Source organism: Drosophila pseudoobscura, chromosome X (assembly GCF_009870125.1).
Source record: "Drosophila pseudoobscura strain MV-25-SWS-2005 chromosome X, UCI_Dpse_MV25, whole genome shotgun sequence".
Lineage (NCBI taxonomy): Eukaryota > Metazoa > Arthropoda > Insecta > Diptera > Drosophilidae > Drosophila > Drosophila pseudoobscura.
This window is the reverse complement of record NC_046683.1, coordinates 41,448,533-41,587,297: the sequence shown is the minus strand read 5'-3', so window position 1 is coordinate 41,587,297 and position 138,765 is coordinate 41,448,533. Positions and strand designations below refer to the sequence as shown.

Here is a 138,765-nt window from a genome sequence, read left to right as displayed (position 1 = left end):
AAGGAGAAATACTATTTAATGAATAATTTTAAAAGTGAAACTTTTAACAATTACGCACAAATAAATTTAAAGAGTACCTGTTTCACCAATTTACTTAATGGCTTTAAAGCCAACTGCACTAAAAAAAGGGAAAAAAACAAAGAAATAGACATCATTCAGGATGGTGCCATATTAGTTTCAGGCAAAAATATCGTAGACAATACTACTTTGTTAGGATCGTATCTCCTTATATTCAACAACACAATTGTAATAAATAATATAACCCACATAAATGATAAGGGTAAAATTCTAAAATATATATCGCATCATAGATATAGCGATTTTGAATTAGTCGATTATATACAATCGAATGATAAGCAATTTTCTTTTGATAATGTTAATATTTTAAATCCCCTTATAACATTAGGTAATACGGCCTTACCATTAACAACATTATTTTTAATCATTTTGATATTGTTAATGTTATTTTACTTCGGCTATAAATTAACCAAATTTGTACTTATTAAATCAATAAGAATACCGTCAGAAGAAATAGTGGAAAGCAACATTCAAATACTGTCAGAAGAAATTAGAGCTCTATCAGAACTTCAAAATGTATCGGGACGAAACATTTAAGAATGGGGGGAGTTAACGTACCCAATTCCATTGAGCTCTTATACGAGTTGTAAACAATCTTTGGCTTTCCAAAACGAAAACAATTTCAATCTTGGGCCTCCGCCTAATTGATTTCTAAGATGTACAATCTCAAGCGCCCCCGCCGCAATCCCAATCTTTGACACTCGCCTAAATGGAAAACCAATGTTTGCCCACACCCGGCTTCTCATAAACAATCTCACTCCCGGCTTTCTGCAGATCCTGCACTTTAGGCCTTTTACAGTTCTCTCTTTGGATGACGAAATCCAATACTCGGGATGGCGAAATCAATTGAAATGTTTATAGAAAAACGATTCCCGAAAGGGATCAACGATGCAAAGATCAGAAAGTTCAAATCAGTCTTGATCGAGCAGCGACTCCGCAAAGTCTAGCTAAATATTAATATCGCACAATCCCTTGCCCGGAACTCCTTTGTGACCCTCTACTTATATCTATATCAGTGAAGTTAAGTTCGAAGTAAAATAAAAACCTTTTTAAAAACACAATCCGCTGCCGCAGTTGTTTAATTTGCATATGTTAATCAAATCACAATAATATAAAAACGATTTTAAGGTGATATATATATTGAAATTTGATTAACAATTGTCAAATAGTAAACTAGAGGAAATATACAACATTTTCTCTAAATTATTATTTAAGAGGCTATGACGTTTTGAAATCTATTCCAAAACCACCAGTTATGCTATGAACAATATTTTCAGCTTCCTTAAATGAATCCATTGACTTTGCTAATGGTAGCACCTTCGCTTCTACCAGCTCTTTGTAGGTTGTAGCGTCGTACTCCAAGCGGACCTTTTATAATTTTATGAAAGTTTTGTTCACACAGGAAATGAACCAGTTAGCGACATGAAATGTATCCTTACATTGTTAGCTGTTAAATGTAATGCGTCTTATATGCCGCGCTATTCGTTAAGAGCTATAATACTTTTAACTCATTCCCGTTAGGCTGGGACCTTTGGACCTTCTGTGAAGTGAAGGTTGTTGTTGTTGCTGCAATTGAGCCGGTCCCGAAGCCAGATCCAGAGCGTTTGCCTCGTAGAAAGTAAGTGCATAAAATAGGTTCAGTGCGGTCCGCGTGAGAAAATGAGGAAAATATAGAGAATGGATCAAACCATAACGCAACCCCTTTGTATTATTAATTAATCAACAAACAGCAACAAACAAAAAAGTGGAGAAAACAGTACAGTACATCAAAAGTTCATCGGTGCACGGAACATGTATGTGTTAAAAGACGTTTCGTGACTTGATTGGGATTAACGCTGAACAGTGTTGGGCCAGTGCTCAGTCCAAGCCAGAGTTGCATTTTTTGTGACAAGTAAAAAACCAATATTTCCACTCCACTTCATTGGTAAAAAAAAGGTTCAATTAAAAGGAGCCATCTGAACAATACAAACACCAGGGAATTAGGACAGAGCGAATATACAACAAACGAGGGGGAACGTTGTGAGTTGAGGCGGACGCCGCAACTTTACAGTTATACCCGATACTAAGTCAGTATGGCTCTCCTCCGGCAGACGCCACTAATAATGAAGGACACGACAAAGAATGCGTGCGAGAGAGACAGAAATTCAGGCTGAGCGTGACGTCGGGCGCCGCGTAGCCAGTGCAAATTGATTTGCTCCTTTTGTCTATAAAAATTATCTGATCTGATCCAGATGATCAGCGAAATTTTGACACAAAACGGTCAAGGTCCGATATCACAGGAGTGTGGATACCAAATTTGGTTGCTCTAGCTTATGGGTTCTGAGATCCTTGAACTCATATTTTGCAATTGGCAAAACCGACCATGAAACCTGTGTGTTAGAGTGAGACAGAGCGAGAAAGAGTGAAATTGTTTTTTGTGATTCTGGCTATAATATTTATACGATCTGGTTCAGATTTTGCAATCTGGAAGATATAGTCATCTTCTACGATTCTTGAAATATTTTTGTAGCAGTGACATATCACAGAAGTCTGGATCCAAAACATCGTTGGTCTAGCTCTTATGGTCTTTGAGCATTAGGCGCTGAAGGGGACGGACAGACGGACAGACGGACGGACGGACAGACAGACAGGGCTCAATCGACTCGGCTATTGATGCTATTCAAGAATATATATACTTTATGGGTCGGAAACGATTCCTTCTGGACGTTACACACATCCACTTTTACCACAAATCTAATACACCCCAATACTCATTTTGAGTATCGGGTATAAAAATCGACGAGGAGCTCAGCAGGTCGATATTGCCAGACACATGGCCACCCATTGGGCAACCCAACGGACGCAAGCGCAAGCATCACATGGGCAATCCAAAAGAGCCTGCTATCGCTGTCGGGAATCTTCTTAGCTGGGAGAAAAATGGGACCAGCAATACAATGCCACAAGTCGCAATTTGTACAGAGACCAATGAGGTTGTATTGCTTGGCCTGGAGCTGCAATCCACCGAAGAAATAGGTAACTATAAGCTGTCCACGATCCGATTCGATTCGATTTGGCTGACTAACATTTGTGTGCGTGTGGTCTCTCCCTCCTCCTTTAGCCTCTTCTGTAAGGGTTTCGGAGATCCCCTGGACTAGTAGCAGGCACAGGCGCAGGAGATTTCCCCACAGATCATCATAAAGGAAGTCCCATGTACGAGAATCTTGACTTTGAATACGAGTACGAGTAGATATTATTTATAAACAGTAGCAGATAGTCCGATATAAACAATTCTTTCATTTCGTTTTGTTAAATGCAAAAAAATTCCTCGGAGATATACTTAGTATATTATCCAATCCAATTAATATCTCTTCTTCACGGACCCTAAGCGGGCCCCTCGCGCAGTGACAGAATAAGGAAAGAATGATATAATCTGTTGTGGATTTTGTATTTTATTTTGCACTTAGAAACTATGAAAAAAATTCGCTTAAACCGTAAACTACGACTAGTGGGGATTTCTACAATGATGGTAGGGTAGGGTAGGGCTGTGCATAGGCGCAGGATAAAAGCAGGAGCTGTTTCGCTGATTAACTGGGGAGACTGCGAGGATGCAGTTGGGAGGAACTACATTTTACAAATATAACGTATCCGCGGCGGTGTACATATCCAAGGACTTAAAGTACTTAAATGCGAAAGATAAAGGAGCGTGGTGCGAGGTGGTACAGCTCAGATAGAAGATGAGAGCCCCCAGGCTATATTCACAGATAAGCTGACCCAAAAAAAATTCATATAGATAGGAACTGGCTGGCGAATCGAAACCAATCTGAACTGAGACTCGCACGCGTTCAACGCAACAAGCAGCCGGATTTGGCTCTAGCGATTGGGATCGATGATCGTGGATCAATGATCAGTAATCAGTGATCGTTGATCGAGGATCGTCTATGCAGTGGCTACCTTGGCCGTGAAGGCGGCCAGCTGCGCCTTGAGCGCATCAATCTGGCACAGCAGCTCGATGTTCTGGCGCTCCAGGTAGGCGGCCCGGATGGCAATCTCGTCCTCCTTGATGCGGCGACGGTCGCGCGACTTCTTGGCTGCCGCGTTATTCTTACGACGCCGCTCGTAGTAGGCGGCATCCTTCACCTGTCCGCCGCTGGACGGCTGGAAGCTGGCATTCGCCGCCCCAGAGGAGCTGCCGTTCGAGTGAGAGCCTGTGGTAGACTTGGACTCGAAGTTGCCGGCATGCGAGTCGCAATCGCTGGATTCCTCGGCGGCCGCACGATCCTCGCTCTCGCTGTTGTTGTTCGAGGAGCTGCCTTCGTTGACGCTGCCGCTGCGGGAGTTGGTGCGACGCATTTTGGGGTTCGTCACGGTGCGAGAGCCGCCGTTCGAGCTGCGGATCTGTTCGAGTACCCGCTTACGGTACTCGGTGTAGCGCTCAACGCGCGGGTTGTCCAGGAGAACATCCGTGGCCGCAAAGTTGGCGGCAATCACTAGTGGGTCCCGGGGGAATGCCTTGAAGGGGCGTGTGTTCTTGCCCGTGTCGGAGGCGCTGTTCGCTACGGTGCTGCTGGTAGGCGTGGTGGAGGCGGTGGTGCTGCTGTTGTTGGTGGTCTGGGCTGCGGGCGGCGATTGTGGGGTCTCCAAAACATCGATCTGCATGGTGCTGGCATTGCTTGCCGGTCGTGGGGAAACCCCCACAGCTGCAGCGGCGGCAGCCGCCGAGGCAGCAGCGAATGTCTGCAGGAGGCTGGCAGTGGCCGTGGCACTGGCATTGGCATTAGGTGTGACCTTGGGGGCGGACGGCTCCTGCTTTATGTTGCCGTAGTAAAAGGCCGGATAGAGGCTGGCCAGCTGCTGTTGCTGCTGTTGGACGGAGTACAGAAGGCTGCTTGGGATAGAGCCAGAGCCGGAGCCGGAGACGGAGCCCGTGGCTGTGGGTGAGGTCGAGGGCGAGCCGCTGCCGTAGCTGTAGTTGGTCTGGTAGGGTGAGGGAGTCTTCCGGGGCGTCTCCACGCTGTCGCAGCGGCGTGACAGATCAAGGACCTCGGCGGAGGCAGCTCCTCCAACTGTTGCCTGCTGCAGTTGCTGTTGATGCTGCTGCTGTTGCTGCTGCTGCTGTTGGCTGAGGGCAGCGCCAAGGAGCTGCTGCTGATAGGCGTAGGCGGTGTAGAGATCCATTTTGGGTAGGGCCAGGCTCTGCTGCTGCAATTGGCTGTGCTGCAGATGCAGATGCTGTTGCTGCAGATGCTGCTGCTGCTGGTGCTGCTGATGGTGATGGTGCGTCTGCTGCGGCGACGATTGCTGGTGGTGGTGATGGTGGTTGTGGTACTGGTGATGGTGGTGGTGGTGCAGCAAAGGCTTGCGATCTATTTAAAAAGAGAGAAGAAGGAGGAGGGATTTCTTAGTAAGCTGTTGGACGGGGGGCTAGGGGGCGTGGCTAACTTACCAGTCTTCAGGTCGTTAAAGAACTGTCCGGACATGAGTTTCTCGTGCATCAGCATGATGTCTGACTAACGGTTGATTAATCCAAAGCGTGATAACTGTAAACTGATGTTCTGCTAGCTCTCTAGCTCGCTCTCTTTGTGTGTGTGTGGTGTAGGTGACGTGACGCTGACTCTGACGTTGGCGAATGCAAACTGATTTCCTTTCGGCAGCCCGACCGCCTTTTATACTGCCGAACCCGGCTGCGCCGACGCTTCATTCGCAATGGCGGCCGAGCCGCAGCCGGAGGGCCAGAGCCAGAGCCGAAGCTAAAGACGAAGCCGAATCCGAGCCCGATGTCAGTCAATGTCACGCAGGTAGGTAGGCGGACAGCAAAGGGGTGACGGAGAATATCGCTGTCCTTTTCTCCTCCACTTCGGGGATTGCATCTCGCTCTGTCCAGCATCAAAGGGTTTTACGAGGGTGCCGTGCGGCTGCTGCGGGTGTGGGTGCTGCTGCCTCTCTGCCACTGTCGACAGAGACTTTTGGTTTCCATTTTTCGCGAAAATTTCCTTCGCTGCCGCTGCGCCTGATTATGCCGTTTCCTATCATTTAAGCGCAAGAGTTTATAATTTTTTGTGTAATTTTCCCCGACCCAAAAAGCCCTGGATATTATGACAGCAATTGATTAACTTATGATATCAAAATTAAGAAAAAACGAAAGTAATGTGTAAAAGGAACGAAAGTGTCATTCGAAGAGAACTAACGTTAAATATACTAGTGGGATATAGTGAGATATTTATCCACAAATCGCATAGATACATTATCTCTGGAAAAGCAATGATATCTAAATAGGTATAAAACTGAAAAATATGATTACATATGCAAAATAATAATGTTCTTTGTGATTCTGGATGGGTTATATGATAAATATATATGTACATACATATGAAGATATATATAAATACGCATATGAATAGATATGAAAGTATGGATAACTTTTCTTTAAAGTGCGAATATTATGATTTCTATTCTATGATTGTATGAACACTTTCAATAACTGGAGTTACATAATTCTTCATTCTCTGAAAAATATCTTTGAAAATGAAACCCAACCAAAAATTCCGAATGGTTTGTTGTACGCCACTGCAGATCATATCATTGTCATACCTTGAAAACCCATATAATTACCATCTAGCGAGGCTTTACATCAGATTGCTCGGCATCAATTAGGACCGAGTCGTGCTTCTGGCTCAAAACAGCAGGGAGCAAACGGTATAGAGCGTATAGAGGGAGTGTATAGAAGTACAACAAGGACAGAAGAAAGAGCAGCGGAGATGAGAGAAGAGATGGTTTGCTTATGATAGATGCTCAGTATTTTGAATGCTCAAGGGTTGCGAATGCTAAATGCTAAATCCGTTTGCTGTGCGCTTTTGTCCCGAGATCCTTCTGCTGACCAGCCCAGCCCCGTTCAATCCTCTCACATATCCTTATGGGTGTGTGTTGGTGTTCGCTGGCGAATTCGATGGACATCTTACACAAATGATTGTGCGTGACAAATTATGGAAATTAGCCCGTCAGAACCCGTCCCCGTCGCAGTTGCAGTTGCAGTTGCAGTTGCAGCTTTAGCCCTTTCTGCGTGGTCTCAATTCGCATCCTAATGGATCCTACTCGGCCAGGGCCAGGTCTTCCCAGAATCCTGGCAAGGACACCGATGACTGACAGGACTGCAATCTGTGGACCAAACATTTCCACAAACATGGCTGGCAGCTACTTTGATTCATGACGCCGCCAAAAACGAGGATCATCGCGACAAGTGTCCAGTCTCGGTCCCCGTAAGGTATGTTGTTTGCCCTCTGGCTGGCTAGCATTTATGCCTTATACGAGTCTGGGCGTGGGATAGCCGTTTGTTTAACTTTACTTAACAGTGATCCTAACGGTGGTCTCCGACTTGAGCAAACGGAAGTGCAAGACTAGCGAAGACCCTGCTCATAAGTATCGGATGTGGAGAGGGTCAATATCAGGGCTGAGAATATGGAGAAGATGCTTCTCGAATTATCTGAATTGTAGCTCTTTTGTGGATGAACATCGATATTTGGTGTCTCATAGAGATTTCTCGGTATGGGATATTTATGCAAATTATTAGGAAATACCAAAACAGATCTGACGAATCAAACGAATTATTGTAGGTAAATCCTCTAATATTTAATATATTTTGATAGCCCTTAACAGGCATTCATTCACTCGATCATCGCTCCATTCAGCCAGAGAGATCTCGGCACACAAAAAAGGAGAGGTGCACTGTAGTTCGATAATCAGTAAAAAACCGCGAACTTATCCGCTAATCCCTGTGCTAATCCAACCGTAAAAATGGTGGATTAAACATACATTTTACCCACTCATCCGAACATTTTCATGAACACAACACACAAGAGCACACATTCCCTCATTGAGGCGACGGCTTACCTGAGCGACAATCTCGGCCGAAACGAGTCGGATCGAGCTAAGAGAAAGGCCATAAAAAGTCGCGGGCAGAGTCGAAGCCAAAGAGTTGCCAAATTCGTTGTAAAAACCAGATTCAGCGAAAAACAAGATGGTATATGGCATAGATATAAAGAGAATGAACCTTAAAAAATGATGCCATAAAATATATCGACTGCTGCTGCCGATGCCGCTGTCCTGTCGCTCCTGTCGATCCTTTCGCTCCCTTCGCTGTAATGAGCTCAGGACTTAAGATGCAATATTTGTGCAATCCTTTCATTGGACGACCTTGAGCGCGTTTTTTAAGGAAGTCAGGTAGAGCGCGGGTTCGAACGGGTTGCCATCCGCCATCCGTCACCCACTCCACGCACCCGTACATTCTCGTTTCGAGACCTACATTAGCTGTTGCCTAAAAAACGTGAAACGTTTTTTTGTTGTTTTTTATTGCATAATGGACGCTTCGCGTGAAAAGTCCCACAATCCCTGCAAGCCCGCTGGCCCTGTGCAGAGCGCGTTTTTTAAGCGGCCATAAACAGGCACACCGTCTCTTAAAAAAGGGTTCGTTCGCTTTGGGTACGATCCGGTATGGTATGGAATGGTATGGTATCGTATGGTCCTTCCATTGTGACATCGATTTTTATATTGGTTCGCAGCAACACGGGAATACAAAGAAATCAGCGACTAATTGACTGAAAGGGGTTTTTACTTATTATATTGCTCGCTCTTTGCCTCGTTGCCTTGCCTTGCCAAAAAAAAGAAAGGGTGACACGGCGGTTGGGTTCGGGGAATCGATGTTAACTCCTTGCCGGCACCTTTGTCTTAATGGGCTAACATCGTCAAATATTGTCATCCGCAGTACTTTTTCAGTACTTTTATTGGCGAAGCATGGACACAGAGCCATCCAGAAAACCACCAAGAGAGATGAGTTCTCTCTGTCTCCTACCTTAAGATTATTTTCCATATGGATTCAAATATATGTAGATGCTGATTTATAAAGGTTCTTAGCCCTATTATAGTGAATATTTATAACATAGCTGGATCTGCTTCTATAGAAAAGGCACCAGGGAACAGTATCGGATGATACAATGCTCAGAGAACCACTATTTATAAGAAGCTTTTATCGCAGCTAGCACTATTCCAAGAGCAATCTATGTTGATGTACATACCAAGCGATTACTGGTAGATGTCCGACACAATTGATGAAATGAAATTACTTTCAAATAGAATATTAGTTTGGCCAGTCCAGTCGTTTCATTCAGTTTTCAGCAGTTTTCCGTAGCCTAAGCCCATCAGACAATTCGGATGAAGAGTCTCTCATGCTAATGAGGAAGTAAGTATTGTAGTTAGGAGCTGCTGTGCACTTGGCTTACGGCAAACGAGGAAGTGAACGAGGCCCGGAACGGGAACGGGGACTGGGACGGGGATTACACGTGCTCCGACCCCGAAGGACGAGTCCGAGACAAAAGCCTCTCTCGTCGTGGAGTGTGTTTGTGTAGAGCCAAAAGACTAACCAGCCATGATCGCATCGAAACAGGGGATCTATCTCCAGTCCAGCCGTTCACTTGTTTGTTTTCATACCATATGCAAAGTGCACAAACGTAAGGGATAAGAACAGGAACAGGTATTGGATGAGGACTCTTTTGGGTTGTTCGGTTTTAGCCACTTCCGTAAACGGAAGTGCAGCGGAATGGAAGGAACGGGGGTAGGGGTAGTGGTAGGGGCATGGGCAGGGGAAAGAAGACTAAAAAAGACACAAGTTAAGTACATAGAGAGTAGAGAGGATAAGGTAGGGTGCACAATGGACAATGACGGAGCTAGCTTCCGTCCTGTCCTCCTAGCGCTGCCATCAAATCCTTTTGCTAATTGTTATCCTATGCACTCCAGTCGCAGTTGCAGTTGCAGTTGCAGTCGCAGTATCCGTCTCAGTTCTATCCTCTTTTTGGCCGTAATCCTGGCAAAGGCTGCTCAATTATGGCATCTCTTTAATTGAGAGACGTCGGGCAGGCAGGATTCTTGCGGTTCATTCATGGTTACCCACCGAAGCGTGCACTGGGATCTCGCAGATATCAGAGATCAGAGGGAGCGGAGCGGAGCAGAGTATTGCATTACCCCATGCCAATTAGTGCGGTTTTGATTACCCAAATGACATTTGGCCCAGGCTGACGGGACTTGGCCGTGACTAGCCAGCCATCCGCAGCAAGCCTTTCAGAAAGCATCTTCAAAGAGTGATTTCTACGTGTTGTAAAGTTCCTCAATCTCAACCCCATCGGAGCTGGTGCTTATCTGAAATTTGCTTAGTCCAAATAAGTCCCAATCGAACATTAAATATTGATCCTATTGATAGAAAGAAAGAGCTAGGAATGAGAGAGAGAGAGAGATAACATTTTGCTGTGACACAAGATTAGAGGGGGCTGGGCAGTGATCGATGGGAAGGAGTGCGAGAGACCCCACACAACATCCACAACAGCAATCGTATAATGCACATCAAATCGCCTCTGACCGGACGAAGACAAAGCCCACAAAGACCTCAATGACCCCATGAGCCATGAGTGTTATTTAAATGGGCAAAACTAACTTGCTACTTCCTTACGCCATTCGTATTGTAGCTGTTGTTCCATCCAGAAGATCCCAGAAGATGTGTCCGAGGTGTGGCTGCAGCAACGCCCATCAACTCTACGAAATGGTTGGGAAAATACAAGACAAGACTAACAAAGAGGCAACATTTCATGGCAGATCATAGAGAGACTGGGACTCGTGGGAGATCGGAGATCACTGCTCAACGTGTAGAACGGATAGATGATTCATTTTGCATGCATCATTCGTTTTGATGAACTGTCAACGTTTAGGCCATTGTTCGTATAGCAGACGCATACATACATATGTATGAATCTCTGTGAACCGCTTTCGGTACAGTTATGCGCAGAATCTGACACATTTCTAATAACTCAACGCTGGATGGATGGCATGAGATGAGATGAGACTGCATGAGAGAGTGTGTGGCATGTCAACCCGTAGCGGCATAGCGGCATAGCGGTACCCTCTAGCACCCTTTAGCTTCCTTTCCTTTCATTTGCTCACTTAATTTTATGCATTTTACTGTTGATTAGCTGCCATATACCATTGTCCGGGTCCGGGAACCGTTAGCAGGGGGCAAATATCCGACATTCGGAACCCATTCGGAGTTAATCAAAGTGACGGGGATCGCATCGGACCCACATAAAAAGAGTTGTACGAGTTCCTATGTATGAGTATGCGGTATGCCCCCGACTCAGCCTTTGGACACAATCTATCAAGCGGCCCTTGAAATTTTAACACCTTTTTTTGGTTTTGTTTTTGTGTGTGGTGTTTCAGTCGTTTTTGTTCGATTCGCCCACAAAACTCCGTTAGGAGTACTCCTACTACTGCTACTCCTCCAGCGCATTGTTGGGCCCAGACAATTGCTGTCAAAATGACATTGCAGCGGTCTTCGGTTTACGGTTTACGGGGCTTCGATGCTCCTACCGGTTTATGGTTTATGGATTTCAGATTTCGCTGTCCTGGCTGGTAATTGTGTCAATTGTCAGTTCGCACCATCAGCATATCCATCTCGCACGATCTTTGCTTCGCCAGAACGGATGCAAGCCACAGAGATACAATCGAAATCAAACGGAAAAAAGGCAAACGGAACAGGAATAGGATTTGAGAAAACGTTAAGCTGGACCCTGAACCTCATTCCGCATAACTCTTTTGCTGGGGACCAGGACCAATCGGCTGACAGTGACTCCTGGCCACTCGTAATATGAGCATTTAACCCTCTAAAGTCCTTGGCTCAGACACGCCCTTTGTATGATCTTTATTCTTCGTTCGTTCTTGGGTCGTTCGTTGTCTTCTCGAGAGCCACATTTGCCTTTGCCTTTGCCCTTGCCTTTTCCATTGCCAATTTTCAACTTCAACTGATTTTGTCCCATCTCGATTTCCTCGATTTTTTGTTCCGTTCACATGAAACTAAAAACGGGTCGGAACGGGAACGTGAACGGGAACTGGCATGCAACTCAAAATCCATGAGATTAAACGGTCTTTAAGCGGTTTAAGCCTTTTGTCCCGGAGTTTTGTAGGTGGCAAAAACTGTTCCTCGGTACCAACAACTGGGAACAAAACTCGGAACGGAACTGTCAACGGGAAAGTGCAAAATGGGAAATGCAAACGGCTACGCCATTGTCTTTGTCTGCAATTCTGACAAAAATTATGCCAGAGAATATCATTTCATAATTTTCATTTTCATCTTCAAGACACTTTTTTTTTGTATCCTGATTCCTGGAACAAGCCACGCAAATATTTGTCTACAGGACAGCAGATAGAAGGGACAGGGAACAACAAACAGCAACAGCACACGAGACTACGCGACTACGAGACAAAGCCTGACTATCTGATCTGGCGGCCTCAAGTTAATCTCGCATAATATTGCGTGGCCCGGGAGCGTAAGTCCCCCAGGCACAAGTGCCAGATCAGATCCGATCCGATCTGTGCCTGCGAGGCGGCCAGATCTCGCTCAGACCTCACTGTCTGAGCCATCCGCGTGATCTTCACGGTCACGACCAGGGGCTAGATAAGCTGACTGAATGACTTCCCTAACTGAAAAGTTAAGCGCACGATTGAGCTCAGGTTAAGCTAAGGTCAAGGTTGAGCTTAGGTAGAGAGGTAGAGAGAGCGAGAGAGAGAGCCAACCCCAATACCCCCATCAAAATTAAGGACAAGTGGGGCAAGGGATTTCAATACTTAAGTATTTTTTTAAAAACAGATTACTAATACACCCTGTATGGGCATACCCGTCTAAATTTGAATTTAGTGAAAGTAAACTAATTCAACGAATTGACATTTAACTTAATTAACTTTGATGTGAAATGTTGTATTTTAATAACCATGTTTTCCTTTACTAATAATACATAATAATAGAAATAATAATACAAGTTCTGTCACAAAGTCTACTTAAAATATTAAACTATCTGAAAAAATGCCATAAAACTTAACAGTATATTGTGGGAGCTATTAGCGCCGCGGAATTTCGTAACGTAACGCCAGTAAAATAGTACGATGCCCCTGCAGATTTAATACGAGAAAAAAACAGGAAAGGTTTTTGTGTCTATTAGCAACAAGAATGAACACTTAATATTTCATATATTAGTAAACGAAATTGTATACAGATAGTCCTACCCAATTGGCACAGTTTTCAAATTTTGTAACCCAACCTCGAAAAGGCTTTTGTTTTTGGTAACGTAACGTGAGGAGTACTTATTTACTATGTTACTAGGACTAAAAACTTTTACAAATTTGACGTTTTTATTCTCTTTTTTCTACGAACGTAACGTAATGCCAGAATGGAAATGCCCATGTCTCAAAAGTTACATGAATTCCACCTGAACAAGTAGGATAAGTTTTGTTTAAGAAAAGCTAATGCACTACGACAGATGGACAACGATTTGCACAAGTATGGGTGAGTATTTGAAAACTCTCCTTGTTAGAGTAGAATACACCGTAGAAGGTAGAAGGTAAGCTTAAGCAGCAATGCCTGAGGCTGAGGCAAGTGTGTGTGTGCGATCGATCGTTGCCATCATCGCCATGCTATGCCATCGACTCCATTGCCATTGCCACGCCACTGCCAGTGATTGCGCCATTTTGCCGTGCTTATCGTGAACGCATAACAATATCGTAAACTCCTCGTAATAAACCGAACTGGTACTGGGAAGCAGAGCGAGAGCGAGCCCAACCAATCAGAGCCGAACCCTTGTGCTCAACTTCATTCTCTAGCGCAACCACAGTCGGAGGGCCCCTAACACACCACCAGATTGAGTCTGCAGCAACTTCATTTTGTTTGCGGGATGAAAACGAGTTTTCGGGCAATGAAATCAGGGTCCATGGGTCCAACTTCATTAAAGCCAGAGACAGAGGCCTGGAGCAGGAGAAGGAGAGGGAGATATGGGAGATGGAGTTGGAGATGGGCTTAGGGAAAATGTGACAGCTGGGCCAGCTGACCCAGTCCATTGTCCAGCCGTGTGGGTGATGCTGCGAATGAGAGGGGAGTCTCTTGCATTTAATAAATAAATAGCAAGCAACAGACATACAGACAGACAGAGAGACAGCCAGATAGAGCATCGGGGGCACATTTTCATTATTAGACATCGAGCCACAAATGAAAGGGTTTGGTCCGTCCCAGGGTCTCCCTGCCCTGTCCTGCTGTTGCTTAATGATAACAAAGACCGGATGGCGATGGGTTGATTACAAGTGGTCTATCGCTCAATGAGCTGTGGGCTGACCGCAATGCTGACCGCTGCTTTGGTCACTTTTGGCAATTTCCCACAACTGTTTTCTCTCCTTCCGACCAAGCATCAACCCCTTCAGCTTTTTAGCTCCTCAGGACGGAGATACGAGTATTGGGGTGAAAGTTGGGGCTGTTTCCGGAATGACTCGAACACCCTGGACCACCCTTTGCCATTCATCAATTTGGCGCGTTGACACATTTATAGGGCCAGAGACAGTCGTGGAATTAGTTTGTCCCAAATTGGGCTGCCACCCCATCTCCAAATTCATCGATTTGGCGGGACCTGAAGATTAAGAGCACCTGCCCTCTTCGTATGCCTGTGCCTGTACCTATTTATATCTATGTTCCTACTATTACTATCTTTCCATTGGCCATTGTCATTGATACTGAAAATATTTTGTCAATAAGCCGAGAAATTTGAGAAGAAACATTTCCTCAGCAATATTATAAGATTATCGGTGTCTAGCCAACCTCAAATTTGTGGCCAAACAAGTGGAAATGATGCGGAATCGGAATGAAAACGGTATGGGTATGCTCGGTATGTTCTGGCAGAAAGTAGATCAGATCACTTCCTGTGTTACCCTTCGCCGATTATCTTTTTGTCATTATCGGAACACATTCAGGGACGGGACTGTTTGCCAAATAAAGATCGTTGGAGCGTGGAAAAGAGTTTCTCATTCTGTGGTCATTCTGTAGAAGAAGTTCGCTTTCTTTCTATGGGAACTGACCTTCGAAGTATGTCGATCCCCAGCCCCAGCCCTATCGCTATCCTTTTGAAAGGGCACTCTATATGGACGATGGGAGTATATAATATAATCGTAAGTATGCACATATCTATACTTAGCGTTCGGTGTATTGTTTGGTATGTCAGCGAAGACCATTAGGTAGGGTTTCCGAACAAATCGCTGGACACAAAGGGGAACACTCACATATGCCACGCCACTCACTCCCAGCCCACACAATACACAACTGCTCTAAGATCTGCTTCGATTCAGCAGATCCCGTCCTAATGATCTTTGGTTCCGGTTGCTCTGTGTTCTTGCATACAATTTGCCACAAGTAATTCTTGCCATGATTAATTAACTCCGATGGCATTTGCATTTCCATTACCAATTCCATTACCATTTGAATCCCAACCGCCCGGACTCTCTCGACTGTGGCTCATGTTGCGTTTTTGTTGTGCGGAGTGTAATCTGAGGCGCTCAATTTTTCGACGCATAATTAGCAGAGGACGAGGACATCAGGAAGAAAAAAAGAGAACAGAGGCCTGGTCGGACCACTGGCTGTGGAATTGTTTCGCTGCACGAGCCACACTAATTGTTAGCAGAGGATCGTTTCAATGGAACTCCTGCAGGAAAGTTCCTCAATAGCCTACAGCCTTCAGGCGCGATCCTCGATCCTTTCGCTCCGATCTGCAGCTTGAATTGGTCTCCAATATTGAGAAGTTGGTCCAGATTTAAGATTGTGATTATTTCAGTATGATGATCTGGTTGACATTAGAATATGTTTAGCTGAAGAACCAATCTTAAGATCATCATGTCAGCATTTATGTTGGTTGTTCTTGGCTAAATGATAATATTTATATTGCTAGTTGTAGCAGAAGCTAAGTTACTGGAGAAAGTTTTGCTTTCATTGGATAATGATAATTGAGTTGATTTTGAACCGAAATAATGTGTTTCTTGTATTAGGTACTTAATCAACATTAGTTCAATAATGTTAAGGGAGGCTTAGTTACTTGTGGTAACTCTGCTTCCAGTATATTGATCGAGTTGATTTTGGAATATGTTCCCAAATTGTGGGTTTCCTATGTTAAGTAATTAATATTGTTCTTATATTGTTAAGAAAAGCTTAGTTACTTATGGTAACTCTGCTTCCAGTATATTGATCGAGTTGATTTTAGAATATGTTCCCAAATTATGGGTTTCCTATGTTAAATAATCAATATTGTTCTCATATGCATAAGATAAGCTGAGTTACATGAGGTAACTCTCCTTTTAGTATGAAGATCGAGTCGTTTTTGGAACATGTTCCTAAATTGTGGGCTTCCTACGTTAAGTATTCAATATCGTTATTATATTGTGAAGAGAAGCTAGGTTATTGAGATAGCTTTGATTTCAGTGGGATAATTGGGTTGATTGAACCTTAATTGTAGGTTCCCTATATTTTATTAATATCAGTCCCAAGCTTAGATACTTGTGATTTATCTGCTTCCAGTATGATGGTCGAGTGCTTCCGTGAGGTATTTGCCGCAAAAGCCGATTTATTTTAGGAGATTCTGGTTACATATACAAAGTTTTCCTTTTTAGATACATCAAAACATTCCACGGGAATGGTTCGTGCCTTTTTCCAAACTAGAGGGGTATATCATAGATGGAACAGAGAAACAGAGTTCCTTGAGACCATTCAATGCAGAAAGAATCACAGCCGAGCGCAGTCTGGCTTCCATTGTTTGGTCCCATTTATGAAAGATGCAAAAACAGCCAACTCATGCTTAAGTGGAAGGCTGCTTAATGAGCGACGGCCCTCGCTGTTGTGTCCAGTGCTCACTGTTTAGTGTCCAGTGTCCAATGTTCGGTGTCCAGTGTGGTCAGCAGCTGGAAGTGAACACATGTGGCAGAGATAGGGACCGGTGAAAGGATTCGGGGAGAGAGAGAGGATCTTTCTTTCATTCCCGCTAGAGCAGAGTAAACAAACGCCACGCCGCATATCCTCATTAATCTCGAGGGGGCGTCAACGCACGCGTGCGTCTGTCGTGAATTGGATAGGGAGTCGCATCGCATCAGATCGGATCGGACAGGGATTTAGATGGAAATTGCTCTGACTCTCTCCGCTTCCATCCTTCAAGTCCTAATACACAACATATTGCAACTTTATGTCGGGGAAATGCTATTCGAAAAGCGATGTATGTATGTATGTATTCGTTGTCTTGCACTTTGTTTTTCCAGCATGAATGGATGGGAAGGAGCAAAAGAAGGAGTAAGCGAGTAAATTCGGGTTCCCAGATCTGACTCGACTCTAAGGAAAACATTATAAGTGGGCACGTGTTTCTGCTTGGCCTGTGCCAGTCTCTCGGGGCTAGAGCGAGCCATACAAACGATTTGTTTTTCTATGACCAACAGGCCTTTGGGCCGGAGAATCATCTTCGTTTGTGGTTTGTTTTTACAAATAAATATTTGTTTTTATTTGCTTAACCGAAAAATTTATGTCGTCTTCCCGGGAACCCTCGGAACACCACAGAAATAGCCATAGCCATAGCCATAACCATAACCGCAACAGGAACTACATACAATGTTGTATAGGCGCCTATAGGCGAGCCTCTTAAGCCTTTCCAGCTGCCCAACGGAAGTGGATCTGGATGTGGATGGGGTCAGGCACGGACACGACTCACACATGTATTGAAGCTTTCTGTTTGTTTGACTGCTGGTCAGCATTTGAAAGCTCACTAATACTGCTACATGGCCATGCATATTTATGTGTAGAGGTCAGCAGAAAGATTCTCTAAATGCAGATTATGATGATGGAAGATATGAACAGTATTGAAAGGAACTTTCAAGTCTGGAAATCGGTTGCATCTAGGCCCTTATGATACCATACCCATTCAAATCCTCCTCCATTGTGTTGCATAAGCTAATTGTGAAGGAGGGAAGGGGAATTGGTTGAGTCTTAAACAGGAAGAGTGGACTTGGATGTGGACCGTCTCGAGCAGTGTCTTTGCTCTGGATTAGACTAATTTTTAAATGGAATTTCGAGCTGTTTGGTTCACACCAAACGAGTAGTAGACCTGTACCGAGCTGAACTGGTTTGAGCTGATTTGATTCTCAGCCTGGGCCTGAGAGCCTGAGCCTGAGCCGAGCCCACGCCGAGCTGTGGGCGTGTGCGTGCCATGGATTTCACACAGGAGATCTGTCGAGATCCAGGACGGCTTGCTCGTGTTGGCCAGGTCATCAGGTTCTTCGGCTCTCAGCATGACGAAAGGTAAATTTTGTAAACAATTGTGCTAATTAAGCCAGCCCAATAAAAATCGGCTCACGGCGGTTCAGCTCACGGCTCATGGCTCGAGGTGCAGGCCCTAGGATTGAGCACTTGAACTAAATCCGGTAGCTTAAACGAGTTAAAGGAACTTGAACGGAACTTAATCCCATAAATTTGGGAAAAATACAATTTTAATCAGGTTAATTCGTGTGTAGCGCGACTGTTGCATGGCACTGGACTGGATCAGGACGAGGACCAGGTAGGCGCACGGACAGCCGAAAGGATTAGGCCATCCAGCCAAGGGATTTAGCGCAAAACAGAGGTGAGTCTCGTCCATGCCCCTGTCGCTGTCTTGGCCTGATTATGAATGCGCGCCTGCGACATTTTAATTTAATCTCAGATTACGCACGGACTACGACATCGGCGAATCGAGGCTGCCGGGGTAGAGGATGGTGCCAGGGAGCGAGCAATGGATCAGTCGTCCAGTCCACCAGATTAGGCCACTCGCCTGCTCGTATATTGCCAAATAATGTTGCGGCTCTTGCTCCGGCTTCTGCTACAGATCCGACCCCGAGCCCGGTCCAAGTTCAATTTATTGTTATGCACTACTTATTGCAAAAGTTTCACGTAAATCCGGAAGATTAGATCTTCAGATCCTCGGATCGGCGACCAACGAGCTCAACTGCTCACGAGCTTAGACCAATTGTTAGGTCAATTGAAAAATTACTTGAGTAGAGGCTGTGACGATTATCTGGGCTGGGAATGGGAAATGGGATCACTGGCACAAGGATGTGAGATGCTGCTTAGGTAGATCTGCTGAGGAGACTTGCGAAGCCACTGGTCAAGCCCACTAAAGCTAGTAGTGCCTCCTATGATCTCGCAGCACTCCCAGAGATGATCTCTAAAGATCTGTCAACGCTGAGCAGAGTACACCGATCTTCCAGTCAGAGAGGGACTGATCAGCCTTGACTTTCGACCCTATCGCTTAAATATTTATAGATATCGATTATTTGATCCCAGATACATAATCAGTCTTTCATAAATGATCAATCTTTGAATACATCAGCTTGGGTATTTATTATTCGTTAACGAAAGGCTCAGACTTCTGCAGGGCTCATCACCCACTTTAAGAGGTGACCAAATTAACCGTCTCTTACCATAGTCTCCCATTCATTGAAAGTCAATCTGTTCTATATTTTATTAGAGATGTATTTCCACATTTCCTTGGCCAATCTTCAACAAAATCTTCTGTATGATTCAGAAATTAATTTTAAATAGGGATCCATAGGGATCTCCAATCCAAGAGACTTGATTGTGGCTCAAGTCAGCCACGTGCTGGCCACGTGGAATTCGGGAATCGATCGATGAATCTCTGAATCGATCGTGCCGCCCCATAAGGGACTGGATTAGGGCCATGAGCAAACACATTTCGCAGATCTTTGGCGAATTGTCAACACAGATGAAACGGGTTAGCGCAGGGGCCTGTAGGATAGCCCGAGCGAGAGCGTGAGGATGGGGGTAAAGGTAAACATACATACTATACAATACATGAGTCGATCAATCGCCTGGCGAATCAGACGCCGATCGGATCGGTCTGGGGTTGAAATCAGCAAAGTATCACGATTAGGACGGGGATCACGATCACACATGCGCTGGCCGATGGCGTCCTGATTGACAGTTTTGCCTTCTCACCTGGCGGTGATGGTTCGGCAGATCGTGATCGTGTGCCCTTCTTGCTTGCGATTGGAGTGTGCTCTACACGTGGCCAAGGACAAACATGGGCAGCAGTCTGATATATATTGAGAGAGAGAGAGAGAGAGAGAGAGAGAGAGAGAGAGAGAGAGGTCTTTGTGTGGTTAGGGCCCGCCCGTCGTTTGTTGTTGTCCTTCGTCTTTTTCTTGTGGATTTTGAGTATCGATTTTTGTTGGTTTTTGTCTGTCTGATCTCTTTTAGTAGGATATCTTCACTTGATGCCTTTTTTTCTGCAATCGATTACAAGAAAATTATGATGTTCCCGAAGTATAATCTGGGTTGCGGCATCTAGAACCCCGAGCACCGGGTTATGCATCATTATTTGACTCTCACTTGACATCTCGATTGTTCGTAAAGAATGCAGGCACAATGCCTGGAACAACAAGATGCCAATTAGGAGCTGGCATATTTCTGTTTCGGTTCTGCTGAGGATTAACCGTAGGTCCCAGCGGAGTGGGGCTTAGGCTTCGCGCTGATCCGATCCGAGCCTGCCTGTAAGCATTTTTATTGGGAATTGGGTGCTGTACTGATTGTTGCCATTTTTAGCCAGCGCCATTTTGCTCAGAGGTTACGAGATTCGATTCACATCACGCAAGGGTTGCGTTGCCCAAGGGTTGAACGGGGTCCACCGTCACCATCTAAGGGCTGTCATTGTCATCCCCCGTTTCTGCCACCCGTGCCACCCCAATCTGACTGCAATTCGCATGCCCATTCCCATTTCTGAATAGCGAGAACCAGAGAACACGTGTCGATGATTAAATAAAATGTTTGGCAATTCGTCTGGTCAAACTCTTTTCGCATCCATCCCTTCGCCCACAGAAACTCCACTTCCACTACGATTCCTTGCTCTTAAAACAGCAAAAGGCAAAGGGGGAATGACAGCATCGATTCGATTCGATTCGAGCTATATAATTGTATATTCTGGTCAGGGAAGGAACGGACAGTGACTCATTCCCAACAGGCACAAGAGCAGGAGTAGCCGCTCACCACAAAGCTAACCAGCAGTCATATGTACAGGATCTTGAATCGAGTTCCAGCAAGAAGTTTGAGGATAAAGATCTGGAGTAAAAGCAATCATTAAAGGATGGTTTCTCATAGGAGCTCCCCATATGAACATGAAAATAGACAGCATAGATTGGGTCGTATCGAAAAACTATGTATGCTCTTTAGAAACATGTCTCTCTCTCTCTAAGTCTTATTTTCGGAATAAGCCGGTCACATCGTACCACTATATTATGTATTTAGATACATACCCTCAGATACCCTCATAGAAAAATGTCATACCAAAAATTAAATTGCAAGTAAAGTAAAATGACTCCTTTATTTTGAAGCATTAGCTTCGATAGGAAAAAAATAATATTAATAGTTATTAGAGAAAGGAGGAGAACCTTACACTAATCGGATTTTGGCATTGGAGTTCCTGTCTTACACAATCTGCAACGCTCTTTTCTCTTTCTGAAAACTGTTTTATGGGGAATCAAGGGATACTATCGGGCTGTTCTCCCTTTCGACAGTTGATATTCGGATTTTAAATATAAAAATAGTGGGCCACGAAAATATTAAATTTAAATATGTACAAGATCAAATATTTTCATATTGATGGTAAGGAAAACAACTTTGTTTTTACAATTTCCACTTTCGGTGAAAATCTATTATAATGCATTTTTAAATCTCGATTTCTCTGGTTGTACTTATGTATGTATGTGTGTGGGTTTTATACAAAATGGTTTGCAACAGCCTGCCCATTGTTCGACCAACTTTGTTCTCCCCAACTTTCACAACCAAGAAAAGAAAAACCATGGAATTCAAAACATCATCTCCGTACAATATTTCTTACCATATATGAGCTAGACTTGCAAGTGAAATAGTTAATCCAATAAAAGTCGCTTAATTAATCAATCGATGGAGAGATTAACCCTATCTTAGAAAAAAGAACAACCAGTGGTCGACAGAACGGCTATGCTTCTGCTTGTTATAGCATTTCCAATCAGTAAATAAATATCGTGTGTATATGTACCTTGAAGGGAAAGAACATTCGAAAGTAGTTGGAAATAAATTACATAAATACGTCGAAAGACAAAGCTCTGCCAAATCTTGACCTAAATTTGAAACCTTTTATTCCAAACGTTCTGGCAACGGGTTAGCTAAATCCTGATAAAGTGATTCCAAGACAGATCGGTTGAGGATTGCTTCTTCCAGGTCTGACAGAAAGATGGAACCGAACCACCTTCGAGAACCTTTGGCTATTCATTTCAGCCAAAAAGAACTTTCGAATTTTCCCAGATTTTGGCCAATTCAATTGGCTGGCCGCAAACGTGTGAACACTTGGATGATTGTCCAGTAATGCGGTGGATCATTTTTCATTTCACAAATTTTACAGTTATTATGAGAGACAAAGGTGGCAACAAAAGCGATAGAAAGCAGCAAAAATATCCTTTAAGACGGGGCTCGGATTCAAGGGAAGTTGAGGAGGATAATTATCTGGTTGCTGGCTGTTGGCTGTTGTTGGCTGTCGTGTCCTTTCGCATGTGTTCGGACAATGACATTTTTATTGATAAAAATTATGCACGCTCGAGGACAAAGGCAAGCCCTGTCGATGCTTCGTCTTAATGTTGGACAACTTGACTCAGCACAAAATCAAAACGAACGATCCTAAGACAATGGCCCAGGAGCAGGACTCGGACTCTGAGACTCCTGCCTCTCCTTCTTCATCTTGTGGCTGCTGCTGCTGTCATAATGTCTCAATCAGGCAGAGAACATGCAGATAACGGTAACGGTCGCTCTGTCGCTGTCCCAGGACCTTTGTGTACACAGTGTCGCGCTGATGGACACAGGAAAAGGATTTCTGTGGTCACCGAACTGTCATCCATCCAATGGATGGCGACAGCGACAGCCCCGGCGTCGGCTCACTTAAAACGGATCTTTCCATTTGTTTGTCTAATTCCTTCTTCAGCCATGCGTGATGGCTAGTTGGTAGGTGGGTTAACGGTTAACGGCCAACGGGTAACGGTTAACGGTGAATCCTTTGCTGGCCAGAGCCGACCCGAACCGAAACGAGCCAGAGTTCCCTTTGATGGACACCGACCGATAGACAGTCAATGAAGAAATCTCAAAAATACTCGTAACGGAGTACGAAACAAATGTTAAGACCAAATTCATTTAAATATATTGTTTTCGCCAATAGAATCGGATTTGTGTCATAGATATGGGAACTGTTAATAGATTTATGACAAACAGTAATATAATCATATTTTTGAAGGGCTTTTTGTTCAATCAACAACGGTTCACTCAGATCTAAAAAGATATGTATGTATAAGGATAGCACGAAGTAATAATTTTTAAAGCTCACAATATCCGATGGACGTTTACGTCCATACTGAGCATTGGCTATGCAATGTAAAATGCCCAAATTAGATTATTTAATATAAATTTGGAATCTATGCATTGGACTTTCAATTCTTTAAAATATATTTTTTAACAGTCATTTATAATATCAAGGGCATTTATCATTGTTCTTCTGCTTCTGCAATTTTTTGGGTCTCCAGACTTAAAATGCAGAAACAAGAATTAAATGAAAGTGGCACGGCAGTGAAATTGTATCCACATTTCAAATATACCCTAAATGTTTGTTTGGAGTATATGTTTTTTCCCCGTCTCAAATTCATTTTTTGAATCCACAAACAATGTGTGGACTCGTCAATATGTAGAGGTTTAAGCTCTGTTTGACTTTGATATTGTTTTGTATGCGTTTCCCTGGATGCTGCATTTGTAGCAACCAACCTTTAGTAGAACGCCAAAAAGGCCACAGCAGGAGCAGTGCCCTGACTGGGATACTCTCACATATTCTGACGAAATTACCAATTATTGTAGCCTTTCCAGAGCCAACTGTGAAGAGTGGGCGGGGCGAGGAGACGCCCGTTTCAGCTAACGATTATTTGGCAGAAAATTTGGCAATTCTCTTAAAAAGCCAACACGACACGGACAACCAGATTCGATTCCGGCAAAATGGATTTATCTACTAAAGCGTAAAAATGCAGTTAAATTCCCTGTGGTATGTACAGGACAGGCCCCAGGTAGAAGTGACGTGACGTCCTGTTGACTTAAGATTGCGACGACAAGGGAAGAGGCGAACAAGAAACAGTATAAGGAGTGCTCATTGCAGGGTACGGTACACGGGGTACAGGATCGGATCCGAAAGACCCTCCCCGCTTTGTCAACTTGTTGCTACTTACACTAAGCCGACTGAGCTGCATAATTTTCCATAAAAAAACAATAATAACACAATGCGGGATGGGCTGCTGACTGGCATCTTTGTTTGGGGGGGGGGGGTTACGTATCTGTATCTGTACAAATGTGCTGTATGCTATAGGAACTACTGGCTCTTCTTGATGACGTGCGCCAGGTCGTAGACACCGCGCACCGCCTTCAGCTTCACGCCGGGCACATCCTGCAGCCTACCGACGCGACAGAGAACGATGTTGTGCTCCTGCAGATTGTGCCCAATGCCGGGGATATAGGCCACCATCTCCTTGCCGGTGGAGAGGCGCACCAGGACACACTTGCGGTTGGCCGAGTTCGGTTTCTTGGGCTTCTTTATCAGCGTCTTCAGGACGACGCCCTTGGCAAAGGGCTTCCCATCCAGCGGCTGGCGTGGCGGCCTCGTTTTGATGTGGGGTCCAGTGCGATGCATTTGATTTAGTGAGGCCATGCCGCGCAAGGCGCTCACATAGCCGCTCTGCATGGCTGCAAAACAGTAGAGATTCGGCATTAATGATTGGTTCAAGTCAATTCTAGCACAACTGTACTGTTGTGCACACATTTCCCAGGTCGGGGTTTCTCTCAGAGGAACAGACAAAGGGTCAGACCAGACAGTTGGCCGGCCAACGAGATTGACAATGCCCGATGGGCCCTTTGTTGTGGCTAATCTCTGTGAAAATCGAAAATGATTGTGCAGCAGCCTCTGCATCAGTGCAAAATCTTTGACAATGTTCTGCTCTGCCTGGGATCGCCAATAATTGCAGCCAAATGACGCGCATGCGCAAATGTCCAGCAATGCATCAGAGGTGAACAAAAGGCCGTTCTCCTCATGGCTCTCAAGCCTTTCATTTCATGATTGAGAGAGTGTGACAATGGCGGGAGGATCCGTCGTCCATCGTCCATTCTCCGAGTTTAAATTGACAGCATTTTCAATTATAAATGTAAATGCCACACACCGACCGACGCGCTGGTCGACGATCGCAGGTAATAATTTCCATATTGCGGATTTTAAGCAAGAGCTATGCTCGACATTTAGATACAAAAGACAAAGGGCGGGCAAAGAATGCCGGACAATGGCCAGGGCTGATCCACACCTGTGGCTGTGGACCGTGTGGGTCCGGTCAGTGTTTGTTCGGTGTGTTTCATTGTGCTGATTGTGCTGGCCATGCAAAATTCCCATTGTCGATGCTGTTTGCGATATTTTTTGGCATTTGACAGCACTTTCGCTAGCAGGGTTTTAATTATTTTTTTAATTAAAACCCATCAGGGGGACACATGGGAAAGCGGCAATGAAAATATTCACAAGCAGCAGGCTCGTGGAGGTGGAGGGCCCGTTCTCGAAATGGAAGTGGAAGCGAGCCGTAAGCAAGTCGGCCACGCGCACACGTCCGAAAGAGTTGCGATTGAATGCTGTGCTGCAGTGGGCACTGCACATTGAAAAACAAACACTTTATACAAATCATTGTGGGCACGACGCGACAAGGATCGCTGGATAAATACTTGCACAGACGGCGAGGGGGAGAAATGCGCACAGTCATTGATTGTAAAAACAGAAGACCAGACCAGACCGATCCTGAAGGGGCTGTCTGAAGGGACCCTCTGCAAAATAGATAGGACAGTTTTTGGCCAACTTGCAGGCAAACTTACCCTGCGCCGTCAATTGTTTCGTAATGCTGAATGTTTGCCGCAGGAAGTTCATGTTGTTGCTGTGACGTCGGTATCACTTGCCTGTTTCCAAGTTTAATTGGTTAGTGTCCAATCAGTCGGTAGTGTGTAAAATTTGATAGTTAAGCTCCTTTTTAATTTATAAAGAGCTTGAAATTAGTAATTAATAAAAATCTATTATTGTGTTCCGCGGACTTATCGATAAAATATACGGTCTGACCCTTAGAAATATACCGCAAATATACTGACGAATTATTTGCAATCAAGCTGCACAATATCATAATTTTATTAATTTCCTGCATGACTGGTTAATTTCAAGTTGTCATATTTATTGAATTGCTTATAAAATAAGGTTTAAACAGAAACGGTCAACAACAATTTCCACAAAATGAATTTCCTTACAGGGTAACAGCTGGCGTGTAACTACACATGTTATACATTTTAACTACATATTTATGTAATTACCCAAAGCGACACCTGAAGGGGAAATGAGTACGTTTCGAAAATTTTTGTTCCGTTTTTTAATTTTTGCATAATCCAGATGAAAGCCCACCGTTATCCACTATGCTGATCACGAATTAGTACTCGATGTGGCCTGAGACATGGCTCTAGATGGCATTTCTACACAGTTTCTATGTTGGTGCATTGCACAAGAAGGTGAGTCCATAACGCGCTTTAAAATATACTAGAAAATACTGTGAAAAGTATAAACACTTGCAAGGTGTGTTTCCCTAGGGTATGCCGAATGTTGCGCATCCCGCGCCATGGTGTGCGCCAAATAGAAATTGTTTGATAGTGAATGAGCGAAAAGAATTTAAATTCAATCCATTGATTCCAATTATTTAAATGATGCACGTAGGTACGATTTGAGAGCGAGTATTCAAAAAACCTGAGTATTAATGTTTCTATACCTTTGGCCATTTGTAAGCACTGTTTAATTTAATTTGTTGTATAAAATGTGGTTTTAAAAAAAGGTCTGCAAAACTTAATTTTTTTCCGACATGGCAGGGATGTACACAGGGATGAATTTTCCTGTGAAGCTTATCGCCGCTGTTGTTCTTGTCCTCTCCATTTTTTCCGAGCCCAATTTAAGGTTGGGTTAAAATCAAATTATTTATAAAGAAAGCAAAAGTTAAATTACCCTGATATACATAGATGTCAAGTTTATGTTAATGCCTCAATAAGTCATCTATTTTTTTTTCCTTTTGCAATTAAGGTTCGTTTCGTTGTATAAAAAGCCGTTTACTTTTCATTTCGTCAACGAAAATGTTTTCGCGGTTTGAAAACGAATAAATCTTGCGGAATGTAAAAACGGGAGCTCCAATTTATATGTGTTCAAAAGTAAATCGGAAAACGTTTGTGAATGTGACAAACGGAGCCGGGCTGATTATAATCAAAAGCGCGCATATGTATGTACATATAGCTTGCAGCCGACCTCTGTAATGGCTTAGACTAGATTCAGAAGACGCTGTCGAACTCCTCAATGGAGTTTTCTAAATAAAAACTGAATTTTACCAAATATTTAATACCCAAACTATTGGATTGAGTGTGTGCAATAAAAGCTATTAAATTTCGAGTTTGCTTGTTCCATTGTTATCCTTAAAACAGCTCTACGACATCGTCCTCGATTTCGAAAATGGAAAAGTCGCTGGTGCTACCGAACATCCACCAGTGGCGCAGTATGTTGCGAATGAGCAGGCAGCGCGTCGTCACGAACTCGAAGAAATGGAAGAAGAGAGCGCTGGAGGTCAGCAGGGCACAGGAGGCGATGAATACCTCCTGGACGGTGAGCTGTTCGGCGCTGCCCTGGTTCAAGGTCTCCATGCACTGCAGCACCTGTACACAAGAAAATAAGCGCAGATAAGCAGTGATCGGGCCACGAAACAAGAGGACCGTGATCAGACGACTCGGCCGGCAAGGAGCACAGGCGGTCCTCACCTGCTGCAAGATGATGTGTCCCAGCGGCATCAGCGAGAAACTGAACATCACGTGCTTCACAATGAGACCACAACAGCGGCCACACCAGAAGGTGCGCATCATCTTCTTAACGCTCATCCGCTCCTCGGATAGATCGAAGACAGCATGGCAGATCTCGCAGCGATTGTCATGACGGTGGACGATCCATCGCCGCAGGCACTTCAGGTGTATGTAGCCCTGAAATATGATCACCATATGACATAACAGCATCCCCTTAGCTCTCTCCCGCAACTCTCTCTCTATCTCTCTACCCCGGTATCACTTACCACACTGCCCTTGCACTTGCACGGACAGTTGATGATCTCCATATCACTTCGGTTCCAGCGGCAGATGCGGCATGAATTTCCGTTCTCGTTGGCTGAGTGAACGCTCTCCTGCAACTGCGAGTGCGCTCCAAACGTTGGAACGCTCGTCGGCAGGGGAGACGGATCACTGTCTATGACACCATTTGCCGCAGAATCATAAGCGACCTGGCTGCTGGAACCAGGTTCGGTGGCAGCCATCTCGGGGACCGTCGCCGTCGTTGACGTCCTCCTGTCGCCCAGAACAGTGTTGAACAAGCGACAAGCCGTTGACTCTGAAATGACGGGAAGCTGTTGGCGATGGGCCATGCCAATCGGCTCCTCCCAATGTGTGTGGTCTTATAGGGGCAAGTCCTGGTGGCGCGGTGTGTAAATACTAAATTTTAATTTTTACATCAAATTTTGCACAGACATTTTACAGTACGTCAGACGTCAGATACCCGGAAAGTAGTCATTATTCGGTTTGATTCCTGTTCATGTTTTGTTTTAAATTTCTAAATTTTACGGCAAATAATTATTAGGGGCTAATCGACACGAATGTGGCTCCTTTTACCCAAATTTCCATACGAAATGGGAATCAATCCAAATCCATAAAAAAATGAAAATAAATATGGAAACGGGAACACATGAAGTTACATAGAATATGTTTATTATTACAGTAGTAATTCATAAAGGTTAGTAGCCGAAGATCTCGTTCTGAGAAGATCTTCGCGTTGCTTCTGCTTCTTCTTCTCCGATTTTACAATTAAAATTATGACAAAGAAATAAATCAACAATTATTGCATAGTTTCTGCTGCGCGTTCGATAACAAATAATAATGTGTAATAGTAATAATAATAATAGTAAAAAATTAAACAAACAAAAAAAAAACGTACAAGTTGCTGGTTCACGTTAGACGAGCCTGCGCTGCCATTTGCGGTTCCGTTTTACAGTTAGATTGGGTGTCAAGTGGTTGTGTGGTGCACCCAAGGTGCACCCTTGGGTTGCGAGTGGGTGAAATGCTCAGTTGTGTGATGGTCTCGTTTGTGGGCAGGAGGAAACTGCTTAAAATTTAATGAGTGGTTTGCTGTTGCTCTTTCTATTGAGAGTTGTTGAGTTGACTGCTGTGACCTTTACTTCCTTGCTGCTTCTTTGAGGGCGCTGCGATGCTGCTGCTGCTGCTGCTCACTGGCAATTGCGGAAACGACGATATATGCTCTGGACATAGACAAAAACGCACTTCCAATCGGGGCGGCTCATCTCCACCATATCCTCCACATCCAGCAGCGGCGCTATGCCCGCCTTCTCACTGTGGGTAAACGTGAAATTAAAGTTACATTACATTCACGATAATACAGTATATCAGTACAGTACTCACTCAGCAACACTGAAGGCCACCTCAAAGTTGTGTCTGCGCGTCTGTTTGGTTAGTGTACTGTAGTCAAAAGCATCTGGCAAGAAATGGTGGATTAGCGCACAAAAGGCCAAGCCGTCTGACCAGCTCGAGCTAAAGTTGCTTATTTGAACGTTCTGTGGATAACAGGCAAAACAAATTCGAATGAGTCGGCTCGGAGGGGGGCAGTTTTTGGGGCGAACGAGCGATCGAGCGTTTGGTTGATATTGGTTGGTATTTGTTTTGATGGCGCCTGAGCAAAAGCATTAGGTTCTCCAGCCCCAGCCCAAGAAGTGAAACAATCAAACTAAATGAACAAAAAAGTTAAGCGGCAACAGTCGGAACAATAGCAACAACAGCGGCGGCAGTAGTGTAATTCGAATGGTAAGCGGTAAACAGTAAACGGTAAAGCAGTATTCGGTAAGCGGCTACAATCAATAAAGCAGTCCAGACACACCTAAACTGCTTGCTTCCTCTCATGCTTCTTTAACTGCTTTCATTGCTTCATAATCTTCTTCGTCACCTGCTTCTACTGCTTGCTTGCTTGCGTGTGTGTGTCTGTATGCAGAGGCGTGTGAGATCGTGGTCTCGGTGTGCGGCTGTGAGTGTGTTTGTGTTATGTGTGTGTGTGTGTGTGTGTGTGTGTGTGTGAAGGAAGCTTTCAAGCGCTGTTAGGAGCTTTTTCTTGTTTTATTTTTAAATATTTGTTTTAAGCTGATTGTTGGATTTGTCGTTAGGTGTTTTTTTGTTTGGGTTATGGGCAAACTAAAATCGGAACGAACGAAACTGTACAAGTAATAAACAAGGAAATCAAAATCAAAGATAGGGAATAACACAAAAATTAACGGTGCGTGGGTCTATGGCTGTGGCTTTCGGCAATTGCGTTTGCGTTTTGGCTTGGCTCTTATATTTTTTTGGTTTTTTTTTTGTTTTGTTGGTTTAGGTTTTCGGATACCTCGTATTCCTGCGTTTTGTGCTGACACCACTGCAGAAGCTGATCCTTGACAGTGGCAGCGCGCGCATTTAATGCCGGATCGGTAAATTTGAACAGCGGCTGTGACGAACCGCCGCCGGGGGTCGTGGGTGTGCTTGTTGTTGGAGATGATCTGAACAAAATGATTCAAGGTGGGAGGGTGGCAGACGTTTTAGCGAAACTCACACAACAAAATAGTTCTTCATCTTCTTAGGTTCTGTTTTTGTTTTGTAATGTATTGTATTTTTTTTTTTACTTATACTGAGTGTTCGATTTGTGTTTGTATTGGTTTTAGTTCGTATGTGTTAAGGTGTGTGGGCGTACAATAGTGTGGGTTTGGATGTGTGTGTGTGTGTGTTTGTGTGTGTGTGTATATATTCTTTTTGTGTTAGCAAGAGAAAAACAACAAAAGATATTTAATAACTTGAAAGTGGAACAGCTAACGCCGATCTCATGTTCGTTTATGTCTGGAAACACAGAAGATCCATAAAGATACAGAGACAGATACATATAGGGGAATAGAGGGAGAAAGACAGTCAGAGAGAGAGCGAAGTGCAGAGAGAGAGAGAGAGAGGGATCACTGATTTCACATAGAGGACAGACAGGCATTCACTCTCTCATCAACATAATCTGAGCTTTGCTTTTGGAGACAGCAACACTACAACAAAACCTTCATGGACAGAAAGAGCACAGGAACAGAAACAGCCACCATAAAGGATCAGATCAGATCAGACGTACCCAGTGAGAGTATCCGCGATCGTTTAGAGAGTGGGTGAAAAAGTATGCTTGTATGTTGGATTTCAGGCGTGTGCATGGGTGTTGGTGTGCGTGTGGGTGTCGGTGTGGGTATGGGTATGGGTGGTGCACCAATAACCAATGTGTGGGTTGTGGGTTGGTGAAGGGCACGGAGAGGCAATCAATCACAATCGCATTTGGAGCCCTGAAAAGTAGGCAATATCTGTGGGCTCTGGTATTGATTGCTTTCCCTCGTGCCACAACTCGAATCAAATGTACATATGTATGCATGTTTGTATGTATATGTGCACTCACTACAATATGTTTACATGTACATATGTGGTTTATATGTAAGTTCTTATGTGTATAATATATGTACTATATGAAAATTGGAACTTACTTTTGGGCTTGTTGGGCGGCCGCCTGCTTATCGAGTTGCTTGAATTTGGCCAAGGGCGAAATGTTCTTCGAGGCAGCGCTGCCGCTCACCGTGCGGGTGGTAACTGTAGTGAAGAGATAGAGAGATACATATGTACATATCAGTGCATGCAGTTCATGGTATATTTATACAAGGTGAGGAGCTCTCTGAGATCTTTCCCTAATAGTTTGGACAGCCGCCTTGCCTTCCTTCACCAAGGCGTATTTTTGAGCTCTCTCTTCAGATTTTGTATCCATGCATCTCATACTTAGTACGCAAAAGGATCAAAAACTGAATGGAGCGAGGTGGGTCGGGCCCGTTGTGCCGCTCTCTTACCTTTTGTGGTTGTTGTGGTGACGCCATCCTTCGACTTGGTCTCGCTGCGCTGTTCGCTGGTGGTGGAGCTCTGCTGCCTGTTCTGCTGCGCTGCTGTGTGTGAAGAGAGTTTTTAGTGCGTTTTGATCGTGTGTGGACAGGCGGCAGGCAGCGCGAGGAAAAGAGAGAGAAGCAAACATTACAATGATTAGTTGGGTCTGGGCATGCACAAAGTAAAAATCAATTACATAGCTATTTGAATACACAAAAAAGTAATCAGGTGAGAAAATCAATCAACATTGGTGGTTATTCATATTACATATGTGTTTTGTATCTGGCAGGCAACAAAAATGTACTTTACACACTACGGAACGTGGAAAACAAAGCACACATTCGTTGGTTTCCTTTACAAAAAGGTACAGCTACGAAGTTATTCAAAAAACAAGAAAGGCAGGCTTCGGTGACTTCCGAAGCTTTCGATACCCTTGCAGATCGGCATTGTAAATATGTATGTAGATTTTGATCAAAATTGAATGTGTTATGCTAAGAGTAACTACTATTTTATTTATTATAGGTATGTGTCTACTGAGGAACAGACAGACGGACAAACAATGATCAGGATTACTTGACAACAGAGTGCCTTCTGCTAGGGTGTAGTAATTGCATAATTTAAGGCTACAACAGACGTACATCTGCTGGTGGGTTGGCAACTCTGTCTGAAGCATGTGCCCCCGCATTATCCCAGCTAAAAAACGCACTACGCACATGGAACGATCAAAAACGAGGAGGGGAATGGTGGGTGTTATGGCAAAAAACAACACAAAATGGCAGCGCAGATCGTCGCTGATGGTGTGGCTGAGGTGGTGGTGTGGTGGTGCGGCGGCTGCTGGAGTTTGGAGTTGGTTCGGTGTGGCCAGCTCTGTCGCTGCTGGTGTTTTACTTTGCTTATGCTAATGGCTACGGGATACTCGTAATTTACATAGTATGTATGACATGCACGATTATGGCTACGAACAAAAAAAGGTAAAAACGAAATAACGAACAAACGCATGCGGTGTATGGAGTAGGGGGGACAGGAGCAGGTCAGCAGTCTGAGCGGCAGCTGCTGTCGACAACAAAAATCAAATGAAAAATCATATACAATTTCTCCTCATCTCAACTGGAGTGGGTGGGATTCGGGTGTGCGTATGGGGGGAAATATATTTACAAAGACAGAGAGAGAGAGAGAACAAGAGAGAGCGAGAGAGTGGGGAGGCAACAAGGGGTTTAATGCTTCCGATTTGTGCTGCATTTTGCGCTGGACCAACCAACCAACCAACCAACCAACCAATCAACCAGTCAGTCAATCAATTAACTAATCAATCAATCAATCAACCAACCAACCAATCAACGAACAAAAGAGAGCAAAACGTTTAAGAACGGAACGAAAACTAACGAAACATAACGTAACGCAACGAAATGGGTGGTACAAAACGTAAGGAAACGAAACGAAACGCATAGGGAATAAGCGACACATTTTTAACGGTTTGTCTGTCTGTATGTCAGTGTGTGGGTTCTGTGTGGGCGAGTGGGTGGAGAAATATACAGGCAATATTTACACACATATACATATATGCAAACCATATAAATATATTAGAATATAGTATATACGGTACAGTACACTCGTTGACAGCTAATTGAGGAAACTTTGTTCCTTTTCAAATTTACATTTTAACCCGAAATTTATATTAAAATATATTTTAACTTAATTCAAATACGTTAAAGCCTCTGAAGTTTCTGAATATATCATGATCTATTGCCCCAAAATTATGATTTTGAAATCCAGAACGCATTCAAATTAAAACTGATTATTAGAATCTCTTCAAACATGATAAATCATACGAAATGAAAGCCTAACCTGAATCTCATAAATTCTGAAAATCTCTGAAGCACCCGGCGTGTCGATACTACTTTGATTCAAAAGATCTTAACGCAATCAATAAACAAATGGACCTTCTGGGGAGTGTTACTCTCCTTCTTTTACCCCATGAAAATACTGAATGAAATCGGTTCAACTTCGTTATAGTCGAAACATTTGTCATCCTGTGAGGAAGCTTCTCAACTTGAATAAGAACGATGGTCGGACTATCCCCTGTGGCATCCTATGAAGAGATTGAAACTAGATTTTGTGAAATGTAGCAGGAAGCATCGGAACATCGGACCCACCCATTTTCACTAAAATCCTGAATATATACCGATCTTATACATAATCGTAATGGCCAGTTCAAGAAAACGATATATGGTCTGGTGATAACAATAATAATGGGATTATAGTATTACTTATATCCCTCGTAGTATGTACATCCGAGCATATACATCCGAATACCCTCTGGAATATCAATTAGTTGTCAAAGACTGTACATACATATGTACTATATGTGTTAGGCTGCTGCGGTGCGGTTGTGGGAGGGGCTTTGGTTTAGGCAAAAGTAAGTTTCTTGGTAGTACAACGCTTTCGGGAGTATAAAAACGAGGGATTTGCAGGGGGACGCAGGCTGCTGGCTACTGCTGCTGGCATTTTTGTACAATTTTTTTGATTGGGCGGTGGCGTGCTTTTTTCGGTGGTTTCAAAACTCACGAATCTCTGTAGTTGTTGTTGCTGTTGTTGTTGTTGCGGCCTCGTTGTCCTACTATTGTTGTGTGTTAGGTGGGGTGTATGGTGGATGGTGGTGGGGCAGTGCAGCAGATCATTTTTATTTTCTTGTGAGGTTAGTGACCCTCTCTCTGCTGCATAAAGTCTACTTTTTCTACTGGTCAGAATCTTAACTCTATCTCTTACTGAGAGAGAGAGAGCGAGAGTGAGTTGAAACAACGAAACCGCAAGAGAGACAGAGATAGCGAAATGTGTGTGTGTGGGATTTTTGGGTGGGGTTGGTTCTGCTTCTGAACTAAAACAAAAAAAGCTAATCCTATGCTCAAAGCTCAGAGAGTGAGAGAGAGCGCGTGGGAGAGAGAGCCTGAGCTTGCTCTCCAGTAATCATTAATCAGTACAGTTGCCTTTACAGTTAAACAGTTGTAGTTCTGTTTCGATGTCGATTTCGATTTCTATGTCGATAACAATGTCGATATCGTTTTCTTTGCTTGTTTTGTTCCTTGCGGAATGCCTGGCGCGCATATGTATGTTTTTTTTAGGTGTTTTGTGTGAGTGTGTTTTGTGCGTTTCTGTCTGTCTGTCTGTCTGTCCGAGTGGGTGGGTTGCTTGGGGCTGGTTGGATGGTGAGTGGTTGAGTGGTTGTTGCATGGTTGCGTGGCCACGCTTCTAGGCCCCCATCATCAGCTGCTCGAAGGCATCCTCCACATTGCTCTCGTCCAGAAGATTGAGATTCGCTATGTGCGGCATGGTGGCACTGCGACTGAGCCCACCACCGCCGCCGCCGTAAGCAGCCACACCACCAGCATTGCCGCGACCCAGTCCCAGTCCAGCGGTGGACACGTTACCATTGGAGGTGCTGGTCAGGGAGCTGAGCGACTTGCGGGCCGCCGCCGACAGCTTCTCGCTGGTCTTTGTCCGATTGATGGCGGTCCTCCGACTGGCGGCAGACGAGCTGCTCGTGGAGGTGGTTGTCATTGTTGTGCGCAGCTCCTCTACCTGCCCACCCGTGGGCGACTTCTGTCCGGAGAAGTAGGCAGCCACTGTGCGCTGCTTTTCGCTGACCTGGGCCTTATCGATACCCGCCTCGTAGAGCTTCGGCACGGCCAGGGAGTGGCCGGACTTGCAGCGCCGGAGCTCCCCGGGTCCCGTGGCGAGTGGCTGGCTGTACTTGGGCTGGCCCTGACCCAGTCCCAGTCCGCCCTGTTGCTGCTGGCAGATCTGGTTCCAGGAGTCGCACTTGCTCAGGCGATTGATGCGGGATCCGGCTGAGCCCTGCTGCTGCTGCAGCTGTTGGACATCCTCGTCCTGGCTGCGGCGGCTCATGGAGCTGAAGGCACTCACATTGTTGAACACTATATTGTGGGGTATCTCATCCTCGGGCGGCACCTGAGACATTGGCTGTGGCGTTGCCGGCGTCTCCACGATGCTGGGCTTCTGCTGCTGCTGCTGCTGATGCACCACTGTGGTGGAGGTGATTACGGAGGTTGTAGTTGTGGTGCCGGCGCCGACGCCACTCTGCTTATTCAGCTGCGGGCTCTGGTACGCATTGGGCACGTAATGGTGCCTCTGGGGCGGTCCAAATTTCTTCAGCAGCGGTGCATTCTCCTTCGGCAGCGACGACTTAACTATGTCTGGTGTATCCGCCGGTGCCGAGGACTTATACTCCTCGTGCTGCTCGTAGTAGGCCATCCGCTGGGCGGTCTCCCGCTGCTCCAGCACGTTGCCCAAACTCTTTCGCCTCAGTTCGTTGAGGCGCTGCAGCTCCTTCTGTTGCTGTTGCTGTTGCTGCTGCTGCTGCAGCTGCAGTTGTTGCTGTTGTGTCCGGACGGAGATCGAGGAGCTAAGCGACTGTTGGGACATCACACGGTTCTTCAGGGGCTGGTTATGGTTGGTTCCCTCATATCCGGTTATGTCCTCGCCCTGGATGGTGTGGCTGCGCGTGCTCAAGCGGGGCCGGCTGCTGCCGCTGTTGGGCGGCGCCTGTATCGGCTTATGGACTGGAAAAAGCTGCGGTTTCGTGCTGCGATCGACTGGCGGTGGTGCAGGTGTGGGTACGGATACGACTGTGGTCGGTACTGCGACTGGGACCGTGCTGTGCATTGGATTTGGTGTCCAGCTGGTGCTCCCCAATGACAGCGAGGAGCTGGCATTCGAGTGCTCCGAGGTGCGACGCATTCGCTGGCTGAGCGACATGGACATGGATGACTCCGGCTCGTGCTCGTGTTCATCCCCGGACTCGTCCAGCGGGTAGGTGACCACGTACGATGTGTGCGTCTCCCCCATGTAGCCTCCGCCTCCGCCCCCCACATCGGACCGGGTCTGTGGCGGTGTGTAGGTGGGATTCGCTTGGTAATTGATCAGCTGAGGAGGAGCCACAGGTGCCACACTGGTAGGAGTGCCTGGCAGTGAGGCGGATACTGGCGCATACTGGGGCTTCCGCTGCGGCTCGAAGCTGCTCATCTGCGGGAAGAGCGGCTCCACCATTGGGGCCTGGTACTGGCGACCGTCCGGCGATAGACATATCCCCGGCTTCGGGGAACTGGGTGCCGTATGGGATTGTTGTTGTCCTCTGCTTCTAGGGAGTGCAACTGGCGCCGGCGCAGGTGCTCCTGGTGGTGCTCCATTGCCATTGCCACCCAGCTGCTTCATGGTGTACAGCAGCGACTTGGCCGCCCTCGAGTTGCGACCGAAAACCTCATCATCGCTTAGATGGGCTGTTCTCCGTCCGGCCACGGTCACAGCTGTCTGGCTGCGCGGCTTGCGCATCACCTTCGTCTCGGCCCGATACTCCAGCATGTTAGTGTCCGAGTCCAGGTCGAGATCGTCATCCGTGTTGTCCGTGGTCAGGGCATTGGGTACGGTATGGAAGCTGATTGGACTGTTGGCCGGACTGTTGTCTACATCCACGGGGCTCGTCACATAGTCAAATCTACGACTCGCTGATCCCCCTGATCCTGCGCCTGCACCTGCCCCTGGCAGGTATGTGGGATTTGAGCTGGTCAGCACTAGGGGTGCTGCCAGGGGATTTGTCAGTGCCTCTGCCTGATCCACGGCACTGGGCAAACACGGTTGGCTGCGGTAGTTGTGTCGGTTTTGTGGGTTGCGGCTGCGCACTGGCGAAAAATCGGCGTACGTGAAGGATATGTTGGTGGGTGGCGGTGGCTGATACAGCTGCTGCCGAGATCCTCCATGTGAACCTCCCACTCCCACTCCCGCTCCCGCCACAGTTCCGGGCTCCATGGCATTGGGTAGCGAAGGCCGTTTCCTGAATTCGCTGAGTGCTGCTGGCGGACCTTTGGAACGCAGCGAGTTGTGACGCTGCAGGTAGCCATGGCCCCCGTTGGAGCTGCCCACAGGATAGGGCGACTGCTGCTGTTGCTGCTGCTCTAGGTTGTCCCTCAGCGAACGCTCCTCAAAGTGATGGGCCTTGCGACGGAAATCGCTGTTGTCCACCTTCGGCTTGGCCACCCAGGGCAGGCCGATGGGCGAGGTGGCCGTGGAGGCAGGCGACGGCGTGTTGCTGTACGGTGTCCGCGCCTGCAGGTGCTGCTGCTGTTGGGCTGGAAGCTTGCCCTGACCCGAGGGCTGCCATACAGAGCCTGGCTGTGGCTCCGACTTCTTGGCGATGGGCTTATAGATGCTAGGAGCCGCTGGCGGATCCTGATCGATGGGCCGGAACACGGACTGCGGTGCGTGTATAAAGTGATTCAAGGGCGGCTGCTGTTGTTGCTGTTGTTGCTGCTGCTGCTGTTGCTGCAGCTGTTGCTGCTGTTGCCTCTGGTGCTGCAGGCGCACCTCCATCTCCTGGCGACGCTGCCGCTCCAGCTGCTCTTGCTGCTGCCGCTGGCGGTCCAACTGCTGCTGTCGCTCCGCCTGCTGGCGTTCCAGCTGCTGCTCGTAGTACTCCCGCTCCAGGCGGACGCGCTGCTCGCGCTCGTATCTGGCCTCTTGCTCGAGGAGCAGCTGACGTTCGATCTCCTGCCGACGCTGACGCTCGGCCTGGGCCTGGGAATGGGCTTGGGCAGCGGCTGTCGCTTCCGCCTGTTGCTGTTGCTGTTCTCGTTGGAGATGTTCTAGCTGCAGCTGATCTCGTTGGATTTTTTCTCGTTGCATCTGGTCCCGTTGGATCTGTTCACGCTGAATGTGCTCTCGTTGTATTTGCTCTCGTTGGATGTGCTCTCGCTGAAGCTTCTCTCGTTGTTGCTGTTCTCGTTGGATCTTATCACGATGCTCTCGCTGCATTTGTTCTCTCTGCCGGTGCTCTCGCTGGTGCTGCTCTCGCTGGTACTGCTCTCGCTGCATCTGCTCTCGCAGCATTTGCTCGCGCTGAAGCTGCTGATGATGCTGGTGCTCCTGCTTGGCCCACCCTGGCACATGGCCGGGCACAGGCGGCGGCTTACCCTTGGTCACGGTTGCCGCCGCCCCCGTTTCAAAGGTGTGCTTGATGTTCCCGAACTTGTGCGTCCAGTTGGACACACTGCGCCCTCCGCCACCACCACCCCAGCCAAGGCCCGTCTGATGGCTCTGCTTGTTGATGAAGGCCAGGAACTTGTGATCGTTCTCCGTCTTGGGCTCGAAAGGTGGTACGGCATTTTGTACGCGCCGCTTAACGCTCACCTGAACAGCACGCTTCAGCCCCAGATGGGGACCATGGTCGTGCTCGTCTTCCAGGTCCGAGTCCGTGTCACAGTCGGCCATGTATTTAGCCTTTGCCTTGGGTATATCGATTGTGTTGGCCCGCTTCATCATGTGCTTTTTCGCACCATTGAAGCGAGTAGAGGATGAGCCGGAGTTGGATCCATCCTGCTGTCCTCCCTTTTGGGCAGCCTCATAGCTGGCAAAGCTGACCGCATAATCCCCGGACAGAGGGCGTCTGTTGTTGCTGCTGCTGTTGCTGTTCGGTCTCAGCTGGGATCCCTGAGATTGGGGGGCTGGAATCTGCTGCACTGGCTGCTGCGGTGGCTGTGGCTTAGGCTGCTGCTGCTGCTGCTGTGGCTGCGGCACAAACTGATTGGGTCTGTAGAGCTGAACGGGCGGTATGATGGATCCCGAGCTGGCATTTTTCTCCAGTGTAAAGCCCTTGTTGTTCTCCAGCAGCAGCATGTCCTCCATATAGCGCCTGGCATCCGCCAGCTCCTCTCGGCTGACACCCACCGTGTGGCGGCTGTTGCGCTGCCGTCGCTTGGCGAACCGTGACTGCCGGCAGTCGGACCGGGGGTCCTCCATTCCCATCCCAAGCTCCAGTTCCATATCCTCTTGGGTGGGAGAGGCCTCTTCAGAGATGCCGCTGCTGTTGTTGTCCGCCGCCGCCAGTTTCTCCGGGGCATTGAGTCCACTCTGGAGGCGGGCAACGAGTCCGAGGAGAGCCTGACGCTGACCCCCGTCGACAGCTAGCTCCTTGCCCTGCTTCAGGGAGCTCTCCAGGCGGCTGAGGGCGTCCGTTACCTCCTCGAGGAGACTGCGATGTGCCTCGCTGGCATCGCTGCCGCTCCGCTGTTGTAGGGTGTCCCTCAGTCCGGCGGCCAGCAGGCGCAGATCCTCGCCACTTTCCGTGCCCGAATCCTCCTTCGAGGGTACACTCAATCTGCTCACTCCCGAAACCGTTCCCGTTTCCGCTCCCGCTCCTGCTGCTGCTGTTGGTGCTGCCGCTGCTGCTGGCATTGTCTCTGGCTTGGCTTTGTCCCTGGCCCTAACCACTGTGCTAACCTGACCACTACTCTGTTTCCTACTGCTAATGCTACTACTGCTAGTGCTGCTGCCGGCTGCTCCTGCTTTTGCTCCTGATTTTGCTCCTGATTTAGTTGCTGGCAGGGCTGACTCACCCTGCTGCACCGTCTGGACACCGTCTGTTGTGGATGTTGTGGATGTCGAGGATGTTGTGGATGTTGTGGCTTGCTCTGAGAGCTCTACTTTGGCCAACTTTTTGGTGACACTCTCGCTGACTTTGCTCTCCTTAGAGGCTGCGGAGGCTACGGCTGCGGAGGCTACCTTCTTCTCTACCTTCTTCTCCTCCTTGGGCAGCTCCTTTTTGGTGGTCTCCTCTTCGTTGTTGTCGTCGTCGTCGCTGTAGTCCGTCACCTCCTCGATGATCTCCTCATACTCGCTGGCACTGCTCTCCTCCTCCGCCTCCTCCTTTGGCTTAGAGGCTGCGGCTGAGTTCTTTTTCTCTGCGGCGCACGATGATTCACAGTGGAGAGAAAGTAAGAAAGTTAGGAGATAAAAGGAGAGACAGAAAGAGACAAGATTTAAAAGGCGAGCAACGAGAACTCAAAGGAACGTAATGACGACATCAAGCAAGACAACAAAAGCTCGGGTCTTGGGTCTTGGGTCTCGGGATGTCGTGGAACTGGAACAGAAAACTCAGATGCTTCAGCCGGAAGTAGTTTAAGAACTGCGTTTATGCATATCATTGATAAATTGTTCCTTTGAATAATATGGGGATATACTCGTACACATGGTTCAATAAATCTCGGACATATAGTATATCCGCAATATATATATATCCGTGGCGGTTTCCGTTTCGGGGCATCTAAGCTTTTGTGAAATGTCTCGAGCAAAATGAACAACATACAAATAGGTGTATATAGTTATAAATGTAGAGATATCAGAGATATAAAATGTGTGAATCGAAGGATCAATTCCAGTTCTTTGTGGGTGTTCGAAGTGGGACAGCGGAAGGGGTTCTTGACAGACGTTCGCACTGAGTGAAACGGTAACGAAATAAAAAACAAAACAACGATAACGATGGAAAATAAAGATAACGATGACGAGACGAGACGACGAGTGCACGACTTTCTTTACACAATTGAGAGAGATAAATGTTCTTTGTTGGGGAAATAATCTTGGAACATGACTTGAAACAGAGCAAAATAGTTGTTGAGGTTGTGTGTTATACCTTTTCTTTGGGAGGGGGCCTAAACGCGCTAATCGATTAATCGATTAAGGCTCTTCTTCTACTTTTAGTTTCGATTAACAGCTTAGATTTCTTTAGCCTAGAGCCTAGAGTTGCTGTGTGCGCTTTATCCTACAAGATACAGATACAGAACACAATATATAGACACTTTGCATCCGATTATCGATGGTGGCATCTCCTTATCGGTTTTCGGTTATCGGTTATCGCTGGATATCACTGGAGAGTGTAGTAGAGTGCTTTTTGTTGTTTGTGGAGCGGAGTGCAGAGAGAGCAGCTTCCTATAAGAGCTGCTGGTTCTGGTTCTGTTGCTGTTGCTGGGGTTTTTCTTGGGGTGTTTTGCTTAGAAGATAAATATAAAAATGGAGACTCACCTTCGCGTTCCGCCATAAGTTCGCGTAGACGTGCACGGATTTTGCGACGCTCCTCGTAGGTGGAGGCCTGTTCCAGCTTCAAAAAATGGATGCGAAAAGAGGTTTGATTTGCGAGAGGTTCAGTCAGGGGCTGGTCAGGGGCTGGTCAGGGGCTGGTCAGGGACGGGCTACACCTACCAATTGCTTTAGGATCTGCTCGTCCTGTATCTCCTCGATGTCACAAGTTGTGCGTGTAACTGGTGCTGAGGAGGCGCTGCTGCTGACCTTGCCAGTTCCCGATTTGCTGTAGGTATTGGTTATGCGTGTGGTTTTCACCTAAAAGAGATAGATATGAGTGTGGATTAGCACAGGTTTTTTTTGTTTATCAGCCGGAAAATTTTGTTTCATGTTTCCCCCCACCACCACCCCCCAATTCCATCTCTCTCTCACTCTATGTCTACGGGTGGGTGGTGCCATGCCGTGCCAGCTGTTCAGTCTGGCTATATAAAGCACGATGAGCACATTTGAAAACCAACAATTATTCTGTTGCCAAGAAACAGGGGAGGGAGCCATCACTCGACCGACAATCGGTTCGACATTCGACGATCGATGGCCATGATAAGGCAGAAAGAAGCACTTTTTTGGGGCTGTCCTTAGCCATGATTCTTTTGCAGCGACTCTCTCTCTCCCTCTCCATCCCCCTCTGCAATTGCTTCCGACTGCAGTTGACTAATTGAACTGAACAACAGGGGGCATACCTCTCGTATGCGTAATGTGTGCTCTGGGGGTTCTATCTAATATATATAACGTATGCAACACGTTGCCCCACAGGCTCCAAGGCGATTGTCACTCGATTGTTTACTGTTCTCTGTTTGTTTGTTAACGAATGAAAGACGAATCGACTGAAATCTTTATGGAAGTTTCGAGAGTTGACTTTCAATTTTTTTGTTCGATTGTTAATCAGTTATGGGAATATGCCTTAAATAACCGAATCGTTTTATACTTTACTGAACAATTGATATGTACATATATGCATGCATATTCTATCGACTTTAGATGCTTATGGGATGTTTCGATGGAATGCCACAAAACAAAAATGGCAGAGTATGGGGATAATGGGGAATTTCGAACAGGCAACAGAATGGAAAAGAAATCTACTCAGAGATCGCACTGCCATTGCAAAAGACAAACCCCTCAAGCCCTGTAACCCAATGGACCTCCAACGGTTGCTTCACTTAGAATTAGCAGCTCGTGCATTGGTATACTCAAATAGAGTTCATTGACAGACATCAAGAACAAAGCCACGTTATCAACAAGAAATGATGGCATAGGTTTAATTGCCACAAATCACACACAAGAATATTCGGACAAATATTTCAACCGAATATTGCACGCCCAAGGATCAGGCGGTTAAAACGTTTATAGACCTCTGAGATACATATAAACGATATACGAGTGTATGTATAGTACTGTATAGAGTGCAATTAAGTATACGACGTGTGGTATGTGTACTGCAGTTGCCTTTTGATGGGGGAATGCCGCAAATATGTATATCTACTCGTATATTTTTCCCTGTTCTCCTTCTGCTTCTACCTCTCGGTCGCTCTCTCTTTCTCTCTCTCTCTCTGTCTTTATCTATCTCTTTTGGTAGATTGTTTATATCAAAATTTGACCAAATTTGGTCAGCCAACAAATGGGGGAAAATTTTTCAAAAACCGACTTCGAACATGTTCGAAAATTCGGCCGCAGCTTCCTGCCTCTCTGTCTCTCTACCACTCTGTTCTTCTGCTCGGTTTTTCTTCCCACACGCGTTGCTATTTTTAATTATAAATTATTTAAGCACAAACACACACATGGAAACAGTTAGAGAGAGAAAGAGAGAGACAAATGTACATATTTCTGGGCGAAAAGAATAAAAAAACATTCTTCATATTTTCCTCTCTATTTTCTTTCTCTTTTTGTATATTTTTCTCTGTCTCTCTTGTTTTTTGTTGTTGTTTTGGATTTTCTGACCGAAAAAAACTTTATATAATATTTTAGCGGGCCCCCACTCGTTATAAACAAATTAGAGCCAAACAAAATAAACCAAGAACAACAGTCTTAACAAAAAATTAATTGCCAAACATTTTTACAATATTTTTCTATTTTCATATACCTAAATTTTGTTTGCCCTATATTTTGTTCTTCTCTTTTTGTTTTGTTGTTTTATGTTCGTTTTTGTCAAAATGTGGGCCACAAAAAACTCAATAGTAAAAATGTCAATTCATTTGATTTAATTTGCATTCCATTTGGATGCTCTATCGAGATGATGATTCGAGTATTTCCTCAACCCACCCGCTCCCGTTGTCGTTTCTGTGAATCGGGACGCTTGGAAGGGCCTTAAAGGCCCTTGCCAAAGTATTTGGCGCAATTCCGACAAAGCGTGACTGTGTGCGAAAGGGGACGTTTGATATGGTAAAGATGGGGTAATGGTAATGCACCGATCAAGAGCGAAATGCAACCATGCGTGAAAATCAAAAATGGTAATTGCATGAAAAACAACAACAAAACACAACAAAGAGGAAAGCAATTAAAAAAAACTGTTTGGATCAACAGGAGATCGTTGGTGAAACGAAGGGCGGGGAAAGGGTATGGGAGGGGAGGGTAGGGGAGTGGGTAGGAGAGTGCAGCTAACCAAAGCGAACATTGCATTTGGACTTAACAGTGGCTGCTGCAGTTGCAGTCAATGGCCATTGACTCAATCAATTGCTCAACATTTTGACACCATACACATCCACGAGGAGAAAAGCATTGGAAAAGAAGGAGAGAAGGTAAAGAGAGGGAAATATGGAGAGGTAGAGATAAATGTATGATTTATGGACTCTAATTAGTACAGTCCCCCCGACCAGCAATGACCTCCCTCTCCGACCGCCCAAAGACCTTCTAAAACAACCAGTCAAAATCCACCCAATTTTCCATGGGAAAGAATGGTTTATCATTCTCTGCTAGTTTCCACATTCAGACTTTCTTTCTTTTTCTTGTTTTTTTTTAGTACTTTTTTTTTTGTTACTTTTCTCTCATTCTTTTGTATTTTTAGCCTCTGGCAAAATGAGAATTATTTGACATGCAAAATGCGAAGCAAAGACAAAGGCACACGCACAGACGCAGAAACACACTCTCCAACAACAACAACAACAACAAAAACAACAACGATTATGAAACGTCAGAAGAAAGGGAAGAAGAGGGAGACAAAGACGAAGAAGAACAGGCAAAGACAGAAGAACCAGAAAGAAAGTCCAACTCTGGAAAACGAAGCATTAAGTACCCTTCTTTTGTCTTGCAATTGGTAACAAAAATCTTATAAAAATCGATTAAACTGTCCCAAGGTAGCCGATAACTATATAGTGGGAGCGCTTTTTGCATTTTTTTAAGCAGTCCCAAAAACAACCGAAATTATCAGCCCTTGGAGAGTGTATTTTGTTTTTGCATTCTCGGGCCTAAATTTTGGTGTGAACAGTTTTTTTTTTGTTGTCAGTATGATAGTTTAAAAAAGTTGATATATAAATGTTACAGGTAAATGTTTCCGTCAGTTGATCAATATAATAGTCATCTTGACATATAAATAAGGTCTGCAAATATAGATCTAAAGTTTTCTAAGCAAATTACTTCTAATCTACAGCCTGGAAAAAGGAAGGATCGATAATATACATACATATGTACATGCATATGTGCAAATATTCTCATACGCATTGCCAAAATTAGCATACCTCGCTATTTCAAGGGTAGAATGAGTGGCGCAATGGCAAGATCAGGGGGAATAGGGGTAACGGAAACCGGCTTTCCAGCTTTGAGGAACACTTGCCAGTGCCAGTCAGCCAGCCAGAAATCTGGTGGGGTACGCTACTGAGAAAGAGAGAGAGAGAGAAAGGGAGACAGTATTTGAGGAGGATTTGCCGCTTGCCGCCTCAGAATGTTACGCTCAACTAAGTACAGGGGCAACCACCACCACAAAAACACACCTGGGGGAAGCAGAACGGTCAACAGAAATGGAATTCCCGCCTGGGTTCCCACTTCGATCCATTGTGGTGGATGGATGGATGGATGGTGATCTATGTATGTATAGACTGAATGCCGCTACAATGGAACCTTATCAAAGAGCTTGCTTCCATGGGTAAACAGTTCATGCATGAATTATAAAAGGGTTCCCAGTACGTGTTTCCGTACAAATTCCATATACGAGAATAGTCGTATCTGCTCTGCTCTGCATTTGTAATCATTTGTAAGAGGGAGGGCAGGTAATGCCACTAGAACTGGTTCACGTGTTAACGACTCCACGACGACTCCACTGAGTGGGGAAACTGAAAAACTACGCATGCTGATTATTTGGAAACTTTAATGGACAGAAGAAGCACATACTCGAATGTATGTATGTAAGTAGCTCTACTCGGTAGTTGGTCAGTAAGTGAATGTTTGAACCAGTTTAAATGTGAAATTTTTTAATGGGAAAGAACTCAAATAAAACATTTTGGGACTAACTCCAATGATGCTTGCTGCATAGAGGAGGAACAGTTCTTGTAGTAATTATATCATTCCCCATTTTGTAAGAAATAGTGTGAGCTTTTCTTGTAAGAGGAATTCCACGAAAAGAGATATTCCTTTTCCCTTGAATGCCAAAAACATTTCTGAAAAATGTTCGAGGCAAAATGGGGACCAAACTATTCTTTTGAGTAATGGAAATTGGATGCACAGTGTTGTAAGTGTAACAAGAAATAAAGACAATCTTTAGAGAGGACTCAAATGTTTGGATATATGACAGTTCTGGACTCTTTGCTGATCCTCTCTCCGGTTCATCTTTTTAACGATCTTTTTAGCTTATGAAACAAATCATTCCCTGTCGCACACTATTCCAAGCTGTAGACTTTATCTGCAGGCCTGTACACATGCATACATATGTATTTAGCTACATATATCTGTTTTTATGTATGTATCTGACAAAGTCCCAGAGCATAGGCATCGAATAGGGGGAAATATCTGCTGTGTGATCTGTGGGAAATTGGTATTTGGTTCACACACAAGTGGAAGAAAAACGGGAACATCACATGCCACAGAGTCGGCAGCGGCGTTGCAATGTGCGTTTGCTGCCCCATGCACCATGCACCACCAGCTAGCTTCCTCTTCCCTGGCCACCATGTGCGTCTCTGTCTGCAAGTTGGCCAAAAAAAAAACAGAAAATGCTCCTCCAACCATAGACCGTAAAAATACTGCCTGCCCCGTCGTTGGAGCTATTTTTGTCGAAATTTTCCGTACATTTGACGCTCTCATTCATGCATCCCTCCTCCTCCCTTCTATCACTCTTTCTTTTTCTCAGCTCTGTTTTTAAAAAGTATTTATTTATTTGTTGTTCTCTGCTGTGTGTATACTCACACACATCTACATATACATATGTACGTATGTATGTTTATATATAGTATATAGACAGAAAGAAATATATACATACATATGTATATCGGTTTATATATAGCCCCCGATGGTGTCGTCGTCGCCGCTGCTGTGCCTCCTCCTTTCGTTCAGGTGCATTTTGAGGTGTCGTGACAGAAATTCCTCTTTTCGCTGCTGCGACGGACGGACGGACGGACGGACAGACGGACGGGCAGCAAATTATGCGCACTAAAAATAATTGACTCAAACAGCTGCTCTACGTCTCTCCTCCTTCGCCTTCTCTCTCTCGCTCTCATTATTTCCTTCTTTTCTCTACCAATCTATCATATGCCTCTGTCTCTGTCCAGAGTATGTTGGGAGACAGGGTGAGGGGGCCATCTTGAGCTGCTCCCACAATAGTTGCCATTGCCATTGCGTATCGGTATAATTGAGAGAGTACCCAAATAGGCCACTGCCTGAGAGCAGGAAATGCATGCCTTTCCTCCCCTTTTAACTGTTCCCAAACGGTAAGTTCCGTTTTAACAATTACGCCAAATCTTAGATCAGGGGAATGCCTCACCTTCTTGGGAAATACACCTTGCCTTGCCTTGCCGCGCTCTCTCAATCAGAACTTACGCTGTGCTTTTTTTTGCTGCTTGCTTGCGGTTCTTTTGCTACCGCTACCGCTCCCGCTCTAACTGCTGCTGGTGGCTGCTGATGCTGCTGGCTGCTTCTCCTTGCGGTTCTATGGCCCCGCTGCTGATGATGCTGATTCTGCTGATGCGATGCTGCTGTTAGACCAAATATGGATTCGACCGACACTCGCGCGCTCGCTCTCCCGCTCGCTCTCCCGCCACAGGGAAATAACAATATTTAACAAAACTGCACAAGAAAAAAATAAAGAGCGAAGAAGCCAGAAACTTGTCTTCTTTTGTTATTCTACTGCTTCTTTTTCTTTTCTACTTTTCAACTTTTTGTTTTATGTTTTTTTTTATTTATTCTAAACTTTGTTGTTTGCGAGAAATTCTTTCTTTCTTTCTTGGCACTTTTTGCTTTCTTTCTTTCTTCTTCGCCTGCCTGCCTGCTGCTGCCTGCTTTCTCTGCTTTTCGTCGGATCAAGTAGTTCTTCGCACAAGTGATCGATGCCGCCTCTGAGTGTGTACTGACGCCGTCTCTGTCGCTGTCGATTCGGATTCGGAGAGATGCCGCTGCCACTGCCACTGCCACTGCTGCCACTGCCGATGGCGATGCTTGCTGCTCTGACCAGCCAGGCGGTGCCCCTCACATCACGCATACGGCGGCGCACACGGCACACACAACCGCAGGCACTAGCAGCAGCAACAACAACAGCGACAGCAAGAGAGAGAGAGAGAGGGCAGTAAAGAGAGTGCACAGAAAGCGACAGAGAGAGAGAGAGGCAGAGAGAAAGAGAGACAGAGTGCCAGTGCCAGTGCGAGTGCGATCACTCACTCGGTAAACCGTTAGTCAGGCACGTGCTTGGCTCTGGGACTCTGTTGAGGTTAGGTTTGGAGTTTTGCACGATCACATTCCATACGGTGGACAGGAGAAGACAGAGGAGCCAAAGAATTAGGAAACGACCGACATTTTATATACCCTTGCAATTCAACCATATTTTATTTGCCATGTATTTATTATAGCCACTAAGAATTTTTGGAAGATCCCTGTATGTTCAGCCATATGATATGGTCATTTGATGTTTATATTAATAAATGTATTAACAAGCAAAGTTCATGTAACGAAAGACCTGTTCTCACAAAGACCTGTTTTTCTTGCGAATGATAATCCAATCCTTTCGGTTCAAATTGAGAATATTCTTGTTTACTAGTGTACTGTATGTACATATGTATGTACACATGTCTGTATATTTCTTGTAGGTCTGGTCAAAATTATAATACCTTTTTGCAAGCGTATGAAAAGAGAGACGCATTCAGTGAACCGTTAATCGAACACGTGCCTGAGCCACATTTGAGGTTAGTTTGGGGATTTTCTGTAGTTGATGCAGTGGAGATGCGGAGGGGGACGGAAGGGGCTGATGGAGAGATACTCATGCCACGAAGTGGAAAAACCAACACTTGTTCCACTCTCTAACTCATTCAAGCGATTAATTGGTCACTCGCCTATAAGCTACTGAGAAAATTGCATGGTTTAGTTAGGGATTTCCTAAAAAGAAAGTACATTTTGACACCTGTAAATTATCTTAGGATAGACTTCTTAAAGAGAAGGGATTGAATGAAGGTCTACTCGTTCCTTTCCAGACGATAATATTTGCATAAGGATAACTCACCCCCAGACGATAATATTTGCATAAGGATAACTCACCCCTTGGCTATTCAGACGCTGACCCGTAGCCGTTGGTGGAAGCATGCTCTCCACGCCCTGCATTATCACACTGGCGCCAAGGAATTTGTTGAGCAGAGCACGTGCCTCACGATCTTCGTTTGTGTCGCCAGGCTCCTCCACTGTGTATTTAAAGGGGATGATAAGGGATGATGGATTAACTGCTAGGAATAAGGGAATTTCAGTTTGGTTAGGTCTCACCATTATCGGCATTGCGCATGCGCTCCAGGACATCGTCCACACTGGTCACCTGCCGCTGATCCGCGCTGCTGTTGAGGAAGGAGCGCGTGTTGCTGGACCGGGTGGTGGTTAAGCTGCTGGTAGTTGAGCCCTGGCGCATCTGTGGTGCCTCGATGACGCTGCACACCTCATTGGATTCGCTGTCCTCAGTCTCCTCCTCATCTGCATCCGCATGCTCGGTGCGGCTGCTCATCATGGACTGAGAGGTGCTAGAGTGCGTTGACGAGGAGGACTCTTTCCGTATGAACTTCTCGCTGAGCTCCTTCACCGAACCACGGCGCACATATCTGCCATCTGGCTCTGGCTGCAGTTCGGACTCGACTTTCTTGAACTCTCTCACAAGCTTGGTATTCAACTCCGGCTGGTAGTCATCGTCCAGCAGCAGCTGTTTCTGAATGGAAGCCAGCTCATCCGCATTGCTCGAGTAGATCAGCTCCTTGCGCTCGTGACGGGGCGGGGACTTGTTGTCCGAGTAGAACTGCTCCTCGATCACAAAGCCTGTGACTTCTGGGAAACGGTAAAGGAATTGGTATTCAAATTAGTATTTGTATCTAAGGAATATGTGGCTTATGTTTATCCTGTCACCTTGCTTGGTCTCACACGGTGCTGGCTGACTTTTCTTCTTGAGCGCTCTTATCCCAAAGAGGGGCAGTCCATTCTCGTCCGTGGGTCCCACTCCGTAGCTTGATGTAATGGAGTCCTCCTCGCGCTGCTTGGGCTTGGCTGCCCTTGTGCTAGAGCTGGCGGTGGAGCTGGAGCTAGTGCTGGTGCTCTGAAGGGTTCGGGTCATCTTTCCGGTGGAGCTGGTGCTAGTGGTGCTCGTGGCAGATCCCTTTCGCGGACTGGATCCACCATTCGAGACGGGCCCGTGACCTTTGAGCACCTTAGTGCGATCTGCCCAGATGGGTCCCTGGTGTGCTGGTTTGCTGGGTGTACCAGCACGTGAACCAGCCCCGTTGTTCGAAGTCCGAGTGGTGGTTGTGGCAATGCTCACAGGCGACTGCTTGCCGGGGGGACTGCTGCGACGGCGTTGGGCCGGACTGGCGCTCCTCTCTCGTGGCTTCACCGGCGGCTTGCCCTGAGGCGTTGCTCCACCTGTGCCTGTGGTGCTGTCCACCTCCTGCTCTCCTCGCTGTCTTCTGGTGCTGGAACTGCTGCTCGTGGTGCTGGTGGTGCGCACTCCCTTGAAGCTGCTGCTGATGGTCTTAGCCTCTGGACTGCGACTACGATCGCGTGGGGGGATCGCTTCCTGCTGGGCCTGCTTCTTCGGCTGCTGCGATGCCAGTGGGGCTGCAGCATTGGGAGAGGTCTTCACCGTCGTTGTAGTGGTAGTGGTTGTCGTGGTAATCCCCGCATTGATCATGTTCTTTCTGATGAGCCGCATCTGGGCGCGTATCCGGCGACGCATCTCGTAGCTGCTCACTGTCTCCAGGAGCTGTTCGAGTACCTGCAGATCGAAGATCTCCTCAATCTCCAGATCGATCTTCAACTTGATCTTATCCTCCTTTTTGGGCACATCAAACTTCACCGAGGTATTCGGATTGCGTGGCTCCAGGCCCGAGTCATCCTCCACTGAGGACTTGCGCGAATAGTTGTTCTTATTGATCTCCAGGGAGTCACGTCTTATGTGCTCCAGCGAGCTCTTGGTGTGATCCATGTACGAGGGACGACGCCCGCCAGGCTGTGGCTCTGTTGTGCTTGTTGGGGCTGCCTGCTGTGGTGGTGTCTTCTCGAACACATTCCTGCGTGTGGCTACCGTGCGTCCTACCCCGCTGCCATTTGGGATTGCTGGAAGGGATTCAACGTGTACATGGGGTTCGGGATCAGCTGTTGTGGCTGTACCTATGGTTTTGCTTGGGTGGTTAGTCGGGCTTGGACTTGGGCTTGGGCTTGAAGTGGGCATTGGACTTTTTTGCTTGGTGGTGCTGCTGGGGCTGTGCCTTTGACTTTTGCTGTGGTTGTGCTGGTGCTGGTGGTGGTGCTCAGTGGTTGTTTTAACTACGCTGGCGGCGGTCGAGTTCAAGTTGGATTTGGTGGTGCCAATGGTGCGTCTACTGGGTGAGCGAGACGGCGTCGATGATGGGGAGGGCGACGAGCGTGAGGGGGAGGCAGAAGGCGAACGGGAACGGGAACGGGTACGCGACTGAGGCTTGCGGCTGTTGCTGTGGGTCGGTGGTGGTGGTCCCACCACCTCCACGTCCACATCAACATCGCTGATTACCCACTGCTTCTGGCTGACATGCTCCACGGTACGCTTGGAGCCACCCCCAGTTGTTGTGGGCTTCGTTGGAGAGCCTCCAGATGTTGTGGGTTTCGATGGGGTAGCTCCCCTGGGGGTGCTGCTCGGCTGCTGGGGTGACTTGGGCTTGCCCGTGGTGGTGCTACCAGTTGTGGTCTGATTCCTGTAGGATCGACGCTCTTCGGTAATCAGGCTGGTGCTGGTGCTGCTGGGAGTCGATCGCAGCTTGGTACCATTCTGCTTGGACACGATGGATGGCTTACGAAGGGCCTCTGTGGCACGTGGCTGTCCAAAGACTGATGGTCGGTTGAGGATGTCCTTTTGCCGCTTCAGCTCAATGGCTGTGGTGTGACTCTTGGTCATGGGCAGAGGTTCCTCCTCTTCCGACTCCACCTGTGGCTGCTTGGGATATTCTTCTTCCTCTCGATCCGACTGCAGTTCCGGTTCCGATTCCTGCTCCAAGTCCGTATCTTGCCGCGAGATGTGTCTTTCGATGCTGGCCACCAGGCGTGGCGATTTTTGTGGCGCTGTCGGGGCCAGCTTCTCGGCGGTGTCAATGAACTTGTGCACCTTCTGAGAGACGCTCAGGGTGCAGTCATCTTGTCGCAGCTCCTCATCGATCTCCTCGAAGCTGGGGCGCGGGCGCTCCATCTCCCGACTGGGGGTAGGCGTGAGCGGCTGCCTGGTGATATTCTCGGCGGTGCGTAGGAACTTGTCCACCTTCTGATTGATGCTCAGCAGGCACTCATCGTTCTCGGGTATCTTGGCATTCTCGTCGAACTCCCGGCTAAAGGGGACAGAGCTGCGTGGCTGCTTCACCTGTTCGGCGGAGTGGGTGAAGCGAGAAACCTTCTCGTGGACGCTAAGCAGGCACTCGTCGGTGTCCTGCGGCTGTACAGGCTCCACGGGATGGGACTGGTCGGTACTGGTGCCGGGGCTGCTGGTTGTGGGATAGTCCAGACTCTGGGGCGCCTCTACCATGGGATTGTCGAGTATGTCATCGTCCAGGCCATTGGAGTTGCGCAGCTCCGAGATCTGACAGCCAACATAGGCATTGGCCGCCTCCTCGAAGATGGGTATGTTGGTAACCTGCGGCTTCTTGCGCGGCTCATCGTCCGGCTCCTGGACCACATCGGGATAACGCGGCTTGCCCGTGTCCTTGTCCATCGCGGCGTTCACCGGCGTGGGTACGATGCGATCCGGCGACGGTTCCCTGGAGCTCTTTGCCTGCTGGATGTCGATGATCATGTCTTCGCTATTGACCAGCAGCTGTTCGCTCAGATTGATGGTCTTGGTGGTGAAGCACTTGCTGGGTCGGCTGCCACGTTCCACGGGCCTCAGGCTGCTCATCTCGGGCTGCTGCTTGGATGGGTTCTTCGCGATGGGGTTCTTCTGCCCGTTGACCACCTTGATGATGTTCTCACTAGTGGAGCGCATCACCTTGTCGGCCTTATCGCGTCGCGTCACCCGTGGCACGGGCGCCGAATCCTTGCGCTCGGTCACAGGCAACTTCCTTGCGGCGGCAGGGCTCAAGGCGGCTATCAGCTGGGGCCTACGCTCGGTCCGGGGCGACTTCGGGGCCGTGTGATCAATGATGATCTCCGTGTGCACGGAAATGTTACTCGACCGACGACGCTCTCCCCGCGTTGGACTCACATCTGGGGAGGTAGTGGTGTCCCCATCCACATGATCCACTTTTATTGGTGTCTTGTTCTGGCTCTGGGGTTGGGACTGGGGCTGCTGCTTACGTGGCGAAGAGCGCAGGCGATCCTTGATTGATGGTGATGTGCTGGCACTGGGACTGGGACTGGCATCGCTGGGCTTTCGTCCTGTTTTCGTCGTAGTGGTAGTGGTGGTGTTGGTGCGTGTCTCCGGCTTTCGACCCGTCAGGGACTCCTTTCTGGGACTCTTCGGAGCGGTAGCCTTTGGGTGTGGGTTGGGTGCCTGCTTGGAGGAGGAGGTGCGTGAATTGCGACGTTCGGTTTCGGTTTTTGTGTTCGTCGTTACACTTGGCCGTTTCTTGGGTAGCTCCTCTTGGGGTTCCACTTTCTTGAGGGGAGACTTCTTGGTGGTGCAGCCTCCTTCTGGTAGTGACTTTTTGATGGTCTTACTCTGGCAATCAATGGTCTTCTCGGTGATGAAGCTCGTCGTCTCTGGTTCTGGCTCGAAAATGGGAATCGAAGATGGCGAAGGAGAAGGCGATGGAGATTTGGAGGCGGATTTCAGGGTAGTCTTGGGCAAAGGCGAGGGTGATTTTGAGGGTCGCTTGGTAATAAAAATCGTCGTCTCCTCATTCACATTGATGGTCTCGGCGTCCCCTTTGGGATTCCTGGGCAGATCCTCCTCCTCCTTTGAGGGCTCCTCCACATCCACAAAGAGCTCACTGAGCTCTTGCTGCGGCTGGACCTCCTCCACCTTGATTTTCGGCTGGGTGCGCACCACAAAGGTCTCGGTGACACGACGCGAAGGCTGATCATTATCATCATCATCGTCATCGAGGCAGTCTTCGATCTTTACCTCAATGGTCTCCGTCTTTGTTGTGGTCGTTTGCCTTATCTTCTGCTCATCCTCCTCTTCCTGATTCTGATCTGCATCATCATCATCATCATCATCACCATCATCATCGTTGGGTCGCGTTATGTAGCTTCCCTGGGTATCCCCATCCTCCTCCATGCCCAGGATCTTGCGACAACGATCCTCGAAAGTCTCGCGACGGCTCAAACCCTTTTTGCGATAAGTAGGTGCCGCTCCCTCCTCCACTGGCTCGGGCTCGGAGTCGCCTCCTTTGGAGAATAAACCACCATCTGGACTTTCTATGGCTTCTTCGGGTTGTGTTTGCGGTAGCTGTTGCGGTTGGGTTTCCTTTTCGTTTTGGGGCTGGCTCTGGCGTTCGTTCGTTAGAAATTCATCGTTAAGATTCTTCTTCGTTTTTCGTGTCTGAGTGGTAGTGATCGTGCTGCGGAAGAGATCCTCCTCTCGTTTCTGCTGAATTGATGGATTGGTTGGGGTTAGAGACCTGGGACTCGGGCTCTCCTTTTCGGGACTCTGTCGGGGTGATCCCCTGGAGAAAGCTGGTTCCTTCCCTGGACTCTGGGCCCTCTGAGGACTTGTTGGCAGTCCCGGCTCTGAGGGAGTCTGAGCCTTTGGCAGACTCTGCCATTCGGGTGCTGTTTTCTGGGAGGGGCTGCTCTCTTTGGGCAACTGGAAAGATCTTCTAGGCAATCCAGGCTCTTTCTCTGGACTCTGAGCCCTCTCCAGCTCCGCTTTCTCAGGGCTTTTGGGACGCCCCATGGTAGTGGGAGTCGGATACTTGCTGGGCAGCTGCTTCTCGGGACTGCCCTGCCGTGGCGCCGTTGTCGCCGCCGCTGGTTTCTGCGGGCTCTCCTTGGCCGGCAGCTGTTTCTCGGCGCTTGGACGACGAGTTCCTGACAGCGGGTGCTGCGGCTGTTTTTCGGGGCTCTGTCGTGGAGAAACCCGCGGTTTCTCGGGACTCTGAGTCCTGGATCTGGGAAATCTCGGCTCGGGGCTGCTTTGGTTGGGCTTGGGCTTGGGCTGTGACTGAATCAAGGTCTCATCGATAAGGATCTGCTCCTCAATGAGCAGGACATCCTCCTCTGGCTGGGAGACACGTCTGCCCTCGAATGTGGTTTCCCTGAAGACCGGTCGGCGTTCGACGCTCGGCGACTTCGAACTGCCCCTGGAACTGGCAAGGGGTTTGGGTTCATGTTCGGGCTCATTCTGATCATCGTCGTAGTTTCGATTGTGGTTCGGCTGGTTTCGCATCTTGGGTGGCGCTTTCTGCTTGGTGGCTGCGGGGAGTAGACATCAACGGGAGCAGGTCATCAGCGGGTTTTCGAGGGGAGACAGGTGGGCCATAGATCGTAGATCTACTACTGTGCTTGGGGTTTGGGGTTTTTGGTGTGTTTTGTGGCTTTTTCCCAGTTAATGGATTAGTTACGACTACGGGTTGCGGCTGCTACTACGGGTTAGGATGCTCTCTACGCGCTACGGCTACGGGGGTTAGGCGGCAGGCGACAAAACAGGCACAGATTTTTGTATAGACAGGCAAAGACCCTTTTCGGCCCATTAGTGGAAGAGTTAGAGAAGAGTTTTGCGCTACAGGCTGTTGTTTGTTGTTAATCGTCCTTCAGGAGAGACGGACGCCTCTCTTTATGGCTTATGTGTTCGTGTGGCGCGTGTGTGTGTGTGTGTGTATGGTGCACGTTGGGGGTCAAGACATTGAACATTTCAAACATTGCATTTGTTTTTTCGGTATTATATTTATTTGCAAAAACAGTTTCGAAAGAAAACAAAAAGAAAATAATGAGCATAGGCATTTACAAAAAGATTGGTTGCTGGTTGCTTTGGGGGTTGTTCAATATCTTTAACGTTTATTCGGGAGATGCCTTACCAACGCTCTCTGAGGGACGGGGCACGGGTTCCCCCTCGCTGAGGGTTTCGGGTCCCAGCTGATAGTATAGACGCTTCACACAAGGCGGTTCTGCCACCGCCACTGCCACCGTTTCATGCGCTTCGTTTGCGATCACCTTTACCTTTCGGATGGGTTCTTGTTCTTGGCTGTCGCTTAAGATGGTTCTTGTTGCTGTAGGGATTGCTGTGGTGGTTGTAGTGGTGCCTGTGCCACTGCCTGCTGTGGCTGCTGTGGCTGTGGTGTTGTCTTTATTGGTGGTTAGTGTTGTTGGTTCGTTGTTAATAGTAGGAGGAGTAGTTGGAGTTGGAGTTGGTGGCAGAGAGAATATGTCGCCAGGCTTAGTGGTAGTATACGTATACTGTGATAGCTTGTTATCTGAAGGATAGTACATTCATATACATAGTTTTTCATAGTTTTTCCGATATAGGAGTATATATAGTAAGTATATAGATTCATCTTGATTACTTTTTATATTTTTTTTTTTCTTTTTTCTTTATCTGAGATTTTCATTTTATTTTGTTTTTCTTTATTTCGTACCTGGAACTGGAGCGGGACTGGCTGGAGCTGCTGCTGGAGTCGGAGATGGTGGGGCTACTGCTGCTGTCGGAGAGGATGGACCGCCACCACCACCTGTCTTGGTGGTGCTGGTTGTCGTGGTCGTTACAGTGGTCGTTGCCGCCTTTTGAGTGGGCGACTTGGGTTCGTTGCTGATCGTCTTGGTAGTAACCTGCTGCTGCTTAACCACCTGTTGCTGCGGCGGCGGCGTTTTGGCCACAGTCTTGGGAGTGGCTGGTGCTGATCCACCCGCCGTCTGCCTTGTCACCGTTGTGGTGCTAATGCGACTCGACTCCGAGGGCGCCTGGCTGTCATGCGAGCCCTCGCGCCCCTCTCGGCGGTAGGTGCGGGTCGAGGAGATGCTCGAACGTGGCGTCTGATGGTGGTGCGATCCCACCGAAGTGGTGCTATCCGCCGGCGAACTGCTGCGCAGCGATGCTGCGAAAGCCCGATGGGCGGCGTCCACTTCGCGCTCCTTCTGCAGCTGGCGACGCGTTACGGTCGTGGTTGTGGTCGTGGTGTCCGAGCTGTTCGGGGCGTTTCCAGGTCTAGTTCCAGGACGAGCGCCTGCGGCGGGGCGACGCGCTGCAGAGTCGGGCGTGGGCCGTGTGGGAGATCGGGCCGAGGGGAAGCCATGGGTGCTCGGATGGGTTCGGCGTGGACTGGCCGGTTGGCCAGTAGATTGGGGTGAATGCGAGTGGGTAGTAATGGAGTGGGTGTGGGTGTGGCTGTGGGGGGCCTTTGGATAGTCCTGATCCACCTGCGTCTCGATGATGCGCTCCGTCTGCGACTTGTGGCTGGCGCTCTGGTTGCGGCTCACCGACTTCGACGTGACAATCACCTCACCATCCGGCTGATCTGGTCGGGAGCGCACCGAGGGGAAGCCATGGGTGCTGTAGTCATCCACAGGCTGACGCCTGGGACTTGCCGGCTGCTCCCAGCTGGGAGTAGGGGCTGCTATCTGGGGCTGACTTTGCGGACGATGATGGGGCTGATGCTGATCATCTCCCACAATCTCCGTTTCGATGGTGCGCTGAGAGCTGGTGCTCTGCTTGACATTGCGGCTCTTCTCCGACTTGACCACCACCACCTCCTCCTCCTCTTTCGAGGGCCTCTGGCTGGAGAACTCCTGCGTGGGCTTGTTTGGACGCACCGAGGGGAATCCGTGAGTGGAGAAGTCACTAGTTGGAGGAGCCGCCGGCTGGCGCGGAGACTGAGCAGTGGGACGGACTGCGGGAGAGCTGGTGATGGGTTGTCCGCGATCATCAAACTCCTCGACGGTCTCCGAGGTGGTTTCCGTGGAGAAGCGGCGACTCGATTTCTTCACAGAGGAGAAGCTCTGCGACTGAGTCAGCTGCTCTTGATCCACCGGCTGTTGTTGTTGCCCAGGACGACGTCCCAGTGGCTCTGCATTGTCCACCACATCCCGAGGCTGGCTTTGGTTCTGGCTCTGATTACGGATATGGCTGTCATGCACATCCTGGGTACGTCGCTGGGTCTGGCTCTGGGTCTGGGTCTGAGTCTGGCTCTGAGTTTGGCGCTGAGTTTGTGGATTTACCTGTTCGGTCTCGTAGCGCTTGTTCTTGACAATGGTGCCATCGGGCAGGCGCTTCACCGTGGTGATCATCTTTACATTGGGCTTGGGGTACTCCACCGTATTGGAGATGATCTCGCCGGGCTGGGACATCAAATGTTGGACGTGGCGCTGATACTCGGGCGAGGCCTTGTCCATGTCCACATACCGCTTGTTCTCCTCGTAGTGCTGCTGGGTCTGGACGTTTCTGGTGCTGTTGCTCTGTTCGCGACTCTCCGAGTAGCGCTCCTCCTGCTGTTGGCGCTGCTGTTGCTCCTGGAGGATGCGTTGCTCCAGGATGCGTTGCTCCTGGACGCGTTTCTCCTGGATGCGGCATTGCTCCTCCCACTCGCGCTGCTCACGCTGTTGCTGCTGCTGATGTTGCTGCTGGTACACCTTCTCCTGGTCATCCATCAGGTAACGCGGCTGGGCGGGCTCATCCCCGAAGTCCACCTTCGAGGAGGATGATGACACCACCTTCTTGGTGGACGAGGACGAGGTGGAGGTGGAGCTCACCTTCATCTCGGTGCGTCCGCTATTCTCATCGCCGAACACCACCTTTTCCTGCAGCTGGGTGTTGGTGCTCTCCGAGGCCTTCTTCACGTAGTTCTGGTCATCCCCCTGGTGCGAGGCACTCGAGCTCTGCTCGTTCCTTCCCTTGAACTCGGCCAGGCCGCCACCATTGAGCTTCTCAATGCCTGGAGCCCAGCACCATGATTGCAGATTCAGCATAGAGGCAGGACATGGCAGGAGATGGACATACGTACAAACAGAGAGAGAGGTGGAACAGAGTTAGACACACATATACATCTATCTGACAAGGGACTGGGTTAGGTTTGATGCTCAGACAGAGAGAACAGAACGGTTGTCAGGACTTACCATCTGTCTTGGCCAGAGTTTCCGTGCGGAAGGCCCTGCCATCGGGACTGACCTCCGAGGAGGTCTGCACATCCCAGCCCGTGCTGCTCGGCTGCGTGAGGGTCATTGAATGGAACTTGAGCTCATGGGTGGGGCTCATCGAGTCGCGCACCTCCTTGGACTTGAGGCTCTGGAAATTCTGGTCCAGCAGCGCGTCTCCGTGGCTTGTGGCCAGGGGATCCTTGGCCCCGAATCCAGTCAGCGACGACGTTCCATTACCATTACCGTTTCCCTGGGGCTCCGCCATTGGGTCCGCTTCGTGCCTGTAGAGATTGCAGAGACGCGACTCTCGCAGTTTGTAGAGATGCGATCGGATCTGCTTCTTGCGTTCGCTGTCCTCGGACTGCTGCCACTGCAAAAAGGGAAACAACCATAATAAAAGTGTAAGTATCCCAAACAGATCTCACAAAACACAAATACAGTGCCTCTGTCCTTGAGCCAATTAGACCCCCAGCTCAAGTTGAATCGAGTGGAGTGTAGAGATGAGGTGAAGTGGAATCGCAGTGGATTGGAGTGGAATGGAGTGGAGTGCAAAGCCCACGCGTGCTCAAAGTCGCTCGCCATTCCAAGCTGCGACTAGCACGCCTTTTATGGGGCCCCCCCAGAGACGGCAGTTCGCCGCAGTGCTCCTCCCCCAATCGCCCCCCTCCAATTAGCCGGCCAGCCAACACACAGTCCAGCCAGAACTGAGTCAGCAACCAGTGCCATATAGCCATATAGAAATCGACTCAATGCTGTTTCGTTTCGTGTTCGATTCCCAAGAAATGATAAAGAGATTCCGCCCCCTATTTGTTAACGGATTCCATTTCAATTCTTTCACGGGAAACCATGCAATGTGCAAATATGGTGGAACTCTAGACGAATCGAATCGACACTCCATCGAATATATTTTTAAAGAACGTAAGCAAAAACCACCCTTATCGGCGTGCATCTATGGCCCTCGCTATGCACAAGACATGTTTTGCTAAATCTCTGAGCAATCTGAAAGATTTGGAAGAAATCTAAACTCCAAATAGATTTCATTAATGATAATCGCTTGATCTGAATTAACTTCAGGAATAGAAACAAGGGATTATATTCTGCAAGACTGAAAGCTGAGAAAACTCAGGACTGGAATGGGATTTCGATTCATGATTAAATAGCTAAAAAGATCATCATCCAAAATACCATGAAATACAACCGGATCTAAGTCTGCTAAATTTTTTGATTATGAGCTTGCGTATCGGAATGGGACCGTAAATCGTATCGGTATGGGTATCGGTGGATCGGTGGATCGATGGACTGACACCTTAGCTTAAAAATAAACTGCTGAAAACCCGAATACATCGAACGAAACACTGACCGATAAGCAGTGGGTCAGCACAACAAGAGCCCCAAGCGAGCACATAGGCATGCACATACATACATATGTACATAAGTACGATTAAATCATAAATACATCATTACTATTTTTTAAAAAACAATCTAGAAAGGTGGATGATGATAGGCGGCAGGGGAACAGGAACGACCAGCAATCATCAAATGTTGTTGGCAAACAAATTTACTGAAGTTGAAGCGAGCGATGGTGATATCACCACACCGAACTGTTCAGCGGAAAAACATGTCAAGTAACATTAACATTTGTATTAACAATAATGACACCGTTCTCGATCAACAGAGCGAGAGAGAGGGAGTGCCTAATTCAGGAAGAACTTCCTGAGCTCGTTTCAAACTTTCATTATTTAAGTTGGCAATGGGATGGGTTTCCGAGACTTTTGAAGGTTTGTAGGATTGTAGTTGTAAATTAGCAAAATTTTATTGCATTATGCATAAATATTCTGATATAGCAGCGCATTTTAGAATGGATCCAGAGTGTATATACATATGTATGAGTTTCCAGCCAACAGATGGTTATGAATTACGAATCAAAAATGCTCTTTACTAACCTTACGATTGTATGGGAATATTCGTACGATTAGTATCTATTGCTGTACTCGTATTTCCCACCATATCTATCTATGGATAGTAGTGAAATCTACCCAATAGCCGGTCATCATATCCGTACAATTCCAATGATTGATGGCCGAGTGGTTTCTTTTTGGTTCAATCATTACCATTTGGCCACAAAAACCGTAAATTTATTATTATTTTTTTTCGCTACACAAAGACCAAATGGCACAACAGATGGCGCTGGCTGGACCCGCTTTCACTCATTTCTCTCAGCCAATAGATGGTATTGACAAAGAAAAAAAAAAAGCATAAATGCAATTCTCTGTGTGTGTGTGCGTGTGCATGTGCGTGTCTGAAAAAACTTTTCTGCAAGAACTGGTCGTCGTCAGAGTCAGAGCCGCCCAGGGTGTATTTACATGGAGGTGAGGACTAGCAGCTCTTTGAGATGTCTATTGTGATGGCCACTCCATCTGTCTCGCCGACTAGTCGACTAGCGTGAGAGCGCTTCAGTAGCTTTCTCACCTTATTCTAAATACACATTGTACGCCAACCGACGACTCTGTCTAGACCTGTAGAGCCAGCCCCGACCTCGGCTCAGGTTCGGTTCGGCTCTCGGGCCCCAACAGCACTCCACGAATGACGTAATTTCTAAAAGCGCCCATGATAACCAGTTGAAGCCGACGACGACGACGACGACAACAGCAGCAGCAGCAGCAGTCTTCGCACCTCTGCAGCGGCGGCACCCGGCAACCTGTTGGCGTCGACGCCGGCGCTGGCGCTGACTGCAGGCCGCCCTCCTCCACTAATGATGAGGAATGGATGGATCGCTGTCTCTCTCTGCTGCTGCTGCTGTTGCTGCGACAGATGATGATGATGATGATGATGACGTGACGTGCGAGATTTTGTTGATGTGCGAATGCTGATAAATTATTATAAAGTTTTCTGTGTTTCATTTAGTTGTTTTTGTTATTTTTTGGTTTCATTTCATTTGTGCCGTTCATTTAAATGTTTTTTTTTTTCTGCTGCCGTGTCAGCTTTGGAGGTCAACGCTGCGCGTTGTCATTTTTCCCCGCGGTTTTTTGGCAAGAATTTGTTATGAAAATTATTTTAATAAAACTTAATTGAAACAAGGAAGCTTTTGATACACATGACAGACCCATCATTCCTATGCCAGATTTATGTATGTACATATGTACATACATATATCTGCTAAAGTAATACTACGTGAATACAACTGAAACTTCTTCAACAGTTTCCGGGGGTGGAGGGCGGAGAATTCCAAGTAGGTCATTCCATTGTGCAAAACGCTGCGAATAACACATGATTAACTGTTTTCCCCCACCTTTCAATTGCATATCAATGGAGATAAGCCCTAAGAATTTCGTAGTGTAGATAGCTGGCTATCAAGACAGGGGGGGAGAACGCGAGAGAGAGAGATCAGCAGGCGATGGTGAGAGAGCAAAATAAAGGCACTACAGCGCCACCTGTTGTTGTCTCTTGGTGCGTGGGCACCGTTTTGGCATTGAAAAGTGATCAGATAGGGATAGAGAGAGCAGTAGAGAGAGGGTACACTGAGAAAAATTCATATACTTTTTTTCACCTCATTTTCTGATTTCATTTTTGTGGTATATTTCTATCATATAATATTTTTCCAACAGTTCTCCGAAATATCAGCCAAAAAGACCCCAAAGAAACCTTGGAGTTGGATGTAGCATAGTTTACATGCAATACCCGTAACTCAGGCGATTTTTGGCATAGGTGATATTTTTTAAATGCAATTTCGACCTTGTTTTTGTGCAGTGTGGCAAAGATAACGACAGAGCGGCTGCGTACTGTAGAAAGTGAGTGAGAGAGCGGCCGAGAGCGGCGGCCATCGGCAATCAGTTCAATTTATGAAATTGTTTTGCACTTTGAACACCTCCCCACCCCACTACATCGCACAGCCCACCCACCCACCACCAATCTCTGACTTGGGGCGTCAGTGGTTATTTTTATACCAATTTCGTTTCAATTTTGATGGCTTTTAATATGCAAGCGACCTAATTGCCTCTGTCCGTCCGTCATCCAGTGCCGACGGCCCAGAGCATTGCCAATTGCGAATGAGAATTGTGTCAGCAGCAGCAGCACAGCAGCGACGGCAAAGCGTCGCTGACGTGTACGCTAACGTCGACGTCGGCAATGCACTATAAGTAAGAGGGGTACAAAAGTCCCAAAGAGCGTCCCTCTATGCGGCAGCTGTTTCACTTTTAGATTTTGATAAGTGTGAAATATCGCATACAATATCATATGAATCAAAGGCTTATACATATATACACATGTACATATATTAGTGTAAATATTTTTGTAACTGCCATACCTTCTAGCTAATATACCTTCCGCTGGCGGCCGCAGAGCCGAGAGCGAGCGAGACATGTTTATGCTTGCGCTGTCGTAGACGGTATTATTTGTATTTGTTTTTTTTTTCTATTTTGTTTTCGATTTTTCGGTTCTGCTGTTAATTGTTTTTCGTCTTATTTTGGGTATGACATCGCCCCAGGTGAATAAAACATGCCCCCAGCCAGTCAATGCCCACCCCCTCTACCATGTGTTCTGTTCTCCGAAAGTGGAGCACTTTCGTGGGCCCCCGCCTGCATACTAAGCACCAATCCGGGGGCTCTACTGTGCGCCATGGGAAAAATCGTATAACTTCGTTTTTGTCTTTGTTTCTATCTCGTTTTGATCGATGGACAGCTGTCAAGTGCTGTCGTGTGTGCAGAGGGGTACATATGTGGTTTTGGTAGGGGGTATGGGGATATGTAGGCATCGCACACGCATTGAAAATTTTAATGCAAACTTGATATATGGCCGATGAATCCGTCGTATCCCCATCGCATGCATCGTAGCCATATTTGTGTGGAAATTACGCGAAACAGCAGAGATCTCCCTCAATCTCAAAAAGTAGTCGAAATGATCTCATACGAAGCGAATGGGAGAATATCTTTATGCATAACGGAGTCCACACAATAACTTTGATTTATTTATTACTGCATTCGGAGTTCCGCTCCGAACCGTTCCTCACAATGATTTGTGATTACTCGTACTTCACATCAAACTGATTCCGCATATAAAAGGCCTCGAAACTCCATCGGAGATTGATCATATTCGAACGAAATATATCGAATATCTCAAAATCCATTCGATACGCAATCACGTAGTTTCGTCGAATAAAATCTATACGATCTGATATCACGATTTCTTGATAAATTCCGATGCTTTCCCGAAATCGTATGTACATATATCAGATTTGAATCAAATTTCATGAGTTTCAATCTACACCCAGCGCACTTGAACCTTAATTGAATGAATGTGTGGTTTATTCGTTTTTATAATTTGAGAAGCCCATAAAAATATATCCTCCAATTGATCTTGGAAAGATATGAATTCAGTGAGTGGCCATACATAGCTGATCTGGCGTAAAGAAGTTTTCACGCAAGTTTGACTGGTCATTCAATTACTGGAATCTGATCTGAAATAAAATTTCCCCACAAAACTTCACAACTCTCCACGTTTAGGAATAGTTTTTTTCCAGTGTTTTCTGAACCTAACATATCTTTGATAGAGTGAAAATAATAGAATAGATTTCCCTATGAGATCATCGACCCCCACCACAAAAATTAACAATTTTATAATCTGAAGATCTATCATAATAATGAGACCAATTATAAGGCTAGAACGATGCCGGTTCGGACAGGGATCCCTTTTGGCTATGATCTCGTTTTCTTACAAGTCGTAGAACGGTAGAGCTAGTCACCAAGGCCAACAGCCTACGGCAGTGGAAACGTGTTCTACTGTAATTAGATGCACTCCAGATTAGCATATGGCCGCTGGCAAGGTTTGCTATGCAGCCCCGCCACCGCCACCGCCATCGCCTTCGACCAGCTGTTCTTCCACTTGGACTCTTCAATCAACTGATGAAAGACCCAAGCGGGGCACTAATTCCCAGATAAGATCCGTTCGTTTGTTTGTTTACCAGCCACTTAGGCAAGATACAGATACAGAAGCATTCATAGTACATAGATACAGATACGAAAACCGTTCGCTGACTAACTGTTGTGCAAAGTCAAAAGATACAGAGAACAAGAGTAAAGAGGACAGGCAGGCAGGGGCCAAACTGTGTGTGTGCGAAAGTGTGAAAGTTGCTCAAGGTAGAGTCGCGAGAGCGTAGGACGCCCAATATTGCGCACAGACTCTTCCCAAAAGTAAAAACTTTTTGTATGCACATATATTCGGGCAGTTTAGATACCTTGTAATTCGATTTATAGCTTGCACTATAAGAAACTGATACTGATACAGACAAAATAATTTTAATTGCTCGAAATATGAACTTTTTTGGCTTATTCTGGCTGTTATAATTATCTCGATTTTTTAAGTTTTCGATAGAACGCTGGAATTCGATCGAATACATCTGGATGTATAACTTCAACTTCCGCCTAACTTTTAAAGTGGAAAAACTTTTAAAAAGCTCCTGGTCTGCAGTAAAGTTAATGGTCCTTAATGGTCCCTGTTACACGTGATTCAACCACACCCGATATACCCTCATGCCTTCGGAGTGTAGGGTATGAACATAAATTACCTCAGGCGACGGGTTGGTTTGGTTTGGGCAGAGAGATAAATGTGTGATCTCCTCTGTTGCTGATGTTCCTCTCTTCAGTCCACTTTTTTCGCTGATCCTCTCTTCGTGTTGTAGCTGTTGTATTTGTTGCAAACCGGCAAACACAGGAGAAATGAATACGGCTGTTGGGTAGACGTGTCTAATCCTTGTCGCGCCTTGATCTCAGGTTCTGTCGTGTGTTCCTTTTCTCTCTTTTTCTCGTGCAACAAAAAGCTAATAATTTTGAACTTTTTCTATAATTTTTTTTTGCGTCCGCCAGGTAAAAAAAAACAAACAAAACAAAAAACAATGATCGTGGCTTTTGTATTTGGGTTTTGGGTTTTGTGTGTGGGGCTGCTGCTGCTTCACGGAGCGTTCAGAGCACGTTGCAATCGAGGCACCAAAATAATTCAGACTGAAGTTTCCAATCAGAATCAAAGCCGCGTAAAGTGGACGGCGACGGGCCCAAAGCTTAGACGCTGTCGTCATCAGCTGACGCCGGCAGCAGCAGAAGCAGCAACAGCAACAGCAATAGCAGCGACTGAAGCAGAAGCCGAGAGATATGACCGAATACGAATACTTACGAATGCGAAGATGACGAGACCCGACTCTGCCTGCCGCACAGTGTCTTGGGAGCGTGCGATTTCTCTCGGATTCCGCTCCGGGCTGAGCTTTGGCAGCGGGCTCTCTCTGTTTTGTCCGTTGCCGGAGCAGGCGAGGACACAAGGAGGGTCTGGTCCGCGTTCAGGAAACAAATGATTCAAGTAGATTCCAATCATTGGTTGGATCGAACCTTCAATATTTCCAAATATCAACACGGAAAAAAGGTGCAATTCTGGGACATACCCTACGATTTATTTGCATACATTTCGAACGATTTTTACTTTTTCGAAACAAATGTTACAAGAATTCTATGAGTATACCCTTGGTATACATATACATATAATGTATTTATTCAGTTTAACATGCAGAACGATCCATATAAATTACAATATTTATTCGCTGACACCACATCGAAATGAAAATGTATACATTGAGAGCTATGTATATTGCTTCGCCTGCAATTATTGTTACAGTCACAATGAAGACCTGGAACCTTTTTACTATATTCCTTCTTGCCATTCCCGTTTGTAATCCTTTCGCCGGAAGTCCCATTTATAATAGTACGTAAGATTAAGTCGGTTTTTGAACCTAACTTTTAATGGATTTTTATACTAATCTAGCTGTCTGCGTACTCACTGGCGGCCGGCTCAAATGCTATGTTGACAACACTTGGGGCTTCAATCATAAGACTAAAGAATGTTATGAAATCCGCAGGGGCAAAGAACCGTGCGGGTTCTTTGATGGAAAAAAGGGCTGTGAGGATTTTTGCCACAGACCTCCGGGAACACAGAAGAAAGGTTGATTTTGTACCCCACTAATTTTTCCCAACTTGTTACAAAAAATCCAACTATGTATACTGTGATTCTGTTTTTCTGGAAAAATATAAAAGTTTTCCATAGCTGATTTCCTTATCACATTATTTGCGTAAAATAACCTGTAAGTTCTGCTAATAATTGGATTTCGAGTCTTGGACAGAGACTTCCCTGACCTGTCCTGATTGAAAAACTGTCTATATTTATCTGTGCTAAGTATAAGCGTAATATCTTTGAAATGGTGGAGTCCATAGAAGTTCAGCTTTTTCCCTTTTTGTCTGCTCCACTGCCGCCCACGCTTCTTTCCCTCCTCTCTCCTCTTTCGGTTACATTTTTTACAATAATTGATCGTGCCAATATTGAAAATAAATATTGTTTGTTCATCAATGAACGTGTTCGGCCTTGATTTTTCGCAACTTTCGAGAAAGAATGGAATGGGACTCCTTCGCTGTGTCACTGTCACCATTCCCGTCACCTTGCCCGTGTTTGAATCCACAAATAAATCACTCAATCAGTGCCCGCCGAGGGGTGGGTGTCATTGTTGCATTATAATAGTGTTCACATTTATGTAAACAAATAGGATGTATGTATGTACATATGTACAAATACATATGTATGTCCATATGTATATTCGAAGAGTTTGGGACTATTTCCAGAGCCCTCGATCGGGTTACAATATAGTAACTGGTGAGGGAGGGGCGCCCACATTCAACAAATTTTGTTTTCGAACAAAATTACTCATCGACGAGACGTAAGACAGAGGGAGGGGGTGGGGGTGGGAGAATGATAGTTTCGCAGACGTTGCGCAGACGTAGACGCAGTAGTCGTGACTAGACGAAGCTGAGAGAGAGAGAGAGGGGCTTCCACTGTACAGTGGCCACCACTTGCTGCATTTGGCCATTTGCCATACGCGGGTGTCTCTGTGCCAATTCGATTCTGGCTTATTGATTTATATAGCGTCGACGGCGGTGGCAGCGACAGCAGCAGCGACGGACAACCCACGCCGGGGCTTAATCGAGTCGAATCGAAACGAATCGAGTCTGGCCTCATGGCCAGACCTGAATCGTGAAACAGCCAACGCTCTCTGCTCTGCTCTGTTCTGTTCTGTTCGGCCGAATGCCAGGGATGCACATTCTTTGAAATGTAGAGCAGAAATGCCGAAGGAGGAATACTCTGACTGCCAGCAGCAGCAGCATTCGGTTATCTCTCTTTCCCGCACACAAACTTAGAGACCCAGCAGAGCTTCCATCGCCTTTAAGTCAGGCCTTGCATGACATCATCGCCAGGAGCTGATCAGATGAGTGGACAGCAGCACAGAGAGGAGTATAAAGGCAGCGTAGGCAAGCAATGCAGCATGGCAAAAGGAGAAGAGAGCAAAGCATCTTAGAGAGGATCCGATGAAAGCGCTGGCTGACAGAAGAATAAAGCGCAGACGAGGGGGAGAGCATGACCGTTCTCAGTGTTCTCTACCTGCTCTTAGGTGTACATATGTGAACCAGGTGAGGCACACTCCCGCTGTTTGAGTGGCCACCACAATGATAGAGAGCGTTCTTTGGCACTGCCCCACCTTGTAATAATACACTTTGGCAGATACGCGGGGAACAGGCTGACCAGTGAGAGAGGGAGAGAGAGAGAGAGAGAGAGAGAGGAGCAGACAGGCAGGCACGACCAAACGCAAAATAACAGAAGATAGCGGGGAGGATGCGAGGAAGGGCAACTTGATTCTGGCAGGCCAGAGGCCAAAACGCTGAAATTGATTCATGGCCAATGACTCATCCGAGGCTTTATCATCCAGCAGCAGAGAAGAAGGCAGCAGGCAGCGCAGCAGCAGAAATGCCACTGCGCGGCTTCCCAATTGGCCGGCCGGCTGGCTGCGTCGACGTCGACACCGTCGCTGACTGCGTGGGCTGTGTGGATCGTCTGCTGCGTCTGCTATACCCTCGATGGCGGTAATATTATTTTGACCACATTTTTGCCACACCAGAGATAAAAGCATCAGTAAACCAATAAACTGTGTATATATACATATTTATTATAACGTCTTACATGATCGGGCTACTATATCATTTACCATGGGAAAACACCCGTTGCTGGTGCTAAAAAACGGTTGTTTTTCTAAGTGGAAAGTTGCAGTTTCTTGTCTAATCTCACCTTATCTTATCATTCAACAACATTTGGAACAATTAGCTAAAAGCCCATTCTTAGTAAAACATTTGTCCTTTCATTTGGCTCTGATATTTTTTGGTTTTTCTCAGAGCACTGGGAAAGCTGATCAAAATTTGTTGACTATATCGAAGATACCATGGACTATAGATACCATGAGGGTATTAAAATCTTCGACCCTGCATTGGTAGATACATATTTGTGTCTTGTTCTTTATTGATGCAGATGCCAGCTTTTTGTAGATACATACATAGATCATTATTTGGTCAGGTCTGTCTTATGCGTCGTCGTCGTCGTCGTCATCGTCATCGCTTTTCCATTGATTTTTCTAACGACTTTTTAACGATTATTGCCAGCGTCTGAGCCAAGTCAGGAGACGAGTGGCGGCCCACGCCGCGCGACACGACTCGTCGCGACGCGACAACAGCCAACGAGAACAGCAACAGCAAGAGACAACCCCATAAATGACCCAATTTGGTCAGGTTGAACTGGGTTGGGTTGATGGACTGAGCGATTGACTAAGTGAGTGACTGGATTGAGTGGATCCCAATCCCATCTCTGGCTATGGACCATTCTGGAAAGTGTCGTCTGGGTCTGCTCTTTAAAGGCAATGACAACAGCATCAGGGACGGGTCCAGGTCCAGGTCCAGCTCCAGAAAAGAGGCAATGAACCTTACCGACGAGGTGGGCGATGACGGGAAAGAGAGAAACGGCTAAGATAAAGGTGGAGAAGTGTCCAGAAGAGGTTGCAAAAGTTCGCCTAAAATATCCTAAAGCTGGGTGAAGCATCGTGGAGAAATTGAGAATAATAGAGCGAAGGAAACGAGTGGAATGATTTCCCTTAAATCACTTTATAAATAAAGATCTTGTGCCAGAACTTACCATTTTCCTCAGCAATTCCTCATTTTGTATAGCACCCAAATCGCATTCCAACTCCATCTCAAAAATATCTGAAAAATGGAGGAAACAGAAATAATCTCTAAAATATTGTATGGAATATAAAGAATTTCATTATAAGGAAGGACTTTGAAAAATAAAGATGCATTTATCGGAATTCAGTGGAAAGCAAAGAAAATGGTGAATGGAACTGTATTTTTGCGGAGAGATAGATAGATACATACTCGTATGTATGTATGTACATCAATGGAACTTTTTAATAGAAAGTTAAGGAGACAAAGCTGATTTTTAAAGATTATCTAGGGAAAGCAATCTTTGTAGATTTTAGCTGATGATGATGCAATTATTTCAATGTCCATTTCTCACTTTGATTTATTTTAACTTGATGATTTTGTTAATTTTATTTTGCTGTGGTTGGTTCGCTGAGTAATATTATTTGCGATCTATCATGATGAACGAGGCAAGCCAGAAGCAGAGTGTCCCCACACCCCAACAGGTTGTGACATTTCCCCCCTAAATGGCCAAGATCGAACATGGCCAACAGCAGCAGCAGCCGCATCAGCAGCATCAACTGCATGCGAATACGAGTACTCGTAAAAACAAATGACAGAGCCATGAGCAGTGCTGTTGTTGCTGCTCATTGAATTGCCAGCTTGATTAGCACGGGCTCCGATGCAATTTTGGTTAGAGAGAAGCTGACCGGGGGGAGGGGTGCGGAGCGGTGCGGTGTGGTGTGGTGGGGGCCAAAAGCCAAACAAGTTCAAAAAACCACAATTGGGCAAGCCACTCCATCAGCCTGATGAGGTTGAGTTGCCCCTCGGTGCCAAAACACGATTGAACTTGAAACAGAATCGAATTGCTAGAGAGATACTCGTACTTAGGGGTGTCTGAATGAGTTAGGAACTGTAATAAACTGTAAGCTAAAATATCTCAGGGAAACACCAGCTCCATTGATGTAGAATTGAGGCATACTTTCAGTCTCAATTTGTCTATCTTTCATTGTTTTAGTTATCTTCATCCATACCTAAAAATTTACTCCATGCATTTTTCTCACATTCATCTAAGCAATCGCTGCTCTATCCAGATACAAAATCCACTGTACTGTACATATAGCATCTACTACTGCATGGGGTCAAAATGAAAATGGGACCCATGCAAACTCCCATAAAAGGGATACAAAAGGGTCATTTAACTTACCGACACTTATCTATAGACGAGACTGGGCTCTCAAATGGGCTTTGAATTTGCATTTATGCTTTTTACGATTATTGCCATAAATCTTGTCTGACCAAATCCGTGCGAGTGTTCGACAATAAAACGGTTTTTAATTGCCGCACAGCTAAATGCAAGATTTGTGTTTCGATTTTTGGCCATTTATAAATTTATGTGATTCTGCGATCGGATCGGTGACCAGAAGAAGAGATCTGTTGTGATCTGATCTGTGAATCTTAGGGCATTGGCCACACGCCCTCCCACGCTGCATGGATGGCCGTATTTTGCGTAAGGTATGGGTTTAGTCTGGCATACATCTCTTTATTGGTTTTTCGATTTGATAGATGACCCATAAACGCGTTAAATGGATGTTTGACTTGACGTTTGAATAGGCTTTGATTTGAGCCCCCGATGTTTTTGTAATCGCCATTCAAATTTTAATCGAAAATCAGAGAAAGGGACTTATAAAGTTTGCATAGATTATTGAGTGGTCAAGGATATAAAGATCATACACATATAGGAACAATTGTGGATATATAGATAAATAGATGAGAATATCATAGATAAAATGTTCATTAATAGGAAGATCATAGTACAAAGATAGCACAGAAATATAAAGGGCTATGATCTTGATAGACATGTTATGGTATATACATACATACATATACATTCATGTATGTATACTTGTAAAAATACAAGAAATATACATATATGACGATCATATATTAATAATAGATCATTATAGACAGGAGCTCTGGTCGAATGATTAAAGATCAAGGATCTAGATTATCATGTAAAAAAGATAGATGATCAAGAGTACAATATAGATAGATATAAAAGATATAGAACTTTGCAAAAACCATGCGGCTAAGATATAGATTATAATCAAAGATGGAAAACCAGAAAACAAATCACATTAAGTCCTCAACCTGAGTAGAGGGTATTCCATAGTCGGAATGTCGATTAGAGAATTTTTGTTTGTTTTGCATGGTTTTTTGTTATGTGCCGCATGCCGCTAGATGGCGCCAGACCATCAGGAAAACCGCAAAAATCACCGCAAAACTGTTAGAATTCCCCTCCAACATTGTATCTCTCTGTGGCACTCACCTGCTGCTCTGCTGCTTCTGCTTGTTGTTGCTTCTGCTGCTGTTGCTGTGGCTGCTGTGCTGCTTATCAGAGATGTCGACTTCGAGGTGGCGGCTTTCGTAACTTGAGATGGAAACGCGGAGCGAGATGGCGACAAAAGACGCGTGGAAAACAACAATTAAATGCACATTTTTTTCTTTATCTGTGTGTTTGCTTGTGTGGATATGCGATTCGCTTGGCAAATATTTAATCTGTGAATAGTTTAATTTACAGAAAGATCAGGTTGCCCGGGTTTCGGTCTGTGTCTCTGGGCTCTCCTTCGGACAGCGACGGCGGTGGACGTGCGGCTTTGTCAGCGACTTGTGCGCGGTTTTTATCGCATGCAAAGTGTTTGCTTTCCTCTTTCCCTCTCTCTCTCTATCTCTCTCTCTCTCTCTGTCTGTTTGATTGACGATTGATTGATTGCGGTTTGATCCGTTGGTTGTTTATTTTTTTAGGGTTGATTAATTAGAGTTCAAGCAATAAAAACATTAAAAAATATTCACGAAAAATAAAACAGAACGCACAAAAAAAGCACAACAGGGCTTTAATCGATGTCGATGTATCGAAAATTATATCGAAAATCGTTAAGCGAGTACCGTTTGGGTAACGTTCCGTGGGCAGGGGGGGGGCTGAGGCTGAGGGCGGGACTGGTGGCGATGGAGATGCGTTTTTGAACCGTTTGGCACGAGCGGAGGCTCTTGACTGATTGTGGAAGCCCCCGTACTGGCTGCATTTAGGCTCGCTCCCGGCAGAGCGTGGCTGGACGCCAGCAGCGCCGTCGACTGGGACTGGGGCTGAGGCTGGGCTCCCCTTCTAGATATTCCTCTCTCTCTCTTTGGGACTGTCCCCCCTTCTTCAAGATCTGGATGTGGTTCGACTCGCCTGGGCGTCGCTCATGCTGTCAATACTCTGCTGCCTCTGCATATTTTTTACATACCCCTGAAAAGGGTATTTCAATTTTAATCATATGCTTGTGGGGCCCAAAAAATAACAAAAAAAACTTTTCTCTATTTATTTTTGTGAAACATCTCTTTGAAACGCTAAAATTGAGATACAAAAAAATTTTATTTGTAAATGGATTTTGATTTTCAAATGCATTTCTCTGTAGAAGCAGACGTAGAAAGATTTTAGCTATTAAAATTTGAGCTACGAGGGTATCAAAACTTCGGCGCTTTAAAGAGACTTTTCGTGCCGTTTTTATGTGTATGAATTTTGATCCTAAGAGATAAGGAAAGTGGCAAAAGCAGCGGCAGATCTGAGGGATTAGTTGAAAGAGAGCGAGAGAGAGAGCTTATGTTGTGAAAGAGAATAAGAGAGTGGTGGGCCGGAAGGAGTGGCGAATACCAAACAACTTACTAATTCTTGGGGACTCTTCGGAGATGAAAAGCACAAAATCATCTTGATATCGACAGATTTGGATTTTATTTCTACAAATTTTTTTTTAATACAGCAAAGAAATTTTTCTATTTTATCATCAAATATTATTCACTAATTAATTGAATAAATGAATATCTATTTTTTTTCATTGAGAGGCGGGAGAAACAAAGTGAAGGTCAAAGTTGACACACATAGCTTTATAAGCCCTTTGGTTCTCCTTCATAACTTATCTTTGGCTCTCTCTTTATCCAGTAAGTAATGAAAATAGTCATGTGTTTGTCTTCCAGAAAGACATACAAAAAGAGAGTCATAGCAAGAGAGTCCCAGCTTGATCATCCCAAAGATAAGGTGAGTCATTGCCGCTCATCAGTCCTCTTCTTTTTATTTATCTACCAACAAAATATGTACCTATGTACATATCTATGTATGTGAGAATGCTCGTTCTCTGGGCACACCCTAAATTAATACACTTTGGCTAATCCCTTCGGCATGTGACTCTTCCTCAGGTGTGGGCAGGTGCGAGGGAGATAGACGTCGGCGCTCGCATGGCCTTATCGCGAGTGCTTGTCAAAATGGTGTGGACGAGGACGAAGCTGTTGCCGAAAACAACGCGAATTTCGAATGCCACAGGGTCAGTGGGGCATACTGTTTTGGACAGAACCACCTGACAATGATCATCATGATGCTGCTGCACTTGCTCGGGCGCCATTGTGCGTGTCTGTGCATGCGTGTGAGTGTGTTGCGCGTGTGTTGAATGTCAACCAACGTCAGCGATCAGTGTCAATTGCATAAAAATCGGATGAATCGCCTGCAAATTCTAGGAAAACATTGTTGTTTATGCAACTGGCACAAGGAGAGCAGCAGCAGCAGACAACAGACAGCATCAGGAGCAAAACGCACGTCCCACCCAACAAAAATATCTTCAGTTTTGTTAAATTTTAACATTAGGACTGGCATGCCAACATGCTGCAAGCAGCGAAATGTTGCTAATGCAGAACTAACGGGCAGCGCAAGCAACATCTGCTGCCAAAGGGCTGGCTTCACCTTGACTCTGGTCTGGAAATGAGTGAAAGCCATGCCCAAAACCGCACTCATTGTCCACGTTTGGGCACTGTCCTTGCTGCCTGTCCCAGGCTGTGCCTTGGCCTGTGCCTGGGCTGACGTCAGCACGTAGGCAGCAGCTGAAGAGGCGACTGCAACTGCAACGCGCGTCTACAGCATGTTGCCGCCTTAAAAGGTGAGGACAACTCTGCAACTGCCACCGTTTTTTGCCAATATCACGCACGAAAGCTCCAACTTCATCACAGCAAAAAGTGGCATTTACGTTTTGTCTTTTACTAATTTATTTTAAGTGATTCACAAACTGAAACTGAAATCGAAAATGAAAATGGAACCTTGGAAGCCCCGAAAAATGGTCAATCGATTTGATTTGATTTGACTCTGGCGACTGTATGGCAGGAGCTGAGGAGACTACCAAACCGTCAAAGGCAAGAGCTCTAGTGACACTGAGAATTGGATATACAAAATATAGTTTACATATTTTCTATTGCTATTCCGACTTTTCCATAGTGCACGATCCACGTGAATATTACCATCACCCAGAGAAAAAGTCTTTAGAATTGAATAGTTACACTTCCACTTAAAAATATATGCGACCCAGAGTCGAAACTGTAAAAAGAAAGTGTTTTTACTTACATTTTACCATTGATATACAAAAAATAATAATAATTTAAATTAAAAAAATGTGGAAAAATATATTTATTTTCAAGTTTTATATACTAAATATGGGGCGTATTAAAAAGACTTTTTAATTGAGTTAAAGTGAATTCTATTAAATTTCTTAAGCCCCGAATATTTAATTATAATATGGATGTGTTTCTTTTTACCATGCCATTTTCCTCTGATTGCGTTACTAACGCTTAAATAAGACGTAATCAATTTATGAAGTTGTGAGATTTTAAGATATCTCTAAACAATATATGTACATACATATGTATTTATATTAATATGGAAATGCTATTTTGGATTATGGAATAAACAAATCAAACCACGTCTAGAACTAAATCCCGGAATAAGAACTAGAATGAGATGGAACAGATAGCTACTTCCTGAATGTCTAACTCTAATCGTTGTAAAATCATTCTGAATCTTTGCAGATCTTTAGATATACAATTCCACCATGCAAATTGCATTTTGTATTCCCAATTCCCATTTTCTGGGGAAAATTTTGTATCTTCTCGAGGAATCTACATACAAAGTCTCACCAAAGATTCACAAATAAAGCTCTCAAATATCGAACAATGAGCGGGTACGTTGTGAGCCGCGTCAAGGTCCGCGTCTCTACTTTTATATCCGCTACTCAGTCAGTCTATGTACATACATATATGTATACGTGAGCTTATGATTTATGTAATTTAAGAAATATATTTTATTTGTCGTATGGCATCGCTGTTTGCTCTGTTTCGGGAGATTTTTATGTATTCGATTTTATCTGTTTCCATTTTTCTTTCCATCTGTTTCTTTATCTCTATTCTCATACCATCACCAATCATAATCCAGATCGGCAATGTGTTAGATATAGTCATTCTCTATGATTCTGGGTTTTTGGATTTTTTGTATCTTCAAAATTTTGGACTCCACAGATTTTCGTCCGTTGAAGGGGCGGAGCTGAATTTTGAAATGCACTTGTAATAGTATGAGATTCCAGAAGTCTGGATTCAAAATTTGGTTGCTCTTGCTCTTATAGTCTCTGAGAACTTGGCTTTTAACAAGACGGACAGTTGGACATGGCTATATCGACTAGGCTATTGCTGCTGATCAGGAATATATGCATATACTTTATGGGCCCGTCTGAGTGATGCACACATCCAGTTTCACCACAAATTTAATATACCCTTTGAGTATTCGGGTATAATCATGGTAAAGAGTTGAAGTCACAGCAAACTCGGAGAAAGATGACTGGATGAAAGATGCTTTTTAGATTATACAAACAAATATATCATATATGTATGTATGCAAAAAGAATAAAGCCAGAAGGCTGATTGCAGTGATCTTTGTGTATATGTACCTTTATAAGGGATGATGTAAATCATTAGAGCCTGAATTGATCAGGTCAGGGATCCGCTCGCAACAATCCGCGGGACTTGGTATAATCAGAACATCAATATCCTTAGACCATCCCCAGACCAAAGCTCTTGGGTATCTATCCTATAAAAAATGCGCAATAATTTGAACATGAATGAAGTTACTTTATTTGAACTATAAATGTATGCATGGTTTAATAAGTTTAATGGATTTTGTGTTTTTGTTGTTGTGTGGAATATTCGAAGTGAACTCTAAGAACTAATCAGTGCTAATTACAACTTAGTCATATCGTATCGGTATATCATATCATATATGGTGGGTCGGACGAGCTGCCCGCTAGAGCGCTGCCCGTATGATCTCTCTCTCTCTCTCTTTAAACGTTCTGTATCAATACGATGTATGTATGTAAATGTAGGGTCGATGTTCGATGATATCAATATGAAAGCAACAAAAATTCATCAAATGTGTGCAAAAAATTCAAATACAAAAAAATATTATTATTAAATGTATGATAAATGTATATGGTATATATATAGTATATATATAGTGGAATATGCTGATCTGATATTGTAACTTATGATCTCTATATAGGCCTAGGCAGACTCTGAATAATTCAAAATAAAATCACATCTAATTCGCTGAATGGAAGAAATGGAATAATGGCCAAGACGGAAGTCTATCTCTCTCTTACTCCATGTATCTCTCCCGCATCCTCTCTCTCTCTCTCTCTTTCTGAATAAAACTATAGCATTGCATGATCTTAGAAAAATATGGAAAATATATGAATAAATGAATGAAGAGACAGAGAGAGAGAGGTAGGGATGATACGTAGGAGGCAAGAGCCTATGCTATATCAACAATATACATAGTCATCCCCTCCCCCGCCCGATACGAGGGGGATTCTATAATTTTGGCACAGCTTGGGACACCTCTTGATTGCTTGGGGAATGGCCTGGCTGGTTTTGGTTTTTGGGATAGGATAGGATAGGGTTGGGGTTGGGGTTCTCTATTCCTAATACTAATAGGTGTCTTGGTTTAAGATTCTCTTTTACGAACTAAACTATTTGTTAGACTAAATGCTGGCTAATACATAGTATATGTATATGTACGATTAACGAATAGCGCTTAGTGAATACTATGAAATACGAATTGGAAGAGCGCGAAAGGAAGAGTTGTCAAGGTTACAATTGTTGCTGTTGCTGTTACGGCATTGCTGTTGTTGCAGTTGGTTTTAGGGTTCGAGCAGCTCGAACGCTTGGCGGTACATTCTACAATATATCCTATTGAAAAAAATATATTATAGTAACGAGGATTGCACACACACTGAGATTATGTAGTAGGAAGTAACTTAAAAACAAAGTGGAAGAGATGTGGGGGCAGAATGGAGACCGCATCGGTGGGAGGGGGGACATGGTTCGCAGATCGCCTGTGTTTCCATCTGGTTTCAATCTGTCACGCCTAGATGGACCAACTGCTGCATGGTGCGCTGCAGGTAGGTGGGATCCGGGAACATATTAAACTGCGTCTTGTGATCGACACTATTCCAGATGACTACGTCCTCCCGGCCCGTGGTCACCGATCGTCCAATCGAGAAAAGCAGGCGCCGATCGAAGGCGATCTTCAGGAAGCGCAACACCTTGCGACCCAGCGGGCAGTCGGGCAGGTAGCAGATACGCGGAAAGCCCACGGCAAAAAATGCACGACCCGGATGCGGATGCTCGGATGTCTGCAGACCAGAGGCAATGCTGTCAAAGAGAGAGAGAGACGGCTATAGATGGTTACATGGGATCATATATGATTTGATTCTCACTCGTAGACAATCTGTATGGTGTTCTGGCCCTCGTGACCGGGCAGGTTCTTGCTAATGATGCTCCAGGACATGCTGCCGATGGGCTGGTTACCCACCTTTTCACCATAGACGATACCGCACACGGGACACTCAATAAAGAGGTTCTGCACAAGCGAGAGAGAGAGCGTTAGAAATAGAGTCTCCTTATCCTTGTCTATTCCATTCCCATTCCGTACCTTGTTCATGTCGTTCTGCTGGTCAATGATCATGCCATTGAGGCACTGGAGGTGCATCAGATGCTGGCAACGACTCAGCGATATGGCCGGATTCTGGGCGGAGTGCACCAGCTCCTCCATGCACATGGGACAGGGCTGGGCATTGGGCCATAGGGGCGGCTCTACCACCTTCACGAATCGCGATATCATGTCGCTGGCCGGATCCACGCCCACAATCGAACCGGCGATTGATTGCTGCTGGAGTTGAAGCTGGAGCTGCTGCTGCTGCTGTTGTTGTTGCTGTTGCTGTTGCTGCTGGTGCGGATGCAGAGGCAGCGGTGGCGGCACTGGGGCCCGTTCGCCCAGCGATGAAGGCGGCAGCGATGGCACAAACACCTCGTCACTGCCCAGGGAGCAGTCGAGCAGATCATTTACAGATATGGCAAAGTTTCGGCTCCTAAGGCTCTCCTTGCTCTCGTGGCTGAGGTAAGTGGAGACGGTGTCCACGCTCGGGCGTCGCCGGTGCGACTTGACGCTGTTCGTATCCGTGTCGGAGGCACGCGTCCGTGACCGGGATCTATGCGACCCGAGGCGGCTGCTCCGCTGCGACTGCAGCGATCCCTCCGAACAGCGGCTGTGGTGGCTGTTCATCGACGAGGTCACAATGTTCTTGCCGTGCGTGAAATGAGAATTAGAGATGGTGTGGGCGTGGGTGTGGGCATGTGTGTGTGTGTGGGGGTGCCCGTGCGAGTGTGGCATATGGCTGCTGTGGTGAAGAGTGTGCGTGGAGGCCGAGGCCGATGAGGAGGAAGAACTGGCACTGGCTGCCGGCATGCTCGAGTGCTTGGTGCTGCTGCCGAAGATGTTCAGATTGTTGAGTATCTGACGCAGATTGGTCGTGGATATCTCGCTGTGCTTCTTCGGCGGCTTCCTTGGTGCCGTCTGATGATGATGATGATGCTGCTGCTGCTGCTGTTGATGCTGTTGTTGTTGCTGCTGCTGCTGCTGATGATGCATCTGCTGCTGTTGCTGCTGCTGCGCATGATGATGGTGATGGTGGGTTGCAGGCAGCGGATGCTGTTGCCGATTCATGGGCATTCGATGGAGCGACTTGCTCTCCACCAGCTTTGTCAACGTGGTGTAGTTGCTGGCATTGCTGCTGCTCTTCAGCTGGATGGCCTGCTGTGGCGTGAGCTTCACCAGCGGATAGGGAGCTTGCTGGGTGCGCCGTATGCTGCGCATCGGTCCGCTTGGCTGCCGCAGCTGGGTGAGATTACAGAAATTGATGGTGTAGGGGAGCCCGATGTTGGTGCGGCATAGATCTAGCGTTTGTTCGCCCTTAAAAAAGAGAGAATTCGGGAATCTATTGGGAAGCTCAAAAAGAGAGACGGAAAGACTCACCCGCGCCCAGGCATCCTCGATGATGCACTGCACATGCATGTTGTAGGGCCGCCAGTCACTGTTACTGTCCGCACTACCGCCCGACCACTCCCACTTAGTGCCTTTGCCCGCCGGCGAGCTGGGGGCATAGAACATGCGCCGCACCCCAATCGTGAGCAGGCCAGTCTCCGATTCGGCCTCCGACTCCTGGGTCATAGTGCGCACATTCACGTAGTACTGCTCCAGGCTGGGGTCTGCGTCGCTCAGCATCACCCGGGTGAGTTTCTTGGCGTGCGCCCGCTCCAGGTGCTGCGACACGGCCGGCGAGTAAGGCAGCCACTTACCGCCGCGCGACTCGAACTCCCACACGCACACGGCATGGGTGTGATTGACGGGGGGCGGCGCAGGGCCAGTGCCAGGCCCTGCTGGTCCGCCCGCAGCGCTGCTGGCCATCGCGCACACACACACACCGATTGGAGGAGGGATTGAAGGATGCACTCACACCATTGCAACTAATGGTTCCGCGGAGCAATCTCTCTATTTAACTGCGTGGTAATTTTGGTGACTTTTGGCTGACACTGCGCTCTGCTCTGCCACTGACACTGCCACTGCGACTGCGTGCGACTACGAAGATGAGCACAAAATAAACAAAGAAATTAAAAATGGTGGCCTGGCTGGGCTGGTAAGTGCATCGCTAACTGGCGCTGCACTGCGTATGCATAATGGTTTCCGATTGGGAGAACAAATCACTTGATATGGGGCGAAAACTAACTTAATGCACACGGATTAACTGAGTGAGCCACTTAATTAATTAAGCATCTAGCGCAAGCGCAGGAGAGAAATTGTCGAAGAGAAGGTTTATCCGACCCTCAGAAATATACCAAAATATACCGTCTCATTTCAAAAATATACCGTAAATATACTGACGAATTCAAGTTCTATTATACATATTCCTCGTTTTTGATATTCAATCGAATATTACTAGCTAGATAGATCTCTCAACCCTGCCCACATATTTTAATCGAATAAATGAACCTACTTTCTACTTGACTGGTTTCTTTTAAATGCTTGCTTTTATTGGATTTTTAATAAAAAAAAGATTTTAGCGAAAAAGGTCAAACAATAAAACCGTAATCTGAATAAGACTCTTAGCGCTGCCCACTAAGCTCTATCCCATTGATGAATAAATTTATTAGAAGATTGGCTTGTTTTAAGTCCTTTCTTTTATTGTGTTTTGACTAAAACAAGGTTTAAACAAAAAAGTTAAAGAAAAAAATAATGCAAACGTAGGTGAGTATAGAAGAGTATTTCTCACCACAAAATAGAAAGCAAATCAAAAAAAATAAGACCAAGACCGAGCAAACTTGAGCGCCAAATAGAAATAGTTTGAAAATTAAAGAGCGACAAGGATTTAAATGAAATCCATTACAATAAATGATGAACGGTACGATATGAAAGAGCGAAAAATAAAAAAAAAACCGTCGTATGGAAGCTACTAAGCCGTTTGTTCTTAAATATACCTTTAAAAATTAAATTTAATAGATTGATCGCAGGCGAGAAATTGAGCTAATAAATGCCAACGATTAAATACCACACAAAATACCAGACAGATGACAAAACAAAACGATACCATGGTTTTTGGTATTATTGCGATATTAACTGAATCGATGTTTTCGATCTTTAAAAAAATTAAATCGTATATGTAAATTGTAAATATTATATTTTTGAAATACATTTAATTAATTGCTCAAGAACCCACTGATACTTGATGCAAATTCTAGCTTATTCAACATATTTAGGAACCTTTCCTGCCCAGTTTTTTGAACATCTGGGAATACATTAGTAACGTTATGAAAAAGTGTTTTGAAATCTCCATTTTATTAGCCTTATTCTGAAATCAATTGAATAAATAAATTGCAATATTCCAGAAAAATAATATTATCCCATCCGATTTTGCAGTAATAATAAAAGAAAAGAATTTCCGAAGCATAGTTTTCAAGTAAAAATCGAGTTTAAAAGTTCGCGCTGGTTTTGTAATATATCGATTGTCATTATATCGATGTTGACACAGATTTTGTTCAGCTCTATCGCAACGAATAGCAGCTCTGAGCGTGAAAATAGCAACCCTGCAACGGCGCTGTCAAGCAGGCCATTTCCGCCGCTGCCACCATTCCTTTACCTTTTTGATCAGCAGACGTAAAGCTGGTCTTTTTTTGCGGGCCGCAAAATATCTGCTGTTTTCGCAAGCATCTTTCAATAAAACCGAGTGACAATGGTTGTTAAGAAGGTAAATAACGCGAGCAATTCGATGAACGCATTATTTCCATGTTAATACCAGTGCTTTTCAATGCAAAACGTTTTGTGTTTGTGTTATTTTTGTTTTGTTATTATTGTGATGTGAAATCGAAATTAATGAATATCCACTTCTCCCGGAACATTGCAGCCCAGGCCAAAGAAGAAGCCAGTGACCAAGAAGGTGGCTCCGGCTCCTCTGGCAGTCAAGAAACCAGTGGTCAAGAAGGTTGTCAACCAGCTCTTCGAGAAGCGTCCCAAGAACTTCGGCATCGGTAAGTGGACCCACCTGCATTTGCATTTGTGTACGTGTGAACTCCCACTGATGGATACTCTTATTTGCTTGCAGGCCAGAATGTTCAGCCCAAGCGCGACCTGTCCCGTTTCGTGCGTTGGCCTAAATACATTCGCGTCCAGCGCCAGAAGGCTGTGCTGCAGAAGCGTCTGAAGGTGCCCCCACCAATCCACCAGTTCAGCCAGAGCCTGGACAAGACCACCGCGGTCAAGCTATTCAAGCTGCTGGAGAAGTACCGCCCGGAGTCTCCCCTGGCCAAGAAGCAGCGCCTCAAGAAAATCGCCGAGGCTAAGGTCAAGGGCAAGGAGGTGGAGCCCAAGAAGAAGCCCAGCTATCTGTCGGCCGGCACCAACACCGTCACTAAGCTGATTGAGCAGAAGAAAGCCCAGTTGGTTGTGATCGCTCACGATGTTGATCCCCTGGAGGTGAGTGTTTATGCCCGTCAGTCTCCCGCGTCTCCCGTCTCTGACTAAATGATGTAGAACTTTGAATTTCTTCAACTGAAACGCGCCCGCACTCTGTGTGAGAGGCACCCACCATGTGGAAAATTGACAGCTGATTTTGTTATTACCTTAGCCCTTTTGGTCTGAAATGGGTTAAGGCAAGCAAAGACCCAACGGCCACCATACTCCCCTACGAACACGTGCTTTGAGCGACCAAACTAATTTCTGTGTTTTGTTGCATTTCAGCTGGTGCTCTTCTTGCCCGCCTTGTGCCGCAAGATGGGTGTGCCCTACTGCATTGTGAAGGGCAAGGCTCGCCTGGGACGCCTCGTCCGCCGCAAGACCTGCACCACCCTGGCCCTGACCAGCGTTGACAACAACGACAAGGCCAACTTCAGCAAGGTCCTGGAGGCCGTCAAGACCAACTTCAACGAGCGCCACGAGGAGATCCGTCGTCACTGGGGCGGTGGCATCCTCGGCTCGAAGAGTCTTGCCCGCATCGCCAAGCTGGAGCGCGCCAAGGCCCGTGAGCTGGCCCAGAAGCAGGGTTAGAGAACACAGCCTAGCAGCAGCGTACAAGACCTATGCTATAAGGTGGAGACTTTAAGTACACATCAATGATTTGAACGGGCAATGACTATCTGCCTGTCCACTGAGAAACAATAAACTTTTAAGTGTACAATTTTTTTGTTTTTTTTTTTTGTTTGTATGTGCGTGCGAGTGCTTGGACGAGCCAATCTCGGGTTGGCGGTCAATAAATCAACCATAACTTCTATCCTACATGTGAAACGGAAATGTAGCAAATCGAAAGGCGAAACATTTTGTTTCCCAATCGATCTGTACCCTTTCTAGTTCAAATCCGTGAACATTTCATACGATAGCTGTGAAAATAGACGGCATATTGTACTTTCAGCATACAAATTAATGTTTATTGATCGTTGGAATGGATTTGCTCTCAATATCTATCCATAAGATTAATTGCCTAATTATTAAATTTGGGCCATGGAATCTTTTACCTTAGGATGGCCAACAGGCGGACTATTCACAACGCAACTGTTGACCATTAAATACAATTGTGTCATAACAAAATTAGCAATTTGTTATAATTCAATGGAAAAAAACATGTTTTTGTTGGGACAAACAAACCGTTCTGTGCGGTACTGCCACAGCTGGCAGCGCTCTGCCGCTTTGTTGGTCTGGCAGCGCTCTTCAGCTGTTCGGCCATGTCTGGCAACTCTCTGCGTCTATGGTCTTGGTCTGGCACCACTAGCCATAGCGGTAAATACGAAATTAAGTGAATCTTAGTTATATTTTTTAGGGATATATTATTTAAAAAACATTTACGACTAAAGGGAATCATATTTTGGAACGTTCCGTTTTAACAGCCCGCAGCTTGATGCTTTGAATGGCCTCGTGCAGGATGCTGAGGACCATGTCCACGCGTTCCACTGTGGCATTTTCGCCCATGAGGCCAATGCGAAAGACGTGCTCCACAGTGGGGCCCAGGCCACCGCTGATTTCCACGCTATATCTGTTGAAAAGGAAGCCATGGATGAGTTTGGTTAGTATGGCGCAATTATGCTCCCAGAAGATGGATTCTCAACTCACTTGCGCATGGCGTACTCTGCCACCTTCTTCCAGTCGACGCCGAACGGTACCTTGATGGTGTTGACGGTGGGCAGGCGCTCGTCCTCGCGCTGCACAAACATCTCCAGGCCTAGCTCCTCGATGCCCAGTTGCAGGCGACGCGAGCACTCCTGGTGCCGTCGCACCACCGACTTCAGGCCCACGGCACAGAAGTGCGCGAGAGCCTCGCGTAGGCCGTACAGCAGCGTGGTCGAGATGGTGTGATGATAGATCCGCGGCGTGCCGTAGCAGCCCCAGTACTGGCCGATGAGTAGGATATCGAAGTAGTAGACCTTCGGCTTGGTCTTGCGCTGCTTGATGTGGGTGAGGGCACGCTTGCTGAAGGAGATGGGCGTGAGGCCAGCGGGGCCGCCGAGCGACTTCTGCGATCCCGTATAAACCACATCCACCTTCCACTCGTCCATGAGGAACTCGGTGCCGCCCAGCGAGGCCACAGTGTCCACCACAAGGAAGCAGTCGAACTGACGGCACAGCTCGCCGATCTCCCGGATATTCTGCTGAATGATGCCCGTTGACGAGTCGCCCTGGGCCACAAAAAAGATACGTGGCCGGTGTGTCTCGAAGGCGAACTTTATCTCCTCATGGCTTAACGCACGCCCAAAACTGGCCTCCACAAGGCGTACATCAGCGCCATAGCGACGGGCCATGTCAGCGGCGCGATGTCCCCAAACGCCGGTAATGCCCAAAAGGACAACGTCTCCGTCCTCAATCAGATTGCAGAGTGACGCCTCCATGCCGGCGTGGCCAGCACCGCTGATGCACATGGTGGCGTCGTTTAGTGTCTGGAAAATGTACTTGATGCCCTCCTTAACCTCGTCCATAATCTGTGAAAAGAGAAAGACGCCTTGTACTTTGGATGCCAACGGAGCCACAGCTGATATGCCAGTCCAGCCACTGAGGCTTGCAGTCTTTACGAGCTTTCAGCTTGGCCTGCAGCCCGATCTTGTGTTAGATGGCGGTCTCCCTGCCTGCCCCCATCCGGATTGTAGTTCTAGGTGTATGTAGAGAGTAGGGTGCGACGGATTGAGAGATCGTTGCATTCGAGTACATTGCCTGCTTAAGATGGTGATGCTGACTAGGGTAATCTCTGACCCCCGCCCCTACTCATCCATTGTATCTCAATGTTTCATATCAGGCCTGCTGATAAGGTAACTGGAGCAACCTCAAAACGGTGCATAACATTAGTGCAAGACCAGTTCAACACTTGACTTGAATCCTGTTCAAAAAGAGATCACGGTATTGGGATCCGGTACCCACCTGCAGGCACTCTGGATGCATGTGGCCCAGGACCGGATTGCTCATGGCCTCCAGAACGCGATGCGAACAGTTCGAGGGTCCTGGACCCATCAGTGTCTTGCTGGGGACATATAGCGGGCGCTTGAGGACCAGAGGCGGTGGCACTTCCATTTCTCTCTCTCTGTTTTTGCCCTGGAAATCGGGGGTTTACGTAACCAGATCTCTCTGTTTAGGAAACGAACGGCTTATCACAGTTTTCGCGCGTACACACAACCACACACAGAAACACAAAACAGGTGCTGGATTGGATTCGTTCTCTGACAGATCTCAAGTGGCTCTCGCTGAAAGACCGAGATCTAACTGAAACGATTCGGTTGGACAATGGTGGCTTTATACGTGTATGGCTCATCCCGCTGGTGGCTGGCTGGCTGCTGGGCTTATCGATGAACGCACTTGAACATTATAATAAATGATGCGCTCTCTTCCTTATCAGATGGTTGGAGAGGGGGTGCTGGGCTCTGCTGGGAGCAACTACGTCGTTCGCACGAAATCTCCGTGTGATAGCCTTCGAAAGGTTGGACGGAATGGTCTCATTGTGAAATTCGCCGAACCTTGAGTGGTGAGGAGAGGAGAGGGGCGTGGAAAGTGGTGAAGGCCGATGGATGCAGGGTTTTGATGTGGCTTCGGCACCGACCAGAACCATACTGCTCGCCCAACTGATAAGATTCACGGATCGTCTTCTAAGTGCCTGATTTTTCCCACCAATCCAGCAGTGATTGGTGAGCATTATCTTTGGCATTAGTCGGAAATGCATTGACCAGGGGGTCAGTGTCGGCTATTAAGCCTGGTCAGCACAGTTTTCGTATTTCGTTTGTGGTGAAATTAGGTATTTAACAACCGCTGGCGGGGGCACGACTCACGTTAGTTCGTTCTCACAAGATATAAGAAAACGAACCCTTAATTTTTTTGGTTTGTCGGTTTAAAATTGAACAACAGCATATGTGCATACGTACATACATATATTGAAAAATCTACTGCTTAAAATTTTTAATGGTAAATATTAAAATGTAAAATTAGTCAACAAAATAATAATTTATTTAAAATAAATCTTTATTTTCAGAAACGGCCAAAAACCATAACGATTTCCAGGACTATCGCATAATTTATATCAATTCTAAATTTTACACAACGTAGTAAATCATTACATAAAATCGATATGGCAAAAATATGTATTAAAAGCCTGTTGAATGGTTATTTGATACGAATGCTACAAAGCTGCTGCTGCCACGTTTAGACAAGCCTTAAATGATTAATTGTTTATTTAACAGTTTCAAGACATGTCTATCGATATATTGATATCGGATGTCACGGTGCTATCGTCACACTGGATTTGTGTGTTAATATATTAATTCATCAAATATATTATTTTCTTATTATATTTATCCCACAAAAGTATCGATGTTAATATTTCGCTAGTCAAAAAACAAATAACGCGTCTTTCTTGCTTTTTTCCCTTTGTCTAGGATTTAATGTTCCTTGGTATGTTCGATGCCAGTTTCTATGCAAGTTGTATAGCTTTTACGTCCAATTTCCACTCTCCAACGGAAAGACCTCCATCAGACCTTCCAAATATCTGCTGTCTCCAGCGTCATCTTTATGTTATTATGGATGAAATATTACCCATTAAGGGAGCATTGCTTTCGTGTGTGGTAGGTTTCTTCTAAAGTGTTCCTTGTCAGCACCACTGCCTCTGTTCAGTAGAATCCAGTAAACACTTATCACGGCTGTTACTGTAGACACTGGATATGTTGTCGAGTTGTGTCCGGCGGCGGACTGGTTCGAGTGATCGTGTGTGGCGAGCTGGTTGGCCAACCACGATTCAACATTACCTTTATATATCTCACTTATCTGTGCTCTCGATGGAGCACTGTCCCATAACAACAAAAACACAATAACCACAACCTACGCAACGGGCATGGCGTAGTCTTAATATAACGGATCTTTCGCTACACGCTAGGGCTGCAGAGACTATCGATAGAATCGATGGTCTATAAATTTATATAAAATTATGTTAATATATAATATTATATTTATAATATACTACAGTAGATAATCACTGGGCGGGACTGTTCCGTTACGTTACAATATATGTGTAGCCATGTCGTTGCTCGTTGCTGTTTGCAACAGTCGATAGTGCTGTGTCGTGTCGATAACACCTTCTGACTAGGGCTGAATAACCATAACATATTATATATAAATAAATATTCTAACAAACTGGAAACTAAACCTTGCCATTGTTGATGAGCCCAGCAAGAACACAAGGAGCATGGAGCAGGGTGGTGACAAAATATATGACGACTTCTTCAACGGCTTGCGCAGGTGAGTAAGCAATAAGATGGAATCATCTTGGTCCTCAAGTAGCTCTTATCTGGTTTAATGTTAATCTTCAGCAACAATGGCCCACGGAACCTGAGCCAGATTTTCGAGGATGATGTCAAGCCGCTGCAGAACGAGTCCCGCAACATGCGGTACCAACCATCGTCGGTACTGAAGCACCAGCAGCGACAGCAACATAAAATTGAAAACAAAGAAAAACCCAAGTCCGCTCTAAGCCAGAAGTGGAATGTGGAGCCCGGCGTTTGGACCACTGTGATAGCCAAGGTGGCGCACGCGTTCAGTGGCAGCAATAATATGGGGCGCGTGGGCGTGGCACTTTCCCTGCACGGCGATGGAATCGCCAAGCTAATTCTATACAAGACAAAGAGCAATGTGCTAGCCAGCGTGGTGCTAACGGAGGCGACCGCATCTGTGATTGAGCGCGAGTCCTACATACAGTTTTACGCTGATGACAAGCGCTTTTGGAGCCTGCGCTTCGACCTGGACGCGGATGAGCAGGATATTATCAAGGCGTTGCGCAAGTACGATCTGCCATTAACGTGTGACAGTGCCGCTTCCAGCTGCAGCTCGTCCTCGATCTCCGATCAAGACAATAAGCCGGAGGCAAATGTCAAAAAGAAGTCGACAACGCCGCAGCTTCAACTGCAGCCTCCCCAGCCACAGCCTCGGTCCCGTCTTGGTCCGAATGTAAGCAAAACACATCGCCCGTCCGAGGAGCGTCCATTGGCAGACGATGTTTTAATGACACCGGTGCCGCGCGCCATTGGGCTCAGTGGCAGCGGCAACTTGTTGCCGGTACGTCCAAACGAAGAGGAGATTCACGAAAGCCTAATAGTATCCAAGAGGCTGGGGGACTCTGGCAACGAGATGGACAAGAAAATGGACACCATACTGCAGGCGATGCATCTATTGGTAAGCGGCGCTAGCAGCAGTACACAACTGAATGAGAAGCATCAGATCACAATGGTCGCCGGTTCGGAGAACTCGCATGAAAGTGAGGACGAGCTGATCGAGCTGGAGCAGAAGTTACTCAATCTGAAGCGCGAGAATCGCACACTGGTGAAGAGCCTCCGGGCCAAAGAGCAGGCGCTGGAAGAGTTGCGTACGACCAGCAGTGCTCTCGGCGAGCAAAACAAAGAGCTAAAACAGCAGAACACTGCTCTACTGGCGGCCATGGCCAGCAAGGCGTACGAACAGGCCAACAGTACCTCCACTAGCTGCCTCAATTGCGAGCAATCCGCGAGCCTCATATCTGTGCTCAAGCGTCAGGTGGCGGCGTTACAGAGTGCCATGGAGACGACGGCTTGAGCAGATGCCGCTGGTGGTCACAGAAACAGAAATTAGAGAGATCAAGCAATGCTATATTTTCGTATTATGTTTTCCAATGTATTAAGCGTGCTTTTAGGATAACGATTCGTGTATCCTTATCCCCATCAAATAGAATATATTTATATATACACTAAGAGAAAAACACATTTAGGTGGATTTTCCTTGTTTTTTTGATTTGTACAAACTATTTCTTGTATTTGCAGCATCTTGCAGTATCATCAAGTTTCTTCATCGCTTAAACTTAGGGGGTTGTACAAGTCTAGGGTTCAGTGTTTTTTGGGAGCTCGGAATTGGCATTATCCGGCAGTCTACAAAATTGATAACGTTTAGCTTGTCCCCTGATTCGTTCAGGAGGGGGTTATATTCGTTATCATCATTTAGTGTATCTTTAGCGTCGTATAAACAAGGTAGTACTCGTATAAAGGTAGTGATTCTTGTCACTGTGGAAGTGCATCGGTATCGTCTCTTGTCGGACTCTGTCTGTTGTCTGCTTCGACAGCTGACAAAGTAACTTATGGCCTAATGTATAACTCGTCGCGGCTTCGTCATTTGCTTACACCTAGTCGGAAAACAAACTAGATACGGATAGTGCTTTGGGCAGCCACACAGCCACAGCAGCCACAGCACCACAGCTGCTGGCAGGCATTCCTTCGTCAGTTAGTTAATATGTAGTTAGTAGGTGTCGCTGTCGCTGAGGCTGCTCAGGTAGCTGCTTGCAGCTGGTGCGCTCGATCCGCCGGCACGGTGACGCTTGCGCTTCACTTTGGTCTTCTTGCGACGCAGCATGGCCATTTCCTCCGCCTTGCGCTTGTACTTGCCCTGCCGTTTCTTTTTGCGTCCGTATTCGTCCGATTCGCTCGTGCTGGACTCCTCGTTGTCGCTGGAATCCGATTCAGTGTCGCTACTGGATGACTCCGATGTGGATGTGTCCGAGGATGAGGAAGATGAGGTGCTGGAAGAGCGACGGCGCTTCGTCTTCCTGGTACTGCTACTGACACTGCTGCTGTGCTTCTTGGCCAGTTCTCTGTTGCCGCCGCCGCCACCGCTGCTACTGTTTGACTTACTGTTGGTCTTTCCGCCGCCGCCCTCGCTCTTCTTGTGCTTCTTGCTCTTGGTCTTCTTCTTCTTGCGCTTCTTGTGTCGCACTGATTTTTTTTGTTTCGTGTCAGTGGCCTCCACCGCCGCCTTTTTATTCCTCTTCGAGCTACTGCTGCTGCGCTTCTTATCTTCTTTGCGTGCAGCAGTCGTGGTCGTAGTGATTGTTGTTGCTGTTGTCAGCGGCGGCGGCGGTGCAGCTGATGCCTCGACGCCGCCTTTCAGCTCCTTGGCCCTCAGCTCAGTCAGCGGCGTCAAGTAGTCCAATTCCGAGTCAGAGCTGGTGCTCTCCACATCGAGCAGTATCTCTTTGTTGGGGTCCACCTGAATGGAGAGCGAGGCGGCTTGTAAATGTGAGGGGGTCAACGTCAACGCTGCCAAACATGCGGCTTTTGCTTACCTTGAGAAAATTCCGGCATTGGTAAGTCAGGTGACCTGCGTAGCCGCATTTTTTGCAGGCCGCTCGCAAGGTGTCCTTGTTAGCGTTGGCCAGAGGAAAGTTCATGTTGTTTTCTGCTCGACTGCGCGCTACCGACAGTCCCTTTTTGCGTATTTTTTCGCCTTTTTGTTAGCGAACCATTTATTTTGCCCTCAAACTGAAATTGAAGATGAGGTATGTCGATATCAATCAAACGATATCGATTTGCGGTCAGTTGTTTGCATGCCTGCAGGCGCGGTATATCGCTATCTGCCTGCCTGTCAGGATTGACCATCTCTAGTGGGCAATCCACCTTGCACTGGTAAGATATGATAATCATGGTATTAAGCCTGGAAAAATTAATTACTTTGTTTTGTAAGGCTTAAAATGTTGTATTGTTAATACTGCCTCTAACCAATAACAATTGAATGTTGCCCAACCACGGCACATTGATAGCAGCTTAATTTAGCTCAGAGTGTGTGACGTCATCAAGATTGACTCTACTTGGTTGCGCCACCTTCAGACGGTCAGCGCTCTCCGTTGTGCTGGCAAAGACGGTGAAAGTGGGCTTATCGATAGTTTCGCAGCTCTAGTTCTTGTAAAATTAAAATGCTGTAATTTACGGAATTTTTTTTGCACAGAATAACTGTAGTTGCCTCATCACGTAGCACGGCGCGTGGCAAATCGAAGTATCAGCTGTCCCCTCCCCCCGGTTTCAGGCAGGTTCAGGCCCCACGAGCGCGCTACACCATCCCCCACGACGCTTTCACCATTTTCGCACGCCCACACAAAGCACACAGAACGTAAAGTAGAGTACGTGCGTACATAGGTCGAGTGGAAAGAATCGGAGCAGCAGCGCAGTCAGCAAGATGCAACAGAACGCGGCCAGCAACCCGTTTTCGATGGCCACCTACGTGGACCGGCCGCAGATGGGGCTGGATGTGGAATTCGGCGCCGATCCGGCCAGCGGGGCAGCCTTCTTCCAGACCGATGGCCGCAAGCACGATGACCTGAAACAGATGCTAGACAGCAACAAGGACGGCCTCAAGCTGGAGGCCATGAAGCGTATCATTGGCATGATTGCGCGTGGTCGCGACGCCAGCGACCTCTTTCCGGCCGTCGTCAAGAACGTCGTCTCGAAAAACATCGAAGTGAAGAAGCTCGTCTACGTCTACCTGGTGCGCTATGCCGAGGAGCAGCAGGACCTTGCCCTGCTCTCCATCTCCACTTTCCAGCGTGCCCTTAAAGACCCCAATCAGCTGATCAGAGCCTCGGCCCTGCGAGTGCTCTCCTCCATTCGGGTCAGCATGATAGTGCCGATTGTGATGCTGGCCATACGCGACAGCGCCGCCGATCTGAGTCCGTATGTCCGCAAAACAGCTGCCCATGCCATACCAAAACTCTACTCCCTGGATGCCGATCAAAAGGACGAGCTGGTCATGGTGATCGAGAAGCTGCTCTCGGACCGCACCACGCTGGTGGTGGGGTCAGCGGTGATGGCCTTCGACGAGGTAAGCACAAGCTTCCCCAGTTCCTGCGTTACAGAGTAACGATGATTCTTCATCCGATTTCAGGTCTGTCCGGAACGCGTAGATCTCATACACAAGAACTATCGCAAGCTCTGCAATCTTCTGGTGGACGTGGACGAGTGGGGTCAGGTGATAATCATCAATATGCTCACCCGCTATGCCCGCACACAGTTCGTCGATCCTAATGCCGATGAGGAGCTGCTCGACGGGGCCAGCGAGGCGCCACACAATGAGAGATTCTACGACGAGTCATCCAACAACTCCAACTCTTCCAACAGCGATGAAGCCTCCAGTGATGACGAGAAGACCAAATCGCGCCCTGCAAACAGCAGCAGCAACAACGGAGGAACTCCCAGCTCCCCGAGCAGCAGCTATCACATCGATGTGGACCATCGCCTGCTGCTGCGCCAAACGAAGCCGCTGCTTCAATCGCGCAATGCCTCTGTGGTGATGGCCGTGGCTCAGCTCTACCATCACGTGGCCCCCCGCAACGAGGTGCAGTTGATAGCCAAGGCACTCATTCGTCTGCTGCGCTCCCACAAGGAGGTGCAGAGCGTGGTACTCAACTGCATCGCCTCGATGTCCACCAAGCGCAAGGCAATCTTTGAGCCCCATTTGAAGTCGTTCTTTGTGCGCACCAGCGATCCCACGCACCTCAAGCTCCTTAAGCTGGATATACTGACCAATCTGGCGTCGGCGTCCAGCATCTCCCTGATCCTACGCGAATTCCAGACGTACATCTCTAGCAGCGACCGCTCCTTTGTGGCTGCCACCATACAGGCCATCGGCCGTTGTGCGGCTAGCATTAAGGAGGTAACCGAGACCTGTCTCAGCGGCCTGGTGCATCTGCTATCCAATCACGATGGTGAGTACACAGCACAGCACATCACAGATCAGAGCTAATCTCTAATCAAATAACATCCCCCTTTGCAGAGCATGTGGTTGCCGAGAGTGTGGTGGTAATCAAGCGACTGCTGCAGACAAAGGCCGCCGAACACTTTGAGATTATCACACAAATGGCCAAGCTGATCGATTACATCAATGTGCCTGCGGCAAGGGCCGCCATCATTTGGCTGATTGGCGAATACAACGAAAAGGTACCGCTGATTGCGCCTGATGTGCTGCGCAAGATGGCCAAGTCGTTTGTGGACGAGCAGGATGTGGTCAAGCTGCAGGTGTTAAATCTGGGCGTGAAGCTCTATCTGACCAATCCGCAGCAGACGTCGCTGCTGTGCCAGTACGTCTTTACGCTGGCCCGCTACGATAACAACTACGATGTGCGCGATCGGGCCCGTTTCCTGCGACAGTTCATCTTCCCGGCCAACGGCGCCAGCACCGTTCTCACGCAGAGCGCCCGCCAGGTGTTTCTGGCCAGCAAGCCGGCCCCCGTGCCGGAGAGCAAGTACCGTGACACCAACAACTTTCAGCTGGGCTCGCTCTCACACTATCTGAATATGCCGGCCACTGGATACAAGGAGCTGCCTACCTTCCCTGCCCTGGCGCCCGACTCGAGTGTGCGCAACATCCCTGGCTTTGTGCAGGAGAAGCTGCCCAACGAGAGTTCCCCGCTTTCGCACTCCAAGTCCGCCTCGGGCGGTAGCTCTCAGGGCGGCAGCAAAGAACCGCGCGAGAAGGGCTTCCTTTCCGAGTCGGAGGACAAGTCCTCGGCATATTCCGAGTCCAGTAGCGGTAGCGGCACTAGTGACAGTGCCTCCAACAGCGAGGAAAGCGAAAGCAGCGACGAGGAACAGCAGCAGAAGCCTAAGCCGAAGCCGAAACTGGTCAACAGTGAGCCCAAAAAGACGGCAGCCGTGGAAAAGGAGTCGACAATGCTGATCGATGCAGGCAACAATGAAGTGGACCCCATTACCACGACGACCAGCAACAACATGAATATTAACAACAGAAGTGCTGCTGGCGATTCAGGAACCTCGGACAGCGGGGAATCCTCATCGTACAGCGGCAGCAGCAGCGGCAGCGATACGGGCAGCGAAAATGAACAGGAAGAGCCCAAGAAGGAGGAGAAGCAGCAGCAGGAGCAGCAACCATCGAAGGCGACTCTAGAGACAACAACAGCTGCCAAGCAGCAAAAAAGCAATCTGGATTTGTTACTCGATCTGGATGACATTCCGCCCATTGGTCCCGTGATGACGCCCTCGCTGGGTGGCTTCCTGACGCCGGGTAATCATATCAAAGCAAAATGTATCAAATTGAACTAGGTTCCTAATTGATTCGCATTCTCCCTTATAGGTACCCCCTTGATCGGCGGCCAGGCTGCCCCTTTGCAGCCGCAGCATGCCCGTAATCGGATCGAGTTGGTCGGACCGTCGCACATCGAGTTCAAGAACAAGGAGCTACTCAACAAGGTGAGCGGCCATGGTCTGCAGTTGGCCTACCGCTTTACGCGTGCCCCCCACCTGTACTCCTCGAGCATGTGCTCCATTGAGTTGCAGTTCCACAATCGCGGCGAGAAGGAGATTGCCAGCATCCGCCTGGGCCAGCAGACGCTGCCAGCGGGTATGCAGCTTAACGAATTTAATCCCGTGACGATGCTGCAGCCGCAGCAAATGGCCAGTGGCATCCTGGGTGTGGACTTCAATGATTCCACCCATGCCATTGACTTGGAGCTGCTGTCCAGCGCTGGCAGCTCGCGGGTTCAGCTGAAGCCGCCGGTGGGAGAACTGGTGAGGGCCGTCCAGATTGGGGAGAGCTGCCATCGCGAGGAGCGCGCCAAGCTGCGTGGCATGAACGAGCATCAGTGCGAGCTGCGCGGCATGCAGCGGGAGATGGTCGATGTGGCAGCGCTGAAGCAAAAAGTCTTCGAGTGCATCAATGTGGCCCACACGCACAGCTCGCCCACCGCCCAAGTGCACTGCTTTGCGGGCCAGACGCTCAGCTCGAAGAGCCTCGTCCTGCTCACCCTCCAATGGCAGACCGACGAGGCCCTCACACTGCTGGTCAACTGCGAGAAGATGGTCATCGGCTCCATGGTGCTCAACGAGCTGCGAAACGCGCTCCAGCTTAGCTTTGCCATGTGAGCAGCAGCGTCCAGCACTAGAATGAGCGAGACGGCGATAAGAAAGCGCGCCCAGAAGGGCAATCGAGAACAAATGATGAAAGCCTCTCACAACGTAAATCTAAGCATTCAAATACACATAAATCATGACGATGATTCTATTGCTTTTACTATTCCTATATACAAAACAAAAAAACAAAAACATGCAACAACAGCAAGTTCCATACTCCTCCAATTGCTGCCCCAGGTACCAGCTCCTCTTCCCTAGATAGATATGCGAGTGTGTGTACTATTTTGCTGTATGATTCTGTATATGTATGTATGTATGTCGCATGTGTCTCTGCACTATATATATTTGTACTATATACACGTGTATATACATATATGGTTATATCCGTATATGGGATACACTTTTACTTGGATAGTACTATCGTACCCGTACTCGTAACTCGTGTTTGATGTTGTAAATCTGTTGCCTTCGTGCTCTATGCGGCCTTCTTCAAAACGTAGCAAAGACAAACGAATATCGAATCTATATATATATTATTCATACTATTATTATATACAGCGCAAAAACTGAATGATATGAAAAGAAATGAAAAACGTAATGAAAGAGTAATAAAAAATATACCAAATGTTAACGCATTCATCTGTCTGAGAAACAAAACATATGTACATATGTACATACATACATATGTATGTGCAAACAAGTAATGTGATCGGATTAAGTAAATTCCCTGCCATGGTCTGGGAGTGTGAGTATGGCCCCATCACAAAAGAGTATTGTATCAAGAAAGTTATTATTTTCTAGGCCAGCGGTGGGCAGTCTTGCCGCTTTGGCTGCAGTCCAACAACAGAAATACCTTTATTAGTGAAACTTGAGTTGAGCAGCAATGTCATGCACACGACATGTATTTTACGTTTTTAAAGAGTTAAAGATTTTGAATTTTATTACAGAACTGTTGGGAGTATTATCAATATTTTATTATATCTTAACTGTCTTTATACATTATTGGGTTTCATATTAAAAATTCGCAGAACATTAATCATCCTTATTATCGTATTAAAGTACATTCAACGATTGACAATGAAATAGAAAAACTTAAAAATTGTAGGAACAATTTATTTACGCTTGCGCGCGGTCTTCTTGACCAGAGCCTGGGGCGTTGAGGTGGCCTGGGCCACCAGCATATTGTCCAATAGATCTTTGTCCACATCAGGAAGACTCTTGCCTTCCATCTGCTTGACAGCTTTCACGCTCACTGCCTCACCCTTTGCCCTTTTTTGTATGGGCTTCTTTAGTTTTATGTTAATTTTAACGCTGCCCTTTCCTTTTCCCTTTCCCTTGCTAGTCGCTGGCGCTTCGGCAGCGTCATCATCATCATCAAATACCAATTTAGTCATTACTTTCTTAAGAGGCTTTTCAGATGGACCTGCCATTTCCACTTCCATAGCGGCCAGAACTGCAGCACCAGCGGCTGCTTTGCTCGATGTGGAAGCCACAGCGGCAACAGCACCCTCGTCCGTCTTCAATTTCTTTCTGGGCTGCAGGAGAGAAGGGGTGGAGAGAAGATTGTACATAGAAGATCATAGGGGAGAGGATTGTTTCTACTTACTTGATTAGTTTTTCTTTCTGAAGGCTTCGCAGGCTTCTCCTTCGCAGGCTTTTCCATCGCAGGCTTTTCCTTTCCTGGTTTAGCTTTGGGTTTCGGCTTAGCCTTTGCTTTATTCTCTTCGGCCGCCACCGCTTTCTTTGGTTTGGGCTTCACCTTCTTGGACGTAGCCTTGGCTTCTTCCTTGGCCTTGGCTTTCTCCTCTGCTTTCTTGGCCCGTTCCTGGGCCTTCTGCTCCGCCTTGGCCTTATTGGCTTTCATTTTTTGCATAGCTTTTCGTTCATTTTTCGTGGTTTCGGAAAGCTTGAATGAAAGTTTATTCTGCACCACTTGACCGCTGATCACGCTCTGCTTGAGCACCTTGTGCACCAGCAAAATTAAGCGTCGCTCGTTTTCCACCTTGTGGCCATTGCTCTTGAGGTACTTGACAATGGCCCGAACCGATGATCCACTTCTACTGTTCAGTGCTTGCAGTGCATCCAGTGCCATCGAGAGAACAGTGTCCTTACGCTTACGCGCCCGTCCGTCCTCAGGGGGCGGAGTGGGATATATAGGCGGGAATGCAGTATCCTCTTCGGAATCTGACATAGAATTCTCCTCCTCCTTGGAGGGCCCATTCACTGCCGGAGCTTTTGTCACTTCTACGGCTCCTTCTTCATCGTCTGTTTGCTCAGCATCTTCTTCATCGTCTGTTTGCTCAACATCTTCTTCATCGTCGGTTTGCACTGTTTTCTTCTGCACATCTGCAGGGCCTTCATCACTTTCGGACCCGAACACCGACCCCTCTGATTGGGACTCATTTCGTTCGGGAATTTCGTTTTCACTTTCTTCAGCCGTACTATTCATCTTGCTACAAATTTGTTTAACAATTACAATAATTTTACAGAGCACAAAATACACAAGACGTGGCGAACACTCAATTTATTGCGCAGTAATGCCAATGTCATACGGTAAAATCGACATATGTATAATGCAATGGATAGACCAAAGAATACGACAAACTGGCAAAATGGTAGTCACAAAATGTGAGCACTCCAATAGTGCCAGAGATCCCAAAGCCAGAGAACGACAACTCTGAGAGGGAGAGTAACATTCTGCTTTCTTACTCTCTCTTCTTATTAGAAGTAGTTGATGCCTGGGCTTTACAGCGAGCTTTAACTGTAACTGTTCTCTGACTAAACAAGTGAAGCTCAAGCTAAGCACTTAGGACATTGAAGGTCGATAGATCGGCCAGCAATTCAAACGCCGATTTCAGCAAAACCTGATATAATATTTCCATGCGATTAATTTTAGAATATTGTGAATTGTGCATTTCATAAAAATGGTTTTGATTTTACCTCCATATATTTTATATATTTGTATACCCGGTACTCGAAGAGTATAGGGGTATATTAGATTTGTGGTTAAAGTGGATGTGGATGTGTGTAAAACCCAGCAGGAAGCTTTTTCGACACCATAGAGTAAATATATTCTTGGTCAGCGTTATTGTCTGTCTCTCCGTCTGTTTTTCCGTCTTGTTCTTAGAGACCATAGAGCTAGAGCAACAAAATGTTGTATCCAAAAGACGAAAATCAGTGGCATCCACAATAGTCATAGAGAATGGCCTTATCTTATCATGTTGCCGAATCTGAATCTGAGCGGATAAATTTTATAGTCAGAAGGAATATTTGAAATTGCAGTGCCTACGCAACGCGTTCTCTCTCTCTTTCACACTCTACCTCGTTCAGTGCGAGTGAGCGAGATAAAACGGGTGGTAAAAAGAGGCAAATGTTAAAAAATAATGTAAAGAAAATTAAAAATACATAAAATCTAAAATATAAAAAATCTCCCCAACGGTTCTACCCATTTTTATAAAAGAAATGTTTGGCAATAAATCAATTTGTGCGAACACCGATACCAAGTGACGTATAAAATATGTTGTGTAAATAATATCAATCATAAGCTGACACATGATATGAAACTTTTTTTGACTGTTTTTCTTAAATATTTTGTAGTTAAGTAAATGGTATTGCATTTGGTAACCGTACAAAACAGAAATATATATAAAAAACCAAATTGTATGCTAATCGTTAAATGAGTTAAGTTTTAAGAATCTAAAAAATGTTTATATATATAAATAGTTTATATAATAAATATAAATAAAATAAATATTTTTACTGATTTTTATTTGTTGACCTCAGTGGACCTTTCAGTAAAAATGGCTATATGTATTTTTATTTTGTCTTTGGATCATTGATAGAATACAAAATTGGCTTTAGTTTTCAATTATTTTGATGTTTATTCACGCTTGTTCTTTGTTGCTTTCTCCACTCACCAAACAGAATAGAATATAATTTAATATAAGAAGGCGGCAGGGCGTTGCATGCAGTTGCTGCTGTTCGTTCAAACGAAATTCATTAATCCGGTTGGGTCTTCATACATAGTAGTAGATCATGGATCATAGATACGTCGGGGGATAGTAGTGCATAAATAACAAATTTCTCAAATCCTACGCTTCTTTCTCTGCCTGTGTCCGTGTGTGTGTTGGCCCGGGGGTCCGGATATATCCGGATCTCCGGCTGTGGGAGTGTGTCTGCGTTCAGTGTCTTAAGTTGGGAATTCTGCACAATTAAAAAGCTCAATTTCTTGCTTATCATATAAACGATTTTGGTTTTGGTCGCTAGGTAAGTTTAGTTTAGTTTTGTTTGGATTTGGAATTGCTACTGCACTTAAAAATCCCATTGATTCAAGTAGTACGAGTAGGTATTAGTAGTTGTAGTTGAGTTGAAGTGTTACGAGTAGAGGCTAGGCTAGGTTAGGTTCGGGTTCGGTTAGACTAGGCTTTTAGGCTTTTTTTTTTGCTTTTGCTTTTGTTTTTGCACCCAAGTAAAGGGTTCAACGGATTGAAAATTGAAAGTTCGAAAACGATGAGTGAGTGATCAATGAGCGGGGAAGCTTCTAGTATGTTATCTAGTGTATTGTATGTATGTATTATGTAGTTCCTTATGATGCGGGAAATGGTGTGCATATATGGAGGGTGTAGGGGGCTATACTGGTAAGACAATGAGTAATAGTATGGTGTGCCATATGAGTAGATCTTTTTGGGTGGTAGATAGTATGGATATATAGGTTTTATATATATGTATATGTATGTGGGTATGTCGTATGTATTGTATTCCGGGGATTGTATAGTCTCGACCAGGCATAGAGCGTTTTTGTATACAATATAGTGTGGTATTATCGTTCTTTCCTCGTATGGAATCGTACTCGTATAATATCATATGCCGTAGCCTTCAATTTGCTTTGCTTCATATAAAACTAGTTTGTTTTTTATTTTATTTTTTGTGTGGTTTTTTCTCTTTTAAATGTATATGTATGTATATGTATATGCCATGTATATGTATATATTGATTTATGTGTGTATGTCTAAGGATGATTTTCAATCACTTATTGTTACGTACGGTGTTTGGTATAACATGCTTTTTTGCTTGGACTAGCCGGACGAGATGGCCCGCAACTCTCGCCCTCTTCTGTTCGTTTTTCGTTCAATTTCGTTTCTACCGGTTTCGTATTCGTTAGTCGTATTCATCTTTATCCGTCTTCCGCTCTTTCTCTTGTCCTCTCTGTTTACTGTTTTACTGTTACATTAACATATCTGAAGCATATTTCATTTTATTGTGTGTTTGTTTCGGTTTATCTTTCAAGGGTCTAAGGGTGTAAGGGATTGTTTAGTTTTTCTATTAACGAGGAACGAAATTGCAGCGATTTGCAAGCGAAGCTTTTGCGGATGGTTGGAGGGAGAGGCGGTTCAAAACGGGGGGCCTAAAACGGACGGATTGGTACCGTTAGTGCGGTTAACCGTTCGAAGCCTGCTGCTGTTGGTGCATTTCATACATATATGTATCGTTAGATTTGTTTTTCTTTTTTTCATTTCGTTCAGTTATCGCTATGCATAAGTATTCGACTGAGGTGCGGCTGCATTCCCGCTCAGAATCAGAGAATCGAGAGATCAGTTTTGGTTGGGTTGGTTGGGTGGGTGGGGGATGGGATGGGATGTGTGTGCACAGTCTACTCCGCTGTGACGTCAATTCCGTACACCTTTCTGTTTGCGTCACCTCAATGCCCTTAAGTTCAATGCCCTGTGCCTGCTGTTGTTGGGTGTTTGTGTTTCGATTTTTTGATTACGCCATTATTATTCAGTTATATATGCAGTATATATACCTATATATTATATACTTGTGTGTGTGTTTGTATGTGTGTGGCTGTGTGTGTCTGTCTGTATGGCCCGATAGCTAAAGCATTTAATGTGTTTTTATCGACTCTGCTTAGTGGATTTAACTGCAGCTTCGTCTAAGGCCGGCAGGCAATGCTCTCCCCGTGCTTAGAGTTTCTTATACCAATATAGATAGTGTTCGCCGTCCTCGACCATTAGCTCATCGACACCTACGACACACAGAAGAAGAAGCCATGTAACAGAAGGGAAACAGGACATCATTCGAAGCTCCACACTTACCAACAGGCGCAATAAGCTGATTCCCAGGCGTATTGTTGGGATCGGGTAGTTCGGGCAATCGGTAGAGCAGCCAGTAGTGGTACCTAGTAGGGATCGGATCGGGACATTCGCTTATACGTACAGACTGCTTGAGGCCATAGTGGAGCTACCACCCATACTCACCCTCGCGGCTCCTCCTTCTTGCCATACAGGGTGTGCACGTAGTGGCCATTGGGCCATTCGCGCGCCTCGAAGATGAATCTGTGTCAATCGAACAGCAATAAAAACTTAAGTGCATCATTCGTCATCGGTCTTTCGGGAGCACACTCACCTGGGATCCATTTCGGCCGCCTGGGTCATGGCCTTGAAGAAGCTCGTGTTCTTCGGCGAGACCAGGGATAGGGAGAAGGCCTCGCTCACATTGGAGCCCACCCAGAGCGTGTAGGTGTAGGAAATGTTCTTCGCGTCTGACTCCTCTGCCGAAGAGCTCAGGCCAAATGGTACCGCCAGCTTCGGCTCACCGTTCTCTGTGTGGCGAAAGGGAGACCGGAAGAGCTTAAGTGGAGGCGAATCCTCAATGGGGAGGAACCTTACCCGTTGGATCGCTGCTCTCCCGTATCACATGATCGCACTGGAGGGCGCGCACGGCGCCGAGGCCCTTCCAGCCCAGGGCCAGAATAATGTCTGCGGTGAGGCCGACACCGATGTCCGGCTCCTGACCATCTTGGAGCGGCTCCTCGCTCCAGCCGCCGTCGGCCCGCTGTCGGCTGAGAATGTAGCGCGAGGCGGCTGTGCGGTTCCAGTGCCCGGCCGGATCGTACTCCAGGTCCTGCAGCGCCTGCATGGCCAGGGCCGTGCTGCGCAACGATCCGAAGCTACCGCGCTGGTCCTGCAGGCTGGCCAGGCCGCGGGCGGGCCGGCGGACAAAGTGCTGGAGATGGCGATGGCGGTGATCGGTGACGATGCACCGCAGGGCCAGTATGACCATGGCAATGGCGTCCACGCTCTGGTCCGTCACACCGCTTGCGATGTCCAGGAGGCGACGTATCTGCCGCTTCCGCACATGCGCCGCCGAACTGCAGGCGGACAGTGTCGTCAGGGCGAACTCGATGTCCTGGGCCGGCTCATGGTGCTGCAGTGTGGCAACCAGATCGTGGCCGTGGAAGTGCTTGGGGTCCTTGCACAGCGACCCGAGCGCCAGCACATAGCGCGCCAGCTTGTCCAGATTGAGGGGTTTGGGTAGCGTGTGGTGGCGGTCCAGCATCGCCAGTATCTCGATTTCCATTTCCTTCACGGACAGCGTGTCCTCCAGCTCTTGGATCACCTGCATGTGACCATCGGCACTCTCGTTGGGGTCCCGGCCGCCAGACAGCTCCTTGGCCAGGATCACCACATGGGTGTCGTTGCCCCAGCCGTAGTCCGAGGCCCGCTTCTCCTTCAGCCAGTCCAGCGCTCGCAGTATAGCTTCCTGTTCGCCCTTGGTGGGACTCGCTGAGCCGATGATCTCGTGCTGGTGAGGATCAGCGCCTCCTCCACCTGTGCCGTTGGAGCCGGATCCAGGGCCAGCCGTGGGTGGGACCAACCCCTGTCCCAGGGGTGTGGCCTCCTGTTGATCCTGATGGGCAGTGGCCGTTGTGGTTGTGGCCACGCTTTGGTTGCTGTTCGCGTGGGAGTTGCTGTTGCTGTTATCGTTGTTGGTCTGTTCATCGCTGGAATCGTTGTTGCTGTTGCTGCTGCTCACCGTGAGATTATCAAAGTCCGTGGTTATCATGGCCGCCGCCGTACTGGAGCTGGCCGTGACAGCTGGAGCAGCCGCAGCAGCGGTGGAGGCAACTCCGGAGGCGGCAGTGACCACGGCACCATCAGAGGCTGGGGCAGGGGCAGGGGCAGGCACCGCTGCTAAAGTAACATTCTCCAGCGTCAGCGTCGACAGCGGCAGGCAGCCCACAAAGAAAAACAAAAGGAGTAAGAGCAGCAGCAGTGGAGGCGACGACATCTTGCTTGTGGGAGGTGGAGGGGTCTGCAAAGGAATAGAGGAGTAGTTCCACTTGTTATTCTTGTGCTCTCTTTTTTCAGAGAGGAGATGCGGAGGAGCTAAGGGTGCAGCGGGCAGACAGTGGAGAGGCGTTGCCTTGAACTCAATTTACAGCACGTTGCGACTCACACGTCATGCAATTTATCGATAATCGCGAACAGCGATCGATATGCAGGACATGGCACAAAGGCATCACAATCACATCAGCACCACAGTCACTCACTCACCCACTGGGCTCACCCTCAGCTACCTTACACCTTGCCACTGCTCCCTGCCATCCTTCAATCACCATCCACCACCCATCCAACCATCCATCCAACCATCCATCCAACCATCCATCCATCCACCCATCACTTAGTCATCAAATTAAATAAATGCAAAGACTAGACAAAGTCCTTCATTTCATTCTTGTTGCTGTTGCTGTTGTGGTGTTCGTGTTGCTGTGTGCTTTGGGTGGTTGGGTGGTGGTTGAACTGGTCTGGGTGGCTCTGCGGTAGTGGTTCGGGTGCGGGTGCGCGTGCGGGTGCGGCAGCAATGCCATTCAATTGCCTCTGACAATAAAAGTTGAACAAAACAGCAGGCTTACATAATAATACAATAACAACAATCGCGGGGCGAGGGGGCTGCGATTGGCGACTGTCGACAACACCACGTCTACTTTCCTTTCGGACCGGACGAGCCTCGAACGAAATCGCTATCGCTATCGCAATCGCCTCAAGTCCAGCCTGGAGAGTATTATCCTTTAGGTTCCAGCTGCTGGGATGCTGGGGCACACTTCCTAGCTGCAATCTCAGGTTTTTGTTTCCCTGCACCCTTTTGCCTTGGGGGGAAGCCCTTCCCTGCCCTGTTCTGCCTGCCTGTGAGTGTCCCTTTTTTCTTTCTTTGTTCTCGAGCTTTTGCCAATTACACTTTTGGTTTTTATGATTTTTGTGGGGACGTTTTGGGGGGCTGGCCAGCAGCTGTCTCACTCGCGTCGTGTCTAGCACTCGATTGGTATTTGGCGAATGGGACTTTTTCTCGCTTTCTTCTGTTTGGAATTCAATAATTTTCCGAGCTGAGGAATCGACAACGAAAACGTGACTGTGCGCGCAGAGTTGCCACTGTGCTGTCGGACAGGTGCAAGTGCAAGGATGTGCCGACCAGCTGGTAGCCTTGTCCGAAGGAGAACGAAATGAAATTCAAAATTACAACCGTCTCTATGTAAAATATGTTAGCTCCACCTATCGTAATTTATGGGAAATTTTTGTAAAGAGGAAAGGGCTGTCACCCTCATTCGATTTACATACTTCGCGCCCAACTTCCTCTTCAAATAAGAAGAGTAGTCCATGAAATTTGAATTTTTTTTAGTCAATGCTATGAAATGCGCTTTCCTTTAAGGGGCCTACAAGACAATTTTGCTTACAAGACTTATAGAAAATGCATTCAAAACTTTGAACAACTGCTCTGCTTTGTGTGTGATATTAAAAGAGCCCGTGGCTTCAGCTGTTAATTCTGAGAAGAATAAACCAAACGGAAAGGCAGGCAGACGTGGCTGTCGAGATTCGGCTATTGATGCAGGCAAAGAGGAGAAAGATTAATGACTGGTTATGGTTTGAGAAGAGAAAGAGATAGAGCGACTGATGCAGCGACATTAAAAAACCGTTTTGGAACAATGATAATAGATAAAATATTCTAAAATTCGAATTAAATATATCATTAGGTGGAAGGAGACATAACAGAAATATCTCTTTCTTTCTATGTTTTTCGCGACATTCATGACAAGAGCTGGCAAAATTCAAAGATATCGCAATCTGTGTTGCCTCACCTACCATCCTCCCCTCCCCGCATTAACTCAAAAATCCATTTGTCCGTTTTGCGAACAGCCAAACCAAATGACAGCCCAGTAAAGAAACAAACGTGCCTTTTGCGAGAGTCCCGCAAAATGCTCGCGAACGAGCTCGCAAGCCAGCTTGTGTACAAGCGATTGGTTTTGTATCGCAAAACTCTCGCAAACGAGCTCGCAAGCAGGAGTTTAGCAATAGGAAAGTGCGCTGCGCCTGCGCTGCCGGTCCGAACACAAAAAAAGCAGCAAGCCTTCGTGTGGTTCCGGCAATGCGCCTTCGGCTGTGTTCACGTGTTGTAGTGTTCAGTCTTTGCCAGTGAGTTGGGGCCAGAGCCTATTTAGGCTCTAACTCCGACAGTGGCCAATAGATGGTTTTTTTCTGACCTCATGTTAATAGGAAGCTAGGTTCGAATGCGCGCATTCTTGCTGTGCTCGGGTCCAGCTCGTCGGATTGGTCGGGGTTCTTTCTCCCCTAGCTACACAGTTTTCCTGACACAAATCAATATAATGCGCTTCAAAAAAAATAAGCAGGATCTCGACGTTAATGTCAATAACCAATAAAAAAAACTCATTTCCACTCTGCGCCGATACGCATTTAGAAAACGCTTAGAAAAAGTGTAGTTCGTCTTCTGTCTGATGGAGGGAGCAGCGGTGATATATGTCCCTAGTCTTTACCCACCCAACCATGACAAACGCGTTTACATTCGGGCGTTGTCCCAATTCAAAGATCCAACATCTTCTAGTGCATTTTGAGGGAGATAAGCATAAGTACTTGACGGACGGAGATAATATTTAGTTTAGGCAGACATATTCATGATTACAAATTCCTTTTATTTTTATGTTAAATGTCCCTAACCAGGTGAGATTCTATTGATATATATATTTTTTTTTTTTTTTTTTACATAAATTACAAATATAATCCGATTCCCTACATTTACAAATAAACAAAAATATACAGACTTCCTTCTTCTTGGATCAGCAAAAAAAAAAAAACTTAATTATTTGAGCATTTGAGGGGGGTAATATTCTTTCAAATCAGTATATATATATCTACTTCAACAAACTTACGCCTGCATTGGTGTATAGACATTGTGGTTTCAGCCACTAGTGGTACTCACAGTAATTGGTTAAACTCATCGGTGTATCGTTGGGCCCAAGATGACTTTGACGGATTCATTTGTATGCACTGTGTAATTTAGAGGTTGGTCAGTATAAATGTATATATATATATAAAGAGAAACACATTATCCCGAACTCATATTGCTCAGTTTTCAAAATCGTCAGTTACGTTACAAATTTACTCATTGGAGGAAGCTATTTAGTTACAACATTAATCAACACAATGATAAACGAGATATGAATATGTGGATCTAATCAGCTGGTTCTTAGAGCAGCAGCGTATAGATTTTTATGTGATAGTGATAAAGGCAAACGGGAACTTGCACTTGAAATTTAATTTGAGAAACACGGGAATCAAAATAAACACAAATCTGCTGACAGCAAGAGTGGTTCTGAGGCAATGTGGTTTAGGCTAGCCTAATTACTCAATCCTTTGTAAGTTTTCGTAGGTTGGTGACGATTATGTCCTCCGGCTTTTTTTATGAGATCGGCAGGTTCAAACTGAAATTCGGACGTCCAGCAGTGGTGTATGGTGGTTGGTCTTTCACGAGCCGTAAATGATTTCCGATATTGAGCTAGCCCAACGTCAGCGGTTCAGCCTTCACTTTGCCGCCGTGGATGTGCACTGCGCTAACTCCCAAACGGTCAGCTTGGTTGTTTTAGTAGTTGATACCGTAGATTGGTTGGCCGGCTTGGCTGTATTAAGATTTTCCAGTACTCCTATCCCTAAATAAAACTGTGTCAGAACCTTATCTTTCCACGGTGGACTAACGTACCTTTGCTTCTTTCAAGAATTTCACTTTATTTTCACTTTTCCCTCGGGTAGTTCAGCTAACGCCACTCTTCGGATTTATTAATCCATATAAACAGCGGATGATTAGATAATAGTGAAAAATTGGAAGTTATGTAACTCCACGTGTCTTCACCATTCACTCTGCGATTGCGAAAATCACGAAAATCTATATATACGTGTGCCGTAAGTGAAACTATGCAGGGGAATGATTTCACATGAATAAAGTCTATTCGCCTGTACCTATTGCATGCCTAAGCTGAGCTTTAAGCTTTAACATAACTGTGCAATCGGATGATCTTCTGGATCTCCTGCATTCCACCAATTTCTTCGAGCTATGCTAGCGAGGGCGGTATGAAAAGTATCTTTCTAGAAAGTGTACCTAAAGTGTACCTTGTTCGACCTTTTCCTTTCTTTTTTTTTCTTTTGATTTTCGAATAGTTGGACACTACAGTGTCGACAGATTAGTGGGCGAGAAGTCATTAGTGTTTTTCTTTTTCGTAATCAGCGACCCCAAAAGCCCCCGAGTGACGAGTTTCAAGCAAATCGGATTCATTTTTCAAATGAGTTTCCACCATGTTTCGACCATATTGGTTTTATGAGGCTAGAAAAGAAAAAAGACCGGACGTGACGGAGCAAATCTGGATTCGTGTTCAAGGCCCCAAAATACATAGGGATATGATACTCTGGTCAGCCGCCCACGACACTTTTTTTTTGTGGGGTTGTGTTATTTATAAAACAAATAAAATGTCATACAAACAAAAAAGCCAAACATATGTATATCGGAGAGGCTGGACATGTTCAAACAGCTACTGGATATTTTTAGGTTAGACTGAATTATGGGCAAAACATTTCGGAACCCGAATTTGAACAAAATGCATGACTTTCCGAAAGTAATGCATTCCAGTTTACTGAACACGAGGAAAGTAATAAATTTCCATTTACTGAACATTCCAGTTCAACTGACTTTAATAATCGGTTAGCTAAGTGGCTGCCTGCTAATAATGTCATCAATATGGCAATCTTCCTGAGGTGGCAAGGTTCCTACCACGAGGTGTACGTACTAACGAAACGAATTGTAGAGCTATGCGAGTATGTTCATTACTATATTAAAGACTCTTTAAATACATATATGTATATGTAATTTAGTGGCTGGGATATTTGCAGGTAATTCGAAGTCATGAGATCCCAATGTTTATTGGCAAGAATTTGTTTGCGAGTTAGGAGAATTAATAAAGGAAGAAATGATATTTCAATATATGTGTATCTGAATTTGTTTGCGAGTTAGGAGAATTAATAAAGGAAGAAATGATATTTCAATATATGTGTATCTGAATTTGTTTACGAGTTAGGAGAATTAATAAAGGAAGAAATGATATTTCAATATATGTGTATCTGAATATCTATAAAAGTACGTATATGCGATGCGCCAGCCCGCGCATTTATATGGGGTGTGAAATATCATTCGGGTTTTTATTCTTGCAAGGAGAAACTTTCTGCAACCGTCTAATTTTCAAGAAATCAATTAACCCACCACGAATCAATGATAACTTTCGAAATCGTATTCAACCTGAAAACCACAACATCCAAGGCAAACTTGTTCTTGAAAATATGCCAATAGATATGGTAAATCAGTTTCCCTTAGACTACATACACGTATTTTATCTTGGCGTCATGAAATCGGTCCTAGTGGCTGAAGTAAGAGCTGAAGGTCATACATTTTCTTTGAATCGGGACTCCATAGCTTCCCTTAAGATTAAACTCATGTCTTTTAACAATTTTTTAACTATGGATAAATTTATATACATATATATATATATGTATGTATATATAGTACAGGGATCTGAGCCTACCCGGAAACCCGGCTTCGATCGCCATTGCCAATTATAGAAGATTCAGGAGATGCGACATGTTCTACAAATTAATTAATTTAATTTATCTTTAGGTTTTGAATCAATTAAAAGAGAGCTGAGTAAGATTATGTTGCGAAAGCAACAAGTCAACAACAAAGCCTTTCGAGGAGTTTTTTCATTACAGATATTTTGCTGTTTTTTCAATTCAGAAATCAAACGGACCAGAGAACAACAATACAATACAGCACAACATATAGAAAGACGGGAAACGCATGTTTACAAACAAATATAAAATAGAAGTAGTACCAAGTAGTACTCACGACCAGTGATCAGTGTTGCCAGTTTAGCCTATTTAAGTCTAGATATAGCTTATTTGATATATGCTTGAAAAATTTTGAAAATCTTTATAGCCTCAAATCTGGCGTCTTTTAATTCCCCTAAAAAATTCACTTAGTCCCTTGGCAAATTACGGATGACACTATAAAGCTTTGGTCAGAAGTACATACTGATTTACAAAAATGCTGGCAAAAACAAACCTTTTGAAGAAATCGCTTCATTTGCCATTGGAATTTGAAGTCTACCGTGGTCAAATGCTGTGATTGAACGGGTATTCAGTCAAATGAATATCGTTAAGACCAAACTTACGAACAAAATGACTGTTAAGTCATTAAACTTAATATTAAATATAAGGTTTGTTTTAGAAATATTTAATTGTTGGATGTATACCACTAAAATTCTATTGAAATTTGACGGATATGGATTGCGCATACAATTAGAAATCAATATATCTTTGTGCTGTTTTATTTGTAGCCTATTTTTTACAATTTTTAGCTTGTTCTAGCTTGTATTTTTGCGAAATCTAGCATATTTTGACGGTCAAAATCTGGCAGCAGTGCCAGCATTTCAGCGGATTTCAGGCTATGACTGAACTTTTTTTCTAGGCCGCATTTCTGTTTATTTCCCTTCCACCTTTCATAGACAATGTGCTGGAGCAGTTAATAAAACAAGATTATTGATGTGTGTAGATTTATTATAAACGCTCGAGGGTGGTAGGGACTGGCTTCATTATGGAACAACATTGTTCCCGTTACGTTCAGCTTATGAGAAGCGCAGAGAACGATTCGATGTTTGAGTTCGCTTTGGTCGATCCCGTTACTTAGTATGAGCCATAATGAAATTATACAAGGTAGTCTTGTCGATGCCTGTTGATGCGGAAGGTTATTTGGACGAATTTCATGACATATGTATGTATTCTTAAGCCTTACGTCCCGACAACAAAAAAAATGACTGTGGAGATAATGTTTTTTATCCCCAATCGGCCGACTAATTATTCCAATTAAATAAAACTCGGCGCAGAAATAAAATTGCGATATGTTCTTTAATGCGTGACATCCAAATTGCAAGTGTGGCTTGCCTGCCCTTTACATTGCCGCTCCGATCGCTAAGCGCAGCTTCGCTCGGCCGACGTCGGTAGGCAGACGCAAAGCGGAGATAGCGAAGAGCGAGCTGGCAGAGAGCGTTTAGCAGGGCAAGCAAGCGCAAAGCTTTAACAAACAAATGAGTGACATAGACATAAGTAACAAACAAAATAAGCGGCTGAGGGCCAAGAATTAGGTGCTATTTGGTAAGCAGCTAATCGGCTGGGTTCTGCTCCGAACATTCACCCCCCGTTGGAAGGCAAAGGCTTTCAACAGATCCATCCTGAAGGGGCAGAACCGCTATTTTTCCAACGGCCCTCTTGAAGATGCTTGCTTGGGCGCAGCTGGCGGCTACGCTGGGATGCTCGTCGAACGCAGCAATCGGCGCTTCTTTACGAAGGCGGCTTGTCGTGATTACGTCTTGATCATCGGGAACCTCTGTAATTGCATAGAATGGCAGGAAATTTGGCAATGTAGAAATTGTTGAAAGTTGAATTTCATTTAGCGTGGATATGTAGGTTTTTAATATATTGAAAAGTTCGCGCTGCAGTTCCTGATTCTCCGATCGCAGTTTTTCCACTTGCACCTGGCACTCGAGCAGCTGCTTCCTGCATTGCTGCTCTAAGTTTTGGTACTCCAGCGTTGTGGCCCGAAAATCGTCATTAGAGATGGAGGAGGAATTTTCAAAAGCGGCTAAAACTGCACGCCTATTCTCCGAGCTATCAATGCTTCCTGACACTATCCAACCAAGTTTTGTCTCCTGCAATGTTGGCAATTGGTCTGATAGTCGAATCTGTCCGACGCACATTAAATCGAAGAACAAACCACCACCTATCAACAGATCGATACGTTGGGGCTTGGAGAAATTAGGATCAGCTAGTTTTAGATTATTCGGCATGGGCCAATCCTTTGCGTCTAGGCCGAAGTTAGGCTGCATTTCCGTAATTGAGTTGGTGACAATTGCAGCGAAGGAAGCTCGATAGCTTGCGTCCTGGGATTGTACAACTATATGTACAGACTTGCTCGAAGGTAGAATGGAATCTCCGATTCCAGAGATGTGAACATAAGACGAGCGATGATCCAACTGCAACTGATCAGCAAGTCTAGATGTTACGAAGTTTGCCTGTGATGCAGAATCCAAAATGGCACGACATGGGATAAGTGCTCCATAACGATCTGTTACATGGACGAGGGCAGTAGGTAGCAACACGTTCTGGCTAGGCTGAGATTTCTGGATCGAGGGGGGAGGGCTAGAACACCCGCTTGCTAGAAGCACAGTCGCGGCCTCTTGCTGGATCGATTCCTCGGCCGGTGAAGAGGAAGATGAAGCACCCGTTCCCGATGGAATGTGGAGTAGCGTGTGATGTTTGGCCTGGCAATGCCTGCAAAGTCCTGACCTGCACCTCTGCAATTCATGGCCTTTGTTGAGGCAGTTCAAACACAAGCGGCTCTTCTTTGCTTCTTTGTATCTTTCAAACGCAGAGAGATTCAGGAATGCCTGACATCTAGATATGTAATGCTCGGAGGAATTGCAATGGTTACATATGGGGTTAGGATGGTCGTTACTGGAGGTGATAAGGGTGACAGGTTTGTCTTCTCCCACCTGTTGACTAGGACTTGTTGCCATGGCTGATCCCAAATTCTCCAGCATCCGACATCTCGCTTCCAAAAATGAGGCCATGCTTGACCACCGAGGCAATCCTGACGTCGGCAAGTTCTCTTCCCATTTCTCCTTTGTTTTGTGGTCCAGTTTCGTGCCTATGATGTAGATCAGCAACCCATCCGAAATCTCCTGCGGGGTCGCCAAGGTCTGAAGTGCACGCAAGTGCGAATTGATTTTGTCGCTGAGCGCGCGCAAGCCGATAGCTGAGCCCTTCTCCACCCCTTGCAGCCCGAAAATAGCCTTGACGTGTGCCTGAAAATGTAACAGTTTATTATCAAATCGCAACATTAGCAAATTCAACGCCTTGTCGTAATTCTCCTCAGAAAGTTCCAAGGCACGAATCGTATCCAGCGCAGCACCATCTAGACATCCACGAAGATATTGGAATTTTTCGATGATTGGGATACGATGGTCTTTGTGCACCATTGTCGAGAACATCGAGTGGAATTCTGGCCAATCCATGTAGTTCCCACCGAATCGCGGAAGCTGCAACTCGGGCATTCGAGAACGACCTATACTATTATAGGCGAACAACGACGAATTCCCCTCGAGAGTATGCCGAGCTGTTGAATTGGCAACATTTACCGTGCGAGCAGCCATCAACTCCCGCGACAGCCTGGACCTAACCTTGACATAAACATTCGCAAAGTCCAGCCGGGCATCATGGGCTAACTGCAGGAAATCCAACCTTTCAAGGCTCGTTTGAGCGGCATCGAAATCCGCATTCATTCGCTCAATTTGCTCTAAGCGAGCTTGAAGTTCTGCCTCATCTAACTCGGCAAGCTCTTCCTTGGTGAGAAAGCGATCCATGGCCTTTAGTTGGCGCGCGACGGACTCGGCCTTGTGCTTGTAGAAATCAACATCACTCGGCATTGCTGCGTTCGCGACATTGGTAGGCTCAGGTGCTGCCATGTTGAGGTTTTAAAAGAGTCACTCAGCACGACCGAAAAAGACACCCTGTATACGTATAAACGTGCGAACCGAAAGTAAAGGGATTACAGCTAATGCCTTTAGCTGTGCGGCTGTGTGAGCTGTCCGATTCCGCTTTGTACTCAGCTTGTGTGTATTAGTGAGTTCGCTGCACTGCACTGACCGAATTGTCGCGACAGAGAAATTAATAGCCAGCAATGCGTGTATGTAGGTGTATGTAAGTATGTTTTAGCACCGAATTGTGCTTAACCGCCGAAAATTTGTTAAGGCTAACGAATGTCGATCGCGAATGATAATTAATTGACACTGCAACTCAGAGATCACGTCGGGGTCACCAAATTTTATGTGGAGATAATGTTTTTTATCCCCAATCGGCCGACTAATTATTCCAATTAAATAAAACTCGGCGCAGAAATAAAATTGCGATATGTTCTTTAATGCGTGACATCCAAATTGCAAGTGTGGCTTGCCTGCCCTTTACATTGCCGCTCCGATCGCTAAGCGCAGCTTCGCTCGGCCGACGTCGGTAGGCAGACGCAAAGCGGAGATAGCGAAGAGCGAGCTGGCAGAGAGCGTTTAGCAGGGCAAGCAAGCGCAAAGCTTTAACAAACAAATGAGTGACATAGACATAAGTAACAAACAAAATAAGCGGCTGAGGGCCAAGAATTAGGTGCTATTTGGTAAGCAGCTAATCGGCTGGGTTCTGCTCCGAACAATGACATATAGCATATTATATTAAACAAATGGTATATTAAAATTAAAATCAAAGAATTACAAGTACAATTTATATATTATGTAATATAACTAAAAATGTTAAAGCATAATTATTAATGGCTGCACACAATTTAAATATTAATAAATCAGTAAAATCATTTCATTTTAAAATTCTAAATCCACGGATCTATTAAGGGTTAATCAACATCAACATATGGCGTTTCATTCACACTCACTATACTATGTGACATTCACTCGCACTTATTGCCAGCATGCTGAGCCTCTGCAAATTAGGTATGACACCGGACCCTAGTGGTGGAAATATCTGATACTTTTTGGTGTTCAACTAAAATCGCTTCCATGAGTATTTTCGAACTATTAAAGTAAGGAAATAATAATGGCAGCCGCGAATTTTTGGTCGATCTGAGCATGTTTCAAAAAAATATTAGAAGTCAACCAAATTATCAAAATGGTTCATTCAATGATAAAATCCTTCACCCTTGTCTAAATAGGTTATTATTGAGTTATTGAGCTTTGGAAAATTCATTCTTTTTCACACATGATAAGCAAAGTGGTGGCAAAGAGTACAAATATGGTTGCATATGGTATTTTTTGAATTTATAAACCCTGCTCTGGCTATCGTTTGAACTATCGCCAGTAGTAACAACAAAACTAGTAAGTCAAAACTCAAATTTTTCGCGTAAAAACTATGTCTAATCCTTTAAAAAAATACTTATCGCTGATACAACAACGTATAGCCTCTCAATCTCAATGTCGCAGTTTCGTGCTAAAACACAAATTCTAATTTATTGAGTTAACTCAACTATACACACATACACCAAACATGTAGCAGACGAACTTTCTGGACTAGATCCCAAGGTCTTCCGCTAACGCCGGCGTCAACATGAGCCAGCCAGCCCAGCAACGCTTGGCACACACAGTATGTTCTCAAACAAATATGTGATTGTATGCTTTTTTCGTTTTCACAGTTTGTTTTCTGCGAACGAAAAAAATGTCTTTTGCGCATGTATGCGTGCTTGTCAGTGTGGTGCCTATGGCAACGATCACTTGCCTTTGTGAATTGTATTGACTATTGGAGCAACAAAAAAATGTTGGTTTTTTATACCCGATACTCAAAATGAGTATTGGGGTATATTAGATTTGTGGTAAAAGTGGATGTGTGTAACGTCCAGAAGGAATCGTTTCCGACCCCATAAAGTATATATATTCTTGATCAGCATCAATAGCCGAGTCGATTGAGCCATGTCTGTCTGTCCGTCTGTCCGTCTGTCCGTCCGTCCGTCTGTCCGTCTGTCCGTCTGTCCGTCCCCTTCAGCGCCTAATGCTCAAAGACTATAAGAGCTAGAGCAACGATGTTTTGGATCCAGACTTCTGTGATATGTCACTGCTACAAAAATATTTCAAAACTTTGCCCCGCCCACTTCCGCCCCCACAAAGGGCGAAAATCTGTAGCATCCACAATTTTCAAGATACGATAAAACCAAAAACGCAGAATCGTAGAGAATGACCATATCTTTTAGACTGCAGAATCTGAATTGGATCGTATTATTATTATAGCCAGCATCAAGAAAACAATTTCATTTTTTCTCGCCCTGTCTCTCTCTAACACACACGTAGCATAGGCGGCTTTGCTTAGAGTAAAACATTAGCGCCTAGATCTCAGAGACTATAAAAGCTAGAGCAACCAAATTTGGTATCCACACTCCTAATATATCAGACCGAGACGAGTTTGTTTCAAAATTTCGCCACACCCCCTTCCGCCCCCGCAAAGGATGCAAATCTGGGGATATTCACAAATCTCAGAGACTATTAACGCTAGAGTAACCAAATTTGGAATCCGCACTCCTCTTGGATCTCACTATAAAACGTGTATCTCAAAATTTCGCCCCACCCCCTTCCGCCCACACAAAGGACGAAAATCTGTTGCATCCACAATATTTCAGATTTGAGAAAACTAAAAACGCAGAATCATAGATAACGACCATATCTATCAGATTGCTGATTCTGGATCAGATCAGATCATTTTTATAGCCAAAAGGAACAAATCAATTTGCAGTGGCTACGCAGCGCCCGACGTCACGCTCAGACTGATTTTCTGTCTCTCTCGCACGCACTCTTTGTCGTGTCGTTAAATATTAGCGGCGTCTGCCGGAGGAGAGCCATACTGACTTAGTATCGGGTATAACCGTAGAGTTGCGGTGTCCGCAGCAACTCACAACGTTCCCCCTCGTTTTTTATAAATTTAACTCAACAAATAATAAATCAATTTGCAAGTTTTGAATAGACCAGCAGCATATAACAAATTTAAGGCATGTAAAAAATTTAACATATGAAGAATTGGGCTAGATAAACTACGAATCAAGTGAAGAGGCATTAGTTTCTTCAGTTATAAAAATTGTAACGACAGTCGGAAGGCCATTTTGCTTTTGGATAGCGAATGGTTCCGCGAAATTGTAAGCCCAATTTTTAAATAAATATGCAAATTACAATACAATAACAAAAAAAAAACCGAAAACATGAATAAATAAACATAAACACGAAAAAAAAGAACGAGAGGCACGTTGTCAGTTACTGCTGCGACCGCAACTCCACATTTATACACCACACCATCTGCAGCTGATCATCAACAATGTGCCCGTAGCACAACCAGCAACGGTCACACCGGCAGCCGATCATACCCAGTGTGCCTGTAGCCTGCGTACCGACGGGCACATTACCAGCTGATCCACGCGTTAGAAATACGCAAGGGCCTAACAGCTGCTTTTCGGGAAGAGCGTTCTTCATTGGCTCGGTCCCAGCCAGTCAAGTGGTAAGCATCGGTGGCTACAGCCAACAGCTCCAGCGATCGATCCCTTTATCCCGGAGTAAACTTCATCCTCCGCCTCCAAATTCTTCGGAGCGTACTGAAACCTCCGCAACAAATTGTCTCTTCAGAGTGCACTTGAACCTCCGCACCCAATGTTCCTTTTGGAGCGTACTTGAACCTCCGCAGCCCAACTTCTCCTCGAAGCGAACTTGAACCTCCGCGACATAGACCAAACCGAGGGGACGACATCATTTTCAAATGAATACCCTCATTGGAGCAATCGAATTACTTCTGTTTAAATGCATCTGTAGACAATATAAAATATATTACAAATTGTGTAAGTTATACAAGCTCTTACTTCTTAATGCTAAAGTGGTTCGAAGGCCTCTTAGGAGTCTAGAGATCCATTTTGCACTGCATACTTCAGCGAAAATAAATAAAATGCCGCGCACGCTTCATATATTTATATAGGCACATGTTTCTACAGCCACAGAAACGAACAAATATTTAAGAAAAGAAAAACACGGATCACCTCTTGACCAGTCCACACGTGACACGACGGTTTGCTGCTTTTTTGGGAACTATGAGCGGCAGCGCAGTCGCAACGCAATTTCCTTTTGTATCACTGTCGCTTGCGAGCTCGTTTGCGAATATTTTGCGGGACTCTCGCAAAAGGCACCCCATTGGATGTGGTCGGAACGCATAAGAACTGTTTAGCTTCCTCTTGTATGGCGGTCATTTCATCATCTGTGGTCATCTAAATAAAAAACAATATTATTATTATTCGTCTTATATTATTAAACAACAATAGATACCTTCCTGTATTTTTTCCAGGTATTGTCTTAAGATAATTATTGCATCAGACCTGCTTGTCTTGGGTTTAGTTGTTATTTTCGTTTGAATAAACGATTGTGTTTGATTTAATAAAAGAAACTATCCGTTTGCTTTTCGAAAATGTGTCATTTAGAATCGGAAGAGATCCAATTAGTTATAGATATCAGTTACGACTGCAACTATTTTGTTATTGTCAACATTCCATTTGGTTAAAATACTTTTAAGTGTATCTGCTATATTTTGAACTGAATGATTAGACGATTCATCCAATTTTCGAGTTGCTTCAGCTTCAGATAGATAAACGCATCGTTAGTAAAATAGCATATTTTATAAGTCTGTGAGGTTAAGCAGGTTGCTAACGTTTATGTTTGGTCAAAAACGACTTCCAATATCAAGGGCAACGGCTATAATGTCCTTAAGTCCTGAATCGCTGATAATACTAAATGGTCGACAATTTTGAACGACCCACTTCGTCACGACCTTTGTCACCGATAATTTCGTTTCGGCATCTACGACAGGTTCATAAACGTTACCGTTTTCTTCAGATTTGGTAACCTTATAGCACTTATGCCGGACCAAATTGGACGTGGCACCAGTAAACTTGAAAACCGTAAAACAATTTCGACATGCCACGATGTTTGGAATGACATTGCTGTCCTCTCCAACGACAGGGCCAAAAACTTCCCACACCTTGCTTTTGCCACGTTTTTGGTTAATTTTGTATTGGCCAGCCATTATTTTTGCTTTTATATCGGCTGGTAATTCGAACCCAGATTGTGACAAGGACTGCGAATTAAATGTGCTATAATATTCGAATAGAAACACACGCATACATTTTTCTACTAAACTTACATAATCAAAAGAACCAACAATCGAATTTTCCATTTTCAGTAATTAGCAAATTAGTAATAATTAGCATGTCCTTCTCGTTAGCTTTTTGACGTTTTCTTTTCTTTCGATTCGTTTGACTCACACATTCCACACTGAAGTGAGCAAAACAATGCACAACAAATTGAGCGAGAGAGACACCTCATACACAACTCTCTCTCTGTCACAACGTTTTTCGTAACGGTGTCAGTGCGAGTCATACGATTTGACAGGAGTCACTCGAAAATTATGCCTTGAGTCAATGAGTCAGCAAATGAAGGAAAGAAAATGAATTGAAAGATAGTGTGAAAAGGATACATGAATCATGTTTTGATACTGTGCACAGTGTGGTTCCTAACTGTTAATACGAATTAGTGTGTACTCGTGCAGGGCTCTAGTACATACACACTTGATCATAATAAGAGGTACACACATCTACGTAAACTTTAACATAACAGAAAACAGTTGTATTCAATATTTTAAACTTAAAATTAGTTCTCAATTATTCCTAAATTTCTTGTTTTGTGTCGTTATCTTGCTGAAATATCCGACGCAAAGGCATATTTTCTTCAGCATAAGGTATAGAAGTCTCCAATATAAATTTGTATTCCTCAGCGTTCATTCTGTTCGTTGTTTGAAAAAGTGGACCTACGACGTACCAGGAAAAGCAGCCCCATATCATTATGTTGCCACCTCCATGTTTGACAGTCTTTTTGGTAAAACGTGGATCGAATTCCTTTCCCTTAGGGCGTCGTACATTCCTTTCGCAATCATTCCTAAATAATTATACCCGATACTCAAAATGAGTATTGGGGTATATTAGATTTGTGGTAAAAGTGGATGTGTGTAACGTCCAGAAGGAATCGTTTCCGACCCCATAAAGTATATATATTCTTGATCAGCATCAATAGCCGAGTCGATTGAGCCCTGTCTGTCTGCCCGTCTGTCCGTTCGTCCGTCTGTCCGTCCCCTTCAGCGCCTAGTGCTCAAAGACTATAAGAGCTAGAGCAACGATGTTTTGGATCCAGACTTCTGTGATATGTCACTGCTACAAAAATATTTCAAAACTTCGCCCCGCCCACTTCCGCCCACACAAAGGACGAAAATCTGTGGCATCCACAAATCTCAGAGACTATTAAGGCTAGAGTGATCAAATTTGGTACACACACTCCTTTAAGATGTCACTATGAAACGTATATCTCAAAATTTCGCACCACCCCACTCCGCCCCCACAAAGGACGAAAATCTGTTGCATCCACAATATTGCAGATTCGAGAAAACTAAAAACGCAGAATCATAGATAATGACCATATCTATCAGATTGCTGAATCAGGATCAAATCAGATTATTTTTATAGCCAAAAGGAACAAATCAATTTGCACTGGCTACGCAGCGCCCGACGTCACGCTCAGACTGATTTTCTGTCTCTCTCGCACGCACTCTTTGTCGTGTCGTTCAATATGAGCGGCGTCTGCCGGAGCAGAGCCATACTGACTTAGTATCGGGTATAACTGTAGAGTTGCGGTGTCCGCAGCAACTCACAACGTTCCCCCTCGTTTTTTCTTTGCTTTTTGGGCATTCTTTTGAAAAATTTAGTTTTTTATGAGCTATACTCAAATGAGCTTTTATCAGCTATTCGATATTTTAGTCGACTTCAGGTATCATTCAAAAGTGTACATATGTTCTGTCCGAGCTGTTCTCTCTCAATGGATATTCCTCAAGCGGCTGGACGAGACCGACTGCCTTGATTCTCAGATCGGAGATTCAATGGTGACAACTACAAAATCCACCCCATTTCATGTCTACTGTTCATCCAGCAGATCGTTGAGTTCCGGGTTAAGTATCTTCAGAATTTAGATCTCCTGCTCATCTTTCACAGATAGTTAATTCAGAAAGCAGGAAGCCACCAGATTCCCGGCGCTCTCCATTTCTTCGTTCAGCATCTTAAAAAACGACACAGGCTGTGGCACACTCGCAAGGCAATCCATCATCTTCTGCAGCTGATTAAAGGCCAATGGCAACAAGCTCTAAATTGACTTCATTTTGTGTTCTATTTATGTATGTATATCTATTCTTGAGCTAATCTGTTTTGCGTTGTATTCAATAATACACACGCAAAGTACCTGAGAATGCATGTGCTCCGATACATTCAAAAACAAAAACATTCATTCACATTCACAACAGAAAACGGAATCCCAGAACTTTTAAAACGAAAAAAGCATACAATCACATATTTTTGTATAATCATATTGTGTGTGTATACTAACACATCCAACGCGTTGTTTTTCTGGCTGGCCCTTGATGACGCGGCGGCAGACGAACGCCGAACTCTTCTGTGTTCGATGTGCGACATGTTCGCTGTATGAACTAGCACATCTTTCTACTGTATGGTTTGTGGTTGAATTACACGATTTGATTGATAAACATGATACTATTCAACATTCTTTGGTTGTAGAAAAGAAAGCCGCCATCTAGAGCCGCAAAATAGACGTAGTGTGCAAGAACGCCGCCAGGTGGCGAAGACTAGTTGGTTGTCTTTGTCACTAGAGGTGTATTCGTTTCCTCGCCGACAGACGGCGTCGACAAAGACGGGGCTGTTATACATTTAAAGATTTGAATTCGATATCCCGGGCGAAGTGACTGAGTATTGACACGGAAAACTCATTTCATTAAGGCCAATGTTTTCATGGGCTTTAGTCCACTAACAAAAACGTAGCTATTCGTTGAAAACTGTGGACATGGTCTAACAGACCAAGTTGTCTAACGACAACTGACGTCAGTAGTACCAAATACCGCGAGTAAAAGCATTAAGCAGCATTAATTATTAATTATTATGCTATCAATTAGTATATATTATAGTCTCTACGCAAATTATTGTAGTGTACTATACGATTTCTATACGACAATCCCTGTGTCAACTGAAACTGTGACTTGCTGCTTACTCTCTCTCTCGCTGTCTCTCTCTTTCTTTATGTGCCCGGGTGGACCGGGATGGGTTTTGTTTTGTCCGTTTTCTGGCCAACAGTTTACCTTCAGTCAGTCAGTCAGCGTGCGTTTTTTTTCTGTATTTTGTAATTTGATATAGTTTTATGCTGGCCGCAAAAGCCGACAATCAAAATGCCGCCAACCGCCAACTGTCGACGCCAAATGGACGCCGCTTAGCCATAGCGCGGTGCCCCATCTCCTTCTCCTTCTGTTATCCTGATTCCGATTCTGATTCCGTTTCTGATTCAGTCTCAGTCCCTGCCTCAGCTTCAGGTTCAGCTGATTGCCTATCGTTTTCGCTGCGCTTGATCCGTGTCCTGGTCCTGCTCCTGCTTCGGCTGTTGCCATCAGCCAGCAATTAAAAGAACAAGCATCCATATCGGTTACCTTTGCCGAAATGAAATCTATATAGGGAATCCAATGCGAACAAAGGAAGGAAGTTGGCCGCCTCGGCCCCTGATCCCGGCCGCGACCACCGTCAAGTCCTGTGAGGCCATTGTGCAGTTATGACAGGCGTCCCCCTTTTTTCCAGCATTTTTAGCGCGACGTGTCCCCTCTGGAGCCTATTACTCATTCAGACACACCCAGAGATAAATATTCGTATATTCATGCACAAAGGAGGTTTCGATTATAAGAAATAATATACATACATACGTATATGTGTCCTGTTAAAGTATATACATATGTATGTATGTACTATATATTATTAATATATATGAAAATTCGTACAGGGTTTTACATGAATATACGAATAATTTCAGACATTTTGTTGAAATACAATTATTAAAGAACAGCAGCTCTGATATTATCGGTGCTGATATCTTAGCTACTTTTGTTTATACCATTAAAGCCTAGATAATCAACCTGCTAAATTTACTACCAATGAATGTTCAGAGGTGCTCCGAAAAGATCATACCATTTCATTCTTAGTATTTTTTTGACTTCAGAGATAACCTCACTGCAAATCCATATTTGTGCAGATCTGTGCAGTGGATCTTCAGAGGAAGACCATTTAGATACTCAAATTAAGGGCAATTATTCTATTCTTTGAAAAGATATTGCAAATACAATTTCTTTTCGGACTGCTCAAGGGTATGACTAACAAAATATATTAAAATCGAGGCTTATGGGTCCACATTCGGTGTACCGTTCAGACATTCTCCTTGCAGCTCATTCCACTGATTCAGTCGATCATTTAGATTCGAAATATCCTCTAATCTCTACAGCCATGTATAAATTGAGTCTTGTGCAACTAACATTTACCTTTGGGTATGCGAGTGCGGGTGCGGGGTCTGGTCTAATATCATCCCAACGGCGACGTCGGCCACTTCAAAGCGTCGGAGTGGAGCTTTTGTGCGACGTCTTGGACTGATCTTCTGCCCCATTCTTATCCCGTGCTGAGCTGCCCCCCACCCGCTTATCCATCAGTGATTGTCCGCTGCTCTCCGACGGATCCTCTATCCTGTGTCGACTTTCTGAGTGAGCGACAGCTGCCTCAACACCTTGTCCCACGCACAATTTGAGACGATTGAGAGGATTGATGGCAATCTGCTGATGGGCTGCATGGATGGAACTGTGCGTAATCCCATCCTCAGAGCACAGCGCAAGGACAACTCTTTCGGGGTCGGGGCTGGGGTCGGGTTCGGGTTCGGGTTCGGCTTTGGTCGTAGCCAAGTGATTCTATCTACGAGTACGAGTAGGACTACGAGTAAGTGCGGCAATTGCAGCTACTTAGCTTCTCAGCTTAACTACAGAAACATTTAGATGGCGAGGGCGAATCAAATGGGATGGGATCAGATCGCATGATGGTAGGTATGATGGTAGGATTGTCTGCTCAGACAATTGTCGGGGAAATTGTCTGTTTCCGCCGCCGCCGCCGCAAATCTCAAAGAGGATGCGCATGTGCACCTTTGAGGGAACTGGTGGGTGCCCTGCCCCTGCTCGGTTCTACCTCTCTTCTTTATCGCCCAACAACATCTTGAGATCTGGAGAGGGAGGGAGATCTGCCGGCGATCCTTTGCTGTGCTGCGTAATATTTGGCAACCCAATTACTTTGTTTGCTTAGCCGACAAACTATTTATTCAAGCCCAGAGCAGTAGCGCATCAGTATCAGGAGTAGCAGCCGCGTTCAGATCCTCATCCCCATCCATATCCCAGACACAATAGAGCCATACAGCCTTGAGCTATTATCCTGACGGATCGCTGGAAAACTTCATGTTTTGCGTAATCGAAACAATTGTTTTTCCAGTTCTGAGCAACGCCGCTGCCGAGGGAGCAATTGTAATTGGGCGGAGTGCAGTGCGTTGATTCCATTCCAACTCTAAATCCAACTGCAGACAGACAGAGAGACAGATGAGCGCTGATAAAAAAAAACACACACAGAAAACAAAAACACATCTGAACGCGAGGGCTCAGTTATAGAAAAAGGAACAAAAAGAAAGCAGAGCGGAGCGGAACGAAGCGCAGCAAAAACATATCCTCGGAGTGCACTGAACTGCGCCTAGATCCTGTTGATTATTTCGTTGATTTGCTTGATTTATATGCGGGAACATTTGTTCGACAACATTTTGGTTAGGTCCCTGTCTATAGGCGGAAAGGGAATAGAGTGACGGGAAGGGGGAGGGTGCGTGCGGCCAGCACAAGGGAAATCAATGGGCTATATTACGATATCAACTTTTCGTATGATTAAAAAGAAAGTAGAACCTAATGTTGCTTTATTTGACTGTCTTTTTCCCCACAACTATCCAACAATACGAAAATACATGAAAGGATACCTCCGCATTTATTTAACTCCATCTAAATCCAGATGTATACTATTCTAGGCAAAAATACACAATAGACAGAGGAATAGACAGAGAATAACAAAAAAACAATTAGTTTCAGATCATCAGAAATCGGTTTGTTGTCAACCCAAATGAGATTTTTTTGTAAAGTTTAGGAGAATGTGAATTCATAGGAATCGCTGCGAAACTAATGGAATATACTCACGGCATGGCAGGACTATAATTTGGATTTATATTCCCGTTTACCCTAAGAGTTAAAGCTTAATTGACCCCCTTCCCTTCCCTTTTCCTGTGTTTTTAAGTTTTTTCCAGATCAGTTTTTCTGAAATACTTGTGTATCCCGCATCAGAGTTAAAGTTTCGAATTGAACTCGTTCCATGTTCATCCAGAGATCAATTCCGAACTTTGAGCAAACGAATCAATGAAGTTTTGAGCCAACTTCTGGGAAAGGAAACTTAGTTCGCGCGAACTTTCATTTTAAAGTCCTTTGGCAGCTGAGGTGTAAACTAAATTAAATATTCGCTGAGCTTCGGAACGGAAGGAAGCGCACAAAAGTCGGGTAATACGGGGGCAAGTGGAATCCAGTAGCCACGGAATCGAAACGAGACGAATCTGAGAGCGAAACGAATCAAAAACAAAAAACATGGAGAAAAGTAAACAGAAAATGAACCAGGAGCAGGAGCAGGAGAAGGACAAACACAAATAGATAAAACGACAAAATACCACGTTGCAGGACGACGACAAGTGACACGGCAGGACAACAACGACAGGACTACAGTACGGACATGTGTTGGAGCGGGGCCTCAAGGCAGGAACAGGAACAGAGACAGGGACAGGGACAGGGACAGGCACGGGGCTAGGACCAGAGAAAGCACAGTCCATGCCATCATCCAATGCCGTGTACATAAGGGATCCTATATACCACGAAATCTACTCCCAAAAAAAATACAGAAAATAACAGAAAACGAGAGGAAAAAAATGAAGGTAAAGGGCAGGAGCAGGGACAAGTGAAAAGGGAGCAGGAAGAGAAAAAGAATGAGACGAGAATCAGAGGCCAGGACAACACAGGCCAGGACACAGCAAGAGCAGGACAGCCCAAGAGAAGGAGAATGAGAAGGAGAAAGGTGAGCACAACAACACCTAAAGAGGCTCCGGGGGCGGCAAATGAGGATAAGCACGAGTGGGTGGATGCCAGATGACAGCGCGAGAGGACAGGACACCGAAAGAGGACGCGACTGGTGCCAAATGCTCGGGCGCCCGCCATGGCCATAGCCAGGACCAGGACCAGAGCCAGGGCCAGAGCAGAGGCAGAGCAAAAGCGAAACCAAATGAAGCAGCCCAGTCAGGAGCATGCCAGGGTAGCTAAGGACCACCCCTCGACAACCCCCAAACCTACACACACACTCTGTATACATACGTACGTACATATATATGTACACCCCGATATGTATGCAGAGGGTTGCTACATAAGGGAGGGTTCTGGCACTGGCAGTGGTCCTGGCAGTGGTCCTCGCTTTCGTCCTCATCCTCCTGGGCTGTGCGGCAAAAAGCAAAGTAAAGCGCTATAAGAGCAAATATGGCTGCCAACACCCGAATTCGACACGTAAAGTGACGCGTTAGCTGCGTTGCTATGACAACCCAAAGGCCTCTGCCTCTGCCTCATGCCCCATGCCCATCCTCCTCCTCCTCCTGTCCCTCCCTTCTCGTGGTGGTGGTGCTTGTGCTTCCCATCCAGCTGCCGCTTTGCTGCGGACCCAAAAAAAGGCAAAGAACGAAAAAACGAACGACGGGAAAGCTGACGGTAAATTCTCTTTTTCAAGCGAATGCGAAGGAAACTTGGATTGGATGCTTTCCCTTTGAACCGGAGAGCGTGGGGTGGCAGATTTGGGAGCTGGATACGAGGAGCTCAATTCACGTAGTCTATCGGTTGGCAGCTCGATGGCGGGGGCTTCATCGGATTTCATTTAATGAGATTTTCCTTATATGCCAGCCACTTCCCAGCAGCAACAGCAACAGCAACAGCACCAGTCCCTCCTCTTCCGCATCACCTCGTCGAGCAGAACACCTCTGATGCAGCATATCCTGGACGAGATGCGGTCTCCTCGTATTTCCTTTACGATGAAATGTTTGGCATTTGTAGAACTCTGGATGAAGTGGCGAGGAAAACTTTGGAGCACTTCCAGCCGGATTCTCTGGGGATGTGCGTTCTCTGGATGTGCGTTAAGATGGAACGTTGATGATGGGACTCGCAACTGTCATGATTGTGACTTAAACTGCTCTTTTCTGGAAGGAATGAAGATATGAAGCATCGCAGATGTATTGGTTATTTACATACATACATGTATGTACATATGTATTATGACTAAAAAATGGCTTTTGGTTCAAATTCGGCTAAACTCAATGAAAAAACTATTCCAAATCGGTATAAATCAATCAATAAATAATGATAAAGAGGTTTTAATTGGTTGATAATCCTTTAATGACAATCAATTTGCAAGGATATCGGCTATAAAAGATTCTTCCTCCGCCTTTCATCTTTCGTAAGAAGGTGCTACTCGGAAATAAATGATTCGAACATTGACTGGGTTCCAGGTCCTTCAATGGCAGTTTGACTTTCTCGCTGAAATTCGCTTCAACAATTATCCTCGGGAATTCGTAATGAATCCAAAATATTGCAATTTCCGAGTACTCTTCATGCGGCTGACGGCTGTACAAACTCGTACCGTACGTGTGTGCTCTTTGTCCTACTCAGCCTCCTTCTGGGAAGCCCATCCAAAGTTTTCTCTGAGGACTCCATCAAGCGCCAATTCCAACAGCTTGTCAACCGCAAGGCCAAACCGAACCCAAACCAACCCAAATCAGAATTGCACCAGCATTTGACTTTTCTGCTTCGTTGATAAGGTTTTAATAGAGTGAAAAATGCAATGGAAATGGGGATGGCGATGGCGATGGGGATGGGACGCGAGCCCAGGTTGCAACAAGGTGCAGCAAGTAGAAATCTTTTGTTTCTGCTGCCACTCGAGGAAATGAGCACGACGAGGTCGAGAGCCATATGACGGCAGGGAGGGGACTCTACAGAGTGAATGGGTGTGCAGATCTTTCCACACAAATCTCCTTCACAAAAATCCAACAAACATCCATGCGAGGACTTGGACTGGGACTGGGACTGGAACTCTTTTCTATGTGCAGCAACCTCTACCCTGGATGAGGGTATTCTAATTCTAAACCAAAGCATACAAAGAAGTCATCAAAAGGCATATAATATCCTTAAAATCTCGCAATAGCATCATTACTTAATATGTTAATATTAAAAGATTAATATCAGTTCGATCTTTAATTATTGGTGCGTATATTTCTGATCTACATCATCGTTCTGCATATCTTTACATTACAGATACGATATTTTATCATCATTTTAGCAGAGGTCTTACTGAAGCTCTATCTTACATATACCTTCTTCATTTCACAGCAGTTGCTATATCAGAAGGATATATGTACGAGTATATGTAAGTGGGAAGTGTTTTATCTTGTGACTGCTTTTTGAAAGAACACTTTAGAGGAAATGGAAAGGAATGGTGCGTTGATGGTGGGTATCTGCCGTGTCGGTCACATCGGAGGTCGTATTCTATTCTATCTCTCTCTTTCCCTCTGTATCTCTGTGTTCTGTCAACCGCAGTTCGTCATATTGGCACATGTCCTTTGAAAGGATAACCTGTGTAGGAGCAGCCACCTCTACACCGCTCCTTGGCAGCACCACCACCCCATCGACATGTGGGCTGTGAGCTCTTCTCTTCTGTTCTGTTCCCCCATCTTCTTGCTGCCGTTGTTGCTGTAATTATATGGCTTTCCTGGCGAGTGGAGAGCCAGAAGCAGACGCAGCAGAAGATGGGTATAAAAATGTGTCTGAAAGGCACAGGCCATGCCCCGCAGCCAAAGCAACGCCCCGACCCCCAAGCCCCGACGCCAACCCAGCCGCCGTCAGGCACACGATGCACACGAGTATGTATCCAACTTGACAGTTATTAAGCTAACGACGTTGAAAAGCTTTTTGTCATGAGAACTGCAGCGAGGAACACGCTTCTCCCGCTCTTCCCGTTGCTGATAGGTGGTAGGTGGTAGGATCCACATGATGGTGCCACATGGTGGTGTGCCACAGCGTTATTGCAGGGCAGGGCAGGGCAGGGCAGGGCAGGGCAGGGGAGGGGAGGGGCACTGTTTGCTCGACTGATGCAAGTTGCTCGCGGTATCTAATCACAGCTAGGAGGTGGCAAGTGCCCTACCAGAAAGCCAGCCAAAGCCAAAAGCCCCGCCAGAAAAGCAGCGCACAAAGGACAGCAGTTCATGTTCATCAGTTCAGCCAGAGATTGGAATTGGAATTGCTTTTGGAAATGCTTCGGGACAAAGAATCCCCAGATCCAGCTCATTTCGCATGAAATGAGTTGCGGGGGGAAGTGGTCAGAGATTCGAAAAATAGGAGTACTCGTACGAGTAGAAACCACAGTTGGAGTCACAAACTTCCACTTGAGTTCTCGCCCCGAGCGTTAAATAGAAATGCTTCTGGCTTATCCCACAGATGTTTTCTGTTTCGTTTGTTCTGTTTAACCACTTCCTTGGTTACAAATTCGTGAAAATATATGTATTTTATGGGACATTACTTCAAGAGTACATATATACAAATTGGTACGCCGAATCATGCTGTTCATGTTTGATCGCCAATGGAAGAGCGATATTACTCAGCCCTAAGCCGCTGAAAAATGGGACCTCTTTTTTCGAAATTTGTATCTATCCTATCCTTAATATATTCCCGTATTTGAGTGTCTATATATATTTACATTTAGTCTGGGCATTGGGCAACTGCAGTTTTGGGCATTCAGTGTCTCTTTATTGGTGCCATCCTGGTACCAGTCCTAGACAGTCTGGATATCGGAGCCTATATCGGAGACTGCTCGGATGAAGATCTGCACACAATCGCTACTCGCGTCTGTGCCGTCGATACGTCGTGGACTACTCAGAGTAGAACCTATGTCGAGGCCGTTGGGATTATAGTTTGAAGAATTTGTATTTGAATTGAAACAGTAAATGAATCTCTGGTTTTTGTCTTTTCTGTCCCAAATGAAAGTTCACCTCGCCATGGAGCCCACTCTGCAACAATTAAGTAAATAACGATATTTGTATGCATTATTGCATTAATTGTAAACTGTCGTGCCACAGACAGACTTGACTCCATCCATTTTTTTGGCCACAGTGAGAACTCCGATAAGCTTCAATTTTTTCGATGCCGTCCCAAACTTTTTCCCCAAATTTCGCGTGCAAATTTGTTCGCTTTGAAGATAATTTAATGAAGGTGGATCTCTAGGGAATTACAACAAAAGCGAAGCGAAAATAAATCTATGAAAATGCCTTTGTAATCTCACCCGAACATCGAAGTTTCTTTTGCCACATCTCCAATTAGATGCGGTTCGAGGGCTTCAATAAGGACCAGGGAGCGGGATATATGTATGTAAGGGACCTCTCCCCTCCCAGTCTACGGCTTCTTGCATAACCAAATCTCCGTCTCCCAAAATCTCTCCCCATAATCCATTAAAATCCCTCCTTCTGAGGCTGTTTTTCGTCTCTCCAATTTTTTTTTCTTTTTTAATTACGCATATTGCGCCGAAGCTCAAAAATGACGCCACAAGAGAGCGGCCTTAAGCAGCCACCCATTCGAGTCGCCCACCAGGAGCCGCCCACCTTCCATATCGTTGGGTCCCATCTCCAGTCGCAGTCTCCGTCCCCGTCCCCGTCCCCGTCCCCATCTGCGTCCCCATCCCCTCTCCTCTCCCTCGTGGATCAAGCACTCGAGTCGTGCAAATCCAAACGGAAATATGCGCAAATTAAGCCGTTTGTTATTTACGGAAATTATAAAACGCGTCAAGTGCGCCAAAGCCAAACCCCAAAGCCGAGGCCAAGTCAACCCTGGCGCCCCCATGCATTTTCCCGTATCCCCCGTAGTCCCCGTATCACCCCCGCATCCCGGGCTCATTACAAATCGGAGGCAGCAACCCTTGGTAGCGGCTAAAAAGGCAAATGGCGGTTCCATCAACAGAGAGAACGAGGACGACAACAATCCACCCACCCACTCCTCCTTCCAGTGGCAACTGGTGGCCCAGTCAATGCAAGAAAATGTCATGAATGCGATTTGATGACAGAGCCAGAAGGAGGAGTACCAGTGGGAGGAGCAGAAGGAGCAAAAGCAGCAGCAAGGCAGAGAGAAAGCCACTTGAATGCATGTGAATGACTGGGACTGCTGCCCCAGCCCCAGTGCCAGCCCCAGCCATCGCCATCGTCACCGTCACCACCTTTTACAAGCTCTGCCTCTTCCTGTGGAATGGCTCCGGGCTCTGGCTAAGATGGCTGCCGCCTGACTGTGGGATGGGCTGGTGGCCGCACCGAGCACTCAGGGCTCGTCACTCCCCGCAGCTCGTCACTCGAGTGGCAATGCAGCGCCATGCAATTTTTACAAGCTTCAATGCCTAGACGAAGCTACCCCACATCCCACACCAGTAACTGGCCCCAGCCGCCCCGAATGGGGCACAGTGTCTCGAAATGACAGACAAATTGGGGACACCCTGTTCCTAGAAATACATATATCCGATATAAGTCGGTGTAAAGTTGGGTTCATTTAACTTAAAATACTTATTTCCCACTGAAACCTCTCTTTGATAGAATTAGGTGCATGACAGATACGTTGATAACTTTTTGATTTTAAGAGACATTTTTCATTCTACTAATATATTGCGTATATCCTGATCGGTTAGTGCTCGATCAGATATATGTATATACTGCGTGCAGTTGTGATAAACGTCTTTTCCAGGTTTCGGCGACATATCTTCTAAGACTCTGAAATATATCTGCATAGACAGATGACAGATGATCCATTAACTTGTTCATTATCATATCTGGAAAAAGGGCCTTGACGATAGATTTCTTTTATCTCTTAACTGAAAAACTGAAAAATTTACTTTACTTTACGTACTTACTCGTATATTGTTTCGGCTACCATTTACTGTATTTCCAGTAGGTATTCTTTTGTGGTGTTCGTGAGTCAATGTGCGAGGGGTCCTTTTGGGCTTTTTCCCGCCTTCCTCCTGCACCTCCTCCTGCACATCTTCTCTCTCTCTCTTTCTTCTTGACTTGTGTTTGACTTGCATTTAGCGCAGACGATGACGAGGAAGCACCAGAAGCCCCCACCCTACAGCCAGCCCCCGGTGCAGGGAGCATTTCATCATATTTGCAGATTGGCTGCCTCCCGTCAGGCGTCGCCTGCTCTGAAGGCTACCTTGGTGTGGGATGGTATGGGATGGGAAGGGATGGTGGAGCTGTTGTATCTTTGGCATTGCATGCAAATGCCATGTTGATTTGATTTTGCCAATAAAGTAAGCTGTCACAGTCAGCACTTTTGCAGGTCTTCGCTCTGGGTCTGCTCTGCTTTGGTCTGCCATTAGTCTTTGTTGTCCTGGGCCAGGATCAAGACCAGTCACTGGCCCCAGGACCCCTGAACCCGAAGCCTAGTCCCAGGCTCGGTACACGGTCCCAGCTCATTGTTGACTCTAGGCTCGTTCTCGTTCTCCAGATCTCGACTCGACTCGTCTCGTTTCGACTGCGGCTGATTATGGCGCAATTTTCTAAGTGCTGCGGCGCAAAAATCCTCAATAGTAGAGGGGGTGGCGGTGTGGCAGGTGGGGCAGGCAAGGCAAGCAACTCAATAGCTTTCTCCACCCACCCCACCTGGTGCTCCGCTTTTTGTTGCTCCACTGGCTGCTCCTCTGCTATTGGAGAGTCACTAATTGGGCCCTGGCTAAAGTTGCAAATAGTTTGTCCCCATCTGTGGCACTAGCCCGGAGCACGCCTCCACCTCACCCGTCCCCCCAGGCATCACCAACGACCAGCGCTGGACAATGGGCGGCGAGGTCAGCTCATTAGTTGCACATGGGAGACATTCGAGATTCGAGACTCGAAATGTTCGGGGAGACCCCCACAAGTCTCATCCAGCCTGGAAAAAATGACTCTTGAGAAAAGCGGATGTGGACGATAACAGGTCAAGTGTAAGGGGGTGAAGGCGGATAAGGACAGGCTGTAAGTACAAAAAATGTTTCGTAACTCGAGTGGCAATTATGTCGCAGATATCGAATCAATCACCCAAAATGGGGTATTCTCTCTTGAAGTCCTCGAAACGAGGGACACCATTGGGGTGCGGATGCGGCTGCCTGAAGACTGAGATGGAAAGAGTGGCATTCGAAAGAGATGCCCCACTCTAACTCCCTCATCTCTATGAGTGACTCAAATGCTGGACTTTATAGTGACTAACTCTACGCATTTAATCTCCATTTAATTGCTTTGCTTGGTCTTTCGAATGGGAATCCCACTGGCGGAGTCATGAAACCTTCTGAAAGCTAATAGGTAAAGATCTGTCTTGAATTGAGGCTGACACAGTACTAAAAGCAGTAAAGCACACGGTGTTTCCTTTTACTGTAATGCTTCTTATAATATTTACTGAAACACTTTATTCCCTTGAATTTAAATCAACAAAAACTAAAGCGCTTTCTTTGGGAGAAGCCTCTTCATGATTAATTTCGATACAACTTCATATTTGTAGACTTTGATGAATCCATTTATAACTATATCGATATCTACTATATTTCACGACAGCCGCCCGTAGAATTATTTAACATTAAGGCAACATAAGGCGATCACGTTACGGAAATTCCATTAGGATAAACTATAGCTATCGACCGGTCACGGACACGGTCTTAAATGCTATGGTATTTTACACCAATGAAGTCTGTGAGATGAGAGAAGGATCTACGGAGATAATCAGGAATGTCTTTTAATTAATAAAAAATCCAACCATTAATCCTTATAATAATTATGGATGATGGTCAAGTGGCTAACATGAACGTCTTTCTTCGTTCTCTTTATATGTGTTCACTTCGATTCATGGGAATCGATTCAGTTGATTAGCATACGAAGAACTAAAATTAAATTGCTGAAATATTGAAGGAAAACTTTCACTTCAATTAACAGCAGACAGACTTAGGACAGACACAGGACACACGGACACGCAACATGGCAATTATGGCATGTATTAATAAAGTCAGCCCCCACCCTCCCCTCCCGCCTTCAAAGGAAACGCATCCTGTTAGAGTTGTCAGAGTTGCCAGAGAGTGGCCAGTGCCAGTGCCGGTGCCGGTGCCAGCCAGGAAGCGGCATCAAATATTGATGGGACTCTTTTAAAATTTGTCTTAAGCACCGGAAATACAAATACTCAACTCGGCTCCCCTCCAGCCGGCCCACCGAGCCACCAGCCGGCCCTCCATCATGTGGGTCCGGTTCCTGTCCGGCCCCGGCGCATTCAATATGCATGAGATCGAGGCGAGGCCCGTGAAGCGAGGGCGCAGGTACAGTCACCACTCGATGTGCTAGCGCCGTGACGATGAAATCTCTGTTCAGGACAGGGCACGGCCGGTCTTGTCCTTGGCTACTTTCCCCCGCACCCGTTTTTCTTTCTCGACTGTCACTTGCATGTGACTTAACATCCCCCGTCTCACAATGCCCCAGCCGTATCCGTATCCCAATTCCAATCCCAACAAAAAAATCCCAGTGTATCCGCAGATTTCAATTCCAAATCCCGTCGCCGTCCCAAAGGACTGGGGCGACGCGAGGCGAGGGTGGGGGCGAAGCGCGTTGTGTAAATGTAAATTAAACGTCTCATTTCCGTTATGGCCCAGTCCACCCACCCATCCGGCTACGGCCGCCCAACCACCCAGCCACCCTCTCAGGGCTGTTGTGCAAACAACCACCACCAAAAAAAAAAAAATACAAAAAAAAGGAAGAAGGCAACCGAAAAATGCCGCCAGCAGCCCTTGGCCGTGTCCGTGTCCGCGTCCGTGTCAACCATTCGTCAGGCGAGGAGTCCTTCAGTGGTTGCTGTTTGTTGTTGCCTCTACATCTTATTGTTCAGATGTACATACCTACATATATACACATATACATTTATATGTATTATGTACATATGTATGTATGGAGGACAAAGCACGGCACGAACCGCAGTCATCAGAGGAGGGCCCTGAGTTCTTCATCAGCTTCATCATCATCGCCGCCTCCGGATGTGAGTTATTAAATTGAAGAATTTGCGCCCCGCATTCCCATTGTAAGCTGAGGGTGTCTGCACCCCTCCTACCTCTCTCTTTCTCTCTCTCTCTCTCTCTCTCTCTATATATATATATATAGAATATATATGTATGTGTGGTTCGAGTGGTGCTTACGTCAATCTGCGTGAATTTCTGCTCTCTAATTAGACGCCTCTCAAACGAAATATACATAAATATGCAAAGATACACACACATATATATGTATGTACGTATGTATGTATTTTGCAGATACAAGCTTGTCTGCACCAGGGTGAGTGGCATGGCAATATGTTAGAGGGGTGTTAGTGTTACCCCAGTCCCCTCCAGTGGTCCATCTTCCATGGAAATGGTAATCAAGCAACAATTTGTTGTGGTCCCAAAGATTCCCCGTTGCCGTTCCCGTTGCCGTTCCCGTTGCCGTTCCCGATGCCGTTCCCGTTCCGTGCAGGAAACGTTGAGGATTTTGCGACAATTTCCTTTGGGGGAATCAATTCTTTGTTGCCGGAGAAGCTTTCAATGAACAATGGAGATATATCAGGGAATATACAAAAGCATCTGTCAGATGTTCAGATATTTCTGACGCTATTCGTTATTCTGAAAGAAACTAAGATAAGATACGAGTATTGAGTATTGCTTTCCCTCATAAAGAGTTAATAGCTCCCCATGTCGCGGAGAAGTATTCACATATTTATTTCAAATAGCTCAGTTTTGGTAACTGGTAATATCATGCACTTTAGGGGGAATAAAAAGATTAAGAATTAAATTATAAAACTCATTGAAATTATATATTATTCACTTCGATTTTAACTTATGCAAATGTATTAAACAAAATGTTTAATCTAAATATAAAATATTTAAAAATAACGGGGGAGAACGTTGTGAGTTGCTGCGGCGAATATTGAATAATTATTATTTTTGATTTTTATTATATAATTATTATTCTTGATTTTTATCGAAAAATTATTATTTTTAATTTTTATATAACAAATTTTATTCTTGATTTTTATTGAATAATTATTATTTTTGGATCAAAACATTTATTACATAATTATTATTATACCCGATACTCAAAATATGTATTGGGGTATATTAGATTTGTGGTAAAAGTGGATGTGTGTAACGTCCAGAAGGAATCGTTTCCGACCCCATTAAGTATATATATTCTTGATCAGCATCAATAGATTGAGCCCTGTCTGTCTGTCCGTCTGTCCGTCCGTCTGTCCGTCCCCTTCAGCGCCTAGTGCTCAAAGACTATAAGAGCTAGAGCAACGATGTTTTGGATCCAGACTTCTGTGATATGTCACTGCCACAAAAACATTTCAAAACTTCGCCCCGCTCACTTCCGCCCCCACAAAGGACGAAAATCTGTGGCATCCACATTTTTAAAGATACGATAAAACCAAAAACGCAGAATCGTAGAGGATGACCATATACCAAATTTTGTTACTCTAGCTTTTATAGGCTCTGAGATCCTTGAGCTCACATTTTGCAATAGGCAAAGCCGACCATGAATCCTTGGTGTTAGAAAGAGACAAAGGGAGAGAGAATGAAATTGTTTTCCTGATTCTGGCTACAATAATTATACGATCTGGTTCAGATTTTGCACTCTAGAAGATATAGTCATCCTCTACGATTCTGCTTTTTCTGTTTTCTCGTATCATTTAAAATTGTGGATGCCACAGATTTTCGCCCCTTGTGGGGCGGAAGTGGGCGGGGGAAGTTTTGAAATATACTTGTAACAGTGACATATCACAGAAGCTCGGATATAAAATGTCGTTGCTCCAGCAATATATAGTCGTATAGTCTTTGAGATCTAGGCGTTCATAGGGACGGACAGTCGGACAGACAGACATGGCTCAATCGACTCGGCTATTGATGCTGATCAAGAATATATGTATATACTTTATGGGGTCGGAAACGATTCCTTCTGGATGTTACACACAACCATTTTCACCACAAATCTAATATACCGCTATACTCATTTTGAGTATCGGGTATAAAAAGCATATGTGTATTATACAATATGTACTAAAGTTGTAGAAAATATATTTAATCGAGATATGAAAATTTATAGCTGAAATATATTTGGTTTTAAGCTAAGAAGTTAATTTTTTTTTAATTTTAAATGTTGTTCTATTCAAGATGTAAAACAAATAGTTTCGTATTAATGTCAAAATAGTACATATATGTACTTTCTTTTTGCAATTTCCCCTCCCTGCCTAGTCTATTGGTACGTATACACATGTGTACATATTAAAATGTACATGTTTTGGGTACAGGAATGGTATTGTACAGCATTGAAAGTAAAGACGGAGTGAGTGCTATAATATGCGTGCGGGTAATATATATCACTGAATGTTATGTACAAATGTACACATATACATCGCTTGTCAAGTGTCGTTTCTTTGGAATTCCGTGTGTTTTAAAGTTGGTGGATACATATGCCATAGGAAATGACTGTTTTAAGGGGGTTCACATGGGTCTCTATTCTCCCCCTAATTTGTGAAAAATTGTTATTTGTGGGTCTTTGCTGTTTTGTGTCTCCATCCAGTTGCAAAATGGCGGCAGTGCCATGCCACAGCAGCAACAGCACAACAATCTTTTCAACAAACACCAGACAAAGGCAGAAAGCCGGAAAGCCAGGCAATATGGCAAGCAATGGGGAACCCCAATACCAATTCCAGGACCCCCCATCCCCACTCCCTGAAAAAATCTTTGACAAACGGCCCGTCACAACAACAACAACTGCACTAACAACAAAAAGCACTTGCTCATCCTTCTCCCCTCCTCAATTTTTTCTTAGAATTTCTCCTTTCTTCTTCTGACTGTCTGACTGCGTGGGCCTATGAGATGGGGCTGGAGGGCGGGGGAGAGAGAGTAAAGAGAGCAACTAGCAGTTAATTAAAATCGCTCGCTTGTCAGCCCATGGCACAGAAGACGGAGAAGATGAAGCAGTGGCAGAAGAAGCAGAAACAAAAAAGAAGAAGTAAAAACAAAATATTCTTGAGACAAAAACATTTTTCCAGCCCCTCATCATCCATATGTTTTCGATGGGTGGGAGCAATGAGTGACAACGTGCTCAAGTACAGTGAATACTCAGCCAAGCACACACGTACATATGTACGCACACCATACTCCTGCGGAGAACCATACACTACCATCAAAATACAGTTCACAACTATGGACCTACCTAGCTATTCATTCCTACAGAGCTATCTACTCCTAGAGGGCTATCCACAAATATCCACTTGAGCAGCTGTAGCGAAAATATGTATGTCTTTCCGTCTAGGAAAGATATTCGAGTAAATATCTAACTTAGGAATGACCGATTATGTTGGCATTTTGAATCCTATTCACTTT

The 138,765-nt window shown here is 45.8% G+C and overlaps 13 protein-coding genes and 2 long non-coding RNA genes across 31 annotated transcripts; 5 read left to right on the top strand and 10 right to left on the bottom strand.

Annotated features, from left to right (window-relative positions):
* Positions 1-3,486: 3,486 nt before the first annotated feature.
* gt (transcription factor giant) lies at positions 3,487-6,092 on the bottom strand. Its single transcript, XM_033382045.1, has 2 exons — positions 5,501-6,092; positions 3,487-5,420 (listed from the first exon to the last, which is right to left on the bottom strand). The coding sequence occupies exons 1-2, from the start codon at positions 5,553-5,555 to the stop codon at positions 3,994-3,996; spliced, it is 1,482 nt and encodes a 493-aa protein (XP_033237936.1). The 5' UTR covers positions 5,556-6,092; the 3' UTR covers positions 3,487-3,993.
* Positions 6,093-21,405: 15,313 nt separating this feature from the next.
* On the top strand, positions 21,406-22,007 carry LOC117184450 (uncharacterized). Its single transcript, XR_004469815.1, has 2 exons — positions 21,406-21,577; positions 21,713-22,007. It is a non-coding gene; the product is annotated as an uncharacterized lncRNA (long non-coding RNA).
* A 2,259-nt stretch (positions 22,008-24,266) lies between these two features.
* On the bottom strand, positions 24,267-26,122 carry tko (technical knockout). The gene is made up of 2 exons (XM_001355350.4): positions 25,880-26,122; positions 24,267-24,718 (listed from the first exon to the last, which is right to left on the bottom strand). Exons 1-2 carry the CDS (start codon positions 25,929-25,931, stop codon positions 24,348-24,350), a joined length of 423 nt encoding a protein of 140 aa, XP_001355386.1. The 5' UTR covers positions 25,932-26,122; the 3' UTR covers positions 24,267-24,347.
* A 1,280-nt stretch (positions 26,123-27,402) lies between these two features.
* On the bottom strand, positions 27,403-28,642 carry LOC4815994 (uncharacterized). Its single transcript, XM_001355351.4, has 3 exons — positions 28,141-28,642; positions 27,836-28,051; positions 27,403-27,733 (listed from the first exon to the last, which is right to left on the bottom strand). Exons 1-3 carry the CDS (start codon positions 28,483-28,485, stop codon positions 27,497-27,499), a joined length of 798 nt encoding a protein of 265 aa, XP_001355387.2. The 5' UTR covers positions 28,486-28,642; the 3' UTR covers positions 27,403-27,496.
* Positions 28,643-28,803: 161 nt separating this feature from the next.
* LOC6902031 (serine/arginine repetitive matrix protein 2) lies at positions 28,804-73,681 on the bottom strand. 15 transcript variants are annotated; one of them, XM_002133529.4, is made up of 17 exons: positions 72,950-73,677; positions 70,616-70,683; positions 59,558-59,948; positions 57,088-59,376; positions 56,530-56,925; positions 54,126-55,927; positions 50,465-54,062; positions 49,841-50,386; positions 49,622-49,761; positions 42,083-42,220; positions 41,906-41,981; positions 35,467-40,788; positions 32,011-32,103; positions 31,657-31,759; positions 30,504-30,654; positions 29,534-29,685; positions 28,804-29,464 (listed from the first exon to the last, which is right to left on the bottom strand). In XM_002133529.4, exons 2-17 carry the CDS (start codon positions 70,670-70,672, stop codon positions 29,341-29,343), a joined length of 15,378 nt encoding a protein of 5,125 aa, XP_002133565.4. In that variant the 5' UTR covers positions 70,673-70,683; positions 72,950-73,677; the 3' UTR covers positions 28,804-29,340. The 15 variants fall into 15 exon arrangements, 13 of the variants coding, with proteins under 13 accessions (XP_002133565.4, XP_033237898.1, XP_033237902.1 ...); XM_033382007.1 differs by having other exon boundaries at positions 50,465-55,927; XM_033382011.1 differs by lacking the exon at positions 54,126-55,927 and having other exon boundaries at positions 50,465-51,667; positions 72,950-73,672.
* Positions 67,173-67,661, top strand: LOC26533807 (uncharacterized). Its single transcript, XM_015185601.2, has 2 exons — positions 67,173-67,318; positions 67,379-67,661. Exons 1-2 carry the CDS (start codon positions 67,174-67,176, stop codon positions 67,558-67,560), a joined length of 327 nt encoding a protein of 108 aa, XP_015041087.1. The 5' UTR covers position 67,173; the 3' UTR covers positions 67,561-67,661.
* Positions 73,682-77,574: 3,893 nt separating the features above from the next.
* On the bottom strand, positions 77,575-81,720 carry dx (deltex E3 ubiquitin ligase). The gene is made up of 5 exons (XM_015185602.2): positions 81,588-81,720; positions 80,837-81,439; positions 79,457-80,773; positions 79,242-79,384; positions 77,575-79,176 (listed from the first exon to the last, which is right to left on the bottom strand). Exons 2-5 carry the CDS (start codon positions 81,266-81,268, stop codon positions 78,876-78,878), a joined length of 2,193 nt encoding a protein of 730 aa, XP_015041088.1. The 5' UTR covers positions 81,269-81,439; positions 81,588-81,720; the 3' UTR covers positions 77,575-78,875.
* A 1,227-nt stretch (positions 81,721-82,947) lies between these two features.
* On the top strand, positions 82,948-84,620 carry RpL7A (ribosomal protein L7A). Its single transcript, XM_001355353.4, has 4 exons — positions 82,948-83,102; positions 83,259-83,382; positions 83,457-83,827; positions 84,092-84,620. The coding sequence occupies exons 1-4, from the start codon at positions 83,088-83,090 to the stop codon at positions 84,395-84,397; spliced, it is 816 nt and encodes a 271-aa protein (XP_001355389.3). The 5' UTR covers positions 82,948-83,087; the 3' UTR covers positions 84,398-84,620.
* Positions 84,621-85,144: 524 nt separating this feature from the next.
* Positions 85,145-87,090, bottom strand: Agxt (Alanine-glyoxylate aminotransferase). The gene is made up of 3 exons (XM_001355354.4): positions 86,750-87,090; positions 85,454-86,316; positions 85,145-85,376 (listed from the first exon to the last, which is right to left on the bottom strand). Exons 1-3 carry the CDS (start codon positions 86,897-86,899, stop codon positions 85,202-85,204), a joined length of 1,188 nt encoding a protein of 395 aa, XP_001355390.1. The 5' UTR covers positions 86,900-87,090; the 3' UTR covers positions 85,145-85,201.
* Positions 87,091-87,820: 730 nt separating this feature from the next.
* LOC26532953 (uncharacterized) lies at positions 87,821-88,767 on the bottom strand. The gene is made up of 2 exons (XR_001452587.2): positions 88,618-88,767; positions 87,821-88,478 (listed from the first exon to the last, which is right to left on the bottom strand). It is a non-coding gene; the product is annotated as an uncharacterized lncRNA (long non-coding RNA).
* Positions 88,768-88,906: 139 nt separating this feature from the next.
* LOC4815509 (uncharacterized) lies at positions 88,907-90,598 on the top strand. Of its 2 annotated transcripts, none has more exons than XM_015185603.2 (2): positions 88,907-89,107; positions 89,150-90,598. In XM_015185603.2, exon 2 carries the CDS (start codon positions 89,165-89,167, stop codon positions 90,431-90,433), a length of 1,269 nt encoding a protein of 422 aa, XP_015041089.2. In that variant the 5' UTR covers positions 88,907-89,107; positions 89,150-89,164; the 3' UTR covers positions 90,434-90,598. The 2 variants fall into 2 exon arrangements, with proteins under 2 accessions (XP_015041089.2, XP_001355391.3); XM_001355355.4 differs by having other exon boundaries at positions 88,911-89,107; positions 89,179-90,598.
* A 12-nt stretch (positions 90,599-90,610) lies between these two features.
* On the bottom strand, positions 90,611-92,215 carry LOC4816091 (protein SREK1IP1). Its single transcript, XM_001355356.4, has 2 exons — positions 91,950-92,215; positions 90,611-91,873 (listed from the first exon to the last, which is right to left on the bottom strand). The coding sequence occupies exons 1-2, from the start codon at positions 92,052-92,054 to the stop codon at positions 91,127-91,129; spliced, it is 852 nt and encodes a 283-aa protein (XP_001355392.2). The 5' UTR covers positions 92,055-92,215; the 3' UTR covers positions 90,611-91,126.
* A 249-nt stretch (positions 92,216-92,464) lies between these two features.
* Positions 92,465-97,147, top strand: rb (adaptor related protein complex 3 subunit ruby). The gene is made up of 4 exons (XM_001355357.4): positions 92,465-93,478; positions 93,542-94,361; positions 94,430-95,677; positions 95,747-97,147. The coding sequence occupies exons 1-4, from the start codon at positions 92,837-92,839 to the stop codon at positions 96,532-96,534; spliced, it is 3,498 nt and encodes a 1,165-aa protein (XP_001355393.3). The 5' UTR covers positions 92,465-92,836; the 3' UTR covers positions 96,535-97,147.
* A 327-nt stretch (positions 97,148-97,474) lies between these two features.
* LOC6902032 (Histone H1 variant BigH1) lies at positions 97,475-99,217 on the bottom strand. The gene is made up of 2 exons (XM_002133530.3): positions 98,129-99,217; positions 97,475-98,057 (listed from the first exon to the last, which is right to left on the bottom strand). Exons 1-2 carry the CDS (start codon positions 98,969-98,971, stop codon positions 97,635-97,637), a joined length of 1,266 nt encoding a protein of 421 aa, XP_002133566.1. The 5' UTR covers positions 98,972-99,217; the 3' UTR covers positions 97,475-97,634.
* Positions 99,218-101,730: 2,513 nt separating this feature from the next.
* On the bottom strand, positions 101,731-108,794 carry LOC6902033 (uncharacterized protein CG3556). Of its 2 annotated transcripts, XM_033382044.1 has the most exons (7): positions 107,998-108,794; positions 107,572-107,639; positions 103,191-104,616; positions 102,928-103,123; positions 102,780-102,857; positions 102,618-102,700; positions 101,731-102,547 (listed from the first exon to the last, which is right to left on the bottom strand). In XM_033382044.1, exons 3-7 carry the CDS (start codon positions 104,590-104,592, stop codon positions 102,486-102,488), a joined length of 1,821 nt encoding a protein of 606 aa, XP_033237935.1. In that variant the 5' UTR covers positions 104,593-104,616; positions 107,572-107,639; positions 107,998-108,794; the 3' UTR covers positions 101,731-102,485. The 2 variants fall into 2 exon arrangements, with proteins under 2 accessions (XP_033237935.1, XP_002133567.2); XM_002133531.3 differs by lacking the exons at positions 107,572-107,639; positions 107,998-108,794 and adding an exon at positions 105,218-105,772.
* Between the last annotated feature and the right edge of the window lie 29,971 nt (positions 108,795-138,765).

What these genes read in the sequence shown, in the direction of transcription:
- gt (XM_033382045.1), bottom strand. Translation starts at nt 5,555, where the DNA reads ATGCTGATGCACGAGAAACTCATGTCCGGACAGTTCTTTAACGACCTG. An exon ending in CTTTAACGACCTGAAGACTG is followed by an intron (nt 5,421 to 5,500) that starts GTAAGTTAGCCA and finishes CTTTTTAAATAG; the next exon opens with ATCGCAAGCCTTTGCTGCAC.
- tko (XM_001355350.4), bottom strand. Translation starts at nt 25,931, where the DNA reads ATGAACTTCCTGCGGCAAACATTCAGCATTACGAAACAATTGACGGCG. An exon ending in GAAACAATTGACGGCGCAGG is followed by an intron (nt 24,719 to 25,879) that starts GTAAGTTTGCCT and finishes ACTGTTTTGCAG; the next exon opens with CCATGCAGAGCGGCTATGTG.
- LOC4815994 (XM_001355351.4), bottom strand. Translation starts at nt 28,485, where the DNA reads ATGGCCCATCGCCAACAGCTTCCCGTCATTTCAGAGTCAACGGCTTGT. An exon ending in GCAAGTGCAAGGGCAGTGTG is followed by an intron (nt 28,052 to 28,140) that starts GTAAGTGATACC and finishes ATCATATTTCAG; the next exon opens with GGCTACATACACCTGAAGTG. An exon ending in GACACATCATCTTGCAGCAG is followed by an intron (nt 27,734 to 27,835) that starts GTGAGGACCGCC and finishes TCTTGTGTACAG; the next exon opens with GTGCTGCAGTGCATGGAGAC.
- LOC26533807 (XM_015185601.2), top strand. Translation starts at nt 67,174, where the DNA reads ATGAAAATGTATACATTGAGAGCTATGTATATTGCTTCGCCTGCAATT. An exon ending in CGGAAGTCCCATTTATAATA is followed by an intron (nt 67,319 to 67,378) that starts GTACGTAAGATT and finishes ATACTAATCTAG; the next exon opens with CTGTCTGCGTACTCACTGGC.
- LOC6902031 (XM_033382007.1), bottom strand. Translation starts at nt 70,672, where the DNA reads ATGGAGTTGGAATGCGATTTGGGTGCTATACAAAATGAGGAATTGCTG. An exon ending in AGCGTCTGAATAGCCAAGGG is followed by an intron (nt 42,221 to 49,621) that starts GTGAGTTATCCT and finishes TATCTCTTTTAG; the next exon opens with GTGAAAACCACACGCATAAC. An exon ending in ACTTATGGCGGAACGCGAAG is followed by an intron (nt 40,789 to 41,905) that starts GTGAGTCTCCAT and finishes CGTGCGCCGCAG; the next exon opens with AGAAAAAGAACTCAGCCGCA.
- dx (XM_015185602.2), bottom strand. Translation starts at nt 81,268, where the DNA reads ATGGCCAGCAGCGCTGCGGGCGGACCAGCAGGGCCTGGCACTGGCCCT. An exon ending in TCGAGGATGCCTGGGCGCGG is followed by an intron (nt 80,774 to 80,836) that starts GTGAGTCTTTCC and finishes CTCTTTTTTAAG; the next exon opens with GGCGAACAAACGCTAGATCT. An exon ending in AGCAGAACGACATGAACAAG is followed by an intron (nt 79,385 to 79,456) that starts GTACGGAATGGG and finishes TCGCTTGTGCAG; the next exon opens with AACCTCTTTATTGAGTGTCC.
- RpL7A (XM_001355353.4), top strand. An exon ending in TCCCAAGAACTTCGGCATCG is followed by an intron (nt 83,383 to 83,456) that starts GTAAGTGGACCC and finishes ATTTGCTTGCAG; the next exon opens with GCCAGAATGTTCAGCCCAAG. An exon ending in ACGATGTTGATCCCCTGGAG is followed by an intron (nt 83,828 to 84,091) that starts GTGAGTGTTTAT and finishes GTTGCATTTCAG; the next exon opens with CTGGTGCTCTTCTTGCCCGC.
- Agxt (XM_001355354.4), bottom strand. Translation starts at nt 86,899, where the DNA reads ATGGAAGTGCCACCGCCTCTGGTCCTCAAGCGCCCGCTATATGTCCCC. An exon ending in TGCATCCAGAGTGCCTGCAG is followed by an intron (nt 86,317 to 86,749) that starts GTGGGTACCGGA and finishes CTCTTTTCACAG; the next exon opens with ATTATGGACGAGGTTAAGGA. An exon ending in GCAGAGTACGCCATGCGCAA is followed by an intron (nt 85,377 to 85,453) that starts GTGAGTTGAGAA and finishes CCTTTTCAACAG; the next exon opens with ATATAGCGTGGAAATCAGCG.
- LOC4815509 (XM_001355355.4), top strand. Translation starts at nt 89,055, where the DNA reads ATGGAGCAGGGTGGTGACAAAATATATGACGACTTCTTCAACGGCTTG. An exon ending in TTCTTCAACGGCTTGCGCAG is followed by an intron (nt 89,108 to 89,178) that starts GTGAGTAAGCAA and finishes GTTAATCTTCAG; the next exon opens with CAACAATGGCCCACGGAACC.
- LOC4816091 (XM_001355356.4), bottom strand. Translation starts at nt 92,054, where the DNA reads ATGAACTTTCCTCTGGCCAACGCTAACAAGGACACCTTGCGAGCGGCC. An exon ending in AATGCCGGAATTTTCTCAAG is followed by an intron (nt 91,874 to 91,949) that starts GTAAGCAAAAGC and finishes CTCTCCATTCAG; the next exon opens with GTGGACCCCAACAAAGAGAT.
- rb (XM_001355357.4), top strand. Translation starts at nt 92,837, where the DNA reads ATGCAACAGAACGCGGCCAGCAACCCGTTTTCGATGGCCACCTACGTG. An exon ending in TCTGCTATCCAATCACGATG is followed by an intron (nt 94,362 to 94,429) that starts GTGAGTACACAG and finishes CCCCCTTTGCAG; the next exon opens with AGCATGTGGTTGCCGAGAGT. An exon ending in GGGTGGCTTCCTGACGCCGG is followed by an intron (nt 95,678 to 95,746) that starts GTAATCATATCA and finishes TCTCCCTTATAG; the next exon opens with GTACCCCCTTGATCGGCGGC.
- LOC6902032 (XM_002133530.3), bottom strand. Translation starts at nt 98,971, where the DNA reads ATGAATAGTACGGCTGAAGAAAGTGAAAACGAAATTCCCGAACGAAAT. An exon ending in CAGAAAGAAAAACTAATCAA is followed by an intron (nt 98,058 to 98,128) that starts GTAAGTAGAAAC and finishes TCTCTCCTGCAG; the next exon opens with CCCAGAAAGAAATTGAAGAC.
- LOC6902033 (XM_033382044.1), bottom strand. Translation starts at nt 104,592, where the DNA reads ATGTCGTCGCCTCCACTGCTGCTGCTCTTACTCCTTTTGTTTTTCTTT. An exon ending in GGAGAGCAGCGATCCAACGG is followed by an intron (nt 103,124 to 103,190) that starts GTAAGGTTCCTC and finishes TTCGCCACACAG; the next exon opens with AGAACGGTGAGCCGAAGCTG. An exon ending in AAGAAGGAGGAGCCGCGAGG is followed by an intron (nt 102,701 to 102,779) that starts GTGAGTATGGGT and finishes GATCCCTACTAG; the next exon opens with GTACCACTACTGGCTGCTCT.